The sequence below is a fragment of the Heteronotia binoei genome, chromosome 7, assembly GCF_032191835.1.
Source record: "Heteronotia binoei isolate CCM8104 ecotype False Entrance Well chromosome 7, APGP_CSIRO_Hbin_v1, whole genome shotgun sequence".
Classification (NCBI taxonomy): Eukaryota; Metazoa; Chordata; class Lepidosauria; order Squamata; family Gekkonidae; genus Heteronotia; species Heteronotia binoei.
Genome location: NC_083229.1, coordinates 37,697,188 through 37,841,366, shown reverse-complemented (window position 1 = coordinate 37,841,366; position 144,179 = coordinate 37,697,188). Strand labels below are relative to the sequence as shown.

At 43.7% G+C, this 144,179-nt stretch overlaps 3 protein-coding genes across 4 annotated transcripts; all 3 read right to left on the bottom strand.

Annotated features, from left to right (window-relative positions):
* Window positions 1-30,208: 30,208 nt before the first annotated feature.
* Window positions 30,209-49,095, bottom strand: ANKRD46 (ankyrin repeat domain 46). The gene is made up of 4 exons (XM_060243430.1): window positions 48,954-49,095; window positions 40,703-41,044; window positions 36,961-37,119; window positions 30,209-32,686 (listed from the first exon to the last, which is right to left on the bottom strand). Exons 2-4 carry the CDS (start codon window positions 41,011-41,013, stop codon window positions 32,470-32,472), a joined length of 687 nt encoding a protein of 228 aa, XP_060099413.1. The 5' UTR covers window positions 41,014-41,044; window positions 48,954-49,095; the 3' UTR covers window positions 30,209-32,469.
* A 2,329-nt stretch (window positions 49,096-51,424) lies between these two features.
* Window positions 51,425-79,650, bottom strand: SNX31 (sorting nexin 31). 2 transcript variants are annotated; one of them, XM_060242943.1, is made up of 14 exons: window positions 79,581-79,650; window positions 78,034-78,108; window positions 76,015-76,129; window positions 75,527-75,591; window positions 71,420-71,530; window positions 69,431-69,521; window positions 65,758-65,845; window positions 64,780-64,849; window positions 62,949-63,041; window positions 59,132-59,335; window positions 56,286-56,384; window positions 55,061-55,135; window positions 53,573-53,626; window positions 51,425-52,592 (listed from the first exon to the last, which is right to left on the bottom strand). In XM_060242943.1, the coding sequence occupies exons 1-14, from the start codon at window positions 79,644-79,646 to the stop codon at window positions 52,497-52,499; spliced, it is 1,302 nt and encodes a 433-aa protein (XP_060098926.1). In that variant the 5' UTR covers window positions 79,647-79,650; the 3' UTR covers window positions 51,425-52,496. The 2 variants fall into 2 exon arrangements, 1 of the variants encoding a protein (XP_060098926.1); XR_009555639.1 differs by lacking the exon at window positions 51,425-52,592 and having other exon boundaries at window positions 56,286-56,371.
* A 6,565-nt stretch (window positions 79,651-86,215) lies between these two features.
* PABPC1 (poly(A) binding protein cytoplasmic 1) lies at window positions 86,216-106,191 on the bottom strand. Its single transcript, XM_060243429.1, has 15 exons — window positions 105,325-106,191; window positions 99,455-99,648; window positions 99,246-99,361; window positions 97,719-97,858; window positions 97,003-97,097; window positions 96,406-96,543; window positions 96,227-96,322; window positions 93,770-94,042; window positions 93,455-93,545; window positions 93,226-93,336; window positions 92,900-93,054; window positions 90,573-90,657; window positions 89,827-89,957; window positions 89,641-89,734; window positions 86,216-86,466 (listed from the first exon to the last, which is right to left on the bottom strand). Exons 1-14 carry the CDS (start codon window positions 105,515-105,517, stop codon window positions 89,642-89,644), a joined length of 1,911 nt encoding a protein of 636 aa, XP_060099412.1. The 5' UTR covers window positions 105,518-106,191; the 3' UTR covers window positions 86,216-86,466; window position 89,641.
* Between the last annotated feature and the right edge of the window lie 37,988 nt (window positions 106,192-144,179).

The following is a 144,179-nucleotide window of genomic DNA, read 5'->3' as shown; positions in this document are numbered from 1 at the left end:
ACTCGGAAGGATGGAAGGCTGAGTCAGCCTTGAGCCGGCTACCTGAAAACCCAGCTTCTGCCGGGGACCGAACTCAGGTCGTGAGCAGAGCTTAGAACTGCAGTACTGCAGCTTTAATACTCTGCGCCACGGGGCTCTTGTGATCAACAAGTCCATAAATTACCAGTTCATTCTGCTGTAGGAATCACAAGTTTCTGGTGATTCCTACAGCAAAGTTATGTCATTTCCTAGCTTTCCACTGAAGTGACGTATCACTGTTCACTGTAAAATATAAGGCAATGTATCTAAACTGCAAATTCTATCACCAAAGGCCTGGGTTACATGTTCAAGAGGCTGAGGAGGGAAAGAAGGTGAGATAATGCTAAAACGAAAAGCTGGAACTGCTTGAAGAACTAGGACAGGAGCAGCCAGGGCCGGCTCACCCACTAGGCAAATTAGGCATTTGCCTAGGGTTCCGGGAGTGAAGCCTCGTCATGCGCTCTCTTAAGAGAACACTGTACTGCCTGTTGAAGTGAGTAAGGCTGCTCCTGTCCTAGTTCTTCAAGCAGTTCCAGCTGTTCGTCTTCCTTCTGTGGAGCTGTTGGAGAACTTTAAAAGGAGGAATGGAGCAGACAAATCTACAGTCCCCTCGCACAAGCAGACCTGAATGATTGCACTCTTATCTTTCAGTATGACACATGAAGCTGTCTTATCCTTGTAGTGAATAAAGAAGTTGTTCACTACCCTAAGAAAAATGCACACAGCTAAGTGAATGCTACCACTTCCTGTAACAGATTTTTTTTTTGAGGGGGGGGTATTCAATTATCATTTATCTATCAACTGTCTGCTATGAAATGTTTATTATCATTATTTTTACCATCTGGAGGGTTTTCTGGAATACACATCAGAATATTTTAGTCCATAACCTGCTGCTGAGATGTGTTTAGATAGTGCCACACCTAAAGAATTTGTGCAATGTTTCAACTTCTTCATTCTTAGGCCATGCATCTCATAATAATGAGAACAGCCTCCTTAAGGGTGTAAGTTGTTTTTGAAGAAAGGTCACTTCGAAGTAAATCTAGCTGAAGTTAGTGCCAATAGTCCAGTCTTACTCATTAGGAATCCCCAACTTTGTTAAACCCACAGGCTCTTTTGGAGTTTTGAAAAACAGTACTCAGGTGTGGGGCCACCACAAAATGACTATTTTGATGGGCAGGCCAATTACAAAATATTAAGAGGCTGTTTGTGACTTGATGGCACTGTTCACAAACATCATAAAACACTGGGTGGTTCCAAGTTGTGTGTCATCTTAGGGGTGCTACTTCAGAATGGGTGCCTCCTTGGCTATTCAGAAGTAACTACAGCTCCAAGGAAGTCTGGGACAGCTCTTTGTTCTGGGGAAGAGAGGCTGGTTGGTGTCTGTTTCCAAAGAAAGGGGAGGGATCATTCCCTGCACTGCCAAAAGGGGTTGTGACTAAGATCCCAGAGACATATGAAATGTGTGTTTTGGCTTTTAATTAAAGGGTTGATTTTTAAACACTATTTTGCAGTGTGCTTTTACTCCATTGTTTTAATCTTCTCAATTATCAATTTTTATGCTGCGGCTGGTTTTTATAATCCTAGATTTCAAAAAATAACTGTTAATGGTTTATGCCTTTATTGTGTAATCCACTTCAGGCAGTTTCTGAATAAATAAACAAATAATACATGAGCCAAGGGGACATAACTGTGATGAAGAAGACTGCAGATTTATACCCCACCCTTCTCTCTGAATCAGAGTCTCAAAGCAATTTACAATCTCCTATATCTTCTTCCCGCACAACCGACACCCTGTGAGGTGGGTGGGGCTGAGAGAGCTCTCACAGAAGCTGGGCTTTCAAGGACAACTCTCCAAGAGTTATGGCTGACCCAAGGCCATTCCAGCAGCTGCAAGTGGAGGAGTGGGAAATCAAACCTGGTTCTTCCAGATAAGAGTCCGCACACTTAATCACTACACCAAACTGGCCCTATGACATATGCCCAGTATGAGCTCAATGCTTTGTTTGTGAATCAAGTCAGTAGGATGTGACCTGAATCCCCATGTTTCCTCTTCTTTTTTCATCCAAAAAACTTGGTATTTCATTCAAGACCCTCTGAATTTTATTTCCCAGAGTCCAAAGACTACCAAGCTTCACAAGCCCATGGTTGCTATGTAGGGAATCACCACTATTCCCTCCTCATAAGAGTTTGTAAAATGTTATAATGCTGAAATGCCAAATTTGCCAACTGTCAATGTGCTCTGGGTCTCCATTCTGATTTATGAAATGGTTGACACCATCATACATTTACTTCACAATTTGACCTATTTGCTTCTAGCAGCCCCTTCCTCAGCTAAACAAAAGCCAAAAATAAATAAATAAAAAAGAACAAAAATATATCCTGCTTAAGAGAATTGCCAGGCTTAAGCTATTTCTTCTAGAGTAGTGGGAAGTGCGTGTGACTGACTGGCTGAGGGGGAACTATAAGGAGCTGTGTCATACAATTTTTTCTTTTCACATGAAACTAAATCAGGGGTAAGTAATTCTGCACAGTCTTCACCAGTTCAGAAATAAGTATCTGAAATCAGCCACTAATGTTTATTTAAATACACCAGAGGGACTCAATTTTGCATCAGAGCTGAAGACAAACAGAGCTGGAACGTGGATTCCTTTTCAGACCATTTGCTTGACCCTCTGAATTAAACAACAGATAAAAACCATTCCAGGACAGAATGCTTCTTTGACAATCTGTGGCCAAGATTTTTCCAGGATAAACAATCCTTCATGAAGTACAGACAAAGAGAGCATGAATTGGGTGTCTAATTACTCAAGATGTATGAAAGTAGTCTAACATTCTTTCATTAGTATGCTGTAAATTGCTTATTAAAAGCATTCTTAAAACACAACGGGAAAAATTTCCAGCATCAGTTAAAAGCCTGCAGATAAATTCTCAGAAGAGTGGAATGGCTTTATAGAGGTATCATAAACAGAGTGGTTTAGAAACAAAACTTTCCCCTCCCATTTTAAACTTAACTCTTTACCACCATGAGCTTTGGATCCTCTCTTCTCCTGTCTTTTCATCATCATGCTGGCTGTACCCACAAAGAATGCAAATATTTGCAAATATATAAAATTGGCAGAATTTCCCACTTTTGCCACTCAGATTTTGAATGTATACTTCTTACCTCAGGATCTGTAGGTGACACATATTAGGTGTTCATTTTGACAGGCACCAGACATGATATTTCATTTGCTGTCAGCTAAACACTGTTGTTTATCTTCTGCCAAATGCTGTCAATTCTGAAATACTAGTACATGTGCACAGTCACACAGATTCAAAGTACAGATGTATGCCAACCATCCAATTCTATCAGACACTAAACATATAAGTGTCACCTTTATGGCACTAGGGACCTCATCCGGGTAGCTCTGAACCCTTGCAATGGGCCTTTGGATTCCTCCTCCTCCTCCTTTCTTCCTTGCCGCCCTACTCACACATGTTTCTTCCACAGGGTCCTTCAGCGTGCTGATCCTTCACCAGACCTTTACACCAGTGTGCCTTCCTCTAAGCCAAGACTATGATACCAGTTAAGTGCTGCTGGGGTTCTGGAGGTAGAAGATGATGATATTGGATTTATATCCCGCCCTCCCACTCCGAAGAGTCTCAGAGTGGCTCACAATCTCCTTTACCTTCCTCCCCCACAACAGACACCCTGTGAGGTGGGTGGGGCTGAGAGGGCTCTCATAGCAGCTGCCCTTTCAAGGACAACCTCTGCCAGAGCTATGGCTGACCCAAGGCCATGCTAGCAGGTTCAAGTGGAGGAGTGGGGAATCAAACCTGGTTCTCCCAGATTAGAGTCTGCACACTTAACCACTACACCAAACTGGCTCTCCAGGTACCCCCTGTCCCAACTGATAGCCTTTCTTTATTTTATATATTTATTGAATTTTTGACCACCCTTTCTGAAACCAGGTTCAGGGCGGTTCACAACAATTGCAATTGCTGTCACAACAAGATAAAAAACAGAATAGCCAATAAAAACATTACAATTCCTTGAAAATCAGATAGAGTTAAATTTTAATGGGGCTATCTTGCAGAAAGGATGATAGCTGAAGTGCATATCTCCAGTTGGGGGCAGAGGACCCCCAGTTTGGAGGTCCTCCCCCCACTTCAGGGTTATTAAAAAACGTGGGCACAGCATTATACCTTTGGAGACTGATTCCCATAGGTTATAATGGAAAATTGATCCATGGCTATCTGGGGCTCTGGAGCAGCTGGTTTTTGAGACAGAGGCACCAAATTTTTCACATAGAATCTGGTGCCTCTCCACAACACAACCCCCAAGTTTTGAAAAAGACTGGACTAGGGTCCAATTCTATGTGCCCAAAATGAAGGTGCCCCTATCCTTCATTTTTTTTTTCAATGGAGGGAAGGCATTTTAAAGGCATGTGGTTCCTTTAAATATGATTCCCAGAACTCTCTTTGGAGTTCAGTTATGCTTGCCACACCCTTGCTCCTGGATCTACCCCCAAATCCCCAGATATTTCTTGAGTCGAACCTGGCAACCCTAGAAATGGAAGTGCCCAAGGTGGAATTATTGCTGCCTTGGAGGAACATCTCTGCCTTACAGGCCCTGCGGAACAGTAATAAGCCCTCTCCTGGGAGCTGGTGAGGCAGGCCTGGAGGTCTTTTGCCCTCTCCATTCAGGCTCCTGACTCTCTTGCTGGCTAGTCCATCTCCCACTTTTTAGCTGGAAAGCTACAGCCCCCCCTCCCCCACACCCCGGTCAGTGGCCTCATGCCTCTCCCAGCCCTGCCATGATCTGATAGGGCAGGTCTAAGAGCTGCTGTGGTCAAGGGATCCCCATAAATAGGAAAAAACCCACCACCAAACATAGGGAGCTAGAGTGAAGAGGGGGAGCTGGGTGAAAATGCTTTTCTACCTCTCCTGATGGCAGGACCTCTTGCACTATTACTTTTCTTATTTATTACTTTATTTTCTCCACTGGGGTCCCAAAGCAACTTATCATTTCTCCCCTTCCACCTAATCCTCACAACGTCAATCCTGTGAGGTAGGTCATGCTGAGAACTGTGATAAGGCCAAGATCACCCAGTGAACTCCCGTGGCACAGTGGGGATTTGAACTTGGCTCTCCTAGGTATTAGTCCGACACTAACTGCTCTGTCAGGCTGACTCAGCAAAAATGCCACTGGCAGAAGAGGGATGGGTAGCAAGGGCTTCCTGGAATAATTGCAGGGCACAGCAGGAAATAGGTTGCTCATAATGGGTGCCATCCCAATAAGTGCCCATGGCAATCCTGCAACTTTGTAAAAACATCTACTCTGCTAAATGCAAACAGACTTCTGTAGGTTGTTTCAGTTTTTCCTGAAGCGCTACAGAAACCTGCAAAAGCTGTTCGACCAGAAGCGTTGAAGGGCCATGTGAAGCCCCCAGGGCCAGGGACCACCTTCTTTCTTTGGTGCCCAGGATGACTCAACAGGCCAGAACCGTGAAGGCTGCACTTGAACTGCTTGGATTCTTGACAACACCAGCTCTAGATGCAGACCACCCCCTGGAGCTTGGCCAGTTCACTCTTTCTCACCTCCACCTGCTCACACTTAGGGGCTGGACTGCTTCCCCAGCCTGAGTCCTTTTCTAAGCTCTTTAAGCTCCCATCCTGGCTGCTGCTCCCTTCTTGCAGGGTTAAGTCAGGGCATGGCCCGTCTGTCTGGGTCAGGTGGGGAAAAGCCTGCAAGGGCTTAAGCATGTCTACTCATAGCTCCCTCCCAGCCCCATCTAGCTGTCTCTTCCATTGTTTTTGCAGGCCCGAGGGGCTCTTCACTCACCTCTGTGATTGGGCTGCTGCTTTCCTTAGGGCTGTGGCTTTTCAGTTCAGGAAAATGACAGCTAAGGGGGAACTGATAGACATTTATAATAACATGCACAGAATGCAGAAAGGGGGCATAGAGAGCATCTCCTCCTAATATTTCATCAAGGCAACCAGTGATATTTATGGACAACAGATTTAACAAACAAACAAAAAAACCCTTTGCAGATCGTATATGCCCCTGTTGCAATGATGGAATTGAGACCTTAATGAACATTATATATGACTGCAGGGCATATAGCAACTTTCATGATATTCTCCCATTCTCTACAACTACTCTGTTTTCAACTAGCCAAAAAATGCAACTACTGACGAACAACTGAGAAAGTAGGCTCCCTGAGGTTACAGCTAAACTTGCTGAATTTGGCTGGTTAGCTGCTAGGATGAGAAAGCTGTTAGTTAAAAGACAACAGTCCCAGCCTGGTAATAGTTGAATTATATCATAACTATATTATAGGACCTAACGGTCCCCTATTTGCATTGTTTTGACCTGTATGTGCCATTTTATATATTTTATATTTTTAAATTAATTTTATTATATATATGTATGCATATAAGATGTTTTACAGAGCTTGACTTGGTTACTGTATTAGATTGCTGGCTTTTGCCGTGAATAAACATCTCTCTCTCTGGACAGCAGATTTATGACAGGTGAAAGGAAGTGCTTTATTATGCAATGTATAACTGAATCATGAAATGAACTTCCACAGGATGTAGTGAAGAACATTGGCTTAGATGGCTTTACAAAAGGAGTAATTAAATCCATGGGTGACAGGTTCATCAATGGTTATTAGCCCTGATGGCTCAATGGAACTTCCATTTCCTATGGAAGTATATGTCTACATCCCAGTGGCTGGAGAGCAACAAGTGGACACTTTGACCTCTTTTCCCTGCTTACAGGCCTCCTGAGAACAACTAGCTGGCCACTGTGGGAAAGAGGATGCTGTACTAGAGGGACCACTGGTCTGAGCCAGCAAGGCTTTTCTTACATTCTTATACAGGGTTCCAGAGGGAATGTTCTGCCTATCTCAAGCATGCTGATATAGCAAATCTGACACTCACAAACCAAGGGCTTTTTATGTAGCTGGAACTCCTTTGCATATTAGGCCACACATCCCTGATGTAGCCAGTCCTCCAAGAGCTTACAGTAGGCCCTGAACTAAGAGCCCTGTAAGCTCCAGGAGGATTGGCTACATTAGGGGTGTGTGGCCTAATATGCAAAGGAGTTTCTGCTACAAAAAAAAAGCCCTGCGCAAACCACTCTGAGATTATGGCAATCAGTGTGCTCATGGCTACACAAAAAAGAACAATGGATGTAATAATAATAATAATAATAATAATAACAACAACAACTTTTTATTTATACCCCGCCCTCCCTGCCGAAGCAGGCTCAGGTGACTATAGTGCCTTGGCAGTGCCGTCACTGTAGCCAAATCCTCTCTCTTCCTGTAGGCAGTACTTTTTTTTTTTTAAAGTTATCTCCAGATTCACTTTTGCTGGAAACTCTGCCATTTGAGCATCTCAAGTAATGCAACTGGTACCATTTACAGTTCAGTTCTTCTGGAGAACCTCCTTAGCCTCTTGCTGCAAACAGGCTGATGTTCCACATCAAAGGTTTCCATCACTCACAGATGGATCTTGCAGCTGGAACAGCATCTGGAAATGACTGGTTGGGGAAGTACTCAGTGTGTTTCCCATATGTTGATGGCTGATGCTAGAAAGGGGTTGGAGAACTTTCCTTTTCAGTAACTGGAAGGAGATCACATGTCCTGAATGTGACCCACTGTTTTGCCTACCTTTTCTAATTCCTTGAATCTTAATAACGGTTGCTCAGGCCAGAGGCTCTTATAGCGTTAAAGCCGCTGGCTCAGTTCAGAGGGAGGTTAGAGTTCATGCAAGGTTTGTGGAAAATGCAAAATGTGGCATGATGCCATAGTTCTCTGCTCTTTCCTAGAAGCAGAGCTTTTGCATATTCTGTTGGGAGTGTTACGCTCTGAAAGTGATGCTGCTGACACTGCCCCAGAACGATCCCTCCCATATTTAACAATTCTTAGGAAGTGCATGAACACCCTCAAAACATTCCAGTAATTCATCTCAGACATACACTACAGGACACTGGGTCATTTTGTCAATTGCAAAGAAATCTGGCAGAAAGTGTGCCAGTGCAAGGATTGCCAGCCTCCAGGCGGTGGCTGGAGATCTCCTGCGATTACAATGGGAGACAGAGATTAATTCACCAGGAGAAAATGGCTGCTTTGGAAGATGAACAACTATGGAATTATAGCCCAGAGGCCCCTCCCCTTTTCAAAGCCCACTTTCCTCAGGCTTCACCCCCAAAGTCTCCAGGTATTTCCCAACTTGAAGCTGGCAACACTACCAGCGCTGATCATATTCCACTCTACTTGAGATCTTCCCTAAGTATATAGTTCTGGTTCTCAGACTGGACGCTGACCTTTTCTCTAGGCTTTTCTTTAAGTGAACCACATGAAAAAGTTTCTTCAATGGCTTTTAGATGGCTGGTAAATACTAGCTCCTGTACAGATTTGAATTGAACACACATGAAGCTGCCTTGCACTGAATTAGACCTTTTGCTCATCAAGGTCACCACTGTCTACTCAGACTAGCAGCAGCTCTCCAAGGTCTCAGGTGCAGGTCTTTCACATCAACAATTACCTGGCTTTTTCACCTGGACATGCCAGGGACTGAACCTAGGATTTTCTGCATGCCAAGCAGATGTGGTACCGCTGTACCGCTCTTCCGTCTACTAGCATTAAGGGGGCTAAGACCGGTGTTCTGCCTGCAGATGCAGCAAGGGAAGAACAATCTGGTCATTGCAGTGCAGCCAGGTATAGAGACATCTACTCCCCCATGAACATTAAAGTGGGGGGCTTATTCAGACAAGCACTTTCTGCCTGGGCATCTACTTTCTCATCTTTTCTCATCTTGCTTATGGGTAAAGAAATAAATGTTACAGAAACAGTTTGCTGTCCTCCCAAGGATCCTGACTCCATAGAAAGAAGCCCCTGGAACTCTCCACCGCTAGAGGGAGTTGGGAAACATGTAGGGTTGCCAAGTCCAATTCAAGAAATATCTGGGGATTTTGGGGGTGGCGCCAGGAGACTTTGGGGTTGAGCCAGGAGCAAGGTTGTGATAAGCATTTGAACTTCAAAGGGAGCTCTGGCCATCACATTTAAAGAGACCACCACCTTTTAAATGCCTTACCTCCATTGGAAATAATGAAGGATAGGGGCACCTTGTTGGGGGGATCATAGAATTGGGCCCTCTGTGCCAAACTTTTTGAAATTTGGAGGGTCTTTTGAGAAGAGGCATTGGATGCTATGCTGCAAATTTGGTGCCTCTACCTCAAAACAAATTTGCCCCCCCCCAAACCCCAGATACCTGTGGCTCAATTCTCTATTATACCCTATGGGAATCAGTCTCCATAGGGAATAATGGAGTGCCCAGCAGACATTTCCCTCCCCCCTTGCTTTTTAATGACCCTGAAGCAGCGAGAGGGCCTCCAAAATGGGGGATCCTCTGCCCCCACCTGAGGACTGGCAACCCTCCATGATATTTTTTAGCTTGTATTGATTTCCTCTGATCCTCAACTGCTGGCATGGCAAACTCTCCATCTCCCTCTATTGGTTTCTTTCGCCAGCAGGTGAGACTTTTATTTTGTCTGGCATGGCCCCAATAAATTACTGGTCCTCCTTTTAGTGTTGTTGGCTTATGTGTTTTAATTGAATTGTTTTATAATGTTAGCTGTATTTTTAAATTGCTCTTGTGGACCCTGCTTGGGAGGAAAAGCAGCATTAAAATGCTTAAAATAAAATTAAACAACTACAATAATAAACTTGTACAAGTCAATAAGCAAGCAGATAGAGCTTTCTTGAGAATACATGGTTCCTCTGCTTTTTAACAGCTGGTAAAGGGAGCACTCACTGGAGAAGATCCTGATACTGGGAAAGACACGGCAAAAGAAGAAGGGGACAGCAAAAGATTAGATGGCTGGACAGCGTTATTGATGTAACAAACATGAATTTGAGCAGACTTCGGAGGATGGTGGGAGACAGGAGGGTTTGGCGTGACTTTGTCCATGGGGTCGCAAAGAGTTGGACTCGACTGTGCGACTGAACAAAAAAAAGCTTTCCCTGCATGGCAATGCCATGACAGGAAATCCTTTACCTGCTAAATTTCTGCTTGCTACACAGGTGTTAAAAAGCACAGGAACTGTGCCAGAAAAGAGGGTTCAGCACTTCCAATGAATTAAGCTTGTGACAAACTCCTTCCTATTGAAACCTAGATGGCTTGAAAATATTTTAATTGCGATGTGAGAGCTATACTATGTCAGCAATCTACAGACTCCAGACAGGCAAATATATCCTGATATGTGTGAATCTTCAGTCTAAAAGGAGGGGGAGACAGCTTCTGAAAGAAAAAAAATCACAGAATGAGGTAGAGGCTTCTGGAAGGTTCTTGGAGACTCATGTGGCCATTGTTCCTGAACCCACAGAAACTTTGAGAACATTGTACCTACTTGTACTCTCACTTTCTGAAGGAGAGGAAGGTTGCAGAATTGTCTCTAGATCCTGGACAAGGGGAGACATTGGTGGCCCAGAATTGTCAGTGCCTGCCTATCCCTATGGCCAGGATTGCCAACCACCAGGTGGGGCCTGGAGATCTTCTGCTTTTACAACTGATCTCCAGCTGATAGAGATCAGCTCCCCTGGAGAAAATGGCTCCTTTTTGAAGGGTGGACTCGATGGCATTGTACCCTGCTGATGCCCCCTTCCCAAACCCCACCTGGATCCACCCCCAAAGTCTCCAGGTATTTTCCAAACTAGACCCAGCAACCCTACCTACAGCTTCACCACTGTGCACATCAACATTTGTCCTTTATAAACCATTTGCACAAATAGGATAGTGTAATATGCAAAGATGCTTACATTTTTAATGTACTGAATAAAAATGCTTTCCCAGGTCAAGAAACAAGCAATTTGAGCCTCTCTCAAGAGGAACCAAGACAAAACAAGCATGACTCAGTGAGCAGAATTTGCTCTTATCCAGGCACACGGCCAGGCAGATCAATGGACAAGAGAAGGAATTTGGCTCCCTTGAAGGTCTATTAGTGTTCAGGGACAGAACCATCTTTTGCAAAATACAGACAGCCCTTTTTCTAGTCTTCAGCACATTAAGGCAATAAACAGAAAGACACACACTGACTGGAGAGCTGGGAGATGCAACTGTCCCCTCCTTCTATTTCTGTTGCAAATATTCTCTCAATTTTATGATCATATTCACCTGCTTTTGATGATTATTCTTAGGGCTGCCAACCTCCAGGTGGGGTCTGGAGCTCTCCCAGAATTACAACTGATGTCAGAGATCAGTTTCCCAAAGGCTGCTTTGGAGGGTGGACTCTATGGCATTACACCTCACTGAGGTCCCTCTCCTCCCCAAACTCCACCCTCTCCAGGATTCACATTCTCAAGGCATTTCCCAACACAGAAGTGGCAATCCCATGGGGAGTCAGGCCTGCTCCTGCTCTTTTTCCTTCCTCTTCTCCTCCCTCCTGGTTCCCCACAACACTGTCCTGCAGTGAGCAGCTGCTTTGGCTGCTGCCACCTTGGAAGAGTTCCAGGTTGGTGGCAGCTGCCCCCATGGCTACCGAGCAGCAAGCCAGCCAATGTGTGGGCAGAGGCAGGATCTCCTTCACTGCTCTATTTTCTATCTCTGCTTCTTTCCGCACATCTGAGGCTTTGTGCATCAGTGCACCCTGGGAAATGTAGTTCCTAAAATGTGTCTGACAGTGTCATGAACATCTTGAGAACTTCATTGCCCACAGTGCATGATGGAAAAGCACCTCAGAGGTTTAGAAGTAATCTGTAGCTGAGGTATTAGCATGAGGGCAAGATGGAAGACAGAGGTGGGGGATAGGGGAGATCCTTTCTTTGTAAGCTGCGTAGGGTTGCTAGGTCTGGGTTGGAAAATACCTGGAGACTTTGGGGGTGGATCTCACAGAGTGTGGGGTCTGGAGAGGGGAGGGGCCTCAGCAGGGTACAATGCCATAGAATCCACCCTTCAAAGCAGCTGTTTTCTCCAGGGCAGCTGATTTCTGTCAGCTGGAGATCAGTTGTAAAAGCAGGAGATCACCAGGCCACCTCCCCCCCCCCCTGGAGGCTGGCAGCCCTTTGCCATGGCTGCTGTTGGCCTGGAACCATTTCCCTAGCAGCAGAAGCAGCTACTTGGCACTTAGCTATAAGTGCTTCTGGGGGAGAGAGTTGAGAGGAATAAGGAGAATAAGGAGTTGAGAATAAGGAGGAATGAGCCACAGCCTAGGAGGTGGAGCTGTGGCTCATTGGTAGAGCATCTGCTTTGCATGCAGCCGGTCTCAAGTTCAAATCACAGAATTTCCGGTTAAAGGGGTCAAGTACTGGATAATATTGAAAAACTCTGAGAGTTCCTGTCTGTCAGAGGGGAGTGGACTGAGCTTGATAAACCAATGATCTTAGTCAGTATCATCTATATGTGTATAAGCTGCATGGGTATGAATGAACAGTCAAGTGACTTTCATTCCGTCATTGTCATTTGTCTTCATTGTACTTGCTCAAGTGAATGAAAAAATATTTATGCACTGAGAGCTGTTTTGGTGTAGTGGTTGAGAGCAGTAGTCTCTAATCTGAGAACCAGGATTGATTCCCCACTTCTCCACATGCAGCCAGCTGGGTGACCTTGGGTCAGTCACAGTTCTCTCAGAACTGTTCTCTCAAGAACAGTTCTCTCAGAGAGCTCTCTCAGCCCCATCTTCCTCACAGGGTGTCTGCTATGGGGAAAGGAAGGGAAGGAGATTGTGAGCTGTTCTGAGACTCTGAGTGAAAGGCTAGGTATAAATCCAGCTCTTCTTCATTTATTTATTTAAAACATTTCTATGCTGCTTTTCCACCAAAATAGGCTCTCCCCACGTGACTTCCAATGGAAAAACAATTATTTGTATTAATTTTGCTGGCCTGAATTGTTCTTTCTCAGCGGAGCACTGTTTTTTAAATTGATAATTTTGTATGGCCCACGAATGATGTTATAAATATCCAAATGGCCCCTAGTAGAAAAAGATTCCCCACCCCTGTTTTATATGTAGAGGAAGATGCTGAGGAGAATTATTTGTAATTGGATCCATCTCTAGATTCCACATCTGCAATTCCAAATTGATTCCTGTTAGCTGAAAGCAGAAGGGAATTTCTTCAGGGCAAGTGTGAATGATCGGAGGCCTCAAATGGCCAAGAAGGTGCTATTAAGAGAAGAACTGCTATCTGAAGGCTGAAAATGGTATTACTATATCTTCCCATTCAGGGACAAAAAAAAATGTCAAAAGGCAGGCTGTGATGCAGGAAGCTAGTTATATAAAACTAGTTTGAGCCAAAATAAAATAAGACACAAGTATTGTTGGATAGTATGTTTTGCTGATGAAAAACACATCTTAGAAACACAGCATGTTACATAAAATAAAAAACAACACTGTCCCCCCTAAATCAATTGATGTCTAGCAGATCTGAGGGTGGCAAACTATTATTTCCTATCTTCTTCATCTTTTGTCTATCTTTCTGTGTTTGATCCAGCCAGCTTTCCCGTTTACCCTCCTTACTACAGCTCTGATTTAGTGTTGCCAGCAAATACCTGGAGATTTTGGGGATGGAACTTCAGGAGGGCAGGGCTTGGGGAGGGGAAAGACTTCAGCAGGATGTATAATGCCATGGAGCTGGAGACTACATTTCAAAGCAGCTGTTTGCTCCAAGTGAACTAATTCTGTTACCTAAAGATCAGATGTAATTGCAGGAGATTTCCAACCACCGCCTGAAAGTTGTCAACCCTACTCCCATTGCACATACCTTTCTGTCACGCAGGCTCCATGATCCCTGGCTTTGTAAAGAGTTACACAGGATGATACAGTTAAGAAAGAGTTAAATGTTGAAGGTCATCTGCCTACTCATGTGGGAAGAAGCAGCTGAGGAATTGTTGCCGTTATGTCTTTAGATTCAAGTTGTATTATCTGTTATAAATCAATTCCTTCACAAGCAGTTTGGATCTGCTCTTTGCTGAATTTGGAGGGTCTCCCCAAGTTCCCATTATAACACACAACATAGACTTTTTGGTGGTCAAAGAGGACAACCTCTTCACTGAACCAGTGGGCTGATTGGATCCACCTTTCTGTCCATCCATCTATCCCCCCCCCCCCCCAGGAGCTCAAAATAGCCTACAAATCCAATCAATAAATAATCACACTGTATTCTAAGAGCATCTGCAGTGGGTTTTTAATAGCTCACATTAATCAGATGTGGCTATGAATGTGTGGGCAAAAACTACCTAAATGGCAATTACATCATCCCAGTGAGGTGACAGCTGTTTCTTCTGTGAAGAAAATGGGAGACCTTCACAGAGATCTGAATTCTGTTTTTCTGCAGAAGCTGACCTTCCCTTGCCAGCAATTCGCAACTGGTTGGCACGGTTGCATCCCAAGGTTGGCCAGTTACATGTTCAATTTAGTATTTATAATTCATGACTTATGATCCAGAACTGTTTATTGGCAAGAAATAAATAGATGTGTGGTAACTGGGGAATTTTATTCATCTCTCTCTCACTCTATTTGAAGCACTAGGATTTTAACGCTGCATGATGTTTTGACTTTTTTCTAACAGTGCTCATTCCATGTCCATCTGCCAATTTTTGAGATTTACCCCTCTTTTTTAAAAAGTCTTTCTCAAATTATTAATAGTTTATGATGCAACACTGTTATCCTTCTCAAAAGAAATAAAATGTATCCTGGCTTTAAATGCATAGTTGCCCTTGCCAACTGTCACCAGACGCCTTTTTTGGGTTTTACTTCGACAGACTATCACCATTACCCTCACTGGAATTTACCAGTCATCCTGTCCAATGCCTTGGCATGGCTGTGATTTGTCAAGAAGAGATTGCAGAGGAATAGCTGTGTTAGTCTGTTGCTGCAAAAATCAAAAGAAGTGTTGGTGCCATCTTGGTGTGGTGGTTAAGAGCAGCAGACTCTAATCTAGAGAACTGGGTTTGATTCTCCCCTCCTCCGCATGCAGCCAGCTGAGTGACCGTGGGTTAGTCACAGTTCTCTCACAGCTGTTATCTTAAGAGCAGTTCTTGAAGAGCTCTCTCAGCCCCACTTACCTCACAGGGTAATCTTAAGAGCAGTTATCTTAAGAGCAGTTCTTGAAGAGCTCTCTCAGCCCCACTTACCTCACAGGGTGTCTGTTGTGGGGAGAGGAAGTGAAAGGAAATTGTGAGCCACTCTGAGACTCCAAGTGAAGGGCAGGGTATAAATCCATATCTCCTCTTCCTCCTTCCCCATTGTAGCATAAGCTTCATGGAGTAGTAGAGCATAGTGGTGTGTATCTACAAAGTGGGTTCTCTGCTGAAATAAACGCCTGCTAATCTTTAAGGAGCCACAATAATTCTGTTTATTTATTCACATAAAAAGAAGGGACCCTTGCAACTGGATTGGGCTGAAAATGGTGGGACAAGGTGGGCATTAGCTATGGGTGTTGCGTAGGACTGGAGCTGTGGCAGGGCCAGCTACCACTTCTAGCACCTCAGAAATGCTTATAGAGACTGATTAGATCAGGGGTCCCCAACAGAATGCCCATGGGCACCATGGCATCAGCTGACACCTTTCCTGGCACTCACAAAGAATGTGGGCCAGTGAGACTTTTGCCTAGCAGGGCTCCTAATTGTCTACTGGAGACCTGATTGGCAGTGCAGAATTTTTAAACCATTGTTTGGCAGTAGCTGCCACCACAGTGCAAGGACCTTCTGATGGAGGAGCTTCATCATTCCTTCCCTTGTACCCTGCGTGCTTCCGGAAGCATAAAGGGGTTGGTTCCACATGCCTTTCTGGCCAGATGCAGTAAGTCAAACAGCCCACCCCTTTTCCTGCACTAGGGTTGCCAAGTCCAATTCAAGAAATATCTGGGGACTTTGGGGGTGGAGCCAGGAGACATTGGGGGTGGAGCCAGGAGCAAGGTTGTGACAAGCACAATTGAACTCCAAAGGGAGTTCTGGCCATCACATTTAAAGGGACCACATGCCTTTTAAATGCCTTCCCTCCATAGGAAATAATGAAGGATAGGGGCACCTTCTTTTGGGGCACATAGAATTGGACCCCCTGGTTCAAACTTTTTAAACTTGGAGGGTATTTTGGGGAGAGGCACCAGATGCTACGCTGCAAATTTGGGGCCTCTACCTCAAAAAACAGCCCCCCCAGTGCCCCAGATACCCGTGGAGTCATTCTCCATTATTTCCTATGGGAATACATCTCCATAGGGAATAATAAAGTTCCCAGCAGATATTTCCCTCCCCTCCCCCTGCTTTCTGATGACCCTGAAGCGGGGGGGAGAGCCTCCAAACTGGGGGATCCCCTGCCCCAACCTGGGGATTGGCAACCCTATCCTGCACACAGGGCAGAAGGGAGAGAATGCTGAGGCTCCTCCTGCCTCCACACGTGTTTAGGAGATGATTTGTGCCCCCCAATTTTAAAGGTGAACATTGGGTCACATGTTAAATGCAAATTGAGTTGGGGTTTAACAAATCGTCTAATTAAGCCCTTGTTGCTGCCATCTGAGAGGGAGAGAGAAATCTGCAATGATGCATCCCCTTAGGGGGGACTATTTTTTATTTTTGCTGTAAATTGCAACCATTATGACAATCTCCATAGGGTTTTCAGGACAAGAGACATTCAGAGAGGTGGTTTGCCATTGCCTGCCTCTGTGCAGTGACCCTGGATTTTCTTAGTGTTCTGTTCTCTCATCCAAATACTAACCAGGGCTGACTTTGCTTAGCTTCCAAATTCTGATGCGATTGGCTAACTTGGATTATCCAGGGCAGCAGGGCAGAGGCAGTCCAGTCCTTGTTTAGTTCCTGTAAGACAAGACACTTTGCACCTCTTGTCAACCAGAAGTCAGAGCTTCCTGGGGGGTCCATAATGACACTGCACAGAGCAGTAAGTCTACTGGGAAGAGTTTGTTTAACACAGAATCATTATGATGAGGAGAGGGAGGGACTAGAGGATGCAGTTCAAAAGAAAATAAAGCAGAGTGTCTTGCTGTGCAAGGTTGACAAGCATCTTAATGTATACCAGGGGTGGCCAAACGTGCTTAACTTAAGAGCCACACAGAATAAATGTCAGATGTCTGAGAGCCGCAAGACATGACCATCAGATGTTTGAGAGCTGCAAGACATGGAGAGAGGAAAGCAAATAGGGAGGGAGAGGTGGACAGAAAGCAACTTTAACTTTAAATGGATTCTCCAAGCTACCAGCTAGCTTGGCTTGGAGAAGTGATTTAAAGAGATAAATGCCTTCTCCAAGCCAGCCAACAGGGCAGTGGGAGCTTCAAGAACCACACAATATGTGTGGAAAAGCCACATATGGATCCCGAGACAGTTTGGCCACCCCTGATGTATACTTATACCTCCTGTTATGAAGAGATGAGCCAGAGAAGAGATGGTGGGTACTTGGTGGCTGACAAATTTTCATGAGTTGCCTGACACTTTTTATCCTTCACAAGATAGCTTAAACAGCATTCAAATACATAAGTGCACCTATAAATATTCAGACATGCGGCTCTGTAAAACAGCCTTTACCAAAACATTCTTTAAACCCTTGACATTCAATAAAAGGAAGAGAAGAAAGAGAGCAAAGGGTTTTAACAATAAAATAACAAAGAAAACAACTGTTTTAAAAGGCCGAGCAGTATTAAACAGTTTATTAAAGAGGAAGGGGATCCATGAATAGTTGAATGCTGTAATTTTCCAATAATCCTTGAGCCGTCACCCTTATTTAAACTGTGCACCATAAACAGCATTTTTCATGCTGTCATAGGGCAATATCCAGACCAACTGCAAGGAGAAAAACATTAATCCCAGTGGGGGAAGATTCTAAGAGTCTTCCTCGGTGCCGGACTGCAAAGGTTTATGTACCTTTCCAAGCCTCTAATGTTCTGTTCCTTTCAGTAAAATCTTGCAAGGACATCTTGCCTTGCTCTGCTTCCTTTGCCCTGGTGACTGGCCTGACACATGGGATGGTCCTGCTGTCCTCTGCTGGAATGTTAAAATTATATCCAGTAATTATAGGTTATAATGCTACATGGATTCAATACCAGTGTTGAAAGAACCCATGTAGTACAGTGGATAAAGTGCTGAACCAAACCTGCTCTGCCATGAATCCCATTGGTCAATTTTGGGCCAGTTTAACCTGCCTCAAAGGGTTGCTGTGTGAATGATGGGCAAGAGTAACTCCATTTTGTTAGATTTTGGCAGGCAGCTAGTGCTCTGGGCACCTCTGCTCAACTCTGTTAACTTTGATACAGTTTTCTGGAATGTAAGAGACAGGAACATTCCAAGAAATGCTGAGCACAAAGGAACAGAGAGGATATTGGGGGGGGGGGAGGGGAAGAGGAAGAGAACAAATGGTCTTCTCAGTATGTCTCAAATGAGATAAGAAGCTTATCTGCTTGCCTGCTGACATGCAGAAGTTAGCCATGGGAACAGAACAAAATGCAGGTTGCACATCTGTAAAGAAAAGTTGTTCGTGGTGGGTTACAAAAGCCCAACCCAGCTCCAATCAAGGGGGAGCAGAAGAGGTGGAGATGATTTGCCTTTCTGTATCCCTCTTACTCCTGGAATAAAGTTTTTTCTATTTAACTGAGTGCCTCACCTGTGTGTGTTAATTGGAATGGCACATGCCAGGTTAATGATCCCATTTTGGCAACATGAGGATAAAATGGTGGAGGGGAGAAATGTGGACATCCACCATGAACTCCTTGGAAGGAGGGTGGAATAAAAAAGCTGACAAACAGACAGTACCACATTTAACAAAACTGAACTTGTGCTAGTACTACTGCATACAATGGGTTATGGACCTGTGGAACTCACTGCCACTGGCTTATGTGGATTTTAAAGCAGGTTGGATTATTCATGGAGGACAGGTTTTATCATCGGCTGTCAACCATGATTGTCACATAGGGCCCCTGAATTCAGAGGCAGAATGCTCTTGATAGCCAGAAGCAGTCAGCAGGTGCAGGCTGTTCTCTATGGGATCTGTTTAACAGCTTCCTGTTTGCATTTGATTGGCCATTGTTAGAAACAGGAGTATGCTAGACTTAATGGACCATTGGCCTGGTCCATCATGGCTACTTTTATGTTCTCAGAAAGTCCTGTACCTGCCCCATCCATATTTTACCCTGCATAGCAGAACATAGGATTGGGCCATCAATCTTTTGACTAGTGACTAAGTCCTAAGAGACTGTGCAAGTGAAACATAGGATGAGAGGAAAAAATGCAGAATTTAAGTATCCATTTACCCCATCTGAATATAGTAGGATTTCAATCCAACATCTGGAAGGAGAGCTCAGAATCCAGTAAGTACATTAGCATTAAAAATTGAAATTACATTCACACAGATACTTTATCTATAGATTTAACATCTTGAATCTATTGTCCTAGCAGCAACTCAGACCAAAAGTATATTTTTCCAGTTCACTGACATGTCCTAGGCTGAGCTTTAAGCATTTGGAGTTAACATCTAAAACATCAGTCACAAGAGAAGCACACAATAAAATCCTACAATGAATCTATCCAGTGAGAATCCATTTTGATTTCTGGTTATGAAACTCAAAATCCTTCACCTCTTTAGGAGGTAAGGCACTATTTGCCGACAACAGGCTTATTCATATTGCAGAGTTCTAGTCAACAAGGCCCATAGAGAGGGTGAAATTTTCAAATCAGAGTGACAATTGAATGGTTTCTTTGAGATGAGGTTGTGTGGGAGGCAGTTTTGCTGCTTTTGACTGAAGACCAATGGGAAATCTGTATCAGGATGACTTTGTGTTTCTGAGGGGCTGCAGGACTGTCATGTGGAAATGAGTTTACTGAAGTAAATCCACACCATGGGTGACACTGCATTATATCCCCTATTGCTATCCCACACTTCCTGTCCATACAGATATAGACAAGTGATGTCACCTGACGTTATCTGTGGGCAGAAATCCCCTTTGACCTTTTCTAATGCTGGTAAAATGCATGCCCATGGTGTGGACACTCACAAATACTACCTAATCTTTACATGTTGCATACCAAATTTACTCATTTATGTCCATCCGCCACTCTTTTCCTTTCCAAATAGGACTCCTTTTTTCCCCTTTTGGAACATGGATGGTGATTGAGGCACTGTTTACCCAGATGCTAGCTGCATACATAATTCCCTTGTGTCGCCCCTCCAGTTTTCTGCTATCTCCACATTTCTTGGAGGCACCAAGAACTTTTACCTTTAATATCCTAGACAAATTCTCACAGCCCATTTTTCCATTAACTCCCTCCCTCTTAGCTACACTGGCAGGGACAGAAGTCTCTAGATTGGAAAAAGTCAATGTAATATAGTGGTTAGAGTGTTGGACTAGGACCTGAGTGGCCTGAATTCCCATCCCCAGTTTGCCATGCAGTTCACTGGACGACCTTGTGCCAGCCCCGTTCTTCTCCAGTTAAGCCTTCTGAACAGCGTTGTTGTAAGGACAAAATGGTGTGTGTGTCTATGGTTGCTGTATTCCTTGCAGGAAAGATGGGACAAAAAAGGGTTAGATTGATAGAAAGAGGCTGGGGGAGCAGGCTGGGAATGGATACTACATTGTGCTATATAATCATTCACAACAAACTAGCTGATTGTTGTTGCACTTAAGAGTCAAATATCCCACCATACATGGATGTGTTACATGAGCTTCCTGGCTGCAGGGCTCTACAGGGTAACCAGTCACCCTGGAACATGGTCCCTTTCATGTAGATAGATCCAAGCAGGCAGCCGTGTTGGTCTGAAGTAGTAGAACAAAATAGGAGTCTATTGCACCTTTAAGACCAAAGTTGGTCTTAAAGGTGCAATCGACTCCTATTTTGGTCCCTTTCATGTTATTCAGGTATATTGTACTGCTATTGCACAATATAAGAAACAAATTGCAACAAGAGATGTCTGAAGTAACGGGTTGCAACACATGTCATCTGGATCATGAAGAATAACTGAGTGACCCAGACATTACAAAAGTGGGGAATAACCCATGTATACATTGTGATCTCTATCTCAGGATATGGACTATACAAAGATAAAAGGTTCCAGTAAAATGACACTGAGACTTCTGGGGAAGTAAGACATTTCTCAAGAACTTGGTAACCAGTTTCCTTACCTGGCTCTGCTTCTGCTTTCTTTCTTATACGTAATGTCTGTGGTTTCTCAGAAAGTTTCTAGTGCCACACCTTCCTACTATGCAGCCATTATTCAATTAGCATGATTTAACGTCTATTGCTACATAAGCCTGTAGATCAGACTATATCTTACCACTCTGTTATAAATCATAGTAAAGAGTTCCAATTGAAAAAATGTTGTGTCTGTGATGTGCTGTCACATGGCAGCCCTGTCTGCAGTGGCAAATGGGCAATGGTATAGTTGTGAAAGTGATAACATATCTGTGGGAATATCTTTAGAGCCTGCAAACAATGAGATGTCTATGCAGGATTAGGCTGTTATACTGAGATAATTCATAATCTTTCAGAGCAGCTGATGTGATAGACATGATGCAGAGATGTAAACATAACTGATCATCTCAAAACCAGTCCCAACCACGGAGGTTTACAGCACATGACAATCCCAGGTCTGATGACTCAGACCAAACAAAGCTTTCATACCAGCTGACGTAATTTTCACATAAAACATTTTGCAAGTGGTAAGACATTATGGGATGTATTTGTTCATATATAAATCAGTTTAAATGATTGCTACTATAAATCAGTGATCCCTAACATGAAGCATTTTTGTGTCTTGAGATCTTTATTTGTTCAATTTAAACCCCGCTCTCCCTGCCAAGGCAGGCTCAGGTACAAAATAGGGACCTTTGGGTAGTTTTCTACCAGTTGTCTAGTACAAGTCTAAGCTCATTCCATAGACGCAAGGTATTAACACAGACAGGCAAGACCAGCCCTGCCACTAGGCAAACTAGGTGATTGCCTAGGGCACTGGTCTTCTGGGAGTGCTGAATTATGACTCAGTCATATTATCCGTGCGGGGTGGGGGTGGGGGCGCCAGAAGTTAGCCTTGCCTAGGGTGACAGACAGTCTAGGGCTGACCCTGCAGACAGAAGCTACAGCAGCCTTCTGTCACTGGGCCTGGCAATAGGGGTCCCAACCCTCCCGCTCTAGCGGGGGACCCCAGGTTTTCGAGCCTCTTCCCCCGCTCCCCCAAAAAACAGAAGCGGGGGGAGAAGCGGCGTCCTGCTGCTGCTGCTGGCGGCGTCAGGGGCTGCCGGGGAGGATGCTGGGGGTGAACAGCATCACAGGCGGGGCTTGAGGGGGCCGCCTGCGCTCGCGCTCCATGTGCTCCTCATCGGCGGCTGTGCTGCTGGAGGCGGCTGACCACGCGGTCGGTGTAAAGGACGGGCTTGAGGGTGCGCGAGTGCTGCGGCCAGCCGTAGCAGAAGGTCTCCACGCCCCGCCCGTTGCGCCTGTAGCGCTCGCGCACCCTCAAGCCCATCCTTTACACCGACCGCGTGGTCAGCTGCCTCTAGCAGCACAGCCGCCGCTGCCCCCCCCCAAAGTCCCAGCAACCCCAGGTGAGTGAGCGCCCTGCCCTGCCCCGCCGCGGCACGGGAGGGAGGGAGGCCGGGGGGATGGAGCTGCCGAGGCCCGGTGGGTTGTCCTTGCCACCCTCCCTTCTCTGCTGCCTTCGCGGCTTCCCCGAGACGGGGCGGGCGGCTTCTGCGGCCGCACACCGTCCTCGGAGGCCCAGTTGCCCAGCGGTGTTTCCTGCAGAAACTGCTGGAAGAGCAGGGCCGCCTCTTCTCGGCTTCATTTTAGCTGCTCCTCCGAGATGGGCTCAGCCTGAGCCCATCTCGGAGGAGCAGCTTCGGTGAGCGGAGAACAGGCGGCGGCGGCAGCCGTCCCCCCCCTCCCCCTAGCTCCACCCCAGTGTCTCCTGGCTCCACCCCCAAAGTCTCCTGGCTCCACCCCCAAAGTCCCCAGATATTTCCGAAATTGGACTTGGCAACCCTACCTGGCAATGTTTTCTTGTAGCTGCTCAAGGTCCACCCACCCCTCCTTTCTTGGAAGCTGAAACCCAAATAGCATCTGTTTCCTAAAGCAAACAGTTAATCCAGCTTTCCTCTATTCCTTCCATGCATGAGGGTCTTCAGAAGATTCTAGGCCTCCATTGTACAGGACATCTAGGGTTGCCAGCCAATGGCTGGCAACAAATAGGAAACCGGGGGGGGGGGGGGGGCGGGCACGAGTCATGAAAAAGCACCCTCAGGCACCTTTAAGACCAATAAAGTTTTATTCAAGGGGTGAGCTTTCGTGCGCAGGCATACTTCCTCAGATACAGTTCCTTATCTTCCAAAGTCTCTTCCTTAGGTCAGCCCGTCTGGTTCCTTAGTCCCAACAGGAAATGACATGTTACTTTGCTCAGAGAAGCATTATTCGTGCCTATGGTACATTCACTTGTCAGTAATTAGAATATGACAAAATGGAACCCACAAGGATTTGCAGAAGGTATCTCATTTCTACTTCCTCCACTATTTTATCATGCCCTTTCCTGAACCCTACCATAGCCCCTCCTGCTAGGATTGCTAACATCCAGATGGGGCAGGGAGATCTCCCTTAGGGTTGCCAGCTCCAAGTTGGAAAACCCTTGGAGATTTGGGGGTGGAGTCTTCATAGGGAAGGAATCTCTGCAGAGTATAATGCCATAGAGTACAACCTGGAATTGGTAACCCTAGCCAGGCCTAGCCACCCCAAAGGGCAAAATAGGCCCCCTTGCCTATTATTGACATAATGGTTGCCTAGCAACTGAGGGCATTCCTTCCTTAAAGCTACAGGCACTTCTTTTAGATTTCACATTTTTCTGCAAACCTAAGGCCCTTTTCAAGTTTGTAGAAAAATCTGTCTGCTCCTTCACAACCCCAGTCACCAGATGTAAGTATCTAAAGATTTGGCCAGCTTGGCTATTAGTATATAAATTGCCAGCTTTCAGGCAGGACGAACGAACAAACGAGAGAAGTCATTGTAGGCAGGGCCTGAAGATCTCCTGGAATGACAGCTCATCCCCAGACTATGAGATCAGTCTCCCTGGATAAAATGGCAGCTTTAGAGAATGGACTCTGTGGTATTACACTCTACTGAAGCTTCCTCCCCAACCCCACCCTCCCTTGGCTCCACCCCCAAATCTCCAGGAAATTCCCAACCCTAATAGAATGTTTGTTAACATTCCATAGTATCACAACAGATTGACCAAAAACATTTGCTATGTATGTGTAGAGGGGAACTGCAATGATGGGTAGCTGCTAAGGATGCTAGCCTCCATGGGAGACTTAGGGATCTCCAGGAATTTCACTTAATCTCCTGACTAGAGAGATCAGTTCACCTGGAGAAAATGGATGCTTTGGAGGCTGGACTGGATGGCACTGTACCTCATTGAGATCCCTATTCTCCCCAAGCTATACCCCAAAGTCTCCAGGGATTCCCCAATTGAAACTGGCCTCCATAACCCCACCTACCCCATGCCAGTGGCCAGGGAGGAGCTAGTAGCTGTTAGTTTACTATATTCATTGATATTTTAAGATTTCATCAAATTAGGAGAGAGATTTGCTATACACGCAATATTACGGATGAGACCTGGAGCAAATATTCCCCCGTCCAAGGGCCCTATGAACAGGAATCCTGCCATGGACTGATGCAACAGCACCTAATGGAAAAAAACCAAGCAACCTATTTTGCTCGTAGACAACACAAAGGCAAAGGACCAGGGTGATTAGCTCAATTCAGAGCTGTCCTACTGCTGGCCAAGTACAGGGACCTAAGCTTATTGCCTTTTGTGCCTAAATATGGCTCTGAGACCTGTTTATTAATTGCATTGTTATCCCACCTTTCTTCAGTCATGAAATTCTAGGTGCCTGATGCAAAACTCAGTGGAAACTTTCTATCCATGCCTGCTTAGATCAGCAAGGTTGCTAAATGATTCTTGTGCCTTGTACCCATACCCTGGCACCTATACATACTGGCAAGTAACACATTAGCTAGGCCTCAGACTTAGCCACCAAAGCTCTTTCTTATTCAAGTTCCAGATTCCCAAGGTGGCATCCTGTTATGAAATATCTGTTGCCTCCCTTATCAGCTCCCGCAACCATCATTTTCATATTTCACAGCTACTTGAAAGTGAGACCATGAATGTGTGTGTGTGTAAAGCATCATCAAGTAGCATCCAACTTGTGGCAACCCTCTCGGGTTTCCATTGCACAAGACATTCAGAGATGTATGCCACTGCCTACTTCTGCACAGTGACCCTGGGTTTCCTCCATGGTCTCTCATCCAAATACTCACCAGGGCCAATCCTTAGCTTCCAAGATCTGATGAGACTGGGCTAGCCTGGGCCATCTACTGGGCTAGCCTGGGCCATCTAGGTCAGGCGGACCATGGGAGGGTAGGCCCCAAAATAAGCCAATGAAGAGCCTGGCTGGAGGGGCAAATAGAGAACAAACTCGTTGGGAAGTGCCTGCACCTGATTTGAAGAGACCTGCACAGTCTTCAATTGTCAGGATCACTTTCTGTCTTCTGTTTCAAGCCGAAATGAAACAAAGGACCAAATTCCCACTCTGAAAATATCCAAGGCACATTTTTTTCCTGTGTGACAAATCTCCTTCCCTAGCCTACATTCATAATTTCTTGCCAAAAAAGTTGCCCAAATTGAAATTTTATAAGAAAAGTCAACAAGGGAACAGATATTACAGAATCTATTGGCAACTTAGGGATTGCTAAACAACTTCAATTGCCACCCACAACTTACTGCCTACCTTTATATGGACGGTTAACATGATGGAGTAGCAGACGAAGTCATTTTGAAGGCTCCCAGGCTCTAGCCTCATAATTCTATGGCAGAAAGTGCTGCTATGTCATTTTAGTGGTTCATGTCCCTTGCACAATTATTTGAGGCAAAAGTCTGAACAGTAAATGGTTATTTACTGCAGGCTGTGTAACAGAAACAATATGGGAACAAGGTTGCAAACAGACAAAATTCAAGAATATAGCCAGGAGTGGTGGTAGTAATGATCTTCATTATCAGTTTGCCGGTATCAGCAACTCATAAAGGACAAACGTTTGAAAAAAACCACCATGTTTTAATTTGAACTATAATTTCTCCTAACTCAAAAACCAAAGCTTCTGTGAAAAAAGCAGAGTTATCCATCTGCTGTTCCAGGGACTCATACTGAGCACCATAAATGGGAAAAGGATTAGGAGTTCTTTGAAGAATGAGATTGGAACAATCGAGTGGTTCATATCATAATAGAAAAAGCATAGCCAACATGTGCTTTTTGCGGGTCTCTCCCCTTCTTGTTGCTTTTTCCCAACAGAGGTGCCCACCTTGTAGCATTTGCCAGGGTTCCTAAAGCAGCAGCCATCTGCATTATTCCTTTTGTGTTCTGAAAACATTTCATGATAATAATCTGTGAGCATGTGAATTGTGAAGAAGTCATGTCAAAGAGAACAATACAGGGACAAAGTGTGCACACATAAACAACCTTCATGCAGCAAAACGGTAAAGGTGGTGCTTAGCACATCGCCCGCAAAACAATACCTCCCAGAGAGATTGGTACTGGCACCTTTTACTCAGAGCAGGAGTTCATTTTTTTTGGCAAGATTTAAAACAAAGGTGCAAATTTCCTGCCTTTCTTCGAAAACAAGGAAAGAGACAAAGTTTAAAGCATTTTTGTTCCAACAGCTAAGCCTGTGGCTCTCCAATAATGTGGTTATTGTAGTAAGAGAACATTTAGCATGCTATGCAGCATAGTGTGGGCATATTTATGTTGAACGGATTTCAATGGGACCATTACGCATGTGCTGAACTCTTTCATTGGAATCTACAGGACTTGAAAGTGCTTAATTTTGACTGCATAGTGTTGCTATTTATTTAAAAAACCAAACCAAACCAGATGCTGCTAAGTGCAACTACTATTGACAACTGGCATTCCATGAACTGGAATCTGCTGCCTTCTTGCAAAGGTTTGAATACATTATGTAAGGGAGCAGTCCCTTTGGATATTGGCTTGGATCCCATTTGGTGCAAGAAGAATGGCACTTGCGGAAGCAAACTTTCCAGCCTCCATCCTTCCACTGAAGGCTGCTGTGCCCTGCTCCCCCCGCCCCGAGGGGGGGGTAAGTAAACCTTCAGGAACAGCCTAGGCTAGAAGGATAAAGTGAAATCAGCAAAATTCACCAGCTACTAAGATTTGTAAAAAGCATGAACAAATACAGATAGGAGAGGCCTGTCAGTGCCTCAACCCAAACAGTGAAGACTGGAACCTCCCTATTTAAAGACAGTATACTTGAATGTTGTGCTTGTGAACTTTCCAGGAGCCTTCTAACTTTGGAACTAGAGGAACTGAACTACATCAGTCTCTGCTTTTTCTCCAGAAAGGTAGCATTATGGACTTGTCTTATGGTGATGTTGCCTGGTCTGATTTTTTAAAAAGCAAAAGCAAGCAGATGAATGGGAGGATGCAGCTCCTCCAATGACTGCCTGTGCTTCCTTGGTATCTGTCCCACTGGAGCCCCAACTCTATACTTAGCACATATGATATAAAGTTTGCTACTGTGGTAAGAAAATAAGAGGCAATAAGTCTTCCTTTCCCCCTGAAAACTGCTGTTGTGACTAATGTGGAAGCCATGTGACTACCCAAGTTCTTTCTCAAGAATCTGATATGCAGCAATGACCTCATAAAATGGCATTAAAAAAATTATAAAACTGCACAAGGTTTTCCAGGGAAACAAAAATAGCCTTAGAACCTCAAGTGCACTTACAAGGGCAGAACCTGAAACCAACAATCTCTTTGTCCTTCCTGTTTCTATGGTAGGCATTAAAGCCCACATCAGCATAATATATGTATTTCAGAGTTGCTTAATTTTTAGTTGCCATAGTAACAAATGCTCTTCTAAAACCTTCATTAGACATATGCAAGAATGTAGGGAAATACTTCACCTTTGCTTTGGTAGAAAGCACAATCGGGGCTCAACAAAATTATTCTCAGCAACTGATTTCCAGCTGTGCCACATTCTCTCAAAAATCGTTGAGAGGCCAGCTAAAAGGCCAAATGTGGCCAGTCAGAGTAGTCACAATTTGCCACTCACCTCATCTCCTTTAACAAATAGTGAACCCTGACCTCTTTCCAAACACTGCGTCCAGCTTGGTGTAGCAGTTAAGTGCACAGACTCTTATCTGAGAGAACCGGGTTTGATTCCCCACTCATCCACATGCAACTGCTGAATGACCTTGGGTCCGTCATAACTCTGTCATAGCTGTTCTGCTCAAGAGCAGTTCTTGGACAGCTCTCTCAGCCCCATCTTGCTCACAGAGTGTCTGTTGTTGGGAGAGGAAGGGAAAGGAGATTGTAAATTGCTCTAAGAATCTTTCAGGTAGTGAAGGGTGGGGTATAAATCCAAACTCTTCTTCTCTTTTCCAGATGTTGGGGGTGGAGATACCACCACGCACCTCTCCTCAGCCCCCCACAGGGTCAAACCCAGCAGCCATCAGACCTCCACCTTAACCTGAGGCCAATGGATGTCCTGCCAGCTAAATTAAGCCCTGCTGCATGACCACTGGGACTAAGAGCAGCCTAGTTCCTTTTATTATCCACCTTCTGCACAGGGCTGATGGAGCCAGGGAACACAATACTTCTTTCCCTTATTTGCTGCCACCATATAGTTAATTAAATTCACTGGCCATGGCCATCATGGTTGGTGAACATATGTGTGCATTATTTTCTCTGAAACACTAGTCATCTCGTCAACAGGGTTTACACAGAGGAAAAAAACGTAAACAGCACTGGATGGCTGGAATGCAGCAATATTCCTAATATTTGAACTTTTGATCCAGGATCACACCAACAGTCACGAATTACAAAGTATCAGCTCCCAGAAGATGGCATCAACACAAGCTGATTCCTTCACAGACACAGGATGCTTTCACCTTTCTTCCCAATTTCCTGTCATCAACCACCAGCATTCCTCAACATTCTGTCAGCCCTCATAGGCTGCCTCAGTCACAGGTGGAAATGGATCTGTCAATGCCAGGTATGCCCTTCCCTATCACTATATCACACACAAAAATATTTGGAAAGGTTAGATGTTATCTGTATTGCCCATGGTAGCTGACTTAAGGCAGTGCAGGCTTCTGTTACACAGAAAGTTAGATGACTGAGTTGAAACAGTTGCACTCATAACTATTCATCCAAATGGCAAACTAGCTAATTCTCAACTATACAGAGCACCAAGCAAGAGGGCATATGTTTTTAAGCATTTCTGAGACATAAAAATCTAATCACAAAATTGGCAGATCTTAACTACCAGGACAGCTCCATAATGTAATCAAACAGATAACTGGAAAATTTGTTGATTTTGCAATCCAGTCAAAGCACTGTATGCATATATTCTATTGTTTTTATTGCATTGTCTTTGAGCTGCTGTAGTGTTCCTTGAGTCTTGGTGAGAAAGGCAGGCTGTAAGGAAACAAATAAGACAAAGGGTGCATTCGCATTACACTAAATAATGTGTTTTGCAACTGGATTTTTACTGTGGAAGAATAGCAAAAATCCAGTGCAAAACACATTATTTAGTGTAAACACACCCAAAGACTGTCTTCCTTAAACTTGTTCAATACATGGAGGAATCAGATTCAACCCAAAGGGCCAAAAGGCTTACAAAAGGATCTTCGCCTGCTGCAAATAGCCAAAGAGACAAATAATCCACTTACTGTTCTGTGGCAAGTAAACCATATTTTAGTTATATCAATCCACAGGGCTATATCTGAGCCAACAGATATTCTTCCCCATTCAAAACTTGGTTGCTTGCAAAACAAGGCTGGACAGACCGGGGCAACCTGTCCAGAAAAGCCTAGTAGTTTCTCAATGGACATCAAATATTTCTTGTCCACAATGCAGGCTAGATAAGACTCATCTGAATGACTTTCAGTATATCCAGCACTCAGGAAGTGTTATAGACTCCTCCAGAATAAAACCTGCTATATTAATTTCTGAGTGCTTTGAAGTAATAAACTCCTAGTAAGAAACCCTCATAAAAGTCCAAAATAAAAATCCGTATAAGAGATACCATATTTCCTTCTGAAATGCATCTTTCAAATTGACTAGGGCAATTAAAGGATTCCAAGGAACTCAAACTACATGGACAGCATAGCTTTCCTGGTCTGAAACTATACCCAAAAATGATGCACATACACAACTAGTTGATACACATTTATTAGAAGTGCCTACGCATGCTTAGAATGCAATTCAAACATATAAACAGCAAATGCAATTCAAAGTTATAAACAACAAAATGAAAGATAACAGAAAATGACTAGCGCAGAATACACATTTGCTTTAAGAAAGCATTCGATGCCTACCAGTGAATACATACCTATATAATTAGCACATTGTTCCCTAATTTTTTTAAAAGTTTTTAAATACATCTTACCTGTTCTGAGAAGCTCATTTCCAACCCATTTTGGGGACATTTTTGATACAGGGTACATTGGCTTAGATTCACCAGAAATTTCCATGGATGGAAGGCATTTCCACCTAGTGGTGTGCAACTGGATAATGCCAACTAGATAAAACCCCTAATTGCAGCCCAAAATATGCCCCCAAATGATACTCTTGATGAAAAGGAGACCCTGACGAAAAGAATGAGGGGGAAGGGAGTCTGCAGATTTCTATCCTACTCATAGAAATCCTTTGTGGGATCCAGTCATTATCTGGAAATGATCTAAAGTTCATGTACTTTTAACTCCCCGGCAAACTGCAATAGAAGAATTAAACACATGCTGGACTTTCACTCAAAACCAGTGAGTACCTGCACATATTTAACTATCATTTTAAGAGTTAACTGTTTCCATAGCAGCTGGGTGAAAAACAAAACCTTTCACATGGAGCCAAAAATGTCCCCACAAAGAGCCAAAAATGTCTCCCCACAAAACCTACCTTTTCCAGACAGTAGTAAGTAAAACAAACTTAAAGAACACATCACTAGACTACGGTATCCTCACCAGTTATTTGATTCAGTTTTCATTGTTTGCAAAAGTCTAGCTGTTTGCAGTTGTAAAAGCCACAATTCTTGCCAGAATATCACAGCTAGGTTGAGGGGTGTTTGCGTGCCCGCATAATGAACAGAATTCTGTGCAGGAGAAAACCTTTGTCTGACTAACCCTCGTGAGCACTGAGCATGCCTGAGGTAAGCTACATAACAGATATATAAGTAATAGTCAAGTGTGGGCCTATTTGCAGACATCTAAATCTGTTAATTGGGCCCACATTGACAGTAAACAGATGTTTCTGCAAAACTCGAATAAAAAATGGGGTTTTTAAATCCCCTCGGAACAATAACATGGCACATTCACAGAAAATGACTTACCTCCTGTCTGGGAGGCACAGTGGACAGCTGCTCCTGGCCCAGCCACAGCAGTGTTCAGGAGCTGGTCTGGACCCGGAGGCAGCAGTGGAGGCCTGGAGATGCACCAAGCTCCACAGTGGGGTGGGGATTCAGGTTTGGAAGGGAGATGAGCTGGCTTTCAGCAGATAAGGGGGAAGGGATTCCCCTTGTGGGCGCTTACCTGTGTGCTCTAAAACAGCTTCACTAAACCATGTAGATGGTTAAAGAAACTTTAACAGCAAGAGCTGTAGGTCAGATTTTTGGTTTTGAGCTCTGCAGTCTCATACATTAAAATGTCAGGATGCTGTGCATGGTCCTGAAGATCTGCTCTGGCAGGGATGGTTCTTTCCTCCTGTCCCAGGAAGAAATTGCCACAGTAGCCCATTTGGGAAAGCCAACCCATTCTGTGAATTCTTATTAATGTCAATTGCGGCTTTTAAGTGCTATACAAAAGAAGTGAATGTTAGAGCCATATAAACCCTTTTCATCATTATGCCTTCTAATAAAGGATAAAGGCTTTCCCCCATATGACTAACAGGTCACACAGATACACTTTGCAGAATATGCCCCCCCAATCAGATTGTTAGATCGCTTTTTATTAATTGGTAAGAAAAGTTTCCCCAATTTAAAAACAAAACACCCTGCCTTTAAAAAACAAACGATAACAGATGTTTCCCTTGACAAACATTAAAGCACAAGATTTGTTAATATTATCAAATCAACTTGGATAAAAATTATGCTGTTTTCTTGAACTGAAAACAAAGACTTGTGACATTTCCAGACACATTTAAGGAAAAGATAAATACTTGCTGAATGAATTCTGAATCCAGATATGGTTATTTACAGCCCTCTATATCATTATATTGGCAGAGACCAGCTTAGGAGGCTTAGGAATGCCTCAGAATTTAGTGCTGTGCAGCCAGAATTAACACTCCCTCATCCAACAGGGCTTCTATACACAGGAATATAAATGTCAACAGTACATAACAGCAGCCACTGCTTGCACTGGAGAAACACACAAACAAATTAGAATCTAAAAATAACAGTGAGGATGCTGTTTGTTGACAAACCTCTCTAATGCACCAGTTCGGGTTGGTTCTCTACAAAAGGAAGCACTCCGCTGACGTAGTATGCAATCCCCAGGGACAGCAAGGCAATCACAACGATGAGGAGCAGCACCCGCCAGAAGCCAAGATCCTCCACAAACTCCTGCCATGTTGTTCGGAAACTGGACAGAACCCCTTCACCTTGCTGCAGGTTGGGGTTGAGAAGCGAGTGGCTTTCCATCGCGCTAGAAAAAGAACACACAGAGATATGATAAATCAAATGTTGTCGTCCCCCCTCCCCAAACCCCCCCCCCATTAGTCTGATGTGCTCTAATAATTCTGCTACAAGCAGGGCCTTTTTCCTGTAGAAAAAGCCCAGCAGTGACTTTTTTGCATATTAAGTCACACCCTCTGACATCACCATTGTTTCACACAGGGCTTTTTTGTAGAAAAAGCCCAGCAGGAACTCATTTGCATATTAGGCCGCACCCCAACACCAAGACAGCTGGTCCTGTGCATTCCTGCTCAAAAAAAGCCCTGGCTGCTAGCAAAGGAGGAGAAAGAACCTAATGACCATGGCTGTCTTGGGATGTGGAAGACCTTGGGTTGAATCCAGCCAGCTTTTCAGCAGGCAAGAAAGCAATGAGGAATCTCCTATGATGGACAAAAGAGCATTACGTTGGAGAATTATCAAACTTCCATGGACAACAGTTACGTATGATGAGTGGGCTATGGCAGGGAGGGGAATTGGGCAAGGACTGAGCAAATAAGCTGCCAGGACCCCTGCTTCACACCACTAAACCAAAGATCTTTGTAGAAATCAGATTGGCTGTACTGCAACAGTATTCCAGTGGTGTTTTCTGATATATCACATCATTTCAGTTTACTGTCATGCCAGAATGTCCTAACCACCAGGAGGCTTTGTTTCAGAGAAGACAAGCCCTGAAGGTACTTAAAGCAACACACTCCAGAGACAGATTGACTCAGATGCCCAGAAAGCTGCAGCTGTACAGCTGAGAACACCCACACGGACCATTTGTCCTTTGCCTCTGGTGGGGAACACCAGCATAGAGATAGTAAACACGTGCTATGTGAAGAGGCTCTCAGCCTTGTGTGAAGCACAGGAGGTGGCCTTGGAGAAATCCCCACCTCTTAGATAATCTACTCTGCAGGTGTCTTTTGAGGGGGGGAGGAAACAAAGCCATGGTGAAAAGTCAAACAGAATATTATTGTTGTTTTAAAGTGTTAGTCAGTCACTGGAGGTGTCTTAGCACCAAGTCTTAAACAAAACAGGAGTGCATGATGTTGCTGAAGAGTTCTAGCCCTTTTGTACCCCACCCCCTAAGGAGAGCCATGCAATCTGCAAACAGGCTTGTCTGAGACATTATGGCCTAGGCTAGGCCATTCTGTACTTTCTGGGGAGTTACAGGCTGCTTCTTGCTTGAGTCCAGCTTGTGCCATGAAATATCTTTTAAAAGGTCGTATGGTGGGAGGGGGGGGGGGAGGGCTCAGTAATAGAGCTTTTCATGCAGAAGACTCTGAGTTCAACTTCCAACAACTTTTGTTAAAGGATTACTGATACCAGCCTCTGGAAATAACTTTTTTCTGTCTCAGACACTGTAAAATTGCTACCCATTGGAACAGATTGCACTGAGCCAGGCAAACAAAGAGGTGTAGTCACTATATAGCAGCCTCATATATTCGGGGGGGGGGGGGGGGAAACAAAACAAAAAGATCCCACACAGTCAAATCTGTGATGCTATCAAGCAGATTGCATGAGCTACAAAGGGAAAAGGACCACTCCAAAAGGGCAGTGAAGGAGAAGCAAGAGAAGGGAAACACACTGGCTTCCAACAGCCAAGAAGATACTTGGGGTGGGGGATAATACTCGCACCAGCTTTATGCCACAGTCATGTCAATTACACTATTTGGCATATGCTGGCCAGAACACTGGGAGGTGGGTGTCTTTCTGAGAAACGAACGAAGGAGGTGTGTTTTTCCTTGTGTCTGTCCATCTCTTTCTCTTTTTAAAGAAAACTCAAGGAAACATCAGCAAGGGCTCTAAGTCTGCATCTCGTGGCTGCTGCTCAGCATGAAGCACAGAACTGAACTGTCAGAACAAGAGAAATAAGAATACTTTTTGTTTTTCAAACTATCTCCTACATGGCAAAGCTTCCTGGCTTGGTATTACTAAGGGATTCATTCATCTCACCCAAAATACAGCTATGGAGCCTTTGAACGGTCTCTGCCAGTGCACATGAGGAATTTCCACCAATTAAGAATTGACTGGTTAATCTATAACTCTCACAGAGGTTAAAGAAAGGTATAGTGTACTCTAAATGGAAAAGGTCATCTGATGACTGTAAACAAACTAGGACCATTTTGATGAAACCAGAAAAAGGCCTTCCAGAGAAACCACCTGTGACATTTTCCATTACAGCCAAATTAAGCTCTCTGTACTGAAATGGCAGCAACTGCCTGAATGAAAGAACTTGGAAGGGATACAAATTCCAGATGTTATTTTTTTCCTGCTGCTAAGAAAAACAGGCTGCATTTTTGGGAAATGTTGCTACCAACACAGTGGTTGGCTGCTAGCGATGGGTCTCTTTAAGGCTATGTATGCAAGCAGAAAACACTTGGAGAATTAACATGTCTACAAGAAATACACTGTAACCGAGTCAGGGATAAAAGGCGCTGGAAAATCCAAATCAGTAGCAGCTCTGCATCCCAGCTGCTGACTTGAGAAAGGAGGCGGGTTGGACTGTTTCTTCAGAAACTCTGTTTGGCAGAAGCAGCGGCAATTAATTTGATGGGAGAAACAGATGCAAATTTTGCAGGGTACAAAAATGTTACAGAAGAAACTAAGCCCCTAATGGCAATCTTCTCTATCAACAACCTCCCCCACTCAGCCACAAAGCAAACAAAAAGTAAATGCATGCTAAACACGTAGACTGTTGTCATATGAAGTTCTGCAAAGAAAGACAACGTATGTTAAGCCAGTTTACAAGGGGTGGTGCTGTTTATGTAGCTGCTGCAAGGCAATTTTCATTGCCAAGTCACAAAGTGAATTAGGAAAAGGGTTGCCACAGGTTAAGCCTAAAAACAATACTGAAAAGAAAATCCTCTGAAAAACTCTACATGTTGAATTAGTCAAATGACGAACTACAAACAAAGCCATCAGGACCAATCATACTAACAAACAGAAAGCAGCAGCTTGTATTTCTCCAAGTGCAGGTAAAGAAAGCCATAATTTTAAATTTGCTCAACTTCACTTGTTATTGGAGTGTCACAAAAACAGATCAAGGAAAACCTAAACAACTATATTTTTGTTCCATTTTTAGAGCTGGTGTGTAGGGAAGAACATGCTGAAGAGAGTCTGCTTTGCCTCCCATCCAAAATAAGATTTCAAATAATGACCGGTTATTTATTTCCCATCTGCTGCTCTGCAGTAACACACGCTTGCTTTGCACATGCATGGAATTGGTCAAGGCAGGTGTCTTTTGAACATTTGCTGCAGCAATTAGGGAGGAGTTACCCATGCCTACTTCTCTGCCACAAGGGACGCTTTGTGCTTTACTAAGATGACACAAAAGACTGAAAATACCTTCTGCACAGCTGGACAACTGGGTCAACTAGTCCAGTATTGTCTGCCCCAACTGGCAGCAGGGCTCAAAGTCGACTTAACATGTTACTGTTTACACAAGCATGCCTCTTTCCCAAACCTTCCCACGTTCACTGTGACACCTCTGAGGGACAGACAGAAAACTGCACCTGCTCCCAGAAAGATGACATTCTGGAGCTGTCCATGATGGTCTTGTGTTCATGGAGACAATAAACCTGCAATTGGACTGTTTGGTTAGACTGTAAGTGAAGGCTTAGTGAGACTTAACGCTGCTCTGCAGAAAAAGAGGTTCTTGCCAGTGTTCTCTGTAAGCTGAGTTAAGTGTGAGCTAGCTCACAGTTTTTAAACCTCTGGCTCACACATTTTGTTCTTAGCTCAGGAAAAATGGCCCCAGAGCAAAATAATTTACACAGTAGCTCACAACTTTATTGCCAGTAGCTCGCAAAGTAGAATTTTTGCTCAGAAGACTCCACAGCTTAGAGGGAGTATTGGTCCCCGCATATAGAAAGCTAGCAAGGGAAATGCTGGGCTATAACCCTTCTCCCCGGGGCCTTGTTTTCTATGTGTGGAGAATTGTTTCTTTGCAGGGGAGCTGCATTCAACCATGTGGACCTCCACCTGCAGCCTGGAGACCAATCCACTGCCTCTGCAGATGGCTAGGTCCATGCAAATGTGGCTAACTACCCAAATCCATGTGCCACAGATGGTCCAGTTTCCCTTCTAAAAGTCGTCAAGGCTGAAAGCCGAGACACACCAACCAAGTACAGAAACTTCCTGTTTTGTGTGAAGCCCTGCCCTTTCTCCAATATGCAGGACAACCTCCAGACATGACAATTCACTCAGGTATGTTAAACCAGTTGATGGTATCAACAGATAAACACGCTTTTTTGGCAGTACCTCTCACTTTCTGCTGTCTGCATGGTTTCCAGCTTTGAGTGTGTTCCTCGGTTGAATCCTTTCACCTCCTGCTCCTCCAAGGACTCCAGCAATCGGATCACCTCTTTATTCACGCCTCTTCGCTTTGCCAGGACCAGCGGAGTTGCACCTTGATGATTGCTACGTTAGGACCCAAAGAGAGTTAAACTAAGCTCCCACAATTTTGGACTTGAATCAAGGACAGATGTCCAAAAAATTCAGTACACAGGCTAGTTTTCTCAATGAGTGGAGGGGAGAACTGAGCTCTGCTTACAGAACAGATATCACTTATCTCCTCCTTCCTGTTGTAACCTCTAGGAACAAGGGAGGAGGCACAAAAAGTTGGGCTGGAAGACCTCCAAAAGACACAGATTACGGGGTTTTTTGAGGGTTCCTCTGAACCCAAACTTATGGATTTTATTCAGCATTTCCTGGTTAGCAGGATTTTCAATCAGTGCCTATTCAATTTATGCACATGGCAGAGAGAGAGACCAATTTCTCTGCCTCTTCTAAAATGCTAGAACTTGGGGGCAACCAATGAACTAATTCAGGACAGACAAAAACAAACATTTCTTTACTCAACGAGCAATTAGATCATGGAATCTGTTGCCCAGATTTCTAGTGACAGCAATGAGCCAAGATTCCTTTAAAAAGGGATTAGACAGATGGCTACTATTCATGGTGGTCAGAGGACTTCCATATTTAGAGGAAGTAATCCTCTGAATACCAGTGCCTAGAAGGCAACACTGGGAGGAGGCCTAGGACTCTATGCTCTGTTGTTGGTTCTCTGAGGCAGCTGGTTGGTTAACGTATGAACCAGAATGCTGGACTAGATGGACTGTTGCAGTCTGATCCAGCAGAATGTTTTTATGATTACTTTATCAGCACGTTGCTGAAACAGCTGAGGCTGCAGGATAGTCTCTTGAAGTGAGGCCCTTTGGGTCAATGATTGCTAGGGTCATTTCCTGTCAGGAGAGGGTTGTGGTTCAATCTAATTGTGCAGAGACCCTCAGCACTAGTGAGACCCAGCAGCCACTGGTACTGTGCAGCACCAGCAAAGAGAGTTCCCAAATTATTTAGCTGAGCCATATGGAAAGCAACTTGCAAGTGTTCCAACCATCACAGAAAAGCAATTTTGGGAAGTCTCTAAATGGACAATGTGGGATTTAAGACAGTCCTCAAGTATTGTAGATTTACCACACAACAGGCATTCATGAAAATATATAGGGGATCGCTTCTATTTCATTTTCCCTTTCATTGAAATAAATTCTGCTATTTGACACTGGCAACAGACTCTGAAAACAGGGCTAGGCAATAACAGTAACAAACAGTGTTAAGAAAGATAGTCTGTCATGTTTGTAAGCTGCACGTATATTCATTTATTTTGTGTATCTAATCACATTAATGCTTTTACTCATGAACCACAGGCCAACTTCTTTTTTATAAAAGAAAAAGGGGGGGGATACAGTGAAAAGCATCAATAATTTTAAGGCTGATTGCAAGCTTTAAAAGGTCAGGTTATTTGAGCAGATAGTTCAAACAAGAAACTATTCCCGGACAATTGTTAATTGTGTTTGTCAAACAGTATTTATTCAGCACACTAAGTGCTTTTGTCTGGGCACTGGCAGATGACAGATGCTACCAGCCTGGAAGAATGAATATACAAGATTTTAGAGAAAGGTTGAGTCATGAGGTTCGGCAGCAGGTAGGGCAATCACTGGAAAAGAGCATTTTTATCCACAGAAATGGAAAAAGAACTGTTGTGTGTGTGTGTGGGAGGGGACAGGGTTGTTTTCTTTATACGGGAAATAAGCTGCAGCCACATCATGCAACGCTTGTTAAGAGAGGTCACTCATCCCAAGACATTTTCTTCCTTCACACTCCAAATCAGGGGCTGGAGCAGCAGTACCATTCATAAATCCAGAGGTTTCCCTTCTGCAAAACCTATGACCAATCATGATTTAGCCTTTTCGTTATCTGACAAGTCCCCTGGAATCGTTGCATCTGTGGCTGAGTTTCTGTCATGTGTATGGAAATAAAGGACTAGAGCAAGGGTGTCAAACTCATTTGTTATGAGGGCTGGATCTGACATAAATGAGACCTGGTTGGGCCAAACCATGCCGAGTTGGGCCGGGCCATGTATGTACCTATTTTAAGATTAGATAGCAGAGATATAAATTTTATAAAGAACACAGAAAAGCACACAATGTAAAAAAAAAAACTTAAAACATGTTTAAAACTTTAGCATTCATTGGTCTTTCTTTGTATTTCTCCCATGGGATCCAGGAAACTGGGCAAAGGAAGCTCTGGCTCTCTCCTTCCTTCCCCAGGGGACAGGAGGGGGGAGAAGCCTCAGCCAATAAAAGGAAGAGAGGCTTGGCTCAGTAGCTCTGCTGTGCAATTGAGCCTGGCAAAGAAAGCTATTCCTCCCCCCATCCTCCCCAAGGGAGGAGCCTCAGCCAATGGAGAAAATAGAGGTTCTGCTCTGTAGCTCCTGTGCAATTAAGCAAGCCTGGCAAAGCAAGCTGTTATGCAGAAGGAAGCAAGATATAGGGTGAAGGAAGCCAGTTGCTCAGGGGCCTGATAGGAGCCCTCTGGGGGCCTGATTCGGCCCCCAAACTGCATGTTTGACCCCCCCCCCGGACTAGAGAATATAATATACTGATCTATTCTGCTGGCCTGCTCTGCTTTGTTAATTTCAGTGGGTCCTGGTTGGTGACTTTTTTATTTTAGGTGTCTAGTTTTTGGACTGTTTATTTCTGTTTTATTTTATTACTACACCATTAAAGGTTTGTTTGATTGACTGAAGTCCAGAGGTTGTGCATACCATGATGGGTCTCTGTCCCATTAATGGCTTTTTGTACTCCAGGAAAGTACTGCCATTAGCGGAACAGGTCTTCAGGATCCAACCAATATCATGCAAAAGAGACTAGAACCTGTCGCCATTTGATGGTTTTTCTATTGGGCCATCACAATTTGGAGTGTGGACAGTTAACTCGGTGCTTTTGTCTTGCGTGGAGAATGTTAACACCTATAGCGATGATCACGAGGAACAGGGATTGGCTAGGGTAGAAACTGACCACAGGACTTACAAGTATGCAATTATTTGATGAGTACTTAAATTGTGAATTGACTGCCAGTGAAGGTAGCCATGGTGACAAGCCCAGAGAATTTCAAAAGGGAGTTAGAGTCATGCTGACTCAAGGGGATGACTCTCATTGAGGGAGCAAACCTCCGAGCAAACCTGCCAGGGAGCAACATCAGGGAAAGTCTTTGGCCTCTGTACCTTGTTAGTTAAGCCCTCTAAGGCAACTGCCTGGTCACTGTGTGGGACAGGATGCTGGCTCAACAGACCACTGGCCTGACTCAGCAGGCTCTTCTTATGCCCTTATGGTGATGTATGTTACAGTGATGGTGTAGAACAGCCACCAGGCTATTTGAAGCTTCATTCTGGTAAAGATGATATAAAGATAAAGCTCCCAAAGACAGTAGCACTACAAGACCTGTGCTGCTCACCAGCTAGTGAGGCAGGAGGCCAGAATTTCACTGCTTTTCTACTGTTGCCTGATTTTTACATGCTACTGCAGACTAGACGGCATGTCTCAAAGAACAGACAAGCAAGCTTCTGCAGCCGCTCTCATTTTCCCTACTGCAGTCATGCCTTCAGGCAACAGGTTACCATTCAAAATTAAAGAGCAATAAACTGTGACAGCAGCAGACTTACCAAATATCTATTTTGAGTCCATTGGAGACGAGGAACTGAATGGTATCCACATGCCCACAGAGGTGAAGGGCCGTGTTACCCTGGTAATCAGTAGCCAGAAGGTCAGCACCAAACTTGTGCAGCAGCTGACAGATGTCAACGTTGCCTCTGGCTGCGGCCAGGTGGAGACCTGTTCGGCCCCGACTGTCTCGAATATTTGGGTCAAAGCCGCTTTCTAAAAGCCTCTTCGAATAGTTGAAATCTCCATTGATGCAAGCCTGTAGCAGAGGCACATTCGTCTGCGAGGAATCGTTGACAAAAATGTAGGACATGGCTGTTCTTTAGCTGGAAGACATACCAAGCCTATGGTTGACAATGAAAGGAAAACAAATGGTGAACCTAAGTTGGTTCAGGCAACATCGACGCTTGGAGCCATCACCTTTCTGAATAAGAAGCAACAAATTATCACAGGAAACAAGGATCCACATTGTATGGTGCCATATGTAATGCTCCATGTTGTTTTCTTAGGCAGCCCTGCTGTGATAGCAGGAAGTCACATGGAAGTGGTCAGGAATGGTGGACACATACCTTGCCCCCATGCTAAAGCACTGATGTAATGAGAATTGTGCACTGCAAACCCGCACAACTGAGCCATGCTGTATAGATCTACCGGGGTTCAGCTGGGAAAAGAAAAGAAGCCCATTAAAGGGCTAAAATGGGGATAACACAGAGCTGCGCTTCACTGATGCTCCCATACTGGTTGTGGAACATGGGCATTGTGCCCACACAAACATTCCACCCACATTTCTGCCTTTAGGCAAGATCAAAGAAAGAAGTCTCAGGAGGTCCCAGATTCAGAGGAGGAAGCCCCAGGAGGTTCACAAGTCATGTGTACAAGGAGTACCATGTTTGTGTAGAAGTGCCCATTAAATTCAAGGGCCTGCTACTCTCTGTACAAGAAAATGCCCTGCAGGGAAGCACCTTACTTCTTTTTTGAACAGGGGGCACTTATTCTGTCCCCATTCTTGTTAGTGTGAAGATCTGTAGAGCTCCTCATTTTGAGTGCTGATTCAGGCATTGCTACATATGTCTGACTGCTGATAAATGCTTCCTAAGAACAGATCACTCTCCCTCTTGGGGCTTCATTTCAGCCCATGATGCATGGATTGCAGATAAACCAGGAAGAGAGAAAAGATATTTTCCCTCAGCTACCAAGGAAGGAAGCAGATGCCCTAGGCTGCCTCAAGGTGACAGATACAGGTATGCAAATCAGACGTTCTTATATGCGCTATAAATAAAGCCACCCTTAATGGGATTTCCTTTCTCATTTGTTTGCTCCTTATTTACATTTGAACTTCTGTAAGCAAGTAGAGGCAACTTATCACCGCTGAAAAGATCATCCTTCTTGCATACACCAGCCCACACAGGCTTGCTATAAATTTTTGGCATCCACTATTCTGCTGAACATTTTTTTCATTTGCACAAAGCAAACATCAGCTTCCCTATTAATTTTGCTTTGATGAAACAGGAAGAGAACCTGCAAATAAGGACCGACTGGCATGCACATCACTTGCTTGCAGTGCCAAGCCACTGATGCGTGTAGGCATATACGAACATATGCACACACACAATGGGAGAGAAGAGCTTGCTTGTAAGCAGCACAAATTCAGCCATGCTTGCTCACCTGGAGACATTTGTTATTCACCACAGGTAACCAGGCAAATGGCTAATGACATAGGTGATCACACTGTGCCGCCCATCCAATCACCCTCACATGCTGGTAGCCATTTCCGTATAGTTCCCTGTTGCTCCTTCTTATGAACTATGGAGGCATAACTGCTGATCAGTGCCTTTTCACAAAGGCTGCTATCAATGAATGTCACCAAAATCTTCTCCCCTCCTTCTTCATTGATACTGGGAAATCAGTGTTCTCGTTGCCTCAAGGCTAACTGCTTGCCTTCCTGACAAGAAGCTTTTTTGGTAGACACAAACATGAAAGAAGATACATTAACGGAAAAGGAGTTACGGAAATGATGAGATAAGGCTACAGATTGCAGGCACAGTATTACTGCACAAGGAGCACTCTGGAAATGTCACAAAATCAAATTCAGGTCTGACCTGCTCTTCATGTTTTGCGTTACAATGATGTCCTAAGGTTTTTTAAAATGGATTTAACTGTATTTTAATTGAGGATTTATATGTCAATGGGAACTTTGATAATGTGTTGAGAGACACTTTGCATGGAGGTTTTTTTTAAAGTCACAGATATGTCAGGCTTCCTCCTAGTAAAGCAGACCATTGGTCCATCAAGGTCAGTATTGTCTATTCAGACTGGCATTTGCTCTCCAGGGTCTCAGGTGGAGATCTTTCACATCACCTATTCCCTGATCTTTCTAAGCATGCAGGGGCCTTCTGCATGCTAAGCAGGGGCTCTACTGCTGAGCCACAGCCCCTTCCCATAACATTCTGCAGAAATCAATGGTGGTTGTGAATGGATACATACTCGCATCAGCCATGACTGAATGCATGAAGCTGCCTTATAGTGAGTTACATCATCAGTCTGCCAAGGTCAGTATCACCTACTCAGAGGGGCCGTGGCTATGCTGGGTCTCAGGTGGAGGTCTTTCACATCATCCACAACCTCATCCTTGAAACTGGAGATGCCAGGGGCTGAACCTGGGCCCTTCTGTGTATAAAACAGAGATGTTGCCCTAAGTTGGTAATGATTTGATGGCTCTTTGCACACACAGCTCTTGGTAATGCAAAAGATCCATTGCATGAACTCTGCTTCATTCACGGTGCTAGGAATCTAAACCTTAAATGTCATCCTCATTTATAGTACCCCCTCCGCCCCAACTGCAAATATAACCAGGGACAAGCTAAATTTAAGACCTCACCTGTGAGTTTATGATTTCTTTTAAAGATTAAGATGGCTGAAATCTTGCATCCTACCCTGTTCTTCTGCTTCACAGACCCACTTAATCAGTGACATTTAAACAGCCTGGTATATATGCCTGTTGTTTGCCTGCTCTTGATACAGAGCTATGAGATTTGAGGACATTCTGTGAATGCTATTTAAAACCACAAGTTATTTACTGATTGAAGCAGCTCAACGCAAAAGGCAGTGTGGGGACTTTTCCTAGATCACTAGCGCCCTCTAGAGTACTAGCAGCTTCCAGGCTGTTTTAATATAGAAGAGCCGTACTGAAAACCCCGGACCAAAATACTTACTTTTCCAGTCTTGTGAGCTGCAAGACTGGAGATTTCAAAACAAACCAGGCTTCTTGGTCTATCTGTTATGTAGGAATGCCAGCCTCCAGATGGGACCTGGGGATCCCATGGAATTACAGCTCATCTCCAGACTACAGAGATCAGTTTCCCTGACAAAAATGGATGATTTGGAGGATGAACTCTTTCGCTTTGTACCCCACTAAGGTCCCCATCCTCCCCAAGCTCCATCCCCAAATCTCCTGGAGTTTTCCAACCTGGACCTGGCAACCCTACCCCCCCCCACCTTCCCCCACTGGTGGCAACTCTACCTGCCAGCCAGAACTGTAAGCAGCAGAAGAGAGAATGCATCAGTCCTTTGCAAACCAATTGCCCCCAATTCTTTCTTTATGCAATTCATCTGTACCCCATTTGTCTTCCCAATGGAGATCCAAAGTGGCTCTCATCATTCTCCTCTCTTCTGTATCCTTACAACAACTCTGTATGGTAGGTTACCCTTGACCGAAGAACGGTACACTCCTATCTGGGATGGTCCTCCTCTTCCACCGAGTGCACAGCTTCAGGAGGGACGCACATGGAGCGGTGAGGGAGGGAGGGGATACCCGCCTAGCCACCCAGATCAGCCGAATCAACCCTGGAGATCAATGGGGTGACAGATGTCGCAGCCAGATCGCCCTCACATCCATAAGGTAGGTTAGGTTGAGAGTGCATAACAGGCTCAACGAGCTTCTGAAGCATTTGAACCCAGGTCTTCCAGATTCTAATCCAACACACTTTTTTTTTTGCCATCAAGTCAGGTTGACTTCTGGTGACCCCTAGTGGGGCGTGACAGTAAGGGACATTCAGAGGTGGCTTGCCATCACCCATCTCTGTACCATGTCCATGGTGTTCCTTGGAAATCGAGCTTACCTGGACTATCCAGTTCAGGGCACTAGTCCAACACTCTTACTAACTACTACACCACACAGGTCACAGGACTCCAACCTAAAAAGATATACATTTCCCCCTATAGAGTTCAAAACTCACATGGTGGCAAACTAGAATTTAGTGATCATTTTAAAACATGCATTTAAATAAATGCATTTATTTAGATATTTATACCCTGCTCCCCACCATTGGGATCCAAGGCAAATTCCAACATCATCCCCCTTCCCCATTTCTATCCTGGGAGAAAAAGAAGGCTGAGAAACAGCCACTTGCCCAAGGTCACCCAGCAGAAGATATTTTTGAAATTGTCCTTGTCCAACACTCTAATCACTGCATCACATATACTCACATTAAGAAAAGGTCCAGTCTTGCTGCCAGTAGGGAAACAGTTCTGCACACGAGATTGTTCAATTTGTTCCAACAGCACACTCTTTCTCCTCTAGAACTAACCTACAACAGAAGAAACGCCTTCTCAAAATAATTGTTCAGTATTCTCTGATTAAGTTGTCCTAACTTTTAATACATCCTCTTACATTTCTCCAGTTCCAAACTGGAACTGTGACCTTAAAACCAGAGGTTCCACCTTCATGTAATACAAGCCATATCAGAAATCAGCCTACAGACATCAGAGGGTGCGGCCACACCTCACATTAAAAGCGGGTGTGTAGCGCTCAAATCTGAACCGCTGAATATTGATTCGATGCAGGGCTGTTCAGACGAGCATCCAAGAATGCGACTCATTCTGTTGTTGAGCGATCACACATCCAAAACTATCACGCTCTTTTCTTGGAGCATGCGTGATCAGATGGTGATTTCTGGGAGGGGGGGGGTCCATTGAACATGCACCCAACTGTTTGGAGGTGGGAAATCAAACAATGCTTCAGAGGCAGGGGGGAAGGGGGAAAATTTCCGGAATTAACATTGTGGATTCAAACCAGGGAACTGCCAGGAAACTGCCAATTTCCTAGAAATTGGAAGTGACAAGGATATCTGGAAATCCTCCACATTGGAAAAAAAAGATTTTTTTCCTGTTCTGAAGAGTGGGATAACGTTCCCCCCCCCCACCCCGTTCCTGTATTGATTGGAGAAGCAGAAGCGTCACCTCAGATTCCCGGATGATCTGGCAATGCGCATGTCTGCTGGTGCTTTTTTTTTTTTAAAAAAAAAAAAGGTGGGAGGGGTGGTAAGCATTCCAAGGGGCAGTATCGCGCATGAGCTGTCCAAACAGGAAAAGGCCGATTTTGTGCCACTGTTTTGAAAAAGGGCCGGACTTTCTGCGCTGTCAAATTAATGTGGCACTGATCTGCAGCAAGTCGGAATGACCCTGGATGATACTCGATTGCCAGATGTGGATGTCTGAACGAACACATTTAATCCATCAGCGAGACAGAGCTGTGTCGCGACTAATGGTACGTCTGGCTGCACCCAGAAGCTGTCTTTTGGACCAACCTCAAACATTCATCCACTGAGCTCAGTGTTGTCTCCTCTGGCCAGCAGCAGCTCCTCAGGGGGCAAAGTCTCTCTCCACAGCTGTTTACCTGAGATGCCAGGGGTTGGCTCTTCTACCACTGAGCCACAGCCTCTCCCAATACATCATGGAGTTGAAATATTTTTACTAATTATCCCAGATAACTTGACCAGTTATGCAAATCATAGTGAAATTAAATGTCATCTTTATTACTTTCCCACAAATACTGACACAGAAGACTACTGATATAAAAGATTTTAAGAGATCTTGTTGGCCCAGTCAGAGTAGTTGGGAGGGGGACCCATGGCCCACCCAGGGTCAACAAACTTTTTAGCAGCTTCCACAGTCATCAAAATGTGATTCTAAAATCAGTGAGATTCCTCAAAAGCTTATCAGGGCCTCCTCAGAAAGGCAACTGGTTGCAGCAGACAAGATGCCTAAAGCACTTCTTGCTGTCATTGCTAAGTTTCCTCTTCAAATGCAAAGCTGCAGGAAAGGGCTGGGAACATTCAATGGGGTGCTTTCGGTTGACATGTGCAACATGTCCAGACAGAGCCCTGAACAAATTAAAAACACATACAAGAATCCTCTGCAAAGTGCCCACCAGCAGACAGACTGATAAGGAAATAGTTCCCTGACAGTAGGAGAGTTTGAAACGCACTACTTTAGGCTCCTTCTTTAAAATCAATCAGTCCGGGTAGAATGACAGCCCAGAAGAGAACTCCAAGTTGCCTTGAATCTAATGCGTATATATACCCTCAGGGAACGCACACCATGTTTCTAGTTATTATCACTTTCAGTTTCAAGATAGATCAAGACTCCTGCTCTTTTCAACTTTACATTTGGTTAATGCCCTGGCAAATGGAAGAGAGAACTCAGAGCAGTGAAACACATCAGTGGGAGGAGGAGTCTACTGTGATAGCTTCTTCAGGGAAAAAGCATTATATAAGCTACTGATAGAAATGGCCGTGACACTTGGGCCAGTTTCTCTCTTTCGGCCTACCCTCCTTCAAAGGCTTGTTGTGAAAATGAAATATACAAAGAGAGAACCACATATGCTGCTCTAAGCTTCCTAGAGCAGGGGTGTAGAACTCACTTGTTATGAGGGCCGGATGTGACATAAATGAGACCTTATTGGGCTGGGCCATGTTGGGTTGGGCCAAGCCAAGTCGGGCTGGGCCATGTGTGTACCTTTATAAGATTAGATAGCAGAGATATAAATTTTATAAAGAACACAGACAAACAAATATATATATATTTAAAAAAATTAAAACATGCTTAAAATGTTAGTGCTCATTGGTCTTAAAGATGAGATCCAGGGAACTTGGCAAAGGAAGCTTTCCTTCCTTCCCCAGGGGACTGGAGGGGTTTGGGAAGAGTCTCAGCGAAGAGAGGCTTGGTTCAGTAGCTCTGCTGTGCAAATGAGAGAGTCTGGCAAAGCAAGCTATTCCTTCCCCCTTCCTCACCAAGGGAAGAACCTCAGCCAATGGCAAAAATAGAGGTTTTGCTCTGTAGCTCCTGTGCAATTGAGCAAGCCTTGCAAAGCAAGCTGTGATGCAGAAGGAAGCAAGAGAGAGGGAGAAGGAAGCAGATGACAGCCAGTTGCTCGGGGGCCTGATAGGAGCCCTGCAGGGGCCTGATTCAGCCCCCAAACTGCTTGTTATTATTCCTGCCTTAGAGGAAAGGGAATGATAAAAAGATGCACTTGGTGCGGTTTAGCTGACTTTAATTTATAGACCACAAGATAAAAGCAGTGTCAAATTTTACTCAGGATTGCTACTTCTGATTGTTTAGTTCTGATTAACAGTTATATCCTTTGAGTCAAGTAAGAGACATAAAAAGGTTTAAACTGGAGTCTGAATTGTTGCTCACAAAGACAGAGGTGTTCAACTCCATCCTTACTACAGTTTATATTTTAGGAGACAGCTCCACTAACTGGACAGTAAGGTTCTGCAGAGAAGAAATTACTCCCGTGCAAATGCTACGCATGGTGCAATCTCCAGGGTAGCTAGTCCTCTTAGAACAGCTTGCTTTACCTTCGATCTCGTAATGAACCCCAGACATCTGATGGGTTTCCTCTGGTCAGTTTAAAATAGCCACCATCTTATCTCATTCAGTAGTGGTTATGAAGCAAGGGAAGGCGGTGGAGAGCCTGCCTGCCCTCTCCCTTTGCAATGCAATTTCTGATATAAAATCGAGATTCTACAAAACACAAGAACAGAGACCTGTCAAGCCATCCTGGCCTCGCCCCTCGCAGGGAGGACTAGAGGATCTTGGTTGCAGTCTCTGGACATTTTATTATCACCGAAGAGGCCACAGAAAGACAGGCAGGCGGGGGATGGGGTGGAGGACCAGTTCTGGGTTGCCATTGGGTGGCAGGAAGGATTTCAACAAGTTTGTTCAGATCCTTTGTGTTAGGAAAAGCGGCGATAGCAGAAGGGAGAGGAGGCTTCACCTGATGCATTTCTGCCTGTCACACATAAGTCCTGCGGGTAAGAGGAGCAGGCACCATTTTCTAAATAGGGAACGCCTTCTGATGTCCTCTTGCACTCCTCACACGCCTTCTCCCTCCCTCCCAAGACAGCAAACACGGACCCCTGATTCTTGCAAACGACACCCACAGAACCCAGCCCAGCTCCGAAACCCGACCTTGGCCCCGAAGAGGCCGCAGCAGCCCTGCTTCCCTCGCTACCTCCCGGGTCGGTGGCCGCTCCAGGCTCCGCTTTCTCCGAGCAGGCCCCGCTCGGCCCAAAGAGACTCACAGAAGGCGAATGCTCTCAGCACCTCTCACTTCCGGCTCTCAGTTGCAGCGCGCAGACTCTTCCACGCGAGTGGCGGCAGAGCCTCGGGATCCAATGGCCGGATCCTTTTTCTTTCGTCGCCCTGCTCTGAGCGCATCGCGTCGCTCCGGATCTGCAGCCCGCGAGAACTCGTGTGAGGCGGCTGGTTGATATTTCGTTCGCGTTTGCGGCACGGAGAGAAACGCTGGTTTATTGAACTATAGAGATTGTACTCTGACGGTTGTTCCTTGTCTGCCTGGAGAAGAAAATGCCTTGTCCCATTAATAAAGCCGTAATGGTTATGGGATGTTTATATGATCTCCAGCTTCGCACCCACTAGCCTCTATTAAAACGGCACAACATTTTCCTCCAGGCGGGTTGGCAATTCCTTGTTTCTCTGGGGACCAGCAAGTCCCAGAAGAGAGACCACCATGAGCTCTTGTCCCGGGAAGCTGCTCTTCTGAGCACATAAAGTTGCCTCCTTGTACTGTATCCGACCCTTGGCCCATCAGACTTGGTATGTCAACTCGGACTGGCAGCGGCTCTCTAGGGTCTCAGGCGGAGAGGTCTTTCACATCATCTCCTACCTGGTCCTTTAGCTGGATATACCAGGGATTGAACATGGGATCTTTCGCATGCCAAGTAGATGCTCTGCCACAGAGTCAGCTTCCTGAAGTACAAACGATACTCCTATTCAGGGCTTTTTTTTTAAAAAAGAAAAAGCCCAGCAGGAATTCATTTGCATGTTGGACCACACACCCCCAGCACCAAGCCAGCAGGAACTGCGTGCCTGTGCATTCCTGCTAAAAAAAAAGCCTTGCTCCTATTCATAGGAGGAGGAGATAGGCAAAGGACAAGGGAGGAGAGATAGGGAAGCGGCTCTTTTCAATTTAAACCCAAGCCCGAAAGGTATGAGGCATTCTCACCTGTGCATGGACTGTGCAATTCAGTTTATCAAGACAGATCATTCTTCAGGGCGTGTGGTCCAAAGCCGAACTTTGATTTTAAATAACAAAACTACCCCTTCTGTGTTGTTATTACGGGCAGAAAATGAAACGTTTCTCAAATCATCCCAAGAGAAGACGACCAACTGAAAGTTATTCCCAGCCAAATTTAACAACGCCTTTCTGTTGGTAGCAAGAACCCGCCCTAGATGGAAGGAGCGCTCTGCCTGGAAGTGTAAAGCAAGCGGGACCCGTGAGCTGCAGTTTGTCCGGAAGCCCAGTGACCAGATTATTATTGTTGCCAAAGAATTGGGAGGTGATCGTAGCAACACACACACAGAACTAGAGCCGATGCCATCTGAAATGAAAAATGCGGCGCATATTCAGCTTCTGCGTTCCAAGCATCTATTCTGCCCGGGGCGGGGTAGATGTTAAATGTTTGTGTTGACAAGTTTTGAAACACTTATTTCTTAAAACGTTTCCACTAAATAATAAAAGCCCATGTATCTCTTCCACCTCCGCCCTTCTTCTCATTGCGCCCTTGCTGCTGGAATTACATTGTGATGTTAGTGAGGGTACTGCGGAACTGGGGGAAGACGACAAAGCCTAGAAACAGCTCACCTCGCAAAGAGAAGAGTGGAAACTGCAAATTTTATCTAGCTTGTTTTCGGTGGGCGGCAAAAACATGCTTTAAGCATGTCTTTCAAGAGGTGGAATCAAAATGCGACACCCCGCCGCTTTTTGTTTCACATTAATGCCTAGGTGCTCTCGCCAATGTCGCCCCGCAAGACGATGACTTCCATCTAGAACCGGTGTTTCGAAATCGTACCTTTGAAGCTCCCTAGGGTTCTTTGCATCGCCTTGCTCAGGAAATGGGAAGGCGCAAATGAACCTTAGAAGATTCGCTTTCCGGCAGTCTTCCGAGTTAGCGCCACTTGGCGGCTGGCGGATGCCGCAGCAGCTACTGTGTAAAATGGACTCTAGTAAAGGTGAAGGTAGTCCTCCTGTGCAAGCACCAGTCGTTACAGAGACTGATTTTAGCAACAAATTACATATTCTGGTTAGTGGAGCAACAATTTCATATCTGAGGTTTTTAACCCTTTTGCGTATGTGCCATCTAGACCAGGAGACTTAATCATTTTTAATTTGCCCAGTAGTTCTAGAATTCCATCTTTGATCATCTCAATTTGACTTATTTCATCAGATACCCTTCCCCAAAACCATGGCTCTGGCACGGCTACATGTCCATATTTTCCATAGTGATAATAACAGATGCAATGATCTCATTCAATTTCTCAGCTATCCATAAGCTATCCTGTTTGTACTTTGTCAACCTGGTTGATTTCCTACTATATTGGAAGAAATGCTTGACGTTCTTAGTAATCCGCTCCTCGTATTTTTTAATTGTCATGTAAAGAGTAGTTTATTACAAAAAATTCTGCTTGTATCTGAAATTCTTTCACAGTAATATTTTAACATATTCAGAAAGGGTTTTTTTATTGCACTTTACCCCCACTCCGCCCAATTTGTCAGATCCCAGAAGCTAAGCAAAGTCAGCCCTGGCTAGTATTTGGATGGGAGACCACCAAGGAATACTGGGGTCATGATGCAGAGGCAGGCAATGGCAAACCACCCCTGAATGCCTTGCTCTAAAAACCCTACAGGGTTGCTGTAAGTCAGCTGTGACTTGATGGCAACCTCTCCATAAGATTAAAAAACAGACTATATAATATTGGAATAATTAAAACTGGAAAAACATTTCCAATAGCCCTGTCAATAATGTACCAAGATTGGGGGAGGGGGGGAATCAAAGACATGCCAACGACTTATCAGACAAAAATCTGCATTTAACAGGTTCTAGAGAGAATTATGGAAATCTTTTAAAGGGCCTGAAAAATAAACCCTCAGTTTCTTGAATATGTTTCTTACAGAAATGACAGATGATGATGATGAGACATTCAATTAAATGTTGAAGGCTGCAATAAGAAATACCTTGTATACAGAAACACATTGGACAGATTCAATGCAGCCCATTATTCATCCAAAGGACTAAAAAGTCATGGGGGATGTTAGTTGCACCCTTCTTAAATCTTCGTTCGCGAAGTCAAGCCGAGAGAGACAGTTTGCCAAAAAGACAAGAAATGCAGCTACTGCAGTGTTCCCTGTAGTTTCATTCATGAGACACATTTTTAAAAAATGTTATTTTGATTCAGGACAAATTATATATCTATTTCTAAAGTCCAAGGTGCTTTTAAATAAACCAAGCATATGTACAAAATATTAACATTTTCACTTCCAGTTGTAGCTGCTTATGATTCTCAGAAGTGGATAACTGATGTTTTGAAATATCAAAACCAAAACGTTCTCTCTTTTTCAAGGAAAACAAAAAATGCTGTGCTGGCAGCCAAAGTGGGAACTGGTCCTTATTTCAGAAACAAAAAGAAGAGGGGCAGTTCGCAAAGTGCTGGTCACAAGTCTTCTTCTCTTATCTTCTCAAACACACAGTCGTCTTCATTTGGTCTACTGGATTTGGTCTTCCTTGGCATAAAACCAGAATGGAATATCTGTGCAAAGCCAAAACATGTTGGTATAATAAGTAAATAAAAAGAACAAAATGCTAAAGAACAATAACTAAAATCACCACTGATATCATACAGAGTCATCAGAGCCAAATTTGTGCAGTCAAATCAGAAGGCTTAATGTAGAGGTACATAAAAACTTATGCATGTTGGGGCACACCATCAACTATAATGATATTCTGTAGCACGGGGTGGGGAAAGGAGGTCTGACAAAACCAACAAGGATGCTGATTTTCAGGTGGTTCATCTCTACGGACATTACAGCCATAACAGCACAGCAAGTAGATTGTGCCTTTGCAAGCAGCAGCATCTTTCCTGGGGTAGTTACTAGTGCTTCAGCTACATAACTTACAGTGCAGTCCTAAGCAGAGCAACACCCTTGGACTTTTGTGTGTGTGTGTGCCATCAAGTAACAGCTGACTGATGGTGATCCCACAGGGTTTTCAAGGCAAGAGGCATTCAGAGGTGGTTTGCCATTGTTCACCTCCATATCATGACCCTGGTATCCCTTAGCTCCATACAAATACTTGCCAGAGCCAATCCTGCTTAGCTTCTGAGATCTGATGAGATCAGGCTAGGCTAGGTCAATGGGCTTAGAAAGATATAAATCTATTTAGGATTGCACTGCTAGTAATCTTAACAAGCACTGTGTCATAGTGGTCTGTATTATTATTGCCACATTGCAAATTTAAGTAGAATACAGTGGCTTGCCCAAGGCCCTGTCATGAGTTGGTGGCAGAGGCAAGACTTGAATCTGGAGCTTCCTGGTTCACTGCCAAACCACTAAGCTACATTCTCTCTCTCAAGCCCAGTGGCATTCCCATAAAATTAGTCAGGTAAGATTACAACAGTGGCTCAGAGCTGCCCCTAAAGCCTTTAAAACAGCCTACCAGCAACAATCTTCTTTCCTGCCCTCACCCCCCCTCCCTTCTCTCTGCCCTGTTCATGCGATTTTATTCACAAACCTGGCTTCCATGAATGCTTTGTTTCTTAGCTTTACCTGGTTCAGGCAACTCAATCTGCCAAAAGAGATTGTTAAATATAAAAATCACTTCTATACAAACAAAGGCAAATGGAAATATATAGATGACCAACATGAAAGCTGTAGAAACAATACATTTAAAAAAAATTGTACCCTGATTTTCTCCCAATGGGGACCCCAAAACAGCTTGTTCTCCCCTCCACCCAGTTCTCACCACTCAGTGCGGAAGGTTCAGCCGAGATGGACCCAAAGTCACCCAGTGAGCTGCCATGGCAGAGTGGAGATTAGAACCTGGTTCAAAAGCAGGGATCTGATTCTCCCAGGTCCAAGTCAGAGACCCTAACCACTCTGCTACACTTATACTATAGTATGACCAATTTGACACTGCTGTCCCCTTAGCTTCCAATGATGCTAAGCATTTTTGGCAGCAGCTTATTATTTCATTTACCTCCATCTTGCTCCTCAAAACAGCCCAACACTGTGCATTATTGTCCTCTCAACCATTTTATACTCAATAAACCTACAAGGTGGGTTAAGCTGAGTGTGTGTGACTGGCCCAAGGCCACTCAGCAAGCTCCCACGGCATGAAGGGGGATTCAAACCCAGGTCTCCCAGATCCCCACCATTATATCACACAGTTACATTTATCCAGGGCTTTTTTGGTAGAAAAAGCCTAGCAGGAACTCATTTGCATATTAGGCCACACCCCCTGATGCCAAGCCAGCCAGAACTGTGTTTCTGTTAAAAAAAGCCCTGCATTTATCCAAGTAATAAGAAGCACTGGGTATGGCAATCTTGTATTTTCTGCCCTGCAAATAGTAAACTAAATTATACTATGAACCTAGAATCTGTAGGTAGCACACAACTGGTAGACACAATTACTTCTGAACACGATTGTTAAAACATTCCCGAAATAGAGTTATTTGTTCTGCCTAAAAAAAAAAAAGTGGCATTCTAGAGAGAAAGCGTGAGTCTAGGGCAGTTTGTAAGCCAGGTTTGGATTTGGACAGAAGAGAACATGGTGGGTGACCTTCAGCAAGTAGCTGTTTCTCTGCCACTGCTCCTCAGTTTCCATTCTATGCATATTCGCTTACTGAGCCAAAAGGACTTTTCCCTAAGTAAGTGTGCATCAGACTATAGCCAAAACATTGCCAAGGACTTACAATAAGCCAGCCTTGCTTCCCTTCCCAATCCCTAAGAATGCAGTCAACTACTTGTCCACACAAAACAATGGGATTCAGCGGGAAGTCCTTTGCATATTAGGCCACACCCCTGTGATGTAGCCAATCCTCGTGGAACTTAAAATAGGTCCTGTACTAAGAGCCCTGTAAGCTCTTGGGAGGATTAGCTACATTAGGGATGTGTGGCCTAATATGCAAAGGAGTGTGGCCTAATATGCAAAGCCATGCACACAAGTAATCAATAGCCAATGATTAGGGCAAGTAGGATCATCAAGATGAGCTTTGCTTACCATTTCTTGATCTCTCTTGGCTGTCGTCAGCTGCTCCGTTATCATCTTTTTTAAGCAACTACTTAGGAGAAATGCCTAAAAATTAGAGAAATATTTCTTCAGGGGAACTCTGTAGTCTGGAGATCAGTTGTCACTCTGGAAGATCTCCAGCTCCTACCTCTAATGTCAACCCTAGACTCCCCCCTGCTTGGCTGTGATCCTGTTTAAACAGTGATGTTTAGTTGGCTCCTGGAACCTGCACTACTGCTTATCTGCTATACAAGTGTGCAAGCAGGAAACCTATATAAACCACAAATGAATGCATGCAGTCTCACAGCAGTGATGCCGGGGGGGGGGGGCGGTTCTCTTATGACCCAAATCTAGAAATTATAAAGAAAAAAAATCTTGCTGTATGATAAATAGAACAGAAGAAAGAAGGAAACCCACCAATCAGTAGCAAGACCCCATGCTTAGCATGCTAGAGGTCTCAAATTCAGGCTTGGGCAACCAGTTAAAAAGGTAGAACCAAGAAAAGAACCAAGAAAATCCCCTTTCAGAGGCAATGTTAAGCTACTGACAAGTACAGGGATATTTGCTCCTGTGGCCTGTCGCATTACAAGCCACCTTTATGTATTTGAATGAGCCTGTAATAGTGTTTTTAAATAACAGCGTCTCCATTGAGAGCACATATAATTACCACCTATTAGTAGTAGTAGTAGTATGTGGGCACACATGCGTGCCTGTATGTCATGGTTGACGTCTGGTGACAACTACTAGGGCGTGGATGTTTCAGAGAGGTGGCTTGCTATTGCCTGCCTCTGCATCCTGGCCCTGATATTCCTTGGAGGTCTCCCATCCAAGTACTTGCCAGGGTCAGCCCAGTTTAGCTTCTGAGATCTGATGAGATCGGACTTGCCTGGACTATCCAGGTCAGGCCAATGTTTTCACCTAGATTGTGAGCAGGTGCAAATGCTGTCCTTCAAAGGAAAGGATATTTCAGCAAAAGCATTTCTGCTACAACAGCAGAGGTTATTAGGTCAAACCAAATGCAGAAGAGATCATGGGACTTGCAGCATCATTTAAAGCTGAATTACAGCTGTGCAGAGACCGGATTTGGATTGGGGCCAAGTGGAATTTAACCCTGCTATCCCAACCATACTTCCATGAATAAAAGTGGTATTCATTCTTTAAAGGAAGAAGAAAAAAGGCCTTTCTGACTCCTTTATTTAAATATACCAAGCCCAACCTGCTTTGTGTTAAAGACAATCCATCTCCATGTGTCAGAATCATTGTACTCGAACCTGAGCTCCAAGACCTGGTCAAGCCCTTGGCCTGGAAGAGATCCCTGAGCAGATAAAGAAAACAAGGTAAGACTGTGATGCGGGAGTATTAATTCAAAGACTGAGTTTAATTAGCACTGTTTTAAAACTAAATGTCAAGAAAACTTGCACAATATGTAATTGCATTTTGTTGTGTGAAATCCAGTGGTGTAACAGATAATCTGGTTTCATGGAACAGCCAGCCACCAGGGTTTATAAAATGGAAAGTGACATGAAATATTCACTCCAGTAGAATTATTCATTTTGGACTTCCAGTGGTTGGAATCTGCTCAGTTCCCCTGGGCCTCCCTATAAATTCTTTCAGTAATCTTGCTATCCTATATTGCCCCACAACTTCTCATTTGACTGCTCAAGGCTTGACCTTCGGAGCCTGGTCAATAAATTTATGATATAATAATAGTAGCTGATTTTGTCGACAACTGAGAGTATCGTCCACAGGAGGAAACAACACTACTCTAGTATGCTCTGTAGGGTGGCATTCTGTAACTTTTGCAATTAAAGAGCTGGATGATTTTAAAATTTGAAGCAAGAGGTCAACAAGGAGGCAGTATAAGAATGCCTTATTTGTATAACAAATTGTGCTACTTAACATTGATAACTGACATGTTGATTACAGCTGCTGGAATGACCTTGGGTTAGCCATAGCTATCCCAGGAGTTGTCCTTGAAAAGGCAGCTGCTGTGAAAGCCCTCTCAGCCCCACCCACCTCACAGGGTGTCTGTTGTGGGGGAAGAAAATATAAGAGATTGTAAGCCGCTCTGAGACTCTGATTCAGAGAGAAGAGCGGGGTATAAATATGCAGTCTTCTTCATTCATAATCCATCAAGTTTCTGTCACCTAAGCACAAGAGTAGGGATGGGCATCAACCTAAAAATTCTGGTTCTCCTGAACTGAGCAAAATATAACTGTTTGGATCCTTTCTCCCAGCTATGGCAAGGAAGAAAGGTGGGGGAGAATCACCCAGAAAGCCATTTAACCTGTCCATCTTGCTTTCCCCCACTTCCAAGGGGGGTGGGGAGTTAAACCCACTGCTGAAGTGGCTCACAGCCATTTAAACCTAACAGGTTAGCTGCAGACTGGTTGTCAGGACTTTTTTTCTAGGAGAACACGGTGAAACAGTTCCGGAACCTCTTCATGGAAACAAAATTCTCAAAAAAAGTTTGAAAGTTAATGAGGGGCACCCATGAGTTTCTCCTTCATTTCCCTCTTGAGAGTTCCGACACCTCTTTTTCCAGAAAAAAAGCCCTGCCCGTGCCACTCAGCTGTTATGTTTAAATGGCCCAAACATCCGAACCAGACAGAAGTCCAGGTAATGTTCAGGGAAGGCACCTTTCCTGAACACTGGTTTGGGGGTTCCACACTGGGCCAAGTTCTTGCTGAATTTTAGCTCGTGAACTGGTTTGTGCCCATCCCTAATACTGAATCACATTTGGCAGCACACCCATTGACTACAGAGCGTAAGCACCCATCCTTTGGGGAGTGTTTGTTCCTGTTGTCTAACAAGGATGAGAAGCAAGTATAAGCACAGCACTGACCAGGCTAGTTAGGAATGTAAGTTGGATGTCATGGCATGGCCAAGCCTGGGCTCTCCTGATCCCACCCAAGTCCAATGAATGCGTCACTTGTGGCCCCAGGTATATGCCATTGCTTTGGGAGGGACGGTGGCTCAGTGGTAGAGCATCTGCTTGGGAAGCAGAAGGTCCCAGGTTCAATCCCCGGCATCTCCAAAAAAGGGTCCAGGCAAATAGGTGTGAAAAACCTCCGCTTGAGACCCTGGAGAGCCGCTGCCAGTCTGAGAAGACAATACTGACTTTGATGGACCCAGGGTCTGATTCAGTATAAGGCAGCTTCATATGTTCATATATGTTTGTATCAAGATACTCTGCATAGTTGTGCTTTAGTCAACACCTATGTTTGTTGGTGAAGATTGCCTGCAGGGCCCAGCATAGGATCAATGTGGACTAGCCTGATTGTCTTCCTGGACAAACAGAAGAAGATGACTGTAGGTTTCTGACAACCACAGAGAGAAGCTTTTTGGACCCAACTTCAAAAAGAGGTTTTGGAACAACCTGACCATATTTGCAATGCAATCCTAAACAGAGTTACAGTCTTCTAAATCCATGAAATCCTTCTAAATTCATTCTAAGACAGTGGATTTAGAAGAGCATAACTCTTTTTAGGGTTGCACAATTAGACCAGCAAAAAAAGGAAGCAATGAAAAAATGGGCAAAATGTCTACAGGTAGTTCAGTGACATGCTCCATGTATACAGTTGCCAACAAGACTGGAGAAAATGTTCCATGCATTAAGGACAGGGCATGTGCAACTAAAACTCTTTGTGACACAGAAGTAAATAGCAACACCTGGTATCCCATTAAGCCTCTATTTAAGAGACAAAGCATTTTTCTCCAATCAGTTAACAACCCATTAGATATTTCAAAAATGTTTGACTTTATATTGCAGAAGTCCTCTATAAAAGCTATTTCCTGCTATGTAAATTGTATGTGCTAGGCCACCCTATAAAAAAAATCACCCACATGCACATTTCTTGCTGCATAAACACAGGATGGGAAAGCACAGAAATTTCCCAGCTCTATACTTGCTGCTGTACGAAGGAAAACTTCCTCTATAGAAGGAACCTGGACACAGGGCTTCTCCAATACACAACACATTAGGTGAGAACAAGGAAAAACAAATCAAATAATTAAACAATGCAGATGTTAAAGAAGCAAATTCTCTCTCAAGGTACTTACAACAAATGTGACTTGCCAGCACCTCACCCTATTGATCTTGAAGTTGACCTCTTTGATCTGGTTACTAGGCAACTTTATGCAGCAGCTAATCTCATTATTTCCCACGTGAATAGCAGCAGCGCAGCCTATTTCTGGATAATCACAAGAGCAGGGGTCCAGTTGCATGTATCCGTAGTGCCTCACCTCCTGAATTAGCTTTAAAAACTGTGGCAGAGAATATAAAATTATATAGCATGTCAGGAGAAGGCCTTGGCCTCTATGCCCTATTTGTTTGGCCCACTCAGAGCAACTGGTTGGCCGCTATGTGAGACAGGATGCCAGCCCAGATGGACCACTGATCTGATTCAGCAGGATTCTTCTTGTGTTTTTATGGAACAGCACAGAGAATGAGGCAGGGCTGACAACACAAGCAGGAGAATGAGAGTCAAGAATTCCACTGTTATCAGCACAATCTGATCCAATCTGTGTGACTGCCGGTCACTGGGGGGCCACATCCCACACTGACATTCAAACAGTGCAGGTATTCTCCTGCTAATCGTTTGAACATATAAGTGTCAAATGGGAATGATTAATGTGTTCAGGAATATATGACAAGCAAGACTCCAGGAACCACTCAGCAATGCACATTTACAACTATACCATAAGAATATTTAAACAAAGAAATGCAAGCTTTCTAGAACTCATCCACTTATTCTGGAATAACATGAAAGGGAACAATGGATCTTTTCCTGTAGAGTGCAGTAAGAAAAACAACAGCAACTATAGCCTTGTTTGGCATTCCTAGATGTCCCTCAATGTAGCAGTACTACTCATGATTACATGCTGTCTGTGCCCCACATTTTCAGTAGCAAGAAATCAAATGCTGCACCAATGGAGCCAAAGGCATGGAAGAGAGAGAAAAGAGCTACACATTACCAGAGGGGCCTGGTCTCAGCTGCAAGCCTGTTGACTTTCCAGAGATCAAAACAGCTTAGCGACCCAGAAGGTTGCACATGGCACTAGATCCAGAGGGGCTGCATTCTGTACCAGCCCCTAGGGAAATTATGCTTGGACCCTGCAAACAGGAGTGCTGCTTGAAGGAATGCTTTCGTGACAATGGGAAAATGAAACAAAACATACTCCCAGTTTACAAGCACGCCAATACAACAGCAACAGCTCCAAAGGCCTTGGGACACAGTCAGCTCTGCTTTCTCTCTCTTAAAATTGGTTCTATCTAGGTTGGATTCAATATGTGGGCAATACAGTATTTAATGAGATCATCCTTAATTAAATTTAGTGAAGCATAGTGCCTACAGTAGATAAATGTAATTACATTAAAGATACTAACTAGAGCAATAGTTCTAATATTTCTCTCAGAGTTTAGTAAAGCATTTCTTAGTCTACACCCTGTATGACCTTTAAACAAGGGCCACACCTTGTGGTGAGGTGTTTTAGTGTAATGACAATTTCTGCAAAGGATTTTTGAAAATTAAATTTGTGTTTCCACATCTGTTTTGCTAGTTATGATCAGTGTTCCCTTCCCTCTAAGCTCTTGTGAGCAAAAATTCTACTTTGTTAGCTACTGCATAAATTATTGTGCTCTGAGGCCATTTTTCCGTAGCTAAGACAAAAAGGTGTGAGCTGGAGGCTAAAAATCTGTGAGCTAGCTCATGTTAGCTCAGCTAAGAGAGAACACTGGTTATTATGGACTCCTCCCCTGGCACCCCTAGGCCTTGAAGTCTCTTAGAATTGCAAATGATGCCCAGACTACAGGGATCAGCTCCCCTGGCGAAAATGGCTGCTTTGGAAGGTGACCTCTATAGCATGATACTGCTTTGAGGTCCCCTCCTCTCCCCAACTCCACCCTCTCCAGATCCCCAAAATCACTCCACCCCCAAATTGCTGCTGCTTCCTTGTTGCCCACAAAAACTGAGTCAGGGCCAGGGCTTTTTTTGAGCAGGAACGCACAAGAACGCAATTCTGGCTGACTTGGTGTCTGAGGGTTTGGCCTAATATGCAAATGAGTTCCTGCTGGGCTTTTCCTACAAAAAAAGCCCTGGTCAGAGCTGTAAACTCTGCTGACACCATAAGAACAAGGAAGGGGGAGGTTTGGGCCTGGCGTTTTGGACTTTTGCTCGTCCTTTTCTGGATCAGTTCCATGTTTTCCTTTTTGCCATGCCTTCCTTCCCCCATTCTGGTAGCGAAAGCATAAAAGCAGGAAGTATACTGAGGTTAAGTAAAAACAAATCCAGGGAGCCAACAAAATCTTCATTGCATGATACAATGCAAGAAGGGACAGGGAGGAGGGTCCCTCCCTCCTCACACCCTGTATGTGGGAAACAAAGAGAGAAGAAGTGTTCATGCAGCCACAAGACAGGACTCTGCTAGTTCTTTTATGAAAGGCATTAAGATTTGTTTGTTACAGAGGCAAGTGCAGGTGTGGCTACTCTACAATAACTGTGGACTGTTTGTGTTCAGGGCTGGATTTCTTTTCTTAATCATGATTCATGACTAATGATCCCACAGATAAAATCCAGCTCCAAGAACAAAACAAAGCACTCCCCCAGTTGTGAACCTTATTATTCACAATACACTTGAATTACATGTGGGTTGCATAGAAAGTTTTTTTTTTTAAAGAAGGCTTTCTTTAATTTTCTAAATCTTCTCTGACCTTAAAAAAAACTAAAAGCTTCTAAGGAAGGAAATTTATACCCTCTGTGTTATGTTTTAAAATTATATTAAAGCAGAAAATCTGTATAGTATATTTTTAAATTAATCTTACCCTCTATCCTCCCCCAAACCTTGCATAATTTTCAATGATTGTGTAACTTAAATAAAAGTTTCCTTAATAATAAATATTACCAGGGCTTTTTTTGTAGAAAAAGCCCAGCAGGAACTCATTTGCCTATTAGCCCACACCCCCTGACATCACCATTTGTTTGCTTAGATGAACCTTGTAAAAATCAAGTCTGAGAGTCTATTTACACTTTAGCCTTGGACAGAAATTTCCTGCAGTCTTTTATAGGAAACACATTAATCAAGACATAGGGTAAGGCATTCTTAGAATCAACCAGGGTTTATTTTGTAGGAAAAGTCCAGCAGGAACTCATTTGCATATCAGGCCACACCCCTTGACAGCACCAGTGTTTCACAGAGCTTTTTTTGTAGAAAAAGCCCAGCAGGAACTTATTTGCATATTAAGTCACACACCCTGATGCCAAGCCAGCCAGAACTGTGTTCCTGTGCATCCCTGCTCAAAAAAAGCCCTAAATATTACTAATAGACAATACATTTTATTAATTGTTTTCTGTACTTTAATACTTTCAATCAGGGGCAGCCAGGATTTAAAAAGTTGGGGGCTTGTCACTTCTCAGAAGCCTTCTTCTAGCAAAAAAAGAAAACAATATGCTGCGCCCTGGAAGGCCCTCTGGAAGTCAGGGGGGCCCTGTCCGAAAGTCATCGGGCAGTGCCCCCACAGCGTCGCTCCCCATGGCTGCAGGCCTGCTTCCAACATGGTTGTCCTTTCTACTGCCAAAATCTTTACACATAGGTTAAACAACAGGTGACCATTTTATTTCACACTTCAGGCATAACAGTTTTGACTGTTGGCCATTACTTATAATTGAGTAAGTTTCTGTTTTAAAATATTTGGAAGAGTGTAATATCATGGTATTTTGCAATCAAACTTGAAGAATATTTATTTTTATTTAAATGTATATTCTGCCCTCCCTGCAAGTGGGCTCAGAGTGGATCACAACAGAATATTAGCAGCCTTCATAAGTTTTTACACAGCAGTATTTATCCCAGTCATGATTACTCCTTGTAAAAATTTGCTTACTTTAATTTTGTCTGGTGCTTTTTGTTGCATCTGAAGCTTCTGCATCTGTCCAGCGCTGGGTGTGATCCACTTTTTCTCCATTTCCTGCAGTACCTGTAAATGAAAGTTTTAAAAAAGCTATACCATCACTGTGTCTATCATGGTCCATGATACTTTCTTCTTTAATAGGACTCAAGCAACCAAACTCCATGATATTGTGGGCCTTGGACAACAAGTGCCTCTACATGCCAGTGGTTGCGGTACATGGGGATCAGGTTCTTCCCAAACAAGTATTGCAGCAAAGGTGCAAGAATAATAATGCTGCAACAAAGAAATGATGCATTATGGTCAAATAGAAGTGTCAATGGATTTGGCCAATGGGAAAGCATGGCTGTAGGTTACCCCAATCCCTTAGCTAACACAAGGCCCCATAGTGGTGCTAAGTTTCAGCAAGATATCCAGATGTTTGCGGAAATATCTGCATTACTGTAGCTAACATGGCTTCCATGATCAAGCTGTTTGTTACTGGCCTCCACCAAGAAGAGCTGGAATACCCATGTGTGGGTCCATTCTTGGACAGAGATGGGAACAACAGTACCGTTTGTTTCTCTTTACAGCCATAAGGAAAGATGTTAGCTTTACAAGCCTCCTGAGACCCTATAAGGCTTAAACCTTTATTTATTTGCTTCCTCCTCTTAATGCTTCAGGGGTCTGCGTTAATTCCAATTTAGGCTACAGAGAGTGACTTCCATAAGGGCACACCTTGGTAGGGCTACAGACCCTTCTCGGGCCTGGACTAACTACCTCAGACACATCCTTGCCTACTGGACTGTCAGCCCTCTGACCCTTTTCCTTTTAGAGCTGGCTCCTCTTATTTTCATATTTATAACCTGACCTATTCACATAGTTCAAAAAGACGGTAGTTCCCTGAGAGAATACATCATTGCAATTTAAGATACTATTAAATTTTTAATACACGCAGTGCTAAAAATTCTGGCTTATTTTCAGCCACTAAAGAACTACTCTGATCCCTGCTTGACAATTCATCTTCTCCCTGCCCCTCACTTTCCACACACCCCTCTGTGGCTTGGAGAGAATAAAAAGTGACTGTGAGAGCAATCCTAAGCAGTTCTACTCTGAATTTTACTAAGGTCTATTCAATGGGGCTTACTCTCAGGAAAGTGCTCTTAGGATTGCACTGTAGAATGTTGTAAGTGGGATGCAGAGAAAGGGCTAATTTAGGACCAAACTAGACATGATGGCAACAAACCCAATTATTTTAACCTGGATCTGCTACAGCCAGGTAGGAACCCTTTGGATGGGTGCCTGATATTGACAGAAAAAGAGACGCAGGGGTGCAGAATAATATTCCCCCAGGCAACGATTGTCTCCTCCTCCCTTCAGCTGCTTTCTTTCCACCTATTTCTGTTCCCTCCACTCATGTAGCCCATTAGTTTTAAAAAACTGTTTTCAAAACTGAACCTAATGCCCCTTTCTCTGGGATTGTGACAGATTGAGTTTTCCATACAACAGATCTGCCATTACCACTTCTAGTCTGGGCCCTACACTTTATCCACGCAATTTGTTTGACTACCAGACCACTGATAGTGAAGCAGGATGGAGCTATCCTTGACACGCTTTAAAATGATTAGAAGGTCAGTTTTCTCTCCTACCACTCTGGTTGGCAAAGTGTGAAGACTTCCTCCAGGAGGCTTCCTCTAGCTTTAGTAGCTCTTCCTCTGGCTAAAGAGCCACTTAATTCAGAGGGCTGTTCCAAACCTTGCCAAGTGAAACAATAAGATACAGGACAATTATTTCTTTGAAATAAAAAATGTTTCCTCTTGGAACTTACCTGTGTGTAAAGTAAGTTCACAGATGTTCTACAATCCATAAGCACTTTATCAAGGGATGGGTCCATATACCTGCCAAAATTTGAAAAGGTACACAAAACAAAACCACTGATCCAGTGACAAAGTCAAAGATGACATTACAGAAATGTTACTAGCTAAAGAAGATGAAGCTGAAAACAAGTTTTGCAAAGGAGGAACCTATACATGTATTACTGCATATTTGCCTTATGTACAAAAATGTGCTCTCCGATCCACCTGACTTGCTGTTCAGTATGCCTGAATCACAATGCACAAGTGAAAACCCTGTTGTGACTGCCAAGGATGGACTGGCCATTTAACTTACAAGGGAAAGTCCTGATGGGCCACTACCAGCTGGGAACAAGCAGAGCTAAGCCCTAATACCTTTGCCAGATCTGGCCAGCAGATCTGCCAAGTACTTTCAGCTGAATGCCCTCAGCAATCCAGGTCTGTTATACTGTTGGGGCCTTTCTTGGCTCAATCCCTGGACCATTTTTACTTCCTAGACTGCCCCTGATGACTCCTGTAAAAATATGATGTTCAAACTGAACTTTTAAGAACATCTAACCAGAACTGAACTGTGTCTGAACTGCTCTATGGGTAACATTTTTCACTACAGTAGTGGATAATACATTAGAATCTTACCAAAATGGCTTAAGTACTATTGACAATACTATTGAAATTGCATGTTGGATTCAAAAAGCTCTCTTCTGCTAAGTGAGAGCCTTCCTCTCTCACATAGTGGAAAAGAATATATGAATTCAACCCATTCGTTTCAAAATTGTACAAACAAGTCAGAAAGGTATGTAGAAAAGGACTGCTGGAACTCAGGAGGAAAGAAGCTGAATTTGTCAGAACTCAAACTAAATAATATCTGATTCTAGAACACTAAAAATTTCCACTCCATTTGTCACATTTATTATGAATGCATTTTGAAAATCTCACTTTAGCTTCCTGCTCACCACTTTCTGACTGCAATCTTATAAGGAGACTCTTTGACACTCTGAAGACTCACATAGGGAAGTTCAAATTCTGCCAGTTTTTTCAACACTGCAGAGGGGGAAAGAGGGAGAAAAGACTCAAAATTTGTGAAATGCTATTCAAGGATATAATTTTGCACATATTAAAACACATGTGTACCCACTGCTAAAAACTCTGCACCCAAACAATCCAAACACTGCACCAAGAAAAGCTGAATTCTGTGCAAACTTGCTCAGTTTTTTTATTTTGCAAATGTTCAGTATCCTGAGTAATCTATTGCTCTTTTATTAGTCATATGCCAGGCACTGAAGCTGCACTTACAATCTCTGCACATCTAATTCATCCACCCCCCATAGCTTTAGAAACATACTTTTAAACCTCTGCATCTACACTTTTTTTTAAAAAAAAATGAAAGTTGCAATTCTTTAGAAAACTAAATCCTGAGCTTTATTTGTACTTCTGTGAAATTGCTGCAGACAGACAGCTATACAATACTGCAAACGTAGGCACACTCCCCTAAAGTCAGTCCCATTCAACTCTGTGGGAGTTATAGTCAGATCATGAACTGTTTACTTTGAGGTAAGAATACCAAAATTACACTATGTAAACACTCAAAACATATGTTCCTCTTCCTTTAAGAAACATGGGGAGAAGCAAATTTCAATTCATCCAGCCACTTGCAAATAGGTGTTAATTCAAACCAGGAAGTTTTGATTCAAACTCTGTGTGCAAAGGGAGGTGGGAAGAGTAGGGCTGCCAGATCCCCTGGTGAAGGCAAGGATCCCTCGCTCCCAGGCTCCACTTCCCTGTCACCAATTAGCTGGCCATGGCGGGAACTCATCCAGAAAGAGAGAGATCTGGCATCATTACCCATGTGACCTGGAAGTGCTGTCATCACTTCCAGGACATAGGGATATCTGAGCAAAAACTCTATGGCAAAACCATAGAGTTTTCACCCAAATACCAGTGTCACCCAGACATCCTTCCAGGTCATGTGGATGGTAACACAGACATATAACTGTATGAAGGCTGGGTCCTTGCTGCTTCCAGTAAGTCCCCACCACCACTCACTGGCTGCCAGAAGGGAAGAGTGAAAGGAATGGACAGTCAGGGCAGCAAGACGTGTTCATACCAGCTATGATCTAGTTTTTCAAGAGAGGTAGTTTTTATAAAAAGACCATTGTGTGCCTGAATATCCAGTGTTAGATTAGCAAGATTATAATGGAACATTTTAAAGGACTTCCAAAAGTCTAGTCTGCACTGGGCAAAGGGAACACTAAAAACATAAGAAGAACCCTGCTGGATCATATCAGTAGTCCATCTAGTCCAGCATCCTGTCTCACAGAGTGGTCAACTAGTTCCTCTGAAGTTCTAACAACAGAGAATAGAGGCTGAGACCTTCCCCTGATGTTGCCTACTGGTATGCCCCCGACATTGTTCCCTGACACTGGTATTCAGAGGTTTATTGCTTCTGAATGTGGAGGTTTCCTTTAGTCACCATGGCTACAGAACATCTCAAAAAGAGGGCTGTCTACCCAATACTTCATCTGGCTTAATGAAGCATTGATTGTCTACAGTTTAGTGGCCTCCCTATAGTGAGGAATGTCGATATTAGTAGATGGACTAGGTCTTGGTCATTAGAGTGAAAGCCATTTTATAAAACAAAAGTCCATCAACTACTCAGACAGATGGAATAGAATAGCACAGAAGTTATTCCCTAGCTGTCTGAAACCAGAAAGACAATGAATAAGGCCTCCATGATATCAGGAGATGGCCGAAGTAACCAACAGAAACCCTAAACATGCAGAGGTGGCCTGTGACAATATAATCATATGTACACAGCATTCTATACATATACTAATCCTGGACTTCCTCCAGAGTCAGCAACTATTCAACAGGCTTCAGAACCTATCCAAATGAAGAACAGAACTTCTACATAACCTACCCAAACAAGGAACAGGTTCTGAAACCTGTCCATTAGTTGCTGTTCTGGTGGAGGGTTCAGGGTTAGTAAACCACTTTTTACACAAGTACAGGCATTAGGTATACAGTATTGTGTGCTCAACTTGTTTGTGGCTGTCCATCTGAAAAACTAGGAAGCAGGAATACCTACAGATAAGTTTCCTTCCTCTCTCCTCTACAGAAAAGTGCATCCATGGAAGATTCATTGGCTGATTCATTTGTGTTAGCTTTGTGAATTATAAATAAATCTAACTCTTGACTTAATTAGCATTCTGTTATCCTTATCTGGCAACAATTTGAAGTTGTGGCTGGATCATAACTGTATTCTAAACTTTGTTGCCTTGTGGAATCAAGACATAATGAAGGACACAGCTGTATTTTATACTTATTCACAGATCTTCTCTGAGTTTATTTATATAACTTTATTTATGTCTTTATCTTCCCCCATTCTGCTTCAAGCAAATTGATGTCCATTGGTTGCATGTCCTTAGCAGGGAGTAATCCACCCATTTTCACAGTGCAGCACTGTAGAATTTACATTCTAATAGAAATCAAGTCAATAATTTCACACTCAGCTATGTTATTGCTTTCCTAAGGAAAAAAACTGAAATAAGCGTAGATGAGAATGAGCCAGACGTTACATGGACAATTGAGTTCCAGAAAGTAGCCATGTTGGTCTGCAGTGAAAAAGGTAAAGGTAGTCAGTCCCTTGTGCAAGCATCGAGTCGTTACCGACCCATGGGGTGATGTTGCATCATGACGTTTTCTTGGCAGACTTTTTATGGCGTGGTTTGCCATTGTCTTCCCCAGTGATCTACACTTTCCTCCCAGCAAGCTGAGTACCGACCTTGGAAGGATGGAAGGCTGAGTCAACCTTGAGCCAGCTACCTGAACCCAGCTTCCACCAGGATCAAACTCAGGTCATGAGCAGAGCTTGGACTGCAGCTTACCACTCTGCACCATGGGGCTCCTCTTTGGTCTGCAGTAGCACCTAAATTTGAGCCCAGGAACAACTTAGAGACCAACAACAAGATTTTCAGGTTATGAGCTTCTAAAAAGTCAAAGCTCCCTTTAAGATATGATGACAGTGATGAGCAGGCACCAAGAATAAAGCTCAGCTAGTTTATGCTCAAATTATTTAATGTGATTTAAAGTTATTACTTAAGAACACACACACAGAGACAAAATAAGGCTGATTACTACTAACTTTGGCTTTAGCTCACAAAATGGATCAGGCATATATTAGCACCTATGCAGAAGGAGAAGGGAGTCAATTAAGAATTAACACCACAAGACGTTAAAGGTTCCTACAGCGAACCTCTCCAAGGACACATTACAGGAGGCAAGCACATTTAGGTTATATCATGTTACCAAATATTTACCTTTTTAGACTATTTCAGATTTTACAGTAAGCTATAGTTAAAAGGGAAAACCAAAACCTAGCCAAAATATTACTTTTTAAAAGTTTTTAATTGTTTTAATGATGGGGTGGGTTTTTTGCTGGTATTAGTGGTTTTAAGATGTAATTTCATTATGTATATTTTAATTTAGTAACTGTCTCAGTCACTCTTGTGAGGGCAGAAAGGCAAGATATAAATTTCATTTTTAAAAAGCTGTGACTTAGTTGAGTTTTGGTACATTATACGAATAGAAAGAAACATGAATGAGTATCCAGTACAATATACTTCTTACCAGAAAGCTTTCCATCATTGTGATCCTGAATAAGAAATAAGCTGAAATACCCTAGTAGTTTTCTTGACAGCTCGATCTCGTAGGACACAACCTGTGAAAGAAAAGAGAGACACACTTCATCCATAGACTTTGAGCTGGTAAAGTAGTCTATAGACAAGTATAAACAGAAAAAAATCAATAAATATATGATGTTCCCTACAAAGGCTCAAGAGATGAAACAGATCTCTTTTGTTGACTTAAAGGTGATGAAGACTTTCAACTGAATTCTTCATTATCAAAAACGAATGTTTAAAGGGAAAGCTCCAACACAGTAACCTTGTGGGCATGATTTCACTGGTTCTTCTGCATTTGACAAATTGGCTCATAAAAGCTTACGTCACAATAAATATGTTAATATTCTAGGTTTCACAAGACTCATTGATCTAGCTGCAGTTGACTCACACAGCTATCCTATCAGAATCCAGAATGCATCCGGAGTATAGTTGATAATTAAGACTTCAAGTATTGTCACAGTATTAAGAATTATCTTATTAAAGTGGTACTCACTTCCTTATCATCTACCTCATCAAATTTTTAAGATATATGAAATATTTATCTCAATCAATCTTTACATAAGGATGACGATTGTGGAGAAATGCACTCCACTTTGGGTTACATCACCTGCAGGCCCCCCACATTTGTTCCAAGAAGTTTCTCTGTCAGTGCAAGGACAGAAAACAGGAGAGAGACTGATTGGCCTCATCCTGGCAAGCACTCTCAGAGGCACCCAATACTTAAGGTTTGATTATGCAAATTCATCCTGCCTGCAGAGAACAATCAAGGGGCATCTAACTCCCTGGCAGAAATGTGACAACTAGAAGGACAGAAATGTGGGGATACCAAATGGAAGACTGTATTTCTTCCTGTTTTTATCAAGTAGTGAAAGATTTTTTGGAGGGGTGGGGGCAAACAGAGGAGATAAATTCTCTTGACATGAGAGAAATGAGGTCTATTTTTGCTGATTCCATCTGGGGATAACTTGCAAGAAGGAGCTGTCACACCTGAGTTCTATCTTGATGGCTGCCATTACTACATGGAGCTAACACAGGGTAGGAAGTCCAAACAAAAATGTGAGGTAATGATTAATTAATAGAAAACTGTAACTTTATGAGCCCTACTAGAACAACTATAGTCAGAGTATGCTTAGAGAAGGAACAGAAGACAGCATGTATGCACCTTTACTTTGTATTCTTGCTCAATCTATTGCTGTGTAGAATATGTGTGTGAACATTTTATTTTGAATAAATTTCTTATTACTTTGATTACTGGGCATTTACTCTCCATCACCATAATAAGCTCCACTCAAACACTAAACTAAAAGTCTGGGGGGTCTAGCAATCTATTGACTGACTACCTCCCTTTCCCTGAAGGGAAGTAGTCAGTCAATAGATTGCTAGACCCCCCAGACTGCACAAGTCTGATAAATTGTCCCTGTGGTAGCTCACTGAAGCAGATGATGTGGTCATCAGGTGCAGCCTTTAAATGGCAATGCAGACAGAGTACTAGGAAAGACAGCCTTCTTAGTGGGAGATACCAGCTGGTGACAAAGCAAATACCTGGACGGAAGCAAAACCCCCCTTTGGGATTAGTGTTCCCTCTAAGCTGAGTTAGTGTGAGCTAGCTCACAGTTTTTTAGCCTCTGGCTCAAACATTTTTGTCTTAGCTCAGGAAGGACTAATTTATGTAGTAGCTCACAACTTTCATGCCAGTAGCTCACAAAGTAGAATTTTTGCTCACAAGACTCCACAGCTTAGCAGGAGTATTGCTTGGGAGTCAGGCTGGCTTGGAAGAGTAGCATGCCACTGTGCAGAGATCCAGAACAGCCACTGGGTGCCTTGCTTTCTCATAGGAATCAAAGCAGAATGGCACTCACAGATCAGCAGGGCATTCTGTGACAATGATAACTACTTCATAAGAAATACTCTTGAATCCATTTGCAAAACTACCTACCTCCAGCACTCTTTCAGCAGTATCTGATGTCTGAATATCCACTTTCAGATGCTTCCCATCAGCAAGGTAAACATCTAGAAAAGCTTGTTGGCTTTGGATTTTAAATGTATCCTGCAAGACATGCAAAATTAATACTGAACACATACATTTGTTGCACTTGTTGCTGACGGTGAAAACCACTTCAGAGATACAACATGGATAATAAGCAAACATGAACACCCTTTGTGACCTCAATGGCAGACCTGAGGTGGGTGAAACCAGAGAGAGGGCTTTTTTAGTAGTGGCATCCTGTGGAATATCCTCTTCCTTGAGGCTCACCAAGTGCCTGTCTTTTACACATCAGGTTAAATCTTTTTACCCAGGAAACTAACTAAGTGGGTTTGAACTTTTTAATGGTCAGCTTCCAGTTTTACAGGTTTCTTTAGGCTGTTTAATATTTGTTTTATTTTGCTGTTATGCCCCTGGCTTGTTTTTACTGTTGATAATAGCTTCTGCAGATTTTATGGTATTTTTGATTACTCTTTTGCTTTACAGTGAACACAGTATCAAGCTCTTATGTCTATGATATATCTCAACCATAGAAATCAGCAAGACAAGCACACTATATATAAAATGCATAATGTCCAGATTCTGTAGGATAAGCAAAATATTATTATATATAAGTCAATCCTCACATTTCTATATTGAAAATGACCTGTCTCCTAAATCCAGTGTAGAAACAACTTTTAACACATTTCCTATCCTTCACAATAACTTAAAGAGAAAGTATGTCACAAATAAAGTATGGTGGGATCTTAATGTTTACATAGGTTGTATGATTTTTGCAGAAACCAACTTTCCTACTGAAAGGCGATATGCAAACATTTATGTTATCTTACTGGTACTGCATTTCATGTTAGTATGCCAGCCGGCCCTGAGCCATGTGGTACAAGGTGTGCTAAATATGCATATGGCTGAACATGGTCAAGTGGTGCTCCAGAATCAGCACTATAGGCCAAGGATTTGGGGAAGCAGCCATGGGGCAGGCTAATGATCTGCTACACTGGTGTACACAGGGAGATTAACACTGTGCAACTGAGTTAATTTCAACGTCTTTGATATCCATATTTTATTTACATCATGATTTGTCTGTTGTAAAGGCTCGTAATTTTGTAAGCTGCTCTGATGCCATTTTGACAGAAGGGCAGAGTTAAAAGTTTACAAGCAAACAAAGACATCGTTTTAATGCCATGTAGCGAGTATCAGCACATCCTTTGCTTCTACACTTCACAGTGGTGTTCCAGCTTTGCAAGATTTTATGCCCACCTTCTTGCCACTCACATCTCACAAAGCTATCTGTGACAGCAGACAACAGAAATGGAGTTTAAAAGATAGAGATGTTGACTTTTTCACATCAACACGCTTGTTCTACCGTGTCCTGACACAACCCAAAACTGTTTACTTAACGCCAGAGCCCAATAATCATACCAACTCTTTAAACATGCTCTTGCAGTGCTTTCAGACAATCATTTTCAGATCACCGGAGAAAAAGACCTTTTCTTACTGTGCAAGTAAACAATACATCTTGTGTCAGATGGCTCAAAAAAAGCATTAAGGGTATGAGGACTGCTGAGGTCTGCAATGAGGATTATTACTGCGCACTCTCAGTGCAGATCCTCTCCGAACTTTACTGTTTTTGTACTGCTCTCATATGGGGAGCCACTTTATAAATTCATCATCATCTAGTTTTGAATGTCTAGCTAACCTGGACAAATCTGCAGTTGAGCACATGCCTGCACAAGGTTCCAGCTGCCCCTGCCAAAGCCATCATGCTCAGACCCAGCTCCATTCACAGAGACAGGCATTTATTTATTTACACTCCACTCAAAGCAAATTACACAGAATAGGGCAATATCTATTCTAGGACATCCAGTAGGCAATGGAATAGGATCTGACTTGCAGAAATATGTAGAAATATTTGCTCATGCATCTTAGCTTTGATGGTTTACGATGTTCATGATGGTTTATATGAACCACTTTGAAGACATTTGTGTTGAAAAGTGGTAAAGTATAAATATAATTAAACTGCCTGAATTGGAATCCTTTGGACGTTATTTAGTCCACTTCAGAGGGTCAGACTAGGATCTGGAAGACCCAGGTTTGAATCCTCATTTGACCAAGGAAGCTCACTGGGTGACCTTTGGTCCTGCATCCTCTCTCAGCCTAACTTACTTCACAGGATAATGAGAGTAAAATGGAAGAGAATACTGTCAATTGCTTAGGGTCCCCATTGGGGAAAAAAGGCATAAATATCTTAATAGCTAACAACAGGAACTAAATAATTATACAGGTGTGGGGGAGCCAGTTAGCAGGCAATAAAATTGCCACCCTCAAATCAAAGTGTTTTTGTTTCCCTTGCAGAACCACTTCCAACTATAGAGTGTACCACATCCCTTCCAAGTAGGGCTATGAACATGTGGACAGCATGACGTCTCCCTCCTAAGGCTTTCAGAAAGAGGACGAAGACATTTCTCTTCACTAGAAACATCTAGTTCTAATATCTCTAACTTGCACCCATTTCCTGGTGTCTAATTAGGTGATAGTTGGTTTTGGTGGCATTTTTATGACTGTATCATATTTTAATTGGATTACTTATTTACACTGCTTCAGTAGCCTGCTAGCTGTAAAGAGGAATGATTAAAAAAAAAAGACTGAAAGGTTCCCGGTGGAAAGAAAAATCTGGGTGGAGTGAAACCTTCCTCATGGTGTGTTGGGGAAGAAGGGAGAGCTACCTTGCAACAAAACATTCAGGCTGTTTCTACCAGAAATATCCCTTTGACTATTACGAGAACAAGAATATAATATAATGTTTAGTTACTGGTTACAAAATGCTATAAAGTGAAACAGATACATAAAGTAGTATGGCAGGCTATACAGATAGCAATAATTCAGATAAAAGAATATGAAATCATAAACATCTTCCACAAGGACTTCACATACTTTTCCAGAGGAGATATATGACTTGATGGTCCTTTCCACCACTATACAGGATCAAAAGCCCAATCAAAAACATATCAGCACCAAGGGTTGCCAGGTCCAACTCAGGAAATATTTGGAGCTTTTGGGGGTGGAATCAGGACACTTTGTGGGTGGAGCCAGAAGCAAGGTTGTGACAAGCTCGATTGAATTTTGAAGGGAGTGCTGGCCATCACATTTAAAGGGACCACACTCCTTTTAAATGCCTTCCCTTTATTGAAAAATATGGAGGAAGGGGCATCTTTTTGGGGGGCGCATATAACTGGACCCCCTGATCCTTGAAACTTTGGAGATGGTTTTGAGGAGACACACCAGGAGTTATATTGAAAATCTGGTGCCTCTACCTCAAAAAACAGGGGCCCCAGATACTCACAGAGCAATTCTCCATTATACCCTATGGGAACCAGTCTCCATAGGGTATAATGGAGAGTCCAGCAGACATTCAACCACCCTTCACTTTCTTCTAACCCTAAAGTGAGGGGGCTTCTAAACTGGGGGTTCCCTTGCACAGACCCGGTGCTGAGGTTTCCAGCACCCCAGGCCGAAATTTGCCCCCCGCCCCCTCCTTTTTCTGTTTTTCACAAACTTTCGTGTGTGAGCCCCCCTAATCTCGGCCTTCTCCCGCTTTGAAGCAGGAGAGAGCTGGGCAACCCCCCCCCCACTTTGCTGAGGCTTGCAAAACCTCCATCGCCCACCCCACCCCCACCAGGCTGATCCTTACTCCCCCCCAACCCTACCTCCATCGCAGCGCTGCAAGCCAGGCTGCACTGCTCCCTTCCCATTGCCGCCACCAAGGCTGGTCCTTACCAGCTTCAATGTGGCTGCCCGAGGATTGGCAACCTTACAACACCAGATTTTGACTGCTAATGTAGCACAGGGAGCAAAATTAGTAACTGCAGATGCAAAATCAGACTGTTATTAGAAAACAGTTACTCCTTGTTTTCTAATAATAGTCTGATTTTGCATCTGCAGAGGGAAGAGTTAGAATTCCTTCTTTAAGGTGCAAGGAACCTGAAGTATTATATAAATCAAGATAAGGGCAAAGAGGTAGGCTTACAAAACAGGGGGCTATAATAAACAGTTAAAACTTACCAACTGTAATTTCCTAAAAAAACTAATGAAGACATCACTGTTCGTAAAATTTGGATCAATCGACACTGAAAAGCAAAAGCACAAGTCTGAATATCAACAGACAGAATTTCTCTTTTTTAAAAAGATAATTTGCTGTATCTCCAAGAAAAGCACTGTACACAATATTAATCCTCTTTTGTGGGAGGATCCCAAAAGGACTGGGCAACATGACATTGTTATAGAATGTTATAAATACTCCAATCGAGAAACATGTGACTTCCACATAACAAAGGAAATATTACTTCATATCTTAACAGGTAATGTTTGAGCTTCAGGGAAACAAATTTGAGACTTCCTTATTCAGGAAACTATTTGGGACTTCTTATTCTGTTTACCACAAGGAAATGGAGACAATTTTCGGCATGCCAAAGACCTCAAACATTTAAAGTTAACACTTGTATCGGGTGTCATCACAAATTTCTAAGAAAAATAAAACAGATTTGCTGTACCATTCTGTAGATATTGTTCTAGCTGAGCCCTCCTTTCATCTGCCATTGATTTCGTCATTGCGAGGTAAAACTTTGGAGGAAATGAAGGAACACCTCTCCCAAAGACCCGTCTTAACTGAAAAGATATTTAAATAAATCTAGACTGGTAATGTATTTTGGTGTTGGTGTACACAACACTAAGATGCCAAACAAATAACAGAAACTGATATAAAGACATTCATTTATCAATTAAGACATTTTTTTGAAACTGATATAAAGATACTAATTTTCCTGAGGAAAATTACCTCCAAGGACATTAGTACTATCTAGGATCCTTAAGAACCTACTGATTTCACTTGATGTGAACACAGAGACAATAAGCAGTGGCCCTCCAGTGTCTCAGGCAGCAAAGTCTTTCACAATACCCACCATCTGATCTCTAACAACACTGGAGACGGCAGGGATTGAAACTGGGACCTTCTGCATGGAAAGCAGCAGACAGACACTTTACCTCTGAGGCAGCCCACAGCCCCTCCTCATGTGAAGACCATGGGCCAATCGTTACAAACCTATACGGATTTATACCATCTTAGCCTTCATGGCTTACACACACAAGACTCCAGGAACTGTAGTTTAGAGGGGATCCTGATAATTCTCAGATAGAAATTCCTTGCTTTCTCTTCTTAATACGCAGAATAGATGGAATTACTATTAAAATTTAAGGATGCAGGTATGCACCAATGCATACACATGGATAAACATATGGAGCAGAGTTCCATGGATTAACATATGGAACAGAGGTCCATCAGTGGCTATTAGCCACAAGGTATAGATGGAACATTATATCTGGGGCAGCGATGCTCTGTATTCTTGGTGCTTGAGAGGCAGATGTCTTGAGTTCTGGCCCCACTGGTGGACCTCCTGATGGCACCTATTTTTTTGGCCACTGTGTGGCACAGAGTGTTGGACTTTATGGGTCATTGGCCTGATTCAACATGGCTTCTCTTATGTTCATACATTTGTTTACTTCATTTATACCCTGCAAAAGTACTTTTATGTTGTTCTCCTCTCCTCCATTTTATCCTCAATACAATCCTGTGAGGTAGGTTAGGCTGAAATCATGTAACCCAATGCCTTCCCCAGTGGTAGAGTAGGGATGAAAGTAGGTTGGGCTGAAAGCATGTAACCCAATGCCTTCCCCAGTGGTAGAGTAGGGATGAAAGTAGGTTAGGCTGAAAGCATGTAACCCAATGCCTTCCCCAGTGGTAGAGTAGGGATGTTAACCTGGGAATGCAATGGCAAGTCACCTCTGCTCATCTCTTGCCTTGAAAACTCCATGGTGAGGGTTGCTATAAATTGGTTGCAATTTCACAGCACACTTTAGCGTTACCTCCCAAATTCTAATCTGACACCAACCACGACAACCGCACTAGTTCAAACAGACCAGATTATAGGAATTTCTGTAGATGCTTCTCTTAAGAAAGCACCTCCACTGATGTCAGATTTCGCACCCATTTTATTCTTAAATTTCCATCACAATTCACCTGCCCATGATTATCCAATTTTCACCATTTTTAAAGCAAAAGATCTACGCAGCCTGACACAAGTTGTCCTTGACCTTCACAAGCAGAAAGAGTACACTGATAACTTTCCAATTCAGAAAATGTTCCCAAGGAAACACGCCCTAAAGATACGAAGGGCGAGTAGAAACTTATTTGTCTCTTTCTTACATGCAGAAAGTTTCACACAATAGCAAATGCAGTTAATTAATTACTCATAGACGAACTTGGATGAAAGTCTACTGTTCTAAAATATGCGAACATTTATGCAGTCTTTCACCTAACTTAAATTGGGAAGGTGTATCCCTATTTGTAGCCAGAAAATTTAGGGGTCCCCACACCTAATCAGTGAGTATTACAGAATGAATTTTTTCCACATAAAATATATATTCTCCAAAAGGTTCTGTGACAGCAACTGAAAAGGGAGGGGGGGAGATAATAAGTGGCAGGGGAAAAAAGGTAATGAATTGGAACATCTTACCTGTTCATTCCACTGGTGCAACTGACTGTAACGCACTTTGCAGAACAGAAAACCTTCCAAATACACAGAGTACAGCTGAAAATACACGTCTCCAAATTACATCCTTTTATGAGAGTTTTAGAAACTTGTTTCTACTACTACCTATACTCATCCTTTCCCTAGTGCAGACTCTGTAACTCTTCTCCTACAGATCCAGCAAATCCTAATATAGAGGCATCCTTGTAACATCACTCACATATGCTACAGAATCACCCCTTCTCAGTCCCTTGTCACACAAGTGTACCGTTTTCACATCTATCCTTCCCAGGATGCTTAATTTCCTCTGTGTCACCCAAGAAAAGCAAACACCCCTTATTGTAAGGGAATATCCATTATTTCGGATCTGCCCAGGTCTAGAACATATGCCCATTATTTCAGAAACTGTAATATGCAGATGACTGTGGAAGGCAAGGGCAAACCACCCCGTAAAAAGTCTGCCGTGAAAACGTTGTGAAAGCAGCGTCACCCCTTTAAAACCTGCACAGGGGACTACCTTTACCTTTTTAATATGCCACTTTCTTCTACAAAAACAGCCTGTGACTCTTCCCAGGGCAGATGGGAGGGTTCTTTTAAGTGCAACTCAATAGCATCTAATTCCCCCATCTGCTTTTTTGTGGACACACACATTTTCCTCCCTCTAGCCAGACAAAAGCCTGAGGTTCCTTTCTTCCACATCCCACCCAAAGACTCACCTCCTTTCTGACACTTAAACACAAATAGTGTTCCTCATTTGCTATAATTCACACTCCACCAGTACAGAGTTCCACAACCGCCCATCATGCATCCTTCCCTCATGTTCCCCGATTTTTCTCTCACAGAAGTAATAAGAACAGAGCCAGCTGGAGCAGACCAGTAGCCCATCTAGTCCAGCATCCTGTCTCACACAGCAGCCAACCAGTTCCTCTGGAGCTCTTCACTCACACTGATTGCCTCCTTACAGACAAACAGATGCTCCTGACTCTACTAGTGGCAATTTTGGGACCACATCAGCTGCCCATATCCCCAATCTTCCCTCACACCACCATCGGATGCTCCCTCCATCACTCAAACAATCCCTGAGGGATGAAGCAATCCACGTCTTAGTGTGGATTAAGGGCACATTTATTTATTTTTATTTATGACTCGCCCTCCCCTGCTACGGCAGGGCTCAGGGTGAGATTTTTATAATAACATTACACTTTATAATACCATAAATGTTGTAATAACATAATATTTCAACCACCCCGCTACAGTTTTAGCACGCTATTAACAAAACGGGGATAACAAACTTTCTGGATCAAATACCCCTTTAAAACCTGCGCCCAACCAACCCATCCTCGTGGGCAAGAGAAGCAGAACAGGCGCGGACACGCGCACACCACACGCCCGCCTTGCAGCCCCTGCCGACCGGACATTTCTGGCTCTGCTTGTTACCCCCCACACCCCGCCCCACATCGCCTGCTTAGCCGCACAACCAGGGTTTGGGGCAGCCTCTAAGCGCCCCTATGTTGCTCAGGAAGCTACTTCACCACATAGCGGCCACCAAACTTCTCCAGCAGGTCCTCTGAGAGGGGGATACTGAAATGCATCTTCATTGCGCCGGCCTGGCCGGGAGACGAAGTAACCGGCTGCTCAGCGGCTTGTGCAAATGGGGCAGGGCGACCGCGGCGGGAGGATTTGTTTTCCCCACGTGATAGAAGAGGGGAAGCGAAGGACGCGGCTCTGTCGCCTCCCTCCTAGGCGTGGCAGCAGGTGGACATAGCCTGAAGGTCTCTTGGATGGAAAGAAGCAGCTCTTGCCTGTTGAGGGAGCCGACAGCAGAAGGCAACGATCCCGTTCACGTGCGGGGCTGTTCCGTGGGATTTACTTCTGCGTAGACCCGCTTGTCCCCCTACACAAGCCCTCCTATTAGTGTGGGGAGGGGAGTGAGAAGGGGATTTGCCCAGTCAGCGTATTTTCCATCACTCTTCCAGACTAGCCGGCCACGTGCCTTGGAGATAGTCAGAAACCGGCTGTTGCTAGCGGGAACAGGCCTGGGGTCCTTGTGGTTTCTTGCTGGCTCGTCCTTCTGAGGAATGTTGGAAACCAGAACTTCGGAGGGCACTTCTTCCTACTCTTAAGTACTTACATTTCAAAGACAGCATCAGGAGTTTTGTTTTCTTTTTCATGTATTTTGCTGCTTTGATGTACTCTGCGCTGTGGAGAGGTATTTGTGAAGTCCCTGCCTTGTGTAGAGGGTTGGATCCTGGGGATCCCTTCCAATGCTGTGATTCTATGACATTATTTAGTAAAGTCTTGAATTTTCAGGGGTGAACTGTGGTGTTTCTCACTTAGTAGCCTTACAATCCAGACAGGACAAATGCCATCTTTCCCCCTTCCTTGCCAAGGCTATGCCTATAATAGCTACTGTAATGTTGTGTTGCTGTGATGGGGAGAGACTTGAAAATGCCCACAGGACAGGTTATGCTCTGTATGGCCTAACAGCCTGGTCCTGTGACCAGTGTTCCCTTTAAGCTGAGTTAGTGTGAGCTAGCTCACAATTTTTTAATCTCTGGCTCACACATTTTTGCCTTAGGTCATGAAAAATGGCCCCAGGGCAAACTATTTTATGCAGTAGCTCACAAAGTAGAATTTTTGCTCACAAGACTCCACAGCTTGGAGGTAGTATTGCCTGTGACCTGCTGGAGCCTTACACATTCTGATCTTTTCTTTTAAATGGAGAAATGTTTTTTACCTGCCAGTGCATAGAAATGGGAACTCCCATAAGTTCTTCAAGCTTCACATAATATTTCTTTTGTCGTCTGTTGTTCTTCCATATCAGTGGTGGGGAATGTCCGTCATCTTGGTCCGGCCCTCAGGGATTGCTGGGCCGAGCCGAGTCACATGGTGGTCTCCCTGGGGGCCAGCTGGCTGGCAGGGATCGTGGGGCCCAGTCGTACAGCGGCCTCCCTGGGACCTGACTGGCCGGCCAGGATTGCTGCGGGGCCTTCTCCTTTTCTTTGTTTCCTTTAATTTCCCTTTCTTCCCACCTTCTTTATTTTCCTTTATTGCCCTTTCTTCCCCCCATTTCTTTATTTCCATTCATTTCCGTTTCTTCCCCCATTAGTGTATTTCCCATTATTCTCCTTTCTTCACCTTTTTCTTTATTTCCCTTTATTACCTATAATTACAGAAGCAGAGGACAAAATATTGGTAACCTTAATGTTACCAAGTTATCTAATCTTACTACAATCTACTAGACAAAGTAGTAGTCAAACATGCCAACATTTTTTTTATTCATGTTTTCATGTTTGCTTTTTTCTTTTTTTCTTTTCTTACTCAGAATTGTTATGTCATTAATTTAAAGAAAAAACATTGCCCACACTCTGTTTACAGTTTAAAATGTTGTCCTTGTCTCCCAGTTCCAGTGTCCAGTTCTGCTGCCTTCCTAGAATCATAACATCATAGAGTTGGAAGGGACTTCCAGGGTCACCTAGTTCAACCCCCTGCACAATGCAGGAAATTCACAAATACTTCCCCGCCGCACCCCTGCTCCATGCCCAGAAGATGACAAAAAACAAAACTCCAGAATCCCTGGCCAAATTGGTGTGGAGAAAATTGCCTCCTGACTCCAAAGTGGCTTTCAGGTAGCCAGCTCGAGGTTGACTCAGCCTTCCATCCTTCCGAGGTTGGTAAAATGAGTACCCAGCTTGCTGGGGGGGGGGAGGGGAAGTGTAGATGAGTGGGGAAGGCAATGGCAAACCACCCCGTAAAAAGTCTGCCATGAAAACGTTGTGAAAGCAACGTCACCCCGGAGTTGGAAATGACTGGTGCTTGCACAGGGGACATTTCTTTCTCCACCAATCATTCATATACTGGACAGGGCCAGCTCACCCACTAGGCAAACTAGGCAGTTGCCTAGGGTGCTGAGATACTCCCAGGCTGGTGGCTCAGCTGGGAGCCAAAATCCCAAAACGCTCCGCTTGCTGCGGTGGCACTCCACTTGCTTGCCCCTACTAGCTTCTAGCAGCCTTACTAGCTTCTAGCAGCCCGTGCCTGTGTGTTTGGTTAAACACGCAGGTGCCGGCTGTGAGAAGCCTGTAGAGCTCCTTTAGTCATGGCGAGCGAGGGGGGCGAGCGAGCGGAGGGGTGGCGAGTGGAGGTGAGCTGGAGGAGGCTGGCGGGGGGGGGCAAGCAGAGTGCGCTGGGGGTGGCGGGGGGAGCAGAGCGGGGGGCCTGCCTAGGGCACTATTTGCCCATGAGCCGACGCTGATACTGAATGCATAAGAAGAGCCTCTGGGTTTTCATCCAAAGGTGCCCTCCTCCTCACGGCACAGTGTTATGCAAGGTGCATGAGACTCAACCTTAAAAATAGCATCAAATTGCTATAGATCACCTATAGGGGAAACAGGGGCAGGAAACAAAGGAAGAGGGGCTGGCACAAAGGATGCCTGGTGCAGAATGTGATCTGGCTTTACACACAGCAGAACAGAAATACAGAATTAGGGCCGCTGCATGAACAAGCAGGCATGCTTTACTGAACCACCACTTAATCTAGAGGTGCCACCATTTCTCTCGGCTGCTATGCCTTTATGAGGACAACTCTTCCTTCTTCACCCCCCCTCCAATACATTTTCCTGCTTATGAGTAAGAGAATAGAACATAAATGTTATTTTGAATTACAATTAACTCTTCATACCTAATATCATATATGGGGGGGATAGTGAGGACTGTGACAGTGGATCACTGCAGAAGTGTCAAAACAGCAGATATTTTTACAGAATGCATTGAAGACAGTTTCTCACTGCCATTTTCACTGAAGTAAGCCTTCACTCAGAAAACATTTGGGAATACAGCACCACCCAGTGGTATGCCAATACCTATACGTGTATAAATTTCACCCTTGTGAAATCAGCCAGCTCAAGGTTGGTTGACTCAGCCTTCCATCCTTCTGAGGTTGGTAAAATGAGTACCTGGCTTGCTGGGGGTAAAGTGTAGATGACTGGGGAAGGCAATGGCAAACCACTCCATAACAAAAAATCTGCCAAGAAAATATGACATCATCCCATAGGTCAGTAATGAGTTGGTGCTTTCACAGGGAGCCACCTTTACCTTTTTGACGTGAAAGCCAGTGCTGTCTCACAAAGGACCTTTGCTCAAATTTAGACATGAATGAATGTGAGACTCCTAGGGACATAGGAGCTGTCTGCTTGTTCATCTTTATCAGGGAAAGCATCCCTTCCATCTTGAAAGATAAGAGAATAGAACCTTTGAAAAGTAAGTCCTCAACTTTAAGCATCCATAGGCAACTCTCCATAGAAAAGGGTGTTGATCTTACCAAGCGTGGCACTTGAGTACAATGGGGCTTGCCATAGAATGTGCAGCCAAATCCGCAGAATGCTGCCCTGCATTACTTTGCTGCTTAGAAAGTTTTAATAGCTTCTGTATGCAGAACTTTAGTGAGGGGACACTTATCTCCCCTCACTGAGCTCAACCTTGAAATTTATCAATTAAAATGGTATTAAGGAACATGTAACCAAGTCTCAACCGAAAGGTAGTCTTCTGGAGGCTGCAGTTGTGGACAGTGCTCTGCCACTGATCTCTAGCTACTGGTTGTGTTAGAGCTGTGTTCCGTGAGATGGTCAAGGAAAATATATATATATATATGTATGCATGCATGTATTTTTATGTGCACGTGTGCGTGCACCTTGAAGTCATAGCAACCTCTGGTGACTGACCCCTAGAGGGCATAGAGACGACTCAGAGCTGAATAAAGCCTATTCCTGCCTCTGGCTCTGGCATTTCAAGGTCTCCCATCCAAGTACTTGCCAGAATTGACCTGTTTAGCTTCCAAGATGTGATGAGATTGGGCTATTCAGGTCAGGGTGGTCAACAAATATTTGAAATGAGGCTCAAGGTGAATTTCTGTCCCTTTAAAAACCAAGCGGTAACGTATAGCAGTAACGTACCTTTGGGACTGCCTTTCCTGGTATGTTTCCCATAGAGCACTGTGCTCAAGTGATCAAAACCTGCTGGTGGTCCCTGGCCCAGAGCATCCAACTGTCCTTGGCCAGGACTTTTAGTCCCTGGCTGAGCACTTCCAGGAGAGATCAGTGCCCTGCGGAATCAGGTACCATTTTACAGCGCCTGCAAAACAGCTGTTCCACCAGGGCTATGGTTGAGAGCAGTATCAAGCACTGAGCCAACAGTTACAGCTAGCTTTGGCCTCCTTCTTTGTAGTGATTAAGTGCATGGACTCTTATCTAGAACTGGGTTTGATTCGCCACTCCTCCACATACACCTGCTGACGTGACCTTGGGTCAGCCACAAGTTCTCCAAGCTTTTCTGCTCAAGAGCAGTTCTTGGAGAGCTCTCTCAGCCCCACCTACCTCACAGGGTGTCTGTTGTGGGGAAAGGGGATTGTAAACTGCTCTGAGACTCCTTTGGGTAGTGAAGGGCAGGGTGTAAAGCCAATTTCTTCTTCCTTCCTTCACGTTTTTATATTGCTCCTCTGTATGAGTTTATGCCATTTTAAACTGTATACTGTTTTACTGATTTTGTTCTTTATTAACTTAAATTGTATTTTACAGAGTTTTATTGTATAGTTATAAATTGTTGTCATCTGCAGAGCCAGTTTCAGGAAGAGTGGGTTAGAAATCAAATGAAGTAAAAAATAACAAATCTTCTCTAGATGGAAACTATTCTATCCTGAAATGAGTTTTGTTCACATTCACTATGCTACTTATAAATCCACTTTACACTCTGTTGGGGCAGATAACATAATGCCTGCCTTCTTGTCTTACAAAAGCTATAGTTTATGCTTGGGCACAAAAGAGCTAATGCATATAACTATGCAGAAAGGTGGTTGGGAACAGGATTGCATGTTCCTGAAGGGAGCTCTGAACACCTTATGTCCTGAAACTCTTGGTTCTCTCGGTTGACAGTCCTTGAATCTGATTTATTGCAGACTAGCATGGCTACTCTCTTGTACCATTTGTATCAAATTGCCATAGACACACATTCAGGGGAATGTGAACTGTATTCTGAAAATACAGAAGTCAGTTTTCAATATGCCTAAAGCAAACCAAGTGAAACTCATGCTAGCTGGCCAGGTTATAGCTGGCCAGGTTATATTTTACCCAAAGAAAAGCAAGACTTTCAGAATGCTAGTATCAACTCAAGCAGGAGCTAAAGAACAACACAGACTGCAAACAGAGTTATAAGAAAAACTGGTTTTAGAGCTACAATTTATGTACTTAACTGCTGGCCTCCCAGCCAGCTCTGCTTTCCATCAGTTCTTAGCTCAGTGACAGCTACTCCACACAGCAAACCCCACAAATACTGTTTGGTTAGTGAGCATTGCCAACCCATCTGGCTGGATGTCTCTGCTTCTTTTTATGCAGCCTTGAAGTCTGGTGTGAATACCCAAGAAATCTGTTTTGAGTTGTAACCTCAGCAGATTTAAAACAAACCTTTTGGTAAGAACTCTGGCCTTGAAATAGGATGAAGTCAAGCTTTGTATTATTAACTCCATCAAACCTGCACCTTAAAAATAACAGTACACAAGTAAAGCGTTTAGCTTGTATCTTATTACTATCCCCCAGGCAGCAGTAGGGATCACGTCTTCCCCTAACATCTTGGGGGCCTATCTTGGGGGAAGTGGGGGGACTATCAGACAAAAGTCAAGAGAGGCTGATATAACAAGGGGAATTCAATTAGCAAGACTGCCCTCCTCATCTGTGACAACAGAATGGAAACATTTATATTATTTACACATTTCTGCCATCAATATTGATTCACTTGAAGCATGAGCATGTGTACACTGAGCTTAGAAAATGCTGCCAAGGATTTTAAGCCTTAAAAATAAAATCCATATATTCAAATAATTTTAGTTCTCCATTAACAGGTGGCAAAATTTAGGTTAATCATCTGAAACAGAATTGACACAGCAGAGGATAGTCTAGCTTTGCCTCCCTACTAGAAACAGCAAGAAAACACAAATAGGTCAATGTTTAAGGAATTTTATTAAAGCAATTTTATAATCCAAATTATGGTTCTGTGTTCAGCAGTCAGTTTGTACTGTCAACTATTAACAGTAGTGATATTCTGAACTTTTTTCCCACAGTAAATTACAAAATTAAAGAAAGGAATGCTTTAAATTTTTGTACTGTGCTGAAAATTTCCCCCCCGGGTTTATAAAACATTAATTTGTTTTTTTTTCTTTTACTATTTTTTTGTATTTTAAATCAATAGGTAATCGAGGACTAACAGTTTTGCTAGTCCTGGCACTTGTTGTGTACATAGGCTTCAAAGTTTCCTTTCTTTTTTTGTTTCATTTTATATTTTTGCAATGTTTTTCTCAATATTTAATAATTTTTCCATGTTTAGATTTTTTTCTTCGGTGAAGCGAAGTTATAGTGCGCAGTCCTGGATCATCTGTAAGAAAAAAATGCATTTATTAATATGGAAAACAGTTCCACGTTTTCCTGGAGGATGCATCTATTCTTTATCCATTCCAGTCTGGCTTCTGCCGCAGTTATGGAACAAAGACTGCATTACTTGCCCTCACAGATGACTTCTGGAGGCACCTGGAACAGCCCTGCTGCTGCTTTTAGATCTGACAGCAGCATTTGACACTGTTGACTATGCCTCAAAGACACAGGAGTTCAGGGGGTTGCCTTACAGTGGTTTTCCTCCTTTCCCCAGGTCAGGGTCAGAGTGTGGCAGTTGGCAATCAGGTCTCCTTGCGACACTCACTCGAATGTGGCAATTCTCTTGCCAATGATGTTTAACATTTATATGTGCCCCCTCACCCAGTTAGCCCAGAGGCTGTCACCAGTGTGCAGATGACACCCAGACTTTATCTGCTGAGGAACAATTGTCTGGACTCCACACCCTGGATCATCTGGCTGCGGCACTGGGGACTGTAGCTGGATGGTTGCAGCAAGTCTACTGTAGCTTAATCCAGTGAAGATGGAGGTCTGTACCTAAGCTGGGGTGGAGTAGCCCAGGGTATCAAGCTACCAGCCTTGGACAGCATGCCTCTTGTGCCAGCCCCAAAAGTGAAGAGCCTAGGAGTGATCCTGGATACCTCACTATGGAGGTCTAAGTCACTGCAGTTGCCAAGTCTGCCTTTTATCATCTTCAGTAGATTAGGCAGCTGGCATCCTATCTCTCCCTCAGGACTTAGCTACAGTGACCCACGCAATGGTTACTTCCAGATTGGACTCTAGGCCAGCTTGGCCTTGGGGCTAATCTGGAAACTCCAGCTGGTGCAAAATGCAGCGGCACGCCTGTTGATGGCAGTGCCTTTATGGGCATGTATCCAATCAGCTTCACCATTTGCACTGGCTACCTGTTGAGTACCAGATTCGCTTCAAGGTTTTGGTACTGATCAGGAGGGGGTTTTTTGGTAGAAAAGGCCCAGCAGGAACTCATTTGCATATCAGGACACACCGCCTGACACCAAGCCAGCCAGAACTGCGTTCTTGTGTGTTCCTGCTCAAGAAAAAGCCTTGGTACTGACCGTTAAAGCCCTGAGTGGTCTGGGACTGGCATATCTGAGTGACTGGCTCTCCCCATATGTGTCCCAAAGGGCTCTACGCTGAAGAAACCAACATCTGCTGGTTGTCCCTGGCACTAAGGACATCCGTCTAGCCTCAACTAGGGCCAGGGCCTGGTGGACATGTTCCTGTTGGAGGTTAGAGCCCTGCCAGATTTATTACCATTCTGCAGGGCTTGTAAGACAGAGCTTTTCCACCAGGCCTTCAACTAAGGCAGTGAGCATCCAAATTAAATCAAATTGGCCTCCCTTGCTGTATATGATGGCCCAGTCATATTGTAATATCAATCGAGTCATCAACCAGCTGGAAAGTGTTGTGAATTATCTTGTCTCCTGCTCTGTAAATAGGTAGTCTGTTTTATGGATTCTTTTTATTGTTTTTAATGTTTTAACTGTTAACGCCCTGAGTCCATTTCAGGATAGGGCGGAATATAAATTTACCAAATAAAATATGTTTTGTATTTCAAAAAAGAGTGCATCTGTATTGTCTTCTGTAGCTTTTGCTGCAGTTGCACTCCTGAATCTTTCTACAAGCAGAAATTTGCCAGTAGAGCACAACTTGGTCACCACCTCCGCCATGCTACAGCTCAAGGTACCTTCCAAAATACTGCTCTGGAGGAATGAGGGATCTCCCAGGAACAGCATTTCGGGCTGCAACAGGAAGGGAAAGGTCAGAAAATTGCACTCTATGGGCAGAAATCCCTTCACAAGTGGCAAGTTCCCATGGATCCAAACCAAAGTGTCACATTAAAAAAAAACAAATTAAACAATTAATTCAGAATGCAGCTTTCTTGAGAGGCAGTAGAATTAGAACAGTTCTGACTATATCTAGGTTAGATTACTATAACACAGTCTTGGGGGTGGGGCTATGCAGATGGTTTGGAAGCTTCAATTAGTATAAAGCACACAGCAACTGGCATTGGGAATAATCTCACCAATCTTGAAAGAGATGCACTAAACTGCCAATTTACTTCTGAGCCCAATTCAAAATACTAATTATCACCTTTAAGGCTGTATTATCACCTTTAAGGCTGTAAATGGCTTGGAACCAAGGTACCCAAAGGACCATCTGCTCCAGAGAGCCTGCCCAGCAATGGAGATCCAACGGAGGCCCAGCTCCATCCTCACAAATTTTCTGAAGTGGATACATAGCCACAAAGGATAAGAATGTGATGTTAAACTGTGTAGAATGCCCATATTTGTCCACAGGGCACCAAGTCTTCAGCACTAGGTTAATACATTTTTTTTCCTGAACTACTTTTGTTGATCTGTTGTGTGTTTTTAGACCCACAGCATGCTTTAATAATGGTGTTACTAAAAATGAGATTTTGCTCTCTGGGATATTTGCTATTTGTTTTTACTATTTTTTAAAAAAACACTTATAGAGTATGCCATTGTGTACCTATAATGCCAAACCAGCTGGTAATTTTATTTAAAAGAACCCAAAGGTTGTTCTTCATAAGACTGTGTTTTATATATTTTATTGTAAGCAACTCAGAAGCAAAGTTTTAGCCATGAGTAAATGACAAACAAAATTTTTAAAAAATTCACATGGTACTTAGGAAACCTAAGTTTTAAGAACAAGTTCAGTGTGATCTCAAATCTAAAGTGAAGAACCATTCTGCTATTTTCCAAGATGATGTTGCCTTGCAATTTTACATGCAAGTTATTTTTAGGTGTGTAGAATTTACAATAGCAAGCTCAGTTTAAAAGAGTGGGAGTTAAAACTTTAAGTTCACCCACAATGAAATATATGTAGAACAACTGTTCATTATGATGCCCCATAAATTCCTGGAAGAAAACACCAGCTGATGCCTTGTCCTCCATCACTATGGGCACTTTTAGCTATCCAGCCATTATGCTCCATAACCCCTATACTGTGAGACTGCACCATCCCCCCAACACAAGTACAGGTTCACACACATTTGAAAGCTATCTTTCTGGCATCTGAAGAAGTGAGCAGTGACTACAAACTCATACCCTATCACAATTTTTTTAAGTCTTTAAAGGTTGTACTGAATTTGAAAGCTATTCTCTATGATACTTACATTAGACACTTGGAACACCTGCTGGATTGTTAACAGCTTTTTGAGCAGCTTCTTTAGCTTGGTGGGCTTGCAGAACAGCAACAGCTTCATCAACCTAGTTACAAAAACATTTTTTCTGTAAAAGTAAGCTAGTTCAACAGTAACTGGCACTTAACATGAAATTCTAGACACAAAACTCCCACCTACCTTTGAACGAAGAGATTCAGGAGACTCAAGCATGTGAAGAAGCTCGGAGTTGTCAATCTCTAACAGCATACCAGTGATTTTACCCGCCAGAGTGGGGTGCATGGCTTGAATAAGAGGGAACAGCCGTTCTCCTAGAAAACAGTTAAGTTTACAGAATTAACAACACCTCTTAAAAAATAGTTTGTCTACCATTGACTGGATTTGCGCCTTTGAGATGTCTTTGAATACACCTTGCATATTAATAACATTAAATTGCATATGAATAACACTACTCCACCCTCCTATCAGTACCACCTATATATATCTCTGACCAGTTTCTACATATCCTCCATGCATCTGAAGAGAGCTGTGTTTCTCGAAAGCTTAAAATTTGTTAGTCTTAAAGGTGCTACTGGGACTCTACTATTTTGCAGCAACAGACTAACATGGCTAACTCCTCTGGATCTACTTACTGCATGCCTTGAAGCTTTTCTGAATATTGGACTACTGTAAAAGCATAAAGCCCATGCTTTCCACCTCTTCTTCTAACTAAAATCTATACAAGCTAATTTTTTCTAGCTTTCACACAATCTTGTTCCTCTGCACCCCTCCCAGTTTAAGGTTACAGTATCTGCAGAATTTTAAAGCATCCTGATTTTTTCCCCAGTGACATTAGCAATAACATATGCCATCATGATCCAGTGTGAGCCCACAATCTTTAGAGATTGGCATCCCCAAAGTCACAGCCTCATCCAGGAATGACTTACCCAGCATTTGCTTCTGTTCTTGTGGAGGGGCAGCAGCCAACATGGAAGCAGTCAAAGGTTCCTGACCTTGCACGTGGACAGCAGGCTACAATTTGAATCATTTCACAAGATTAAATTAGTTCTCAGATAATATCTTGGTGTGATCTACTATAATCTAAACCCTGGAAAGCAAAAGTGTCTGCACCTTAAAAGGCAGTCAATTGATCATACTTTAAAATGGAAGATTTGTCTCACTGCAAATCTTCCTTCTCAACGGTCCAGGGGTAGGTCAGTCGTCACAATTGGGAAAAGCTCCTCTCTCTGGTTTTGCAGGGTCACCTGGCCTTTGTTTGTGATTCCTGTTGGGGGAGAAGCTTCTCTCTTTGTGGCCAGGGAGTAACGTGGCCAGAGAGGTCCTCAACATCCTCCTGCAGGTCCAGTAAATGACAGTCCTTCAAAGCCTGTCTGGGTCCCCTATGAAGATTGCCATGATACTTGGGGGGGGTAAAAAGGGCCCAGCCCCACCTTTTCATGCCATCTCGGTGATGAGAACCATCAAACATCAGTACCCTCGGGTGGAATCCACCAACCCTTGGATCACCAAGAAGGAAGATTCATGGTGAGATAAATCTTCCATCCTCCACTGGTCCTAGGGTGGGGGTTGGTCGTCACGACTAAAGCAGTACATCCCTGGGAGGGGAAGATAGTGCCTAGGCTGAGACAGCCTGTTAAGAGTACTCTCCTCCCAAAGGCAGCCTCTGCCAAAGCCCACCTGTTTATCCTGTAGTGCCTGGTAAAGCTCCCTGTGGAGATCTGGGAGCCACCTGATCTCCTGCTTCACCTCTCTGTGCATCTCACTCTTACACCAGGTTCTATCTCTCTCCTGAACAGCAGGATCCTGGGCCTCATGAGCCTGAATAGCCAGTGTCCTGGGGCTCAAGGCCCCAGTGCCAAGCCATGCCGGGAGTCGTCTTCCAAGTAGTCGCAGGTGGGGAGGAAACTGCATGTCCACTCAGGTGAAGAGGCCAAGCTGCTACGGAGAGTGCTGGGCCTCTTTAAATCCTCCTCACTGCCTGTGGAGGCTTGGTCTGTGCGTTCACCTGGGGCTCAGGCCACTGTGCAAAGCCACTCCAGGGATCACCAGGCCCTGTACTGCCTCCACACTGCAGGATGCCTTCTTGCAGTCAAAGACACAAGACACTGGAGAGTCCAAGACTGTGCTTTGACCTGGGGCTCTGGTAGCGATGCTGAGCCACTCTCAGGAACACTGGGCTGCTTCTGAGTCCCAGGCCTGTACTTTGGCGGCAGCACACTGGGGAGATGAGCATGAGGGCAACGGCCCATCCCACTCACAAAACACTGGGGAGGAGGTGGGGGGGAGAACTGTCCAACTCCCTCAAACTCCTCAGGTGCCTTCTGGCTGTTGCGCATCCAGAAGCAGTGCCTAAAGAGGCACTAAGTTCAAAAGAAAAAAAGGTAGCAAAAAGAAATTGTTGGATCTCTCTGTCTGGGGCAGTGATGCTCTGTATTCTTAGTGCTTGGGGTGGGGTACAGTGGGAGGGCTTCTAGTGTCCTGGCCCTACTGGTGGATCTCCTGATGGCACATGGGTTTTTTGGCCACTTTGTGACACAGAATGTTGGACTAGATAGCCACTGGCCTGATCCAACATGGCTTCTCTTATGTTCTTATGTTTACTCAGTGTGTGAGAAACAGCATCCTCTTGCCTAGAGCCAGGGCTGATGAACTGGGGCCAAAAGGGAGACGGTCCCTACAGGAATCACAAACAAAGACCAGATGACCCTGCAAAGCTAGAGGAAGTTTTTCCCAGTTGATGACTGACCCACCCCAGGACCACTGGAGAAAGCAGTTTTATTATTTTTAGCAATTCCCCCAATAAGCTTATTGAAAAAAGGTCTAAATATATGGTTCTCCCCTTCTTTTATCTTAATACATCTGTGAATTAGGTTAGGCTGAGAGTCTGGTTGGACCAAAGGCACTGGGTAAGCTGCTGCTGCTGCTTCTGAACAGGGGATCTGATCTAGTAAACTGGCCTTAGTCTACTCTAACTGTTAATACATCAGATATTAAATCACATTACCTTCTATCCTGGGCCCTAGACCTGTTTATTGACAAAAAAACCCATGCTGTCATGACAAATCTTTATGTTCTTTGCAGCTCTGAACAGGCACAATAAAATCCCATAAAACTAGAAATACAGCCTGAACCTATCCAAGTCAGGAACATCTAAACCTATCGATTTAAATGGCTTTAGGCCTGGCTAGTCCACCACAGGATCAGTTAAGGCTTTGAAGCTTCCCCCAATAAAATTTAGTATAATTGTATTTACCTGCTGCATAGCAACCTGAGGCTGTGTATTAAGGTGTTGCTGAGGATTGCGAACACCTGCAGCATACTTGTACTGTGGAACGGTGCGCACAGCTGGAGTAGCTGCAGCTGCTGCAGCAGCTGGACGTGGACCCATAGTTTGTGTTGATGTGTTAGCTGAAAAAAGAAATTTTAGACTGAATGGAGGAGCTCTGTTGGAACCTCATTTCCATAGACTTCCTTGTGCCCTCTGGTTTAATATATTCAGCTCAAATCTGTAGGCACCATTTCAGCAGCCTGCATTAAATGTCCTGCTACCGCTTTCTACTTATTGAACTCCAAACTCACCAACACGCTGTGTTGACATTACTCTTGGGACCTGTGATGAAGCTGGCCTCATGGTACTGAACGGTGGTCTGGGAGCTGCAGGGCGGATGGCACCTGTCATGTTCTGGAAAGCTGCATTTAAGATAGCTCCTGGTTAAATGTCCATTTCCAAAACAACACACCAAATTCAGCTTAGCCAAACTGACACTTATGCAAAGCCCAGTGCCCTTAAACAAAACAAGACACTTACGATGAGGTCTGGCACCCTGAGTAGCCCAGCGAGGGCTCGGTCTGAGTTGAGCAAGTTGGCTAGTAGGATAGTATGCAGCACGGTTCTGAGTCTTGCAAAAACAGAGTATCAGTATTACTTTTTATCCATCAACCCTTTCTTAAAACTTTAAAAAAAAAAGGCTTGCTTTATAAAATCCTCACACTGATCCTATCCAAACATTAGGTTAGTCTATATACATTTAACACACAAGCTATATTAAACATTACAACTATTTAATCATTCTGGCTGTACCAACTGCAGCCCATTCAAGGACACCAAGGAACTATACCATACCTGTGGAATAGCTGCCATGAAATAACCTGAAGGTGGTGCTGGCTGGTAAGGGTTGATGACAGGATTGGGCACTGCCCTCACACTTGCCATTCTCTGCATGTACTGGTTGGTGAGATGAGCTTGGCGTTCTTCCTTACGTTGGGCTAAGGCTACATACAGCGGTTTAGTGGCCACAATTCTACCATTCATTTCTGTAACTGCTTTGGTTGCTTCTTCTGGTGAGGAAAAGCAGACAAACCCAAAGCCTTTACTTCGGCCCCCTTCCATCATGACCTGCCAAGATAAAAATACAGCCCTAAGTGAACAAGCACAGAAATGGGAACAAGTAGATGTAAACTTAAAAAAAATGTTACTGAATGAATTGCAAGACAATTAATTTTCCATAATATATTAGCCAGAGGAAGCAGTGTCCTGCTTCCTCGGGAAACAACTCAGATGGCAGGGATCAGCATGCAGTTATTTTGCCCACCAGGTGGACAGGTTAACTGAGTTTTTTAATGAAATGGGGCAGCTAGGTGGGGCAACTATTGTGCCATGTGTGGCAATGGATTCCAAGAACTGTGACTACAATTCCGCTTACACAACAGATCTTGCCCACTTCCCCTTATAACACCCAAAAAGCTGCTCTTGAGGGACAGGAGACTTCAAGTAGTGTGGGGTGCAGCTCAAGCATAAAGTCTATGTAAGTGTGACCCTGCTTAGGTGAAGGAAGTGCCTTCTACTCCAAAGGCACATTTGGATCTCATCTATAATCTCCAACAGCCATTGATCATTATGTTAATCCCATTAAGTTTTAGAGCAAGAACCAGTCAAAAACTTTTTAAAATGTTCCTCCAGAGCATAGTAAGACAGTTATGTCACATGTTATGAATGGGGGTGTGACGGAACCGACCCGATTCTGCCTTCAGACCCGGCCCCGTCAACTCCCTGCTGAGTCTCCAACTCCTGGAGGGAGCTATTTCTCCTCCGGCCACTTGGGCTTGCTGCCACCACCTGCTCAGTCTAGGGGTTCAGATTGAGAGGAACAGGACTCCCAATCCCCCTCTCCAGCTATGAGGCCAGGCCTCAAGGTCCTCTGCCACCCTGTACTTGGGTATCACAGAGACCACAGCACTTCTTTGGGGAACCCCTGGAGGATTGGCACCTTATCCAATTGCATGCCTTCCCCCTTCCCCGGGGCCCCCTTCATAAAGCAGCGTGGTCTAAGCCGTCGGGATCTATGTGGTACAGTTTGACTGCCAGCATTCACAACAGAGAAGAAAAATGTTTAATAAGAAGAGAAAGAGAATTTAAAAAAAAAAAAAAAACAGTTACATATAAAAGTTTAGCACAGCACCTGATCAGCAACAAGAAGGGCAAATAAAAGGTAGATTTAAACGCATCTGCTCATCCCTGGTGTAAACTGGCCATACCTTGTGAATGACTGCCTTGGGGCCACCCCCACAGGCAGGAGCCCAGGCTACCAACCTTCCTCCTCCAGCGCCAGCTGCGGACTGCCCTTTTCAAATTAAAAACAAACAAACAAAAGAACTTCCTGCCGCTCTAGGAGGCTTTCCCCCTAGAGTTGCTGGTTTGGCTCTGGAAGGGGGGGGGAATGAAAGGAGGGCTAGGCCCCAAAGCCTGCCTAGCAGTTTCATGTTCCCTCCCAACTAAGATGGCGTTTCTCCACAGGGGGTAAGTATGATACTAAAACCCAAGTTTATTTGTTGGGATGGGGAATCAGATCCCAGTTGCACTACAGGAGATGCCAATTTTAGCGTGATGATGATGCCAGTTAAGAGCCAGTTTGGTGTTGTAGTGGTTAAGTGTGTGGACTCTAATCTGCGAGAACCAGGTTTGATTCCCCACTCCTCCACACACAGCTGCTGGGTGACCTCTGGTCAGCCACAGTTCTCAGAGCTGTTCTCGCAACATTTCTTGAAAGAGCTCTCAGCCCCACCTACCCTCATGGGGTTGTCTGTTGTGGGGAGGGGAAAGGAGACTGTAAGCCTCCTGAGACTCCAAGTAAAGGGCAGGGTATAAATCCAGTCTCCTCTTCTTCAATTGTCACCTCTGCTCTGATGGAAGATCCTGCCTTCCAATGGTACTAACTGGCCCCCACCAAACTGGGAGATGTGGCCACAAGTTGAGCTATACAAGACAGGACAGTCCTGCAAGACAACTCCATCCAAGGTTGGCAAAAACTAGTTAAAAGTTTTCGCCATGAAACTGACCTTCTCATTGACTTAGCTTAGGCAGCAAGTTAAGTAGCAGGTCAAAGAAAATGAGCAGAGTGTTGAGGAGACACCAACTGTGATAGCGTGTAAATAATTGTTGCTATATATTTTGGTCCAAAATTAGTTATTATCTGAAAACATAAGCTAGTTTTCAGAAGCACCACAAAGTCATTTTGAGCAGCAAAATACAACTTCCAAGTTACTGTCAAATCATGAGAGCTGTTGAAAATTCAGCTGTTACCTTTGCACTAGTGATTGTGCCAAATGGAGAAAATTCTTTGCGTAGGCGCTCATCATCAATTCCGTCATCTAGGTTTTTCACATAAAGATTAACTCCCTGAAAAATTAAACACAGAATGTGTACTTGCTTGCAGAAAATACAATCTATAGTGAAAACTTATTGTTCAGTTCAAGTTCTACCTGGTATCTGGTGATCCTGTCTTGCTTCATTTGCTCAAATTTACGCTTCAGCTCTGTTTGTCTTTCTACTTTTTTCTGAGCACGACCGACATATATCTGTTTTCCATTCAGTTCTTTCCCATTCATTTCATCTACAGCCTTCATTTAAAAAAGAATAATTTAAAATTTTGCAGTCATTAATTTCACACATTTGTCAGGTTCCACAAGAAAACCATAGCATTCAAAATTTTAAGAAAAAGCAAAGAAGCAAGAACACAAACTAAATGCACAGAGTGTACTGCAGGCTGAGCCACTCTGCTTCCATGCTCCAGGTAACAGAGGTAAAGAATGAACCTCTGTATAAAGGTGACAACGTGAAACATATGAGAAATATTACATTACATTAATATAACATAACGTTCTAAATAAGACTTTGTTGGTCTTAAAGGTGCACTTGACTTCTACTTTGTTATAGTGCAAATGAATACAGAGGCACATCAGAAAGGCAGATTTAGCATGTGTTGTTGTACATGTTCATACAAGATAGAGAAATCCAAAAACAGAAACTGAGTGATTAATTACAATACTGTACAAAGTTAACAGAACACATGCACTTACTTTTTGAGCATCCTCATGTCTTTCAAAACTAACAAAACCAAAGCCTTTGGATTTCCCACTCTCATCTGTCATAACTTTCACACTTAAGGCAGGTCCTAAAAGACACATACAATTTGTTATGCACAGTTTTCAGGGGTTGAATCCTAAAGTACTACAACTGCAGTTGTGCTCACAGACAGCCATCCAACTTCCCTTCTCCTGGTGTACACCTTAAATGATACAACTCCTGGAGCTTTGGTGGACCTTCAGGAAGAGTGAGGGGTGCCTGCAGGGAGAACTAGCAAAAATTCTAGCATTATCAAAGGTGCCACTTTGTGCTCCCTGTGCACTAGAAGAAATATGGTTGCAGTGTTCATATGCTACCCTACATTAAACCCATCTTGGTTATTTCAGGGTAAGATACATTATGACCTTTTGATTTTAGAAAAATATTGCTTCTTTAATTTCCAAAATGATATGAACTATTTTCTTTTGAGGTGGGAGCCCTGGTTTGGGAGCATTACATCCACACAAGCACTTAATGTACTGTATGTTCCTATGCTTGAGCCAAAAACTCAAGAATTCTGTGCAACAGAAATAGAGGACTACACTACACAGATCAAGAAGCAAGAATATTTTATGGAATATTAATTGAAAAAGCAGCATAAAACCTATGCATAGTAGAATCCATACCATAATAAAAAAAAATCAGTTCTAATAGGAAAATATGATATTACCAAACTTGCCAAAGAGATCCTTAAGTCTCTCATCATCCATGTCTTCTCCAAAATTCTTGATGTAAACGTTTGTGAACTCCTTAGCACGAGCTCCAAGTTCTGCTTCACGTTCTTTACGAGATTTAAACCGCCCAACAAATCTAGTTAGAAAAACAAGATGAACAGCTGCTTATATGTCTTCAATCTTTTCCAGTAATCACCTTCTTCCTCTAAAGCAGAACTTTCTGAAATTTTAAAGCAGGTTGCTCCAGTGAGCTCACTCAGCAAGACTTCCACAGCTTGCTGCAGTATTTCTTCAATTAATACCAGAGTACTAAACTTCAACCAAATTGCTTGCCTATCTTGACATACAGATAATATCTGGAATGGGCAGGCACTGCATACCATTGTGTACCGCCCCCCCCCCGCAACATTAGGGATTCTCAGAACTTTATAAGAACAGTGAATCTTGTTTCAAATGTCCATTTTTAGCATCACCCAATCATAACATGATACTAAGACTCTGAATCACCTCAAAGACTCACACACAAGCAGAACTGCAGTTTTTTTCTTTTTCCAGAGTAGCATTACTGAGCACAGTAACCAGGTAATTGCTGATTAGAATGTCTGTCCTACTTAGGTCATATGTACTTTCTTGTGCTTGACAGGATTTTCCTCCCACTTTCTCACCCTTTTCTCTTCAGCCAGGATAATGTTCTTGCTGTTCTATGTATCTTGAAGGGACACAATTTTGTGGTTAAGAAAGTCTCTGAACTCTAGAGCTGCACTGTTCCAAACTAAGCAATTAAGAATGTTTGCCCAGTTTACTGAGGACTGACTTAACTAAGACTTTCTTAGTCACTGGCATCCTTGGTCAATTTCATTTTCAAAACAGAACAAGCATTTTTAGTTTATTAATTTAGTTTATTAATTGGATGAGGGTTCCCAGCCCTGGAACATGAAATGAAACTGACCAAATAAACTGAAGTTCCTGTCTGTGGAAAACTCATCCCATGGATAGACATCTTGTTTTACAAGCTGGTATTTTTCCTTTGGTTTTAGGGAGGAGACAGCTATGACAAATCATAAAACACACATGCCTGAATTATTCTTTATCTGAACAGTCTTGTCGGGTTTTCCTACTGACGGACACCAAGTGAAACAGGTATAAAGGACAGATGAAAACACCTCACACATCCATACATCACTCACTGTGAAATGTAAATTTTATGTATGGAAACAATGTGACAAACAGCAGAAGGGGGCCTGGAAACTGTGAGAGCAGTTTGAGAATACATATACAACTGAGAGCATATGCAAACTGTTGGAACACAAATGAACAGATGAATGCTCTTGCAAACAGCATGCAAGCCAAACCTCCCAGATGACTGAAAGTTTCTGGCTGTGACTGAATAATGGCAATGTCACCTGGTTCATATGAAGTGAGGCTTCTTGCACTAACTCAGATTACAGATTTTAGTAATAAGCATTTCCACGCTGAATTTCACTTGAATTTAAAGGGCTCAAAAGAAACATTTGTATACTCACACTTTGCGATCATTAAGCAACATTCCATTCATTTTTTCAATAGCTCTTTCTGCAGCTTCTTGTGTCTCAAAGTGTACAAATCCATAGCCTTTGGATCCATTTTCATCACACACAACCTGCAAAGAATGTTATAACTATGTGACACTATTCAAATGCAATTATATTAACCATGATGCTATTAACAACATTCTGTATTCTGTCCAGCTCACCTTACAAGACAGGATATTTCCAAAAGCTGAAAATGTGTCATACAAAGCTTTATTATCAATCGATTTGTCCAAGTTTTTAATAAAGATGTTTCCAACACCACTTTTACGCAGAGACGGATCACGCTGGGACCACATGATACGCACTGGCTTGCCTTTAATGACATCAAAATTCATAGTATCTAAAGCTCGTTCAGCTGCAAAGACAAAATAGTGTTCAAATTATTTTAATCTCAAAACAAAGCAAATATGACATTCAATAGCCTTTCTGTTAAGAAAACTTTTCTTAACTTCTCATACATGATTCAAGTTTCTCTTGGTTTCCTGAATTATACAAAATTCAGAAACTATTCCAGCAACATGATATCCAGGAGGCACTGCACTATTTTGGGTGACAGACTATGTGAAGAATGACTCTTCAGTCTGCAGTCTTCTTCACTGTAAGTTCACTGTATTTGGCCATCTTTGGAGGACTGGTATAAGAAAGCAACAATCTCTCAGTGCTAAGAAGACACTAGGAGCAAACAAGCAGGCTGTAAACTAAGGACAGCTGAGGACAATCAAGCCAATGGACATGTAAACAGGCTCTGCCAGTATAAGATCAAAGGAGGGAGAAATTACATCCATACCAGCGAAGGAGGGGCACCAAAGGATAGCTAGGTCACCTTCCCCTTTCAAACAGGAAGGGACATTTATGTGATTTTTAGTCCACCTTTCTCTTTGAAACTCAAGTAAGATTACACAGTGCAGTCAAATATATAAGCAACAATATCCAATAAACAAAGCAATAGGGTGTAGATGACAAAAATCTGAAAGCAGGGCTGAAAACATCCCAACTAAAAAGAGACCAGGTCATAAGTTCTTTGGGCACTCTCCTACATTGGTCACATCTCTAGACTCATGCCAGCTGGCATGAAGGATTCCATTTTGACCACATGTAGCTGCACAATGGGATGAAATCCAAACCTCTGACACAAGGTAATGGAACTTCTGAGGGCTTGTATCTTTAAGAATTGTGCCTGTTCCTTTAATTATACCAGTCAGGGATAAGGACAAGATGGACTGAAGTTTGCTTTCCATCTTTTGCTCAGTTCTGCAGTCTATAAATAATCTGGAATGTATATATGATTCTTTCATTAAACCTTTATAACCTGAACACTAGAAGACTGATTTCTGTACTCCACTAATACCGCATCCTACTCTCAACCATGTTACCAAAGGTAAAGTAAGGGGAGAGGGCAAGTTCACTCCTTCATCCCTAACTGTACAAAAAAGTTTCTGCTCATTCCTGCAAGAGCTTGGCTGAGCAAGGTCACAAATGAAATAAAGAGGCAAGAGCCAACAAGAAACTCTGGAGGCTTAGAGTGTTGGGGTTCCACTCCTCCAGCCAGTTATACTCTACCAATAATGACTGTAGTGTTGGTGACTGAAAATGTGATGATCAAGGGAAAAGAAGGAAGTAGGTGGTTTGCTAAGCAGTGACTTGGGATGGCCTGGAAGCTTTGAACTCTTAGTAAGGAGCCCAGTGCCTCGTGAAGGCCTAAGGTGAACCTCCACAGAATAGAACACTGAGAAAAGTTAAATTGTATATTGTAAGCATTCTTGGGGAAACAACTTGATTAAATGCCACCGTGGGTATTTTGCACTACTGAAAGTCAATGTACCCAGTTAGCAAAAACTTTGAACAATCCTGTTTTTAAAACTTGCTTTCTGATACAATTATGTAACGGTCCAGTACTATGAGACGCAACAGTCCTGGAGAACAGAAGTTTCTAATACAGTGACTTGTGGAGTGACAAGGCACAGCAAACTTAAAATACAGCATGGCACTTAAGAAGTATGAAGATAAGGTGCTGATACAACAGACCTCTTCCCCATCTGTTTCCTGCACTCCCCAGCTGCTCCCAATGGTTACATACTTTTATGATGCAGCAAGGAGGTAATCAGCAAAAGTCATGTAGCTACTCCTGCTGTTTACAGGAAGGATTGCGCAAGAGGGAAGAGGAAGATTTCTGATTTTTACTCAGCAGCAACAGTTTGTACTGCATCCTATCTCATTTCTGAAGGACAGGGGCAGAAATTGCTTTCTATGAATTTTTTTTCATAGTTCATCAGTTCCAACCAATGGTCTCCTAAATTATCTTTTTTGTAATAAAAATCCAACTTTGATGCTCCTGTTACTCCCAGCCAATATATTTGAAAGCATTTTTTTTCAACTCTGTAGAACCAAAGGAGTTTTCTGTTTAAAATGGAACTGGTAAGACAAGTAAGGCTATCTGTTCCTAGTATTTTAAACAATTGTGAACTCCAGCAACACCATTTCCTACCAACCTATACACACAGTAAGTATTTAACCTCAATCTGTGTTCCTCTATCTAGGCCTTCTGCAATGTTTCCCACAACTCTGAAATGATACCATAGATCCCTTCAACCATTCAGGTCCCATGAGATACTTCCCCTAATTCCATATGCTGCAATTTTATTGACGAAAGCCTTTCTTAACTAAACTGTATAAAGGTTCAATACAATTCTTACATGACAGTACCTTCAACCAATGGAAAGTGGACATTTGTCAGGGAAGGGAGCACAGATTGACAAAGGAGATACTTGCTGGTGTGTTTTATGTGTGTGCGTCTTCTCTCCAGAAATTCATCTCAGAAAGAGGCAGTGATGAAAACCAGCAAAAGATATGAATGGAAGGTTTTTTCCTGCTAGGTGCTGCCCTTCCTCCCATGTGCAATTTCCAATAATTTTCAGGCCAAGTAACTGGAGAAGGCCTTCCAATCTTTCCATGTGACCTTTGTGTAGCGTCTGCTGGTGGCAGCTTCTGTGACAACTTTAGACACTGCCACTATTAAGACTGGAGGAGAATCTAATAATAAGCCACACCTACTAAAGTCATCCATCCCAAAACAAGTACATCTCTGGAAAGCTCATGGGAACATAATACATTCTATTTGACTTATTAGCAGTGTTTCTAAAGTTGCTTATATTGCTGTTATTCCATCCTTCTGCTCTATTGTGTACTGTGTACTGAATTGATTTTGCTTTGTAAACCAACATTTGCATTATCAGCTACCTTCCAGAAGACAATCTGAGTAGCAAACTACCTCAGCAGCCCCAGCAGATGAAAAAGCTTGAAAGAACACTGCCAAGCTTTAGTCACTTGTCAAACGCTTCTATCCTTTTAAGGAACAAAGGCAGAGAGCTGAGTACACACGCTAAAATGGCACTACTCTGTCAAACTAGGTATATTTCCTTAACCAGGAAGCACAACTAGACTCTGGTAGTCTCTTTGATGAGGGCAGAAAATAAACATAATGGAGCCTTGATGCTCTCTCGGCACTTGTGATCTTAGGCTGAAGATAGGCAGTTAAGGCTAATGCCTCAGTTCTGCACTTTTCTTTTTCACAGCACAGCAAAGCCAACAGCTCTCTCCAGGCACAGAGGGAGCTGTGAGAGTCGCCACCTCAGCACAGCTTTGTTGCAGTCCAGCCCCTTCCATGCCTACAAAATCTGCATCGAGTCAGGATACCGTATAATGGAACATAGTTCAGGGTAAGAAGAAAACAGAATAGCTTCTTCCTGTGATTATTCTGGTAATGCTGCTGTAAATATGGACTTCATCCTTTTTCCACTGGAATATTTAAACTCACAGATCTCAATTATAACGAAGCAAGTTTAAAAAGCATAATATGAAGCACCCTTTGGAACAATGCCAAAGAACTCTTCCCCTTCAAGATGAGGTTATACAAATTGTATTATAAAGTCAGAAACACTGATCACCAAGGTTTCTTCAAACTATAAGAAAAAAATTCCCAATTGTTGTTTTCAATAGCTAATTGAACCAGGAAATGTAAAACTACAGGCCTTTCTACCTTCCAGTATAATAGTTTTGTATCTAAGTAAAGTAGCAAGGCTAACCACACACTCCCAAATTCCAAGGCTTCCAGGTTAAACAAGTTACATTCCTTCACTTTTAAAGCTAGACATAGTGAAGACAAAGATTCAGACATGATATTTAGTTTATGACTGGTCTTTTCAAGATTGTAATTTAGTTATTAACCACAGCCTAAACACTTACTATGCTGAGTTTACCAGAGGTTCAGCTGAATTAATCACCAGCTGGACAAAGCACAAATCCACATAAGCAAAGATGACAAGTTGATAGAAGGAAAACAGCAGTATGCTTAATACAGAAAATGCTACAGTTAAAATCTAAAGCCATAATCCTGGATGGTTATTCAGGGTACTATGTTATCTCAATGAGCTTATTCCTGCTAAGTACACAAAGCACCACGTCCTTCCATTTTCCTCCCCTGAATATTAAAATAGGATAGAACTCTGTGAAACCTAAAAACTTGTTTCCAGTATTTTAACAGTGTTTAGACTGTGTCTTGTTTGTACTGCAGTAAGCCAATTACAGGATCAAGGAACCTACTAAAATGTACCAATAATTTAGTAAAAACAATCAGGGCTGATTAAACTGATTCCGCAACAGACCTACATTTTCTTTTCAAATATCTATAGGCTAAAGTACCAGGCAGGCTTTCTGAAGAAAGGGCTGGCAGTAGGGCTTGGGCAAGAGGAAGCTCTTTTCCCTCTACCTTTTCTATTTTCTTGATTGAGAGGTGCTTGTGTATCACTTAACAAGTAGGGGGATGATAGCAACTGTCTAGCAACACACCGATCTCTGTCAGTAGAGGGGGGAATTTCCTCCATATCCTGTTTCTTTAGTGTGAACTGCAAGACCATCTATTATAAAACAAATGGTGCTACTCTTGGGAGACTAGAATAGGCCTATTGGGCTCTTCCCTGCGACATACCAGCCTATCTTTCAAAACAGGTTTTAAAGGTTCTTACCCCTCAGGCAACAAGATACTGTAGATTGCAACCCACCCCTCATCTTTAACAGCCTAAGGACAAAAAAGCACCCTGCTCTAGCAACTACTTCCGCTTAAGAGCGCCTTGCATTTCCTCGCTTTATCCTCCAAGGGCACAGGAGCCGCGCTCATGCCCTATTTCTCCACCGCCATTTAAGGCACTAATTAAGTTGGAATTTCCGCCCAAGACGCCTCACGACGGCTTCCTGCTCGCGCCTGACCCCGGGAGCCGGCAGCGAAGAGCGCCGACACGCCCTTGGCCGAGGACTTGTGAGGGCTGCGCCTCGCCAGCCGAAAGGCCAGCCCGGTTCCGAGAAGCGAACAGGATCCCTCTGCGCTAAAGGGGAAGGCGCCAAGGCAGAGGAGAGCCCCTGTGGGCTGACGAGGCCTGCGAGACCCTGCTGCTTGGACCGCGTGGAGGAGGCACCTCCCCGCCACGAGGCCTCGCATCTTTAAGCTTCTCCCCCCCGCCCCACAGCGCGGCCATCCAACTCCCTCGAGTAGGCCACTCGCATCTCTCCTGCCCGCCCCCGACAACCATTCCCGAATGTGAAGCATCCATTTGTGAGAGGGAGGAGCAGGCCCGCGACTGCGAAGGGCTCAGCCGCTCTGTAAAATGGATGCTCCGGGAACGGGAGATAGGGGGGACTGTGCGGCAGGCCTCGCAGAGAAGCGACAACATGGCTCCAGGAAGAGGAAACAGCACCGGGAGAAGGGGGGGAGGGGAGAGAGCTTTAAAAGACTCTTCCTCTGCCTTCCTCCCTCCCATCGCGCCCAGATCAATATTTGAGGCGGAAATTGTGCCCCCCTCCCCGCCCGGCTAATTCTCCGCCATCGTCCCCCTCCCCTCAGCCTTTCCACGTGTTCCCCTCCTGCCACCCGATGGCTCCTTCCGCTGCCTCCCCATGTGGCCATACGGGGGGAGATCAGGACAAACCCCTCTTCCAAATGTCTCTGGCCGCCCTCCCCTCCCCTCCCGGTTCCGCTCACCATCGGCGGGCTGCTGGAAGTTGACATAGGCGTAGCCGAGGGAGCGCCGGGTGATCATGTCCCTGCAGACGCGGATGGAGAGGATGGGCCCGGCTGGGCTGAACTTCTCGTAGAGCATGGCTTCGGTGACATCGGGGTGCAGATCCCCCACGTAGAGCGAGGCCATGGGGTAGCTGGGGGCGCTGGGGTTCATGCTGGCGGGGGGACAGGGAGGAGGGGGGACGAGGCGGCAGGGCAGACTCGCGAGCGCCGAGGAGGCCGCGACGGGCCGGCGGGTTCCAAACTTAACGGATCCGCGGAGGCGGTTGGGCGGCGGTTGGCGGCTCCGGCTCGCTCGAGCGTTCGCTGCTGTCGCTGCCGGCGGGGAGACGATGGGAGGGGGCAGCTGCTGCTTCTGCTGGCGGCTTCTCCTGCTGCGGTGGTGGTTGCTGGTTTGGGCGGGTCTCCTCTCGGCTGCGCCGGGTCCAGAACTTCGCTTCGCTTCACCGGGTTATTTTATACCAAACCGGCCGGTTTCAGGTGGGGAAGGAAAAAAGGAGAGGGATTTTTTTAATAATTGTTTTTCGGGTTTTAAGATTTTTTTGGATTTTTAAAGGTTTTTTTTTTTTAGTAATAAATGGTGCGGCGGAGCTGGTGTGTCCGGGAAGGCCGGAGCACACACACTGCGCACACAACACCGTCAGCGGCCGGGGGACAAGGGGGAGGCCGCCGCCCCGGCCCTGCTGTATATATAGCTGCCCCGCCCCCAGCCACCTCCTCCGTACAGCACGCCACGCACTGGAAAGCTCCGATGCCTATGCGCAGCCTCAGACGAGGAAGGAGGCGGAGCGTTCCAGCGCGTGGCAGCAGCGACTGACGCCATGCTTTACGAAAGGACGCAAGTGCCCAGGTTTGGGCAGTAGGTAGCGCATGTGCACTGGAAGGCATAAAGAAAACATGGATCACGAGTGTGGTGGGTGGGGGAGGGGAAAATATTAAACGCGCACGCGCGTTTAGCTCTTTCGCGGCAGTGAATTTTTTTTCTATAAACGCATACGCAAAGGGAGGGCGTTAAGGGCAACAGTTTTCGGTAAACTATGCTGGAGATGGGAACTCGCGGGAATTTACGACAATGGGCTAGTTGGGGACGCATGCGTAACCTTTTAACCTTTTAAACCATAGGCATCTAACATAAAAGCTGTTTCGTGTATAAGAAAGATGTTGTTGTACACTCAGCAATAAGAGTGAGAGCTTTCTTCTACTACGGTTCTTCTTCCTAGATAAGTTTGTTGTTTTCTCTTCCACTTTAAGCTAATTAACCTTTCAGTAGTGGGCAGTTTGGGGTGTCAGTGGCTTATTTACTAAGAGGACAGCTTTTCCTCTGATCTTCTCTTTGCTGGAAGAGACAGGTATATTTTTGACGCTTGACTCTTTCAATGCCTATATTGGTTGTGCTTTTTGAGATCTTGGAAACTTCTGTTTACCAATCTAATGAGATAACAAAGGTTAGTCGGCCCAGGTTTCATAGGCAGAATATCTGGTGTGTCTGACTGATATAGTCAGTACCATGCTTGGGGTGTGGGTGGGAACGAGATGAATTGGCAGTCAAGGAAGCTACATCCTTCAATTTGCAAGTCCTGACCAAGGCTGTTAGTGATAGGATCTTTTGGAGGTCACTAATTCTTAGGGTTGGCAGAAGCGACTTGACGGCATGTAATACGCAAAGTGTATTTGTTAAGTATTTCAGTAAATCTTTTTGTTTAACCTCTTCATTTATTCTCAGGCAAAGCAGAAATTACAACTTGCTCTATGATAAATATGAAAGGAAGTGTAGTATTATATGTGCGTGTATGCATGCCAGATATAGAAAGGAAATGAGGCAAGAGTGAGTCTCAGCACACGTTTGGCAATGGACACAGGTGGAACCTGGCCCAGGGCCCATTCCCCAGAACTGTTAAGATCAAGGAACAAAACCCATTTACCTAAGGGCAGAGTCAACAGGAAAGTATTCATTTTCTCTCTCTGCTTAACAAGTCCCATCATGCAAAACACCAATACAGGGTAACAAGTGAACACAGATTAAGCTACCTGCTGTTTTTAATAGCTAGCTCCACAATATCAATTGTGGCTCTCCAATGTCATTTGTAACAAAATAGTGATTCCTAGACTGCTTGGATCTTATTCTAGCAGTATTTGTAAGAAGAAAGATCCAGGTGGGCAACAATGTTGGTCTGAAGCAGTAGAACAAAGTTTGAATTCAGTGGCACCTTTGAGACCAACAAAGTTTTATTCAGAGTATAAGCTTGTGCACAAAAGTTTATACTTTGAATAAAACTTTGTTGGTATTAAAAGATACCACTACATTCAAACTTTGTAAGTGGAAGAAAACAATTATTTAAACTTAAAATAATGAAGTGCACTGTCTTTGGTGTCTGCAACCTTCAGTGTTATCTAAATAAATGCATATAACTTTTAAAATTGTGGTTAGTTTTGGAATTTGAAGATTTTGTCCCTTCATCTTTCTTCCCTGTTCCCCACCAGCAAATACATAATGTTCCCAGCAAGCTGAAATACAGTACATGATGGATGTTTTCTGGTGAATAATATGCTTTTCAGAAACTGAAAAAAATATGAACTCTGTGAAGGGTTTTCTATAACTTATTGTGCTTTTGTTTGTAACACAAAATGTACAGACTGTAAAGTGGTCAAGCTGGTTAGAAACACTGCATTTTCTGTTTTTTTTTAAACTTAGTACAACAATTAATTTAAATTCTTGTCCAAAAGAATTTTTTGCACAAAGTAGAAAAGCATAACAAATTCTCCTAGAATCAGAGTTCTGGGGCATCTTGAAGTAACACATTTTTTGGTGGCAAGTGTTCATAGAGCAAAGTACACTTTTTCACATACCATTTTTTTAGAAGTGAGAATGAGGTTAGCTTAGTGACAGAGTGTGTTCTTTTCGTGCAGGAGGTTCACCAGAGCAGATCTTGGCAACTCTAGGTAAATGGATCTCACCGGTGGGTGAGACCTTGAAATCCGCCACCCGTGGGAGTTCACAATGACTGAGCTGGCGGGACCAGAAGTCTGAGTCAGAATAAAGCAGCTTCATGGGTTCAATCTTTCAGCCTTCTGTCATTTACCTGTGGTTTAAACTTTGCCTCATGACTGGTCTTATTACATTCCAGCTTGTGATCACAGCCATTGGAGAGACTACTGGAATCCTGGCTTGTTGCTTGCTTTGATTTGTTTCTCCCTTTGGCCCAGTCTCCTGAGCTTCTTTGGGAGTTGATTGCTTCCTTCACTGCTCAAGGGCAATTTAGCCCAAATGCAATTAAGAGTTATTGCTACTCAAGTGGCATTCCAGGGTAAACATAGAAATAACTGGTTCCTCTGGTAAATCAGCGAGATCAAGCTTCTGAACCAAGGGGTTTTGAGGAAGTCAGGCATCCTGAAAGTTTGGCATTTGGCAGTGAGCCTCTTGATTTATCTTGAGGGGATTCAGTGGCATTGTCTGAGTCTTAATATTGTTAGTTTCTTATGTACATACACTTAGTATCAGGGGTTTCATATGCTTGCCTGTTCTCATTGCTCCGTGGTAATGCACAGGGGTTCCTAACAGCCTGAGAGTAGTTCTGAAAGCTCACTCGTAGAAAATTCCCCTTTGTAATACTGATTGCACAATTGTTGCTGTTGTTGCATACATGTGAAATGTGCCAGCAGCCTCACTAGATAATGTTTACTGCTGCAAGTGAAAGAACTTGTGTTTACCAGGCTTAAGGTCATACTAAAGGCCAAAGAAACTTCCCCCCAGAAGAAGAGTTACATAGATTCCACAGGTAATAGATTGCATTCTCTCAGGTTTTCTAGATCCCATTTCTAGATTCTTAATTCCCATTCCCACTTGTCTGATGAAATCTGCTTAAGAGCATACAAAAGCTTACATTCTGAATAAAACTTAGTTGGTCTTAAAGGTGCACTTGTCTGCTGCTTTGTTCTCAGGTTTTCTGTTATTGAAAGGAGAAGGGGCCCATTTTGCCCACTGAAAGGGCTGTGCTGGGAATTATGGGATCTGCATAGACAAAAGCCATAATGGGTGAGAGCAGCAGAGAAGAGGGAAACTGAGTGAGATTGAACAGAAACACTGATAGAATTTTCTTAGAACATTTATGTAGATTTTTCATTCCAGTGCAATGTTTTGCAGATGGATCCTGTCATGAGAAGTCTTCAGTGAGGGCAAATATTCCAGCAAAATTGAACTCTGCATTGAACTGCAGTAACTCGAGATACCTTGAGTGTACAATTGTTCTTTACTGGACATGCAGCATTCAGTACTTGCCCCATCCCTTTGGCCTTGGAATTGCTTGATTTGTTTTAATTATTGAATATAGGTTTGTTTGGGAATGGCTTGGACTTTGATCATTTCTCCGACTTTGTATGAGGCTGTTCTTCTATTATTATTCAGAATGTCTGTTGAAGAATGGGACATTTTTAATCTCTTACAGAGCTAAGGTTTTGATGTGGATCCTACTTTGAATGCTTGGAAACGAATTCACTGAAATCAGCAGGACTTTCTTTTATGAATGGGTTTTTATGATCAAGGTGTCAGGCCGAGCATATTCATGGGACTCTTTTAAGCTGATGTTCTGTTGTAGGTATTGTGATGGGGAAAGTGGTCTTGGGAACATTGAATTAGAGGTTGGGAGGGCAATTTAGACCTTTCTGATATGCTTAACTCTTATTTTGTGTCGCTGAGGAACAATCCTAAGCAGACCTACTTGAGAATAAGTCCCCTTTTATTCAGTGGGGCTTAATTCTGGGAAAATATCCTTAGGATTGCATTATGAAGGGAGATTAATAAAGAAGAGAATAGAGTAGGTTCTTTTCTACAAAGAGAAGCTCATATCCAGATCCTGAGAAGATGATTATTCAAATAGTTACTTTACTGCTCCACTCTCTTTTGCAGAAGTCAACATGAGACTTAACTCTATACGGTTTAACTCTAATTTATCCCTGTTTGATTAAGGAAATGGAAGTGAGAAACATACTCTTCTACATGAAGCACATGTGAACAGTAGAGAGGAAAGGCCTGTCTAATCCTTGTATACCTTAAAAGTATATCCATCCCCTTTATAATTTATCATTCTGTTTCATATTTTGAGATCTTGGGATGTAGCCTTGCTCTGTATTCCTTTCTTAATTGGACAGAACAGGGGTGGCCAGCGGTAGCTCTCCAGATGTTTTTTTCTACAACTTCCATCAGCCCCAGCCAGCATGGCCAATGACTCGGGATGATGGGAGTTGTAGGCAAAAAACATCTGGAGAGCTACCGTTGGCCACCCCTGGGACAGAGCAATGTTTTTATTGCTTTATGGTTTTATTGTTTTATTGTGGATATTTAGTGATGTTGTTAGCCACCCTGAGCCTGCTTCAGCGGGGAGGGCGGGATATAAATGGGATAAATAAATAAAGAAAGAAAGAAAGAAAGAAAGAAAGAAAGAAAGAAAGAAAGAAAGAAAGAAAGAAAGAAAGAGGGGACTAGGGTCCTGTGTATGCTTATCTAGTATCTTGTTTTCCAGAACTTCTATTTACATATACACACACAGACATATGCAGTTATACCTTGGTAGTCTGATAAATTATATTGCTAATAGGTATAGCGTAGTCAAATACTGGGACCAGTGTAGAACAGGAACCAAATCTGAAAATGTTTATGAAGAAAACTATATATTTGACTGGACATTTGTTATACAGGTATACCTTTCATTAATGTTCCTGTTACTAAGAGTGGCCAACCCCTACACTAGTTCTGCTGAACAAAATTTAAATAAAGTCCTCTCTCTTCGTGCCAAGTCTGCTTGTGTTGATCTGAAGTCTTCCTTCATGTTGGCTCTTCACTGGCTTGTCCTGTATCTTGCAGACATGGCACATATGTGAACGTTATTTGCTTCTGGTCACAACTGCCTACTGAAGATGCTGGAATATGGACACCAAAGTACTGCGCTTCGGGAAGACTCTCCTCTGACCCCTTTCCTCCAGCTTCTGTGGCTCTTCCAGATAGTTCCCTTCTGTCCTCCTTGACAGTGATTCCTGTTGCCTCCAGCAGCAGCTCACACTTACTGCGTAACTTAAAATATGAAACATGATTTTCTACAGAACCAACTCTTTACACTATATATATATATATATATATATTTGATTTGTTTCCTCACAGAACCTTGTAACGGCCAGTTGTCACAACAGAGCTGGCTTGTAGTGTGAGAAGATGCTGATGCTTGATTTCCAGAGGGACCCAAAGCATGAAAGGCTTGCTGTGTCAATGACTCATCACAACTGAAGTGACAGGTTTGACAGCGAAATGTGGTGTCACAGAAGGGTAAGGAGCAGTATTATTTTCCCAGAGAGGAGCACCTTAGTGTCCTAATTCCAGCATCTTCAGTGAACAGTCCCAAGGAGCAAATAACTAGATGCCACATATTGTAAAAAACAGTGCTTGTGATTTTCCAGTTGAGTATGTGCTACCAACATTGCCCTGCTTTCCCAAGGAAATTATGAAAGCAGGTTTTTTTAGTCAGCCAATGGCATACAGTTGGAACCCACTTGTCTTTATTCAGAAAACTTGTTTCCATAAACACTCAAAACCCAACATGCTTTAAAAATTTCTTTGTACCTTGTACACATGTATAGTTCCCCTTTGGCAGGCTTAACTGTGGGGTTTCCATTGAGTTCAAAATAAATCCATCTCTCTGCCCTTCTGTGGACTCTTTTGTTTTGAGGGACCAATGTACCAGCTACTGTCTCTGTCAAACTAGCTGGGTCAGATATGGCTTTCCTGCGAAACTGGTGTTTTCCCACTTTTTTTTTTTTTGTCCTTTCTATAGCTCTAGAAATATATCAATTGGTTGTCCTGTCCTTAGGAGTAGTAGTGGCTGATCTGGCCTATTGTTGAAGTCTGCTGTCCTGATTCTTCTTGTGATCCATCCTGCTCCCACCAGTTTGTGCCCCAGATTGACGTATTGGTATGGAGCCATGACTGTAAGTATCTGCTTGCCATGAGGAAGGTCCCATGTTCAATCTTTGGCATTTGGAAATAAAAGAAGTGGGTGATGTCAAAAATCTCTGCCTGAGACCCTGGAAAGCTTTTAGTCTAAGACAGTGCTGACCTTGACAGACCAATTGTCTGATTCAATGTAAGGCAGTTTCATATGTTCAAATGCATCTTTTGTTCCATCCAAGAGCAACAGGCAAGAAACATGAAATCACTGGACATGAAATCACCTTGTTAGCTTATGCTTAGAGCAAGAATCTCCTTTTTTTATTCCGGTTGGTTGAATAAAACCATTAAATATGTTTAGTTTGTTTGTATCGCAAAGACTGCTGTTCAGTAAAGTAGTACACGACTTCCCAAGTTTTTCACATCCTAGCCAACCCCACATCATAGTGTGTCTGCTACTGGGGGATGATATTTCTCCATGGCAACTAGCAATTTATGCCCCAGAAAATTAACAGAAGAGAATAAGCTGTTTGCTGTTTTTAAAGTGATTTAGCAAGGGGAAATGAGGAGCATGTTGGGTACCAGCACTGCAGTAAGTCTGGGCATACGCAAATGTTTCAAGGAGTCAAGAATCAATGTGTGATGAAGAGGCATCTCACGGCACAGGTAATAATCTGCATAAAATTCTGAGTTTCAGGGAGAAATGTTTAATTTGCATTCTGCTGATACATAGAGGTTAGCCTGAAAACCTCCAGAGAATTTATAGTTAACTATTACAGGATAGATCAGGGGTGTCAAACATGCAGTTCAAGGGCCAAATCAGGCCGCCAGAGGTCTCCTATCAGACCCTTGAGCAACTGACTGTCATGTGCTTCCTTCTCCCTATATCTTGCTTTCTTCTGCATAACAGCTTGCTTTGCAAGGCTTGCTCAATTGCCCAGGAGCTACAGAACAAAACCTCTATTTTCTCCATTGGCTGAGGCTCCTCGGGGAGGAATAGCTTGCTTTGCCAGGCACAGCAGAGCTACTGAGCCAAGCCTCTCTTCCCTTCTATTGACTGAGGCTCCCCTCCCCCCAAGTCCCTGGGGAAGAAAGGAAAGAGCCAAAGCTTCCTTTGCCCAGTTCCCTGGATCCCATGGGAGAAATACAAAGAAAGCACCTTTAAGACCAATGAATGCTAACACTTTAAGCATGTTTTAAGTTTTTAAAAAATATATAGATTTGTGTTTGTGTTCTTTATAAAATGTATATCTCTGCTACCTAATCTTAAACAGGTACACACATGGCCCAGCCCAGCATGGCTGGGCCCAACCACACATGACCCAGCCCAACAAGGTCTCTTTGATGTCAGATCTGGCCCTCATAACAAATGAGTTCGACACCCCTGGGATAGATTATATTAAACAGTTAGCTTGGGTGAGACAAAGAAAGATTCTGTATCATTGCTGATGATCACACATTCAGTAGGACCATGGAAGAATCTGGATATAGAAGAAATTCAAATCTAGCAAGTAGAGGGAAGTGATCTGAGTAGGAATAAAAGGAGTTTTCATTGGATAACTTTCTTTGGGTCATAAAATATCTGCCAAGTGGGCTACTGGAAGAAACATGGAGGCAGGGCATTGCCTGGAAGGTAACTGAATTCTATTGATCTCAAGCAGGGCTTTTTTTGAGCAGGAGCACACAGGAATGCAGTTCTGACTGGCTTTGTGCCAGGGGTGTGGCCTAATATGCAAATGAGTTCTTGCTGGGCTTTCCTCACAAAAAGTCCTGTGTGAAACAATGGTGCCATCAGGAGGTATGGCCTAACATGCAAATGATTTCCTGCTGGGCTTTTTCTACAAGAAAAGCCCTGATCTCAAGTTTACGTACTTAACAGAAGTCCATGTTTTGGATAAACTAGATTGGGGGGGGGGGGGCGGGTTGCAGATATTTCCTTTTTTTCTCTGTTATGTTCAATTTGTAAATATCTACTTTGCCAATATTTTTCCTTGTATGTTAAGCAGCTGCTAAATGTTGAGTAAAATGTTAGTGTCATTAATAATCAGTTATATAAAAAAAGCCCAACCGTGGCAATTCTGAGGATTTTCATTCGTTAGATATGGCTTGCACAGGATTGGCTCACACTGTCTCTGCCGTGCCATTGGCTGATTCTGCTCTCCCTGCCACCGCCAGCCCCATCAGGCAATAATTTCAGCATAAGCCCTCTGACCTTTGAGGGAGACAGTTCTCTGCTGATGGTGGGGGGGGCTTCCTGATCAGTACTTCCTCTCCTCAGGGCCTGGTTGTAGGAAGTCGAAGACCAGTCTGTCTGAGAGCAGGCAAGAAGGTAGGAGGGTGTAAAACAGGGGAAAGATTTGTAGTGCCTGGCACCCCAGCCCCCCCCCCCCACCAACTACGGGCCTGTGCTCATGAGAAAACAGTGCTCATGAGAAAACGGTCTACCTCTGACAGACTGTTTAATAGGGAGGAGTCGTCAGTCATTACATCAATTTACATCATTCTCCTCTCGTCTTCCCCCTTTGATCTGAACAACAACAACCACGTGAGACAGGTTAGGCTGGTTCAAAATCATCCAGTCAAGCTTCTACAGCCCTCACCTGTAGATTAAAAAATCAAAGGTACATAACCCACTGTGAAAACCAGCTTCTATTATTAAATTATACAAGGTCAACAAAAATAAACACAAATTCCACCATCATAAATTACAAAACAACCATAACTTTTAGTCCTTAATAGAAATGGAAGCAATTTCACCAAGAGTCTTTCTTTTCATCCTATGGTAAAACTTCCCATCTTATTCCATGCAATCCTGGTGTAGTACTCCAGATGTTTAATGTCTGTCCAAAGATGCAGCCAATAACCCAGGTTTCCAAGGACAAGGTCGTACTGAACCTTCTTCAAGCTGCAACAATCCTGAATAACATGAATAATATACAATGATACAATAAAACCATATGCACATAAGTCATAAAAACATTTTAAACCCTGAATAAAATCAACAAACCTCTTAGCAATTTCTCTTAAGTGTTAGGCCAAACAGCCAGCATATTTGAAGGAACACCTACAAGGTGCTACAGTGAGTCATGCTAAATGGCTTATATGCAGCAGGTACAACAATTCAAAAAGTTCCTTAAAGCTACAGAGTACCCAGCTACAGTAATGCTAAAAACTTATTATAACAAATATCCAAAGCACATGCCAATAAATTATTTTATAAACAGTATATTTTATAAAAAACATGCCAAATCCCAATCACTATTTAGACCACTAGGAAACATCATCCCTAATTTAAAGATCATGCGCATCTCCTGCTAATGTACCATCTGCTACAATCCATCCTACCTTGCAAACACATTGGAAACTTAAGAAGTACGCAAAAACATAAAGAGTCTGGATCATGATTAAACTGAATGAAGTGCTCCACCAAAGGAGCATCTACCACACAATTCTTTAGTCTCGATTTATATTCCAACACACGTGTATGAATAGCACATGTGGTGGATCGCAAATACAGTTTTTTACATGGACACAAAATCACATAAATACATCTCTGTGTAGCACAGGTGGTAATATCCTTTAAATATATCTTGTATCCAGTCTCTGGATGCACAGACACAGACACCTGCAGCGAAAGACTACAAGCTCCACAGGCCCCACATTTAAAGTGCCCTCCAGTTCTAACCATCTCCCTTTCAGGTTGTACAATGTCAGTTCTAATCAGACAATCACCTAGATTCTTGGTTCTACTAAAGCCCATTTTTGGTATTTCCTGACATCCTGGTATATCTCTCACCAGAAACCAATATTTCTTAATAATATTATAAATGGACTGACTCAAAGGGGAAAACTGCATAGCGCAGGTTATATTGTTACTACCCACATTTCTCTCCCGTGCTCTCCGGGAGCCATCTAAAAATCTAGACCTATTTGTCTGATTGATCCTTGAAACTGCCTTGGTTAAAATCCTGCTAGGATAACCCCTGGACTTTAATTTTTCAAAAATCCTGTCTTCCTCCTGTTCAAAGTCCTGTGCCCTAGTCGAGTTGCGTTTGGCTCTAACTAATTGACTATAAGGTAAATTAGCTTTTAAATGTATAGGATGACAAGAACTAAAATATAAAGGGACATTCTTATCTATAGGTTTCCTATAAATTTTAACCGCCAAGGTTCCCTCCTCCGTCTTAAAGACACATGTATCTAAAAACGCAATTGTCTGTTTATCCGCAATATATGTAAATTTGATGGCCGGATGTATGTTATTCATCCACTGCATTAAAGGAGCAACCACTGACTCCTGCGTGACCACTGCCATAATATCATCAATATATCTCTTAAACCAAACGATGGAACCAAAAAACGGATTAATATCAGAATTACAAAAAAATTGTTCTTCCAACTCAGCCATAAACAAACAAGCTACACTGGGTGAAAAGGGACTACCCATAGATACCCCTTGCACTTGCAGAAAAAACTGATCCCCACACCTGAAAAAATTGTTCTCAAAAATAATATCCACCAAATCCAACAGGAAATGTGTAGGGTGTTCTTTAATAGATCTTCTATCCAAAATTGTCTCTATCAAAGCTCTTGCCTCCTCATGGGGTATGTTGGTATATAATGAGGTGACATCCATGGATACCAAAACAACATCTGATGGAACCTGCAAACCTTCCACCTGTGCAATAAAATCAGATGTATCCCTGATATAAGACTGAATTTTAAACACCTCTGGTTTCAGAAAAAAATCCAGATATTGACTCAAAGGTTCCAGCACTGAAGCAGATGCTGACACTATAGGGCATCCTATTGGCAACAGTGGTCCCTTCTCTTCAACTGAGCCAAAAAGAATGTTCATTTACAGCAGGGAGGGGCCCTTTCCACCTGCCAATACTCTTCACTCTTTCTATTCCAGTTAGGCTACAGTGGGCTCATATAACAAAATGGACTCTGAGGGACAGACCTTTCCTCCTGGGGAACCATTGTTGCCAATCTCCAGGTAAGGGCTGGAGATCACTCAGAGTTACAACTCCTCTCCAGATGGCAGAGATCAGCTCCCTGGTGGGGGGGAGGTGAATGCCTTCACTTGGATGGGTGGGAAGACACAAGGCTGGGGGGAGCACTCGCACAGAGACCTTTAGTGGTACCTTTCCACATTCGTCAGAAATTCCTAAGCCCTCTGAGGGAGGCCTTTCCTGCTGGAGAACCACTGTTGCCAATCCTCAGGTGAGGGCTGTAGAAGCTTGACTGGGTGATTTTGAACCAGCCTAACCTGTCTCACGGGGTTGTTGTTGTTCAGATCAAAGGGGGGAGAGGAGAGGAGAATTATGTAAGTTGATGTAATGACTGACAACTCCTCCCTATTAAACAGTCTGTCAGAGGTAGACCGTTGGTTTGAAAGGTCTCACTACAGGCCTCTGAGGCAGAACTCATTGGGCCCAGTGCTGACTATGGCTGCCAGTTCCAGGTTGGTGAGAAATTCCTGGAGATGCTGTGGTGGACTTTGAGGAGGCTATAGGAGGTAGGGCTTCAGAGGCGGCGGGGGGGGGGGGGTGTCTGCCGGACCCAGGTCCTTGCTGTGGAAGCTGACTGATTTCAGACCAGTCAGACTTCCAGCCTAACCTGCCTCACAGGGTTGTTGTTCAGATCACATTGGGGGAGAGAATGATGTAAACTGCTTTGGTTTCCCCTCCCCACTGTGAATAATGACTAATTTTCCTATATAGAGACTGCAGGGAGGGCAGAGGTGATGGAAAGCTGCAGTCAGAGGGGCAGATAAAGGGAAGGACAGGGTTGCCACCTCCAGTTTAGAAAATTCCTGGAGATTTAAGGGGCCGGTCTGGAAGAGGGCAGGGTTTGAGGAGGGGTGTGACCTCAGAGAGGTTCAATGCCATCGACTCCAAAGCAACAATTTCCTCCTGAGAAGCACTGTTGCCAATCTCCAGGTGAGGGCTGGAGATCACTCAGAATTACAACTATTCTCCAGATGCCAGAGATCAGCAAACCTTGAAATGCAGGGGGGAGTGAATGTCTTCACTTGGGTGGGTGGGAAGACAGCAAGGGTGGCAGACACTTGCCCAGAGGTCTTCAGTGGTACTTTTCCATGTTGATGGGAAATTCCTGGAGATTCTGAGGAGGGCATAGGAGTTAGAGCTTCAGAGTGGGGTCTGCTGGACCCAGGTACTTGCTGTGGAAGCTGACTGACTGATTTCAGACCAGTCGCAGTCTTCCAGCCTAACCTGCCTCACAGAGTTGTTGTTCAGTTCAAAGGGGGCAGAAGAGAATTATTTAAGCTGCTTTGGTTCCCCACCCCCACCCCCAACTGTGGAGAAAGACAGCCTATATAGAAGGTGCAGGGAGGGAGAAGGAGATGGAAAGCTGAAGTCAAAGGGGCAAATAAGAGGGAGAAGATAGGTTGCCAACTCCAGGTTAGGGAATTCCTGATATTTAAGGGGTGGGGTTTGAGGTACAATGCCATTTCCTCCTAGGGAACCGCTCTAGGACTTTTGGGCTTTGGCCATGGAGGATTGAGCTGCTCTAGGACTTCTGGGCTTTGGCCATGGAGGATTGAGCTGCTTCTCAGTCGAAGAGCAGACCAGAGCCTCTGTTCTGGGCAGAGAAGGTGATCCTAACACCTGCTACCTACTTCTTCCAGGCAGGGAGAAGGCCAAGACATGCATATGAAATTCTGAGGGGATTTACTTTGGCTGACGAGGAATTCCAGTGGGGTTCCTTTTTGACTTTGAAGAGTCCCCGGCGAAGGATTGCATTCCAACGTCTACAGAGGATTTCTGCGGTCATTAAATTGACTTAAATTCACCAGGATTCAAAACTTCTTTGGAGCTGATTAATATCTATCTTTGGAAAGAACAGTGTTCAAAAGGATAACGGCATTAAAGGTAAAAGGTTTTTATCTATCACTCCGGGACTAATATAAGACTAATTTAAAATAAAAACAAAGGTCTGGATCCAACTACGTCATCTTAAATTAAGGAAGATAAAGGAGGGGGTAAATTTGGGACTAATGAAATTGGAGAAATAAGGTTAAAAGAGGAAAAACAAACTTTGTTTTGAATACCTGTGGTCGGGTCAGACAACCCCCTCTGAAAGAGAGCTGCTGACTTGGTGAAGATGTCACAGGAAATGGTGTCATAGAAACAATGCGAGACTTCTTAACCATTGAAAACGAGACTTCGTGGCAAGAAAGGAAGGAAGAAGCCATTGAGAGAAGGGAAAATTGCAAGCCTCCCAGTCCCTTCTAGGATTATAAATCATAGAGAAGTTCCGGCGGCCATTAAAAGTGCGGGCCCTGTGGAGTCTTGAGCAATTCCTCAGGGCCTGCAAGACTACTCTTTTTAAGATGGCATTCGCTGAATGCTGAGCTAATGATAGATTCGCTGTTGTTGTATTCCACCATCAATTGATTAGAAACCTGTAATTTAGCACCATAACTGTTAATTTTAATTGGAATGTTAATTTAAATGATGGTTTTATAATGTAGTATTTACTGAATTATATGATTTTATTGTATTGTATTGAACTAATATGTTGTGAGCCACCCTGAGCCTGCTTCGGTGGGAGGGTGGGATAGAAATAAAAAGTATTATTATTATTATAAAAGGTCAAAATTTCAAAAATTATTTAAAAGAAAATGGGACTTTAAAAAATAGTGGAGCCAGCAGATATCATTAAAAGGTGAAATCTATTGGATTATGTACTTTGAATCAATTTTGGCACAGTCCAGGAGAAAAAAGGAAAAATCTTTTAAAAGACAGAAAAGCTGCGGATGCCATTTTGAAGAAAACAAAACTTTTAAAAAATTAATATCTGGACTTGAGTCTCAGGGAACGGCGATTTTGGGCTCATGTAAAAGGGCATGGTCCAATCTACAAGACTGTTCAACTGAAAACTAAATTCGTAAGGTCAACTTTGGAGCCTGTTTAGCAATGGGCAGGCAGTAATGTCTGTGCAAAAATCAGGAGCAAAACAGATTCGAACGAAGGCTGGGTCACTTGAAGAAGCAAAAATGGCTAAATGGCAGGATGCAATAGAGGCTATGGAGGCAAGATTGGTAAAAACAATAAAGGAATCATTAACAGAAAGTAAGAAGGAAATAAAAAAGACATTGAATCCAGTGCAGAGGAAGTCAAAAAAGAAATTAAAAAAGAAATTGAAGATCTCAGAAAAGACTGTCAAGCAGTGTTAAAGAAAGTGCAGGAGGTGGAAGAAAAAGTGAAAGGCCAAGATTTGAGAATAGATACAGTGGATTCCACTATATAAAAATGCAGGAGAAAACATTGCTACAAGATTGTAAACTAATGGAAAATCAGATATGCTTGAGAGGGGTGCCTGAATCTGCTGAGACTTATTTAAAGACATACATAATAAAAATCAATGCTGAATTCTTGGATGAAAACCCAGATGAAACCAGTTATTTTTATACTACATTTACAGGGTAAACTCGGACTGTGCCAGAAAAAATAAACTACCAAGAGATGTGGTAGTAAGATTTGTGACAAGAGATATGGTGGGAAAGATTCTGAGTAAACAATTTGAAAATACTTTGGAGGTGGATGGTAGCAGTGTAAGAATTATGAAAGAATTGCCAAGGAAAGTCATCAACGACAAGAGACTGTATAAAAAATTAACAGAAAAGCTGAGAGAAAATGAAATGAGATGTATACTTCCAGAGGGTTTAAGTTTTGAATACAAAGGAAAGAGATGGACAATGAAAAGTACTCAGGAAATGACAAAGTTCTTGGACGAACATAAGGAATTTGGGGGTAAAGATTAAGAATAAAAAATCATTATGGCTTACAAATTAATATCTTGGAATGTAAATGGACTAAATTCACCACAAAAAAGGGCAACTTTTCATTGGCTTGGGAAACAAAAATGTAATATAATCTGCTTCCAAGAAGTACACATTAAACAAACGGATTACAATTTTTTATAGAACAAACTATTTGGTATGGAATTTTGTTCATTGGCCAAGGAGAAAAAAGGGGTGTTGTTTTTTTATGTCAAACAAGAATTAGACCCAAAATTGATTTTTAAAGACGATGATGGCAGATATATTGTGGTGGAAGTGGTGTTGAATTACAAAAAAACTTTGTTATTGGGATTGTATGCTCCAGATGGAGCAGAAGACTCTTTAAAGATATTATGCAACAATTAGACCAAGTGGCGTATGAGCAAATTATGATAATGGGAGACTTTAACGGAACAGTTAAAAATATTTTGGACAGATCTGGAAAAAAAAATAATGAAGGGAAATTACCAAAGTCATTTTTTGATTTGATAAAACAAGAAAGTCTGGAAGACATATGGAGGGAATTAAACCCTAAGGAACGTGAGTATACTTTCTTTTCAGCAAGGCATAACTCTTTCTCGAGAATTGATATGTTATGGATTACAAAAGTTCTTGGACTTTTAACAAAAAAAATAGAGATTCTTCCTAAAATAGGGACAGACCACAATCCAATAATGTGGTCTGCAAAACCTGTGAAAAAGACCCTAAGATGGAGGATAAATGAAGTTTTGCTACAGAAGCAGGAGGTAGTGGTGCCTATGGAAAAGGAGACTAAATTCTTCTTTCAAATAAATGAAAAAGAGGACACTCAGTTTCAAACTGTGTAGGATGCATATAAAGCGGTAATGAGGGGCATCTTAATTACACTGAACAATAAAGAGAAAAGAGCCAAAAATAAGCAAATTATGGACATTCAAAAAGAAATTGGAAAAAAGAAGGAGCTTAAAAAGCGACCTGGGAAAAATAAAATTATAAGGGAGAATACAATATTACAAAGCCAATTGAGACATTTGTTGAATAAAAAAGTGGAATGGAACTTAAAAAGACTTCAACAGAAATCTTTTGAAGGAGTGAATAAACCTGGAAAATATTTGGCCTGGCAAATGAAAAAAAAAGGGAGAATAAAATTATTAATAAAATTGTATCGGGAGGAATTGATCAAGAAGGACTTAAAAGAGAATTTTATAAATATTATGCCAAGCTATTTAAAAGTCAAAGGGTGGATAGAGAAAAAAATGATGCATATTTACAGAAAATTAAAGTAAATCCCTTAACAGAAAATATGGAGAAGGTTTTAAATGAACCAATTGAAAAAGGAGAAATATAGGCGGCAATGAAATTAGGGAAGGCACCCAGTCCAGATGGCTTTACAGCAAAATTTTATAAAGTCCTCGTGGAGATGCTATTACCTAAACTTCAGAAATTGATGAATATTATAAGAATAGATGGGGAAATCCCCAACACATGGAAAGAAGCAGTGATTTCGTTGATACCAAAAGACGACAGAGATGCTACGAATGTAAAAAACTATAGACCAATTTTATTATTTAACAATGATTATAAAATATATGCCAGAATCTTAGCAGAACGCCTTAAACAGCATTTGAACAATTTTGTTAAAGAAGAGCAAGCAGGATTTCTTCCCAGGAGGCAAATTAGAGATAATATCAGAACAGTTATAGACATTACTGAATATTATGAAAAACATCCTGAAAAAGAAGTAGCATTCTTTTTGCAAACTCAGAGAAAGCATTTGATAATGTGCATTGGGAATTTATCTTTGCAGTGATGGAGAAACTGAGATTGGGAGAAGACTTTATAAGAATGGTGAAGGTGATATATACTGAACAACAAGCAAGGCTCTGTGTAAATGCAGATTTGACGGAAAAAATGATAATTAGTAAAGGAACAAGACAAGGTTGCTCTCTATCTCCATTGATATTTATAATGACTTTAGAGGTTTTGCTAATGCAAATTCAAGAAGATAAAGAGATAGAGGGACTGAAATTGAAAGGTTTTTCTTATAAATACAGAGCATTTGCAGATGATGTAATGTTTATAAATGAAAACCCCACTCATGTAACACCATTGTTGCTTCATAAGATACAAGAATATGGAGAACTGGCAGGCTTTTATATAAACAAAGATAAATTGAACATTTTGTGCAAAAATATGTCAAAGAGCAAACAGGAAGAACTACAGAGGTTAACAGAGTGTGAAGTTACCTCCAAAGTAAAATATTTAGGTGTGGAAATGACAATAAAAAAATATTGATTTGTGCAAAAATAATTATGAGAAGCTTTGGCGTAAGATGGATGGAAATTTGATAAAATGGAACAAGCTGAATCTGTCTATGCTGGGCAGAATTTCTGCAATCAAGATGAATGTCTTACCAAGAATTATGTTCCTGTTTCAAACAATTCCAATAGTGAAAGATAACAAACAATTTAATAAATGGCAAAGGAAACTTTCAGAATTTGTATGGGCTGGGAAAAAAACAAGAATTAACATGAAAATTTTGACTGATGCAAAAGAAAGGGGAGGTTTCCAACTGCCTAAAGTTGTACCATGATGCAGTATGTCTGGTGTGGATCAAGGAATGGATGACATTACTAAATAGAAAACTACTAGCATTAGAAGGTCATGGAAAGGTTTTTAGTTGGCATGCTTACATGTATTACAGGAAAAATAAGATGGACGTTTTTCCCCCACATCATTATATAAGAAGCAATTTGCTAAATACCCGGTCAAAATATAAAAGATATGGGGACGAGAGGAAAACGCTTTTGATTGTGCCAACAGAAGTAATAAAATTATATTCAGATATTAAAGAAAAAAAGTGGTTATCATATAAACAGCTTTTAAAAATGCATGGAGGAAAGGTGGAATTAAAATGGGCTGAAGAACTACAATATAAATATAACTGGTTTCAACTGCAGCAAATTAAGAGTTTGCTTGAACAGGACATTAAAAATGATGGAATAAGACAAGAACAAACAGAATTGGAGAGAATGCTGTTTGGTGAAAATGAAAAATTGATTTCAAGAACTTATAAATTATTATTGAAATGGTCTATGGAAGATGAAGTAGTTAAATCGCGAATGATAAAATGAGCGATAAATATAAATAAGGTGATGGAGTCATGGGAATACTTATGGAAGAACTCTATGAAGATATCGGCATGTTACAATATTAAAGAAAATTGTTTCAAAATGCTATATAGGTGGTATATAACAAGAAATTGGCAAAAATTAACAATCAGGTGTCGGACAGATATTGGAAATGGGAAAAACAAGAAGGATCTTTCTACCATATGTGGTGGACTTGTGAAAAGGCAAAACAATTTTGGCAAATGATTCAGCAAGAGATTTCGAAAATTTTAGGATATAATATCAAGAAGGCACCAGATATCTTTCTGTTGAAATTACAAATGGAAACATTTCTAAAACAAGATAGGACAATAATATCTATTCGGATCGGATCGCTGATAAGCTGTGAAGGAGCGGCGCAGCATCTTGCTTGCGAGCGCTGGGCCAGTATTCGCGGTCGTGGGGTGTGGGCTTCGGTGGAGGAAGAGGAGCTACACTGACAGCCTGTGCCTGAGTTGGTGTTATCCCACCCCCACCCCGGTTTTGCTTTAGTTGTGTGGGGCCAATTGTTCTTCCTTTTGTGGAGGGGAGGGGGTGGTTTTTGTCCTTTCCTGATTTTAAAGGACAATAGGGGTTTTTTGCTGGGTGACTCCTGGTTGGGTTGGAGGTGAGCTGTTGAGTGGAGTCAGCCATATTGTGCTTCTCTTTCTTTGTGTGTGAGGGGGGCCATATTTGGTTCCCTTTCTTCATGGTGGGACAGCGGCCATTTTAAGAGGATTTTGAGGGAAGACATTTTGTGGGTCTGAGCTAGTTGGGCCAGCTTGGCATAAGCAGGCATTTTTTACAGCTTTCAGGGGCTGCAATTTTAATGGTGAGAGACGGCTTTTGGAGTGGTGTTGTGAGGTGCCACGTGGGTGTATTCTGGTGCCATTATTGGCTCGGGGCATTGCAAAACGTTGGGTAGAAAAGGGGCCGGAAAATCCAAGGGCAAACAGCCTGCACACAAGACCCTTAGGGCCCCACCGAACAAGGCCGCTGCCACCTTTATCTTCTTCCGATGAGGAGGGTGAGGATGAAGTTCAGGCAGCGGTTTTACAAAGGCTGCGGGTGCTTGAGGAAGTGTCTGGTATTCCTCCCTCGGAGAGTGTAGGTGGGGGAAAGGCGTTCAAAAGGGCGGTTCAGACAAACTTGTTAACCAGGTTATCTATCCTTGAGGGCAGGTCTGGTGGAAACATCATTGGCAGTGCTGTGGGTCTCGGCGTTTCTGATGTGGGATCACTGCTATTGTTGGGAGCTGCTGGGCCCAGGTTTACATTGGTGACTATTGGAGCTGTAGGTAAGGTTGAGGACTTTTCACAGGCTTCTTCTGGGCTGGCTTGGCCTTGGGGTCTGTGGGGGCAGGCCACACCTGCTGCGCCTGGCGGGGCTGCGGGGAGTTCTGCTTTTTATCCCTCTACAGGTATTGGCTTGCAGACAAGTTGGTCTTGGCCACTTGGGCAGGGCAGCCCTTATGGTGTTTGGCCAGGTGTGGGGCAGCAGGGTTTTACAGGTTCTTTTATGGGGGGTTAGGGCACCCCTTCTCCTTATGGGGCGGTCCCTTTTTACTGCCTTACCTTTTGGGGATGTAGCTTTGCCCTTAGGTGATCATTTGTTGTCTGCAACAAAAGATAAGATCCTAAAGGGTGAGTAGGTTGATATCTTCTCCCTCCTGTTTTGGGCATTGATGAAGAAGGATAAGGGAGATCTGGATGACAAGGAAAAAGAAAAATTGAAAAAGCGCCAGGTGGAGCAGACTTGGGCCAATTGGCTGCCAGGGTTTTTTATCTATGCTGGAGTGATTGCATGGGCCCAGCCTTGGAGGGCGGCTGCGCTTATCCAATACATGGATATAATTTATAAAGGGTACACTATGTTTAGTGGGCCTGCCTGGAGTCAGTATGATGAGGAATTCAGGATGAGGGCTGCATTGTACCCTTCCCTTCAATGGGATCACATTCACCAGCAGCTGTGGCTACGTCATGTCTCCTGCGCGATCAAATTTGGGCAACCGTTCTGATAGTGGTCATTTGGTGGCCAGATCAGCAGGAATGGCCCATGTGTGGCGGCTCTCACTCCTTCAGTAACGGCCCAAAAAAGTCTGGCTGCATAAGAATCAAATGAAACCAGGAGGTGGGGGAGATAATTATCAGGAGGGAAAAGGGGCCCAGTCCAATAAAGGTGGGACCTCTTGAACACTGGTTGTACAGGTATCCATGAAAGGTTGACAGCGTTTACCTGCTGTAAGGTTTTAAGTTCGGATTTAGGATTCCTTTTCAGGGGCCCCGTGTTCCATTTATGTTCGGGAATCTGTGGGTTCTGCGGGGACTGGGCATTGTGCACAGCTGTTGTCTGGCTTTATGGAGCTGGCTGTAGAACTTGGGGTTCCATTGGCTTAGGAAAAACAGAAGGTCCGGCCCAAAAAATTGATCGGAAGGACTATGTTTGGCAGGTTTGAGCCCAGAGACTTGACACCCCGATAAATGAAGGCTTCCAGAGCCCATGTGGGGAGGGGGGTGTCTGAAAAGGAGAGCTGTTCCTTTGTTTGGGAGAAGGCAAATGGGTTTGGGAGTGTGTGTGAGAGAGAAGGAGTGTTTGATGTGAGCATGAAGAAGATACAGGGTCCTGGAGGGTGCACCATGCAACCAGCAGCCAGCCTCCCAGATGTTCCAGGATAAGTTTTTTGGATTCACTGGTATAAAGGTAAAGATAGTCCCCTGTGCAAGCACTGAGTCATTACTGACCCAGCCACTAATCTCTGTCTCATTCAGCAGAGTGCACAAAAAGGCTACATACAGCAGCAGCTTCTTTGTTCTGTATGTGCTAACAAAGTTACAAAGAGCCACTTGTCAGATTCAAAACTAATACAGAGATCTTTATTTAGTGAATTCCATTCTAGATAGGATAGATGAGGTATAGAAATAGAATCTAACTAAACTGGCCTGCATTCATGTCTTCAGATACACTAAATCTGAAGAAGTGAGCAATGACTTATGAAAGCTCATACCCTGCCACAAATTTTGTTAGTCTTTAGGGTGAAAGGTGAGTTTTTAACAGGCAATTAAATGCACCAATAGAAAAATATGGATGCCAAGAGTTAAGGAGAGACAAGGGGATGTGTGGAGGAGAGTCAACAAGCTGACCCCATTGGTTCCCAGGGCAAGGGCACACAAGTAATCAAACTGATCTTATTAAAAATATTTGTAAAGTTTGCTTCAAAAGTTAACAAAAGAAAGAATATAGCCAACAAATATTTTCTAAATCGTGTGGTGCATAAAACAAGAAAACTAGCTTTTACTACCTAACCCTCTCAAAGCTTGGTTAGGCAGCACAATTCACAAATTCAAAATAAAGGCCTCTAGTCAGCATAGTCTACGTATCCAACAATTGGGAGGCATAGTCTCAGGCCTATGGCCAAAGAAGATCGCAGCTAGCCTCTAGTCTCTTCAGCCATATCATATAAATATAGTTTTTTGACACACCCCCTCAAGTCAGGTGATGATGACACCTAATCCCAATACATCCCCAAGAGAAACCTCTGGAATAATTACATCACTGCACCTGATCTTCCTCCTCCCATCACTAAATACTAATTCACATGGGAAGCTAATTGCCCTGTTCCATCCTGGCCTTGAAAGAAGTTACCAGGGAGCCAAGAATTGAACACTTACAGAGAAGGCCAGACATATTACTATACACATTAACCTTTGAGGGAAGGCAAGAATTAAGTTTTGCCTCTCAATGTCATAGCCCATTTGTAGATTGTATTCCACCTAGAAGGTCCCAGTTTCATCCCTGGCATCTTTTGATAAAGGATTTCATACTTCAGGCGTGGGAAAGACCTCTGAGTCAAAGCAAAAGAACAGGAAAGATGGGCTGATAGCCTGGCAGAAGCCTATAGATAATTTGTTTCACCAGTTCAGATAGAGAAGGCTGTGTTCCTGGAATCTAAATCACAGTGGAATCTAAATTCCAGACAGAAGCTTGAAATGGGGTTAGCCAGTATATCCCAGATGCTGGAAAAGTTGCTCCATTATGCAATCTAGTCAGTGATATATCCCTTGGGTAATCCGGAGCTAAATTAACAACTGCTTTTTCTCCACTGGTTTTGTTTTTCACTGACAGAAGAACCTGAATGCATCCTGTATTTAACACATTTGGCATGAGCAGCTTGAAGTTCATCATGTTTTGGCCTCAGTACCTCTTTTAAATACTAGGCTTTTGTCCTTTGCAAACTTGTAATAGAAGGCTTTTGCCCTTCGCAAACTTGTAATAAAGTGCAATTCATTCACTAGTGAATTGCCCCAAATGAAACCTCTGGGATTGGAGGGGAGATTTTGGGTTAGATGAAAATGTGCCTGGAGCCTTAAACCAAAATATGTCTTTGAAATTAATCACTGTATATCATTTGACTAAAAAAGGAGTGTCACTTTCCTGCCCCTCAAGAATACTGACATGACATCGTGGCACCAAACTAGAATTAAGATTGGGATCAGATGGTGCCTAAGCATTATGTTGTCGTCTTCACCAGGAATGGAGCCCGAGATTCCTGCAGGCCATGCCCCTTCAGGGACAATCAAGATGCCTCTTCACAGCCTCAGTGATTTAAGAGTTCCACAGAGGTTGAGGAGTACAGTTCAACTGAGTATTGGTTAATTTGCAGGAAACAACAGGCGTGTGCATTCCATCACACAACTCGTTTTCTCACATGGGAAACAAAAATAAAGCTGACTGGAACAAGATTTGGCCTCAGCAAGTGGCAGCCAGGCCTTGTACTACAGCTCAAATCCAAAATGTAAGGAGTGTCTTAAAGTCAACTATAAGTCTATCGACAGCCTTTCCTTCCTGTGGCTTGATCCAGACAACAACAAAACCAGTTAATTGTTTGGAATGAAAACTGTACTACCAGTGTCTTCTGTCAGTTGCACTTCTTCTAAACAGGGAAGAGTAATATAAACTCTTTTTGGGGATTAGCTGGAAGCACCACAAAGAAGCTGCTGTACAGATCCCTTAACCAATTCCTCTCCTATTTAACGGCCACAAGCTGAGGGAATAGCCACATGTAGGATTTCTTTTTTTTTTTTAATCACGAATTAGGTCTGAAAAAACAATGGAAGAACAATACAGAAACCACTGGACTGTATTGGAATGGCAAAACTGTTTCTTCAGGAGATTTCTGAGAGTCTAGAGATCAGTTGTAATTCTGGGAGATGTTCAGGCCGCACTTGGAGATCGGGACCCCTAACGTCATTATTTGTGGCACAAATCCACAGAATCCAGTCATGATTTTGCACAGGAAAAAGTTGCTTCAGCATGGATTAGGATTGTCAGCCTCCAGGTGGCATCTGGAGATCTCCCACTATGACAATTGCTCTCCAGACAACCCAGATAAATTCCCCTGGAGGAAATGGCTTATTTGGAGGGTGGACTTTATAGCATACCCCTGCTGATGTCCCTCACTTCCCCAAACCCTCCCCTTTCCAGGCTTCAAACCTCTCCCCCTCAAAAAATCTCCAAGTATTTCCCAGCCCAGAACTGGCATTCCTAGCATAAATGCTCATATGCTCAACAGCTGTTGGAGAACCTGATTCATAAACCCATTTAGCACCAGTAAGTGGATTTAGAAAAACCAGGCCGGTTGGATTCAACAAGCAAGAATTGGTATTGGTCTCAGAACCTGAGTAGCTCTGAGCAGGCTCTATGTGTCTCCCGTTTCTTTTTAGCCTTAAAGGTATTTACATCTTCTACTCAAAGCTGCTGTAATGGCAGTCTTCATAAAAATGGGTTCTTGTAGATGTGGCCTAGTTTTGAGTAGTCCTAAACATCTTCAATTCCCAGCATGTCTGAAAATTAGGCCGTTCATTTAGGTGTCTCACTTTTCCCTGGTCTGCCAGTTTTGGCCCTGGGACTTCCCCACCCCCATACCATTCAGTCTCATCAGATTCCAAGCTTTGTAGAGCAGGCTGAACCTTCCCTGTTGTTTCTGAGTAACTGAAGAAGAGAGGAGTTCTGTATCTTCCCAGCAAAGGATATAGATACAGGATAGACGAAAGAAGACCTCTGTCCTCTGGATAATGTGCCCTTTGCCTTTTTGTTGTCTCACCCCACCCCACCCCAACATCCTAGAAAATGCAAAAGATACTGAATAACTTGGCCATGTTATCTTGCACCTATCTTCCTGTTAATAATTGTTTTTACAATACCACTGCACTTTGTAAATTTATTTAATCTATTTATTTTGCTTTTTTATAGCTGGCCCTTCTCATTTAAACTCAAGATGGACTGCAGAGTACAGAAAGAAAAAATGCAAATATATTGTATAGGACAGAACTGAGGTTCTAACAATGGTCTATTATGCACAGGTGTCTTCCCTCGCTTTCACTGTGCATGTCCATAGAGTTTTATTTGTTCTGCATTTTCCTTCACTTTCAACTGTGCATTTCCATTGGGTTTTATCTTTCTGCACTGATCCACCCCCACTCCCCCATCCCTTCAGCTCTCAGTTTGCTTTCTGGTTGCTGTTTTCCCTGGTTTTCCGAGAGTGATTGTGTGCCAGTTTTCCCCTTGCTTCACTTTCTGAATTGAAGGTAATTCAAAAATTTACCGATTTCCTCAGATTTTAATCCCTCCCCCCTTTGCTGCCCCTTGAAGGTAATCCCCCACCTACATGGAGGTCATTCCACCTACACTGGACCTTCTGCACATCAGTGTGCAAGATCCATGTTTCCTCTTGTTTTCCTTTTTTTTTTTTAAACAAGTGGCATTAGTAGAGTGAAATGAGATTATCACTGGACTCAGCTTGCTAGAAAAATGACAGGAAAAATGTGCTTTTCTCCGGTGTTCTGGCCAGTGGGTCGGTCCGACTGATGGGTATAGGCTCCTCCTCCTCTTCACAGGGTCAGGTTTTCAAACGATCCGGAGGGGGGGAGTGGCCTATACCTCCCAGCTCCCGCCAGTTTTTTCCGGCCCTGCACTGAGCAGGACGGTTTTTCGTGGCGCTTCTGAACAAGCGCCGAAGATCCGGATCAGCAAGGACAGGCCGGAAGCGTAGGGGCTTACCCCAACAACGCCGGCGGGAGCAGGCTGCTAGGTCTACTCGTCAGTAGACCGCGGAACAATCAGCAGGGCTCCGTGGCGCTTCGTTTCTTCGCGACCGCGATTGAAACGGAGTGGAGGTTGAAGGCATCAAAGGGCTGGATTCCCTTGCGGATCGCCCGCATCGGTCTTCCGGCGCCTCTCTGCCTGACGGAGCGTGGTCCGGGCGAGCTTTGGCTGGGGAAGCCTTTCTTCTGCGCGAGTGCAGCGAAGAGCGGTAAGCTGCCCCATAGCGAAGCCCCGACGGTCTGGAACACCGGGAAGGGCGTCCCTATAGCCTTCATGCCTCACTCCTGTGTTGCCTTGCTTCACAGTCATGACTGGGGGGAGAGTCCTTCTAGGGGTAGATCTTAAGGGCTGAAAACAAGAAGTCCCAGGTTCCCTTAGAGGGCGCAGTTGAGACTGCCTGTCCTCCATTTTGGTAATTTTCCCGCCCTTTTTTCCTAGTGCCTTTGCTTTCACTTCCTTTTAGGGATGTGGAGGGCAACAAGATGGCGGCTAGTTCACAGAGTAACTCTCCCAGCGAGTGCAACCTGCCTCTTCTTTCAGGCATCCTGACCCCTCAACAGGAGGCTCAGAGCCTTGACCTTACGGGGGAAGATGCCAAGTCAAATTTATTACAGTGGCTTAAAAAGGAGATGTTGAAGGAGTTGGGGCAGGATCTACGCCAGCAGTTGGGATCTGCTGCTTCATTGAGGGAACAGAAGAAGCAAGGAGGAAGGAAAAGAGGCAGGGATCCTAGCCCTTGTGACACCTTGGAAGGTCGGTCCAAGAGTAGGTCTCTCCCAGACTTGGAATCTCCTCTTGTTAGTTTGGCTGAGGGGTCAGAGGATTCTGATCAGCAGTCAGACAAGGAAGATGGCGAGCTTTCAGATGAGGAAGAGCAGCCTGACACCGTGCAATCCAGGCTTTTCCCCTTTGAGTACTATTCAAAGTTGCTCCCCAAGGTTTTGAGAACCCTAAATTTCGTAGCCACACCCAAGGAGAATGAGGAGTTGGACCCTGATCTCCCCACAGGTTCAGGGGAAATGATGCCAAAGCTGAGCAGCGCCCAGACAGAGGTTCCCTTGCCAGCAGCCTTTTTTGCTTTAGTCAAGGCTGAATGGGAACGTCCGACTAAGCCAAAGGCTAACCAGCAGGTCCTCTCCAAACTTTACTCTCTTATTCCACAGGCCACTAAGAGATTAAAGTTGCCAACAGTGGATGACCCTGTAACTAGCCTGATCTCTAATTCGGTCCTGCCCATGGATGCAGATGGTTTACCTAGGGATCCATGTGACAGGAGGATTGAACAGGCTTTACGCAAAGAATTTGAGGCTACAGCATGGGCCATCAAAGCGGCTACTACGTCTTCTCTGTTTGCCAGGGCAATGTGCACCTGGTCTAATAATTTGGCAGCAGCAGATAGTGGAGCTCCTAAGGAGTTCAAAGATGAGCTTAAAAAGATTGCCTTATCTGCTGCCTTTGTAGCTGACAGTTCTTTGGATACCATGCAACTGGCAGCTAGAGCCATGGCTTGCGGCGTGGCTGCCAGATGCAATATTTGGCTACGCAATTGGGAGGTCGACACAGCAGCGCAGGCTAGGGTAGCAGCGGTGCCCTTTAAGGGTACCTTATTGTTCGGGGAGGGCCTGGACAGGTACCTCATCGAGAACAAGGATAAAAAGAAGGTTTTACCTTCTAAGAGTAAAGAAACAAAGCAAAAAAAAATCCTTTCCTTTGTTTCGAGATTCTAAAAAATCGTTCAGGCAAGGTTCCTTTCATCCCTTCAGAGGAAAGTGGCAGCAGAAGGGACGTGACTCCAAACCCTATTATTCTGGCAAGTCCGACCAGAGTACCAAGATCCCCTCCAAAAAAGGGGGATCCCAATGACTATGCCTCACCTCAGACGATGGGAAAGATAGGGGGTCGCCTATCCTTATTCACAAACATTTGGAGGCAGTCAATTCAAGACAAATGGGTTTTGAAGGTGGTGGAACAAGGGTATGCCTTGGAATTTCACTCCCTTCCCCCCAACCATTTTCGTTGGGTCCCACGGAAAAGAAACTTGGTTGCTCACAGAGCTATGCTGTCAGCAATCCAACACTTGCTGGATATAGGGGCAGTAGAGCCCGTTCCAGTACCCCAGCAGGGTTTGGGAGTTTATTCAGTTATATTTTTAGTTCCAAAAAAGAACGGGGAGTTCAGAACCATCCTGGATCTGAAATGGCTCAACAAGTTTGTCCTGACGAAGCATTTCAAGATGGAAACCCTTCGGTCAGTGTTGCTAGCCATTCAGTCTCAGGATTTTCTGGCCTCCTTGGATCTATCAGAGGCTTACTTACATGTTCCCATTCGGGAATCACACAGGAAATTCCTACGTTTCTCCTACGGGGGGAAACATTTCCAGTATCGAGCCTTACCTTTCGGCCTGAAGTCTTCGCCCCGGGTGTTTACCAAGATCCTGGTGACCCTAGTGGCGGAGTTGAGACTGCAGGGGGTGGCCCTTTTTCCTTACCTCGACAACATTCTGGTGAAGGCAGGATCTTACCAGCAATGTCTAGAAGCCATGCAGCAAACGGTGACCTCGTTGCGCCGTCATGGCTTTGTGATAAACTTAGAGAAAAGCAATCTTCTCCCTTCCCAGAGGCTTGTGTACCTGGGGGTGGAGATAGATACCACTCTGGACAGAGTCTTTGTAACCTCAGAGAGGGGGAGAAGTTCTGGCTCCTGTTGCGAGGGGTCTTGCAGAAGCCCAGGGTATCGGTTATGACGCTGGCGCAGTTGTTGGGGATGATGGTCTCCTTTCAGGATTTACTTCCTTGGGCCAGATTCCATACTCGTCCCCTACAGTTGTTCCTGCGTCCGTTCCAGGAGGCCATAGGGAACAAATTCCCCAAGCTAGTGACACTACCACCAGGGGTGACATCTCAGTTACAGTGGTGGTTGAACCCAGGTCTTTTCCTCACGGGCTATCCGTTTCGCGAACCCCAAAGGGTCTGTATGACCACAGATGCCAGTCTGTGGGGTTGGGGGGCTCACTCACAGGATCAAATGATCCAGGGTCAATGGGAGCCCCACGAGATGAAGCGCAGCATCAACTTCCTGGAGCTCAGGGCGATTCGGCTGGGTTTGCAGGGTTTGCAGGCAATACTGAGGGGTCATCATGTACTGGTGAAAACGGACAATTCTACAGCCAAAGCTTATGTGAACCGGCAGGGAGGAACCAGGGTGAGATCTCTCCATGCCGAGGCAAAGGTTCTTTTCGAGTGGGCGGAGATCAACCTCTTGTCGATAAAGGCAGTTCACGTTCCTGGGAAGGACAATCTACTGGCGGACTGGCTCAGCAGACGCTGGTTGGACCAGACGGAGTGGATGCTACACAGGGACATCTTCAGATTAATAGTGGAGAGGTACGGTCCGGTGGCGGTGGACTTGTTTGCCATGGCGGAAAATTGTCAAGTGGACAGGTTCTTTGCCAAAAACAGAGACTCAAGAGCAGAAGGGACCGATGCTCTCAGCGCTGAGTGGCCAGGAGGGCTGTTGTATGCCTTTCCACCTCTTCCTCTTTTACCCAGGGTGGTTCAGAGGGTGGTGGACTTGAGAGCGGAGGTGGTACTAGTGGCCCCGTTTTGGCCGAGACGGTCGTGGTTCCAGGAACTTCTGAGACTGTCGGTTCAGCCTCCCTGGCGACTGTCAAGCAGGGACGACCTTCTGACTCAGGGCAGCGTGCTTCATCCGCAGCCAGAGTTGTTACAATTAACAGTCTGGAGGTTGAGCGGTTACAGCTCGAGGAGCTAGGTTATAGTAAAGGGGTGGTGGACACTATGTTGGCATCCCGCAAATGTTCCACTAATAGAGTGCACAATACCACCTGGAAGGTTTTTTTCGGCATGGTCTTCCCAACGGGGGTGGGACCCGATGTCGATTAAGATTGAAGGGGTTCTCGCCTTTCTTCAAGAAGGGGTCGACAAGGGTTTGTCCACTAGCACGCTTCGGCGACAGGTGGCGGCCATTTCATCTATTCAAGGAGTGCGGGGACGTAAGGCCTTGTCGGCACACCCGCATATTAAACGATTCCTGAGGGGTGTTGCTCTCCTTAAACCTCCACAAGTGCACAGGTTCCCTTCGTGGAAACTGAATGTAGTTTTGAAGGCATTGTGCGGACGTCCTTTTGGACCTATGGCCTCTTGCGGGCTTAAGGAGTTGACTCTTAAAACCCTTTTTCTGGTGGGCATCACCTCAGCACGGAGAGTGTCTGAGCTGAGGGCGCTTTCGGTGGACAAGGAGTTATGTGTTTTTCATAATGAAAAGGTGGTTCTGAGACCAGATCCATCGTTTGTTCCTAAAGTTAATTCAGTTTTCCATAGGTCCCAGGAGTTAGTTCTCCCGAATTTTTGCCCTAATCCTCAGTCTCCCAAAGAGCGGGAGTTGCACTGTTTGGACGTTAAGAGAGCGCTATGCTTTTATATTGAACGTACAAAAGATTGGAGAAAGTCGGATTCATTGTTTGTCTCCTTTGATAAAAAGTGGCGGGGGCAACAGGTTTCCACTTCTTCCCTTAGCAGGTGGCTTCGGCAGTGTATTGGGTTGGCCTACAGAGCCCAAGGTCTAGTCCCTCCGGATGGGATCACGGTTCATTCACTACGGGGTGCCGCTACATCCGCTGTGTATCGGTCTTTTCCTTCACTGGAGGATGTTTGTAAGGCAGCGACTTGGAAGTCGGTACATACCTTTACCAGACATTACAAGGTGGACAAATGGTCTTCAGCGGAAGCGGCCTTTGGAAGGCGGGTTCTACAACATGCTCTCTGAATAGGGAAGCCGGTCCCTCCCGGGGATGTACAGCTTTGATACGTCCCATCAGTCAGACCGACCCACTGGCCAGACCACCGGAGAACGGAAGATTTGGTCACTTACCGTGAAGCTTCCTTCTTGGTGGAATGGCAATGGGTCGGTCCGGCCCACCCGTTAGAGGTTGAGCGGCTTCCTGGGTTTTGGAGATGGATCTTGCAGCCTCGTCGGTTCCTCTCCGAAATAATATTGCTTTCTGTATTAGCTATGTTTTTGTTTCAATCTCCTATTTTGGTGGTGTGTTGAAACGTAATAAATGTTTCTCCTTGTTCATCTGTCTCCGTATATGAATGGGGAGGTTGTGGAACTTTTTATTCCTTAGGGGATATGGCTTGGATACACCTGGCGGGAGCTGGGAGGTATAGGCCACTCCCCCCCTCCGGATCGTTTGAAAACCCGACCCTGTGAAGAGGAGGAGGAGCCTATACCCATCAGTCGGACCGACCCACTGCCATTCCACCGAGAAGGAAGCTTCACGGTAAGTGACCAAATCTTCCGTTTTGCTGCACAGTCAGACTTTTAAAAAACATTCTAAATTGAGCTCTATAGCGCTAAACCAATATAGTACTTAAATGTTAAAGTAGCACCATTGAGATGTCCTATTGACTCAAGGCATCTCAAGTACTATATTGATACAGTGAGATTGAGGCTGTTGTTAAATGGAAACAAGAGGAGAGGAATAGCTGATATGGCAGTGGGTGCTCAGGGCATCAGTGATTGTTAACCTAAGAAGGTGTCAGTAGCAAAAATACATACTAATCACTCATTCATGCCCACATACAATTGGCTGGTAAATTACTTGTTGCCAAGTAGATCACAGGTATATATCTCACTGGTATATATTGCTGCATCAATGCCACCATAAAAGGGGTTCCATACTCTGGCAATGGCTGTGTGGAAGTGTCCCCTGGATGACTCTCTAGCAGAAGCTGGGGCAGGAATACACCTACTCCTTCCAGCCTGACCTGCAAAATGTCCTGGCCCAGGGTGGCCCTGGCAGATGCTGTGGGAAAGTGGGGAGAGGGGAGGAGCTGCAGATCATGCTGGGGAAGTGCTGGGCCAATGGGGTAGGCCTTGCCAGACAGATAGTGTCAGCAGCTGCTAGAGGAGCAGGAAGGTAGGGCTAGTGGGGAGAGGGGAGGGATAAAAAGAGACTCCAGGCGTCAGGCCAGGGAGAAAAAAGCACTGATGACCCAAGACTGTGCAGTAGGTGTTGTCCAGTCAGGAGGAGGACTCTGGTGGACCAAACCCCCTCCCCTCTTGTTCTGAGTGCCTGTGGAGACTGCCGAGACTGCAGAAGGTGGCACCCCTCAGAGGGAACAGGTGGGCCATGACAGTCTAATTCAGTACAAGGCAGCTTAATGGTTTCATGTGAATTAGGTGAGGTTGAGTGGATCCCGCTCAGTAACTATTCTGAACTAATTAGGTTATAGATTTTTTTAAATGCTCATTTTATTTTCCCCCCTCAATTTGTATCTCTTTCCTTTCCCCAGCAAGCATATTCATAAAAGCCTGTTCATAAAATTAAAAACTTAGTCTCATTTTATAAATGACACACTTTCTTGTCTAGAAGCTTTATGTCTTGGCCATACATCTATGATAGTGTGTCAGTTTCAGTGCTGGCAGTAAAAGGTTCTGCAGCTTGGTGCTAAGTTTTTTGGCTGAGCTGTTCAGTGCATTCAACTAATTGAGCCCACATGCGGTGTTGTGTCCCACAAAGTTTTCATTATCACAACTGACTGTGGTTTGGGAAGAGATAACAAAGATATGGGTCATGAAATCCTTTGTGTCACCTTCAAAGGTCCAGCCACTTCCTTAGCTTTCCTATTAAGTTTCTACCACAGTCCTCCTGCAGCACATAGGAAAGGAAAGGTCCCCTGTGCAAGCACCAGTCGTTTCTGACTCTGGGGTGACGTTGCTTTCATAAGGAACTAATTAATTTTGGGAAGGGGGAGAAAAGATAAAAATTGATCTGAACATTGTGTCACACTGCCTCCCTGAACAGCACAATGTTCTCTCGCCTTTCTGCACTAAAATGGAGGGCAGTCAAAAGGTAGGAGTTCAGATTTCTTTCTCAAACTTTATACTTGCATTATGTGGGTAGCGTCTGAACTGAGTAGCATTTTCCATTGTTTTTACTGCAAAATAAATTAACATGGGCTATTTTGTAGGGCAAATAATATCATTTTGAGATTTCAGACTATGGTTTGGAAAATGGGAGGGGTTAGAAACATCTGTTCTGAAATGTTTACAGGCTTAGGGTTGCCAATCCCCAGGTGGGGGCAGGGGATCCCCTGGTTTGGAAGCCCTCCCCCCCGCTTCAGGGTTAACAGAAAGCGGGGGGGGGAATGTCTGCTGGGCACTCCATTATTCCCTATGGAGATCGATTCCCATAGGAGAATTGATCCTGTGAGTATCTGGGACTCCGGAGGGGCTGTTTTTTTGACGTAGAGGCACCAAAATTTCAGCATGGCATCTGGTGCCTCTCCTCAAAAAATCTCCAAGTTTCAAAAAGAGTGGACTTGGGGTCCAATTCTATGAGCCCCCGAAGAAGGTGCCCCTGTCCTACATTATTTCCTATGGAAGGAACGCATTTAAAAGGAGCACGATCCCTTTAAATGTGATTGCCAGTACTCCTTTTGGAATTACATATGAACATATGAAGCTGCCTTATACTGAATCAGACCCTTGGTCTATCAAAGTTAGTATTGTCTACTCAGACGGGCAGGGGCTCAAGCTGAGGTTTTTCATGCCTACTTGCCTGGACCTTTTTTCGTTGGAGATGCTGGGGACTGAACCTGGGACCTTCTGCTCACCAAGCAGATGTTCTACCACTGAGCCACAGCCCCTCCCCTAATTGTGCTTGTCTCACCCTTGCTTCTGGCTCCACCCCCAAGGTCCTCAGATATTTCTTCAGTCAGACTTGGCAACCCTACAAGGGATAGCCAGGGATATCTGTATTTTACCCTGGGATATATTATTTTTAAAATAATGTCAAGGGTATGCTGCTTCTTGTAATGAACGATTGTCTCTACATATTCCTGGAACTTGCTGTGACGAGAAGCATTTTTTATTTGCAGTGGATTTAGGGGGCTGCTCATTGTTGTTCTATCATGAGCCAGCCTTATCCTGCCAACAGTGATTTCTTGGAGTTTGCTGGGAGACCACCTTATCACCTACCCCCACTGCTATGTAAGCGAAGAGGAGACAGCATTGCCAGCTCTGGGTTGAGAACAGTGTTCCCTCTAAGCTGTGAAGTCTTGTGAGCAAAAATTCTACTTTGTGATCTACTGGCATTAAAGTTGTGAGCGACTGCATGTTAGTTTGTTCTAGGGCCATTTTTCCTGAGCTGAGACAAAAATGTGTGAGCTGGAGGCTAAAAAATTGTAAGCTAGCTCACACTAACTTAACTAAGAGCGAACACTGGTTGAGAAATATCTGGAGGTTTTTTTTTGGGGGGGGGTACATGGGGAGGGACTTCAGCATGGTACAATGCCATAGATTCCACCCTCCAAGGTAGCCATTTTCTCCAGGGGAACCAATCTCTGCAGTCTGGAGATCAATTGCAAAAGCAGAAGATCTCCAGGCCCCACCTGGAGGTTGACAAACAAAATGTAGGGGCAGACTGGGAAGTTAAAGTGGACCAAACATAAGCCAGGCTGAGCAGCCCTCAAGGTGCTACAGGCCAGCATTGTAGGAGTTGCTCAGCTCGAACCTTGCCAGTGACACCCACTCGCCCCGTAGTTTACCCCTTGCTGAAGAGCCAACATATAAACTTACATCTATAGTTTCTGCCCCTGGCAGATGTAAACTAAACAGTTCCTGCAGCATTGGCTCTTGGCCAATCCCATCACATCCTTGTATATGTGAGTGTAAATATCACTGATGTGCACACTTTCACTCCCCCCTCTAATTCCACCTCTTCCTTTTAGTCCTTCTCTGCTATCACCAGCTTAGATAGACTTTGTGAAAAGCAAGTCTGAGAGTATTTACACTTTAGCCTTGGACAGAAACTTCCTGCAGTCTTTTATAGGTAGCACATTTATCAAGACATAGCATAAGGAGTTCTTAGAATCAACCATTTCCCCCTACTTGTTGCAATGCTATCCTAAGTAGAGTCACACCCTTCTGTGGCTGCTGACTTCAACAGTGTTAACTATTTAGGACTGCACTGTTAATTATTGGTCCTTTGGTCTGTACTCCAAAACACAAGTTTTTATTTTTTGTTAGTGCTGTCTTGCGATGAAGAAGGAAAACTTCATTCATAGGACATTTTGGGTGACTGACATAAAAGGAAGTACAGAATTAAGATCCTTGAAGGCCCAAATCTACACGCTTGACTAGCTCCACTGATAAATGGGGTATCATTGGTCAATTGTCCACTATTACCATCTCATATTGAGTAAAATGTGATGAAAGTTTTGAAGGAGCAGGCTACCATGTGATAACTTCCATTATCCTGTACATTGCTTTTACCTGTTTTGCCTATTAGGAGAACAATGCTAGCACCACAGAGCAAAGCCATATTCCAGTTAGCACCATGGACTGTAATTTTATCCAGGGCTTTTTGTTTTAAAGCCCAGCAGGAACTCATTTGCATATTAGGCCACACTCTCTGACATTACCACTGTTTCACACAGGGCCTTTTTTGTAGAAAAAGTCCAACAGGAACTCATTTGCATATTATGCCACAACCTTGACACCCAGGCAGCTGGAACTGCGTTCCTGCTATTTAAAAAGGCCCTAATTTTTATCTCTTTCCTTCTCTGAACATACATGTCAATAGCATCTGCTGTGATTGATTAGTAACAGATAATTCTATAAATCTGATTTCACTTAGCAAAGAATTCTGAGCCCACATTCCTTTAGGACTGAATTCCGTGGTTTTTAGTGTTAAAAAAGCAGCCACAATGACTTTCACATTTGAATTGAGACTGTTGCAGGGCAGCAGGGGATGAGGGGCGGGGGGACTAGCCAGAAATAGCTGCTGTGAGCTCTGGTAGAGGAAAAACAGACCAAGCAGAATTTGTAACAGATTTTTTTGTTTGTTTCCAAAATGTTATGTTTGTTTTTTCCCTGTGCCACTGCTATTGGGAATGTTACTCACTGAAGTGGCAAATAGATTCTTCTCTTTTAACTATCACAGCAGTGCAGTATTTATTTCGCAAATCCCCCTAAATAATAATTTGTCACTTTAAAAGATAAATATAGATCAGGCATTTTAACCAGGTTTTGCCAATCCCTTTAGAGAGGGCTCAAGGTATGGTAGAGCTGGGTCTTTTAACATTAAGGACTCTTCAGCAGAGCTGCTCCAGAAAGCAAATGGCTGTCTCAGCTTGGAGGCTGAAGGACCACTATGCTTGCCTCTGATGGTAGTTTCTGGTCTAGACTACTACTACTATATTCTATCCTCAATGATTGTGTGGAAACTAAAATTAGCACAGGATAGGCTCTGGTTGCTGGTAGCAAATCACACCAATGTAGGGTTGCCAGGTCCAGTTCAAGAAATATCTGAGGTCTTTGGGGGTGGAGCCAGGAGCAAGGGTGTGACACACATAACTGAACTACAAAGGGAGTTCTGGCCATCTCATTTAAAGGGACTGAACACCTTTTAAATGACTTCCTTCCATTGGAAATAATGAAGGATAGGGGCACCTTCTTTTGGGGCTCATAGAATTGGACTCCCTGGTCCAATCTTTTTGAAACTTAGGGGGTGTTTTGAGGAGAGGCACTGGATGCTATGCTGCAAATTTGGTGCCTCTACCTCAAAAAACAGCTCCATGGAGCCCCAGATACCCATGGATCAATTCTCCATTATACCCTGTATTAATCAGTCTGCATAAGGAGTAATGGAGTGCCCAGCAGACATTCCCCCCACTTTCTGATGACCCTGAAGTGGGATGAGGGCCTTCAAACCAGGGGATCCCCTGCCCCCACCTGGGGATTGATAACCCTACACCAATGTCTTTAACGGGGACAACATGCCTGTGGGACCACTTCATCCAGTATGCCCCCCCCAAGAGTTCTATGCTCAGGTGACCAAAACTTATTAGTGTTCCCTGGCCCAGAAAAAGTCCAGCTGTCTTCAACCAGGGCCAGGGTTTTTATGGCCCCAGCCCCAGCCTGGTGGAACTCTCTGCCTAGTAACATCTGTGCCCTGCGGGACCTTGCTCAGTTCCGCAGGGCGTGCAAAATCGATATGATTGAGGACAGCTATGGCTCCTAACCATGGCCGCTATTTGCCTTATCAACCCCCCTATAGGGGGATCCACCCCATGGGGGAGCAAAGTGATTTGTATGCCATCAGCTGTGTACTGTGTGCTGTATTAGTTATTTTATTTACTGTTTTAATTGTTTATTATAATGTACCTGAGCCCATTGTGGGAGAGTGGTTTATAAACAACAACAGCCTTTCTTGTTCACTGTATCTTTCTTGGCACAATGTAAAATGTGGGTTATAATATATTAAGTCCTTAAAAGAGGACAACTATCATACTAAAAAATTCTCATTTTTTCTTTGTGTCTTGCTAGGATTTCTAGACAAAAGCACCGTTCTTTTGTCTAATGGTCTATTGATGTTTTTGCAGTCATGGATGCCCCTCATTTTGGAGACTCACTCAGGTCTGTACTTAATCCTTTAGAACACAGGTGTCAGACATGTGGCCTGGGGGCCAAATCAGGCCCTCAAGCAACTGGTGTCATCTGCTTCCTTCTCCTTTTCCCTCTCTCTTGCTTCCTGCTGCATAACAGCTTGCTTTGCAAGGTGTGCTCAATTGCACAGGAGCTACAGAAGAAGATGATATTGGATTTATATCCCGCCCTCCACTTCGAATCTCAGAGCGGCTCACAATCTCCTTTATCTTAAAATGAAAAAAAATGAAGTGAAATCTTCCTCTTCCTCCCTCTGTTTCTCCATTGGCTGAGCCTCCTCCCTTGGGGAGGAAGGGGGCAGGGCAGAACCTGTTTTTCCAGGCTTTCTCAATTGCACAGCAGAGCTACTGAGCCAAGTCTCTCTTCCTCTATTGGCTGAGGCTTTCCCCCCTCCTGGGGAAGGAAGGAAAGAGCCAGAGCTTCCTTTACCTAGTTCCCTGGATCCCATGGGGGAAATACAAAAAAAGCACCTTTAAGACCAATGAATTATAATGTTTTAAGCATGTTTTAAGTTTTTTTTTTAAAAAAAAATATTTAATTGTGTTTTTCTGTGTCCTTTAAAGTTTATATCTCTGCTCCCTAATCTTAAATAGGTATACACATGGCCTGGCCCAGCATGGCCCGGCCCAACCTGACATGACCCGACTCAACAAGTCCTGATTTATATAAGATCTGGTCCACATAACAAATGAGTTTGGCACCCCTGCTTTAGAAGCATCATCATTCCTCTTTGACCAGACTGACTTCCAGTGGCCATGATGGGTATATGGGAAGGGGGGGGGCACTGTAAGTTAGTAGATACAGTTTAGAGACTTTTGTGCTTCAAAAGAGAACACCCTGTGTTCCTCCTGGAGAGCTAGTGAAGCATAATGACTGATTGAGCCAGCCTATGGAAAAGCCATTCTCCTCCTCAGATCCCCATCTGGAATATGGGGATAGTGCATAGTAGCCTACCTGACATGTTTGTTGTAAAGAGTACAACAAGAAAACAAGCAGGAACATTTGAAAGTGCTATACAGATGCCCAGGGGTCATTTTGTAGAAAAATAGGTGGCAGAACTCATTAGCATATGCCAACTTTCCCCCAGCCAAAAGCAATCCAATGCAAGAAAGGGCGAGCAAGGCTTGCTTGGGCTGTCTAGAGATCCAGCCAGGCCAAGCAGGCCTCTCTCACCTGGGGCTTTCCAGGGCTGCCCACCCCGCCTCCCCAGTCAAAAGGCCAGCAAGCCACCCGCTGCCCAAAATCACATAAGAAATGGAGAAAAGGTGGCGTGGGCTTCTCCAGGGATTAATGAGGGCTGATGGGGGCATGGCAAAGCCCCTGGTGGCTGGCTGGCTGCCCGCTCTCCTAATCCAGGGATTGTTATGCA

Excerpts from the sequence above, each read along its gene's own strand:
- PABPC1 (XM_060243429.1), bottom strand. The coding sequence starts at position 105,517 with ATGAACCCCAGCGCCCCCAGCTACCCCATGGCCTCGCTCTACGTGGGG. Across the intron at positions 93,546-93,769 it reads TCATGGCAGCTATTCCACAG|ACTCAGAACCGTGCTGCATA; the intron begins GTATGGTATAGT and ends TGTTTTTGCAAG. Across the intron at positions 90,658-92,899 it reads CTCAGGTTGCTATGCAGCAG|CCTGCTGTCCACGTGCAAGG; the intron begins GTAAATACAATT and ends TTCAAATTGTAG.
- SNX31 (XM_060242943.1), bottom strand. The coding sequence starts at position 79,646 with ATGAAGATGCATTTCAGTATCCCCCTCTCAGAGGACCTGCTGGAGAAG. Across the intron at positions 71,531-75,526 it reads TTTTTAGGAAATTACAGTTG|GATACATTTAAAATCCAAAG; the intron begins GTAAGTTTTAAC and ends CATGTCTTGCAG. Across the intron at positions 69,522-71,419 it reads CTGCTGAAAGAGTGCTGGAG|GTTGTGTCCTACGAGATCGA; the intron begins GTAGGTAGTTTT and ends TTTCTTTCACAG.
- ANKRD46 (XM_060243430.1), bottom strand. The coding sequence starts at position 41,013 with ATGTCCTACATTTTTGTCAACGATTCCTCGCAGACGAATGTGCCTCTG. Across the intron at positions 37,120-40,702 it reads GGACTCAAAATAGATATTTG|CAATCATCAAGGTGCAACTC; the intron begins GTAAGTCTGCTG and ends GTCCTAACGTAG. Across the intron at positions 32,687-36,960 it reads CAGACAGCAGAAAGTGAGAG|CGCGATGGAAAGCCACTCGC; the intron begins GTACTGCCAAAA and ends TTCTTTTTCTAG.